General features: G+C 40.8%; 4 protein-coding genes across 4 annotated transcripts; all 4 read left to right on the top strand.

Annotated features, from left to right (window-relative positions):
- The first annotated feature begins 29423 nt into the window (after nt 1-29423).
- Nucleotides 29424-32502, top strand: zfp64 (zinc finger protein 64 homolog (mouse)). The gene is made up of 6 exons (XM_053317677.1): nt 29424-29678; nt 29851-30009; nt 30104-30250; nt 30419-30481; nt 30614-30865; nt 30973-32502. The coding sequence occupies exons 1-6, from the start codon at nt 29657-29659 to the stop codon at nt 32400-32402; spliced, it is 2073 nt and encodes a 690-aa protein (XP_053173652.1). The 5' UTR covers nt 29424-29656; the 3' UTR covers nt 32403-32502.
- Nucleotides 32503-62496: 29994 nt separating this feature from the next.
- On the top strand, nt 62497-68515 carry sall4 (spalt-like transcription factor 4). The gene is made up of 4 exons (XM_053317665.1): nt 62497-62581; nt 65112-67574; nt 67670-67974; nt 68081-68515. The coding sequence occupies exons 1-4, from the start codon at nt 62515-62517 to the stop codon at nt 68513-68515; spliced, it is 3270 nt and encodes a 1089-aa protein (XP_053173640.1). The 5' UTR covers nt 62497-62514.
- A 4539-nt stretch (nt 68516-73054) lies between these two features.
- Nucleotides 73055-110005, top strand: LOC128356824 (probable phospholipid-transporting ATPase IIA). Its single transcript, XM_053316975.1, has 28 exons — nt 73055-73134; nt 76484-76628; nt 80601-80714; nt 80885-80993; nt 81967-82025; nt 83019-83070; nt 84204-84298; nt 85752-85832; nt 85935-86010; nt 86461-86537; nt 86752-86912; nt 87001-87143; nt 87874-87986; nt 88779-88988; nt 92869-93030; nt 94341-94433; nt 94561-94644; nt 95580-95750; nt 96964-97062; nt 98806-98895; nt 99150-99294; nt 100502-100566; nt 102290-102445; nt 104563-104627; nt 104907-105015; nt 105117-105174; nt 106845-107048; nt 108392-110005. The coding sequence occupies exons 1-28, from the start codon at nt 73067-73069 to the stop codon at nt 108526-108528; spliced, it is 3141 nt and encodes a 1046-aa protein (XP_053172950.1). The 5' UTR covers nt 73055-73066; the 3' UTR covers nt 108529-110005.
- Nucleotides 110006-122527: 12522 nt separating this feature from the next.
- On the top strand, nt 122528-143777 carry nfatc2a (nuclear factor of activated T cells 2a). Its single transcript, XM_053318054.1, has 12 exons — nt 122528-122593; nt 122795-122868; nt 123215-123363; nt 123864-124794; nt 124922-125090; nt 127263-127465; nt 128551-128723; nt 131177-131317; nt 134251-134306; nt 134430-134562; nt 134667-135368; nt 141489-143777. Exons 1-12 carry the CDS (start codon nt 122528-122530, stop codon nt 141542-141544), a joined length of 2853 nt encoding a protein of 950 aa, XP_053174029.1. The 3' UTR covers nt 141545-143777.
- Nucleotides 143778-144179: the final 402 nt, after the last annotated feature.

Below are 144179 nucleotides of genomic sequence, written 5' to 3'. Positions count from 1 at the left end.
TGCCCCAGAGTGACGCAGGTATTTCTGAAATCACTGACGCTGTCGTCCTATAACTGTTTTATATTAGCTCGGCCTGATTTCGGGTGCTTTGCTTTGTTGCAGAACATCACCGACGGCACTTTCAGAGTCACCTTGTCCCAACTTTTCAGATCACAGCGGAGCTCTGCATCTGTGTCACTGAACAGGTTTGACTTAATTATCTCAAATTCTTATGAAGCTATTAGTCATAGAAGTATTAGAAGACATTATTGTGAGTGTTTATTAATGCAGATCTAATTCTCTTAGAAAGTCTATGTGAGTATTTATTGTTCATATTCTGAGCCATCACAGTATTTCCTCACATAATTAGCCTCTATATCACACTTTTAAAGCACAAATCATTCATAAAGACCTAATCAGTCACAGATAAACATGATTTATCCTAAATGAAGCTTTCAGAGAGTGTATTATTTAGTTTTTATGTTTAAAAAAACCTTTAAAAGACACTATATTATGCTTTAATGTTACATAAAACATGAAAACTATTTCAACAAATGATATTAAAAGTGACAAATGAACATTTTTTAAATTTTGGATGAATATGGGTCAAATATATTGTAATTGTAATTGTAATTGGTTGTATTTATTTTAACATGGACCCCAGGAAGAGTAGCTGTTGCCTGGGTAACAGCTAATGGGGATCCAAATAAACTAAACTAAACTAAATACATTTCCTTTTTTTGTATATTCTGGGTCACATCAAATTTCAGGCTAAAAGAAAAGGCATTTTTTAAATCTCTCAGATATAAAACAGTATGTAAGGGTTAAGTTATGGACTTGCAGTTATGGACCTGCACTTTATATGTTGTTCTATTTTATCATGTGTGCCTCTTATTGCTTATTAAGACATGTGCTACTGCTACTGTGAAAGAGATCCTTGATAGAAATTGTGTCATACTTCCAAAATAATTTCATTTCTTAGTCTTCATTCATGTGCGTCCTGGTTACTGTGCTTGAGTCAGAAGTGGCTCTTCATTAAAATGTGTGTGTGTGTGTGTGGGCAACATGTCCGCAGTGTGTATCCACGCTTCAGTCATGGTAGCATTAGACGAGTGTTTGTTCTCTGTACTTTTGCTAAATGTTGGGCCATGATGCCTGCTCCCTGAAGTGTTGATCTAGGCCATATGTAGAGTTGGCAACAAGCTATAATGGCAGGTGAAAAGAATGTGCACTTGGCTTCTCGCTCATTCTCACAGATGCACACACGCACACACACACACACACACACACATATATTCACACATGCACATGCACATATAGGACTTTGGCTCAAATTTTCTTGCAACAACAGAAATGACCCGACAGGTTTCAGCACAGCGAGATGTTTTCTGCTCTAGTACACTTTTGGGTGGTTGGTAGGTTGGTATCAGGATGTCCACTCAGCGCCAGCACTTCCTCACTTCCTCACTTCCCCTCCGCATAACACGACAAACGCTACTGCTGCTGCTGCTGAGGCCCTGTCTCTGTCTCCCTGTCTCTGTCTGTCTATACGGAGGCCCTCGGCAGAATTCATGTTTACAATCCCCACGTATGAAAACACGTCTTAATCTACCAGATGATTACAGTGAAGATTTGAAGTGGGATAAAGTAACAGACTGTTTCACTAGATAGGCAAAGCGCCCTTCATTGAAAGTTATTGCCAGGCAGCTGGGGGTAATACATCACCGCTTTTTGTGAGGACAATGCTACGAAGCCGAATCCAAGTGCAGATGCATCATAGTTGCACAGTGAGCATTTTGTTACAAATAATGTTGTCATCAATTTTCATCTTTTGTTTAAACATATTAGTCTTTTGGACAAGATAGGTCATATTTCAGCAGGTTGATAAATTTTCTCCCCTCTCCTCTTCACAGAATGTGCACTTAATTAATTACACAACCTTTAATTGGACAGATTATTCCTAATGGTGGTACAGTGCTAAATGTACAAACTCTGAGAGGGCTCACAAGTAATTATTTTAATGCCACATTCTCGGCTGGCTGTAATCAGTACATTTCAAATAATTAGTATTTTTCATAGGGTAGGTACGGATACTCTAAAATAGACAAATTACATTTACATTTGTGTGTGTTTTTTGCAGCTGTTTCCTCATCTACTGCATCATTTCCATGTGCTGAGGCTGTACAGTGTTAAGGGGCGTATGATCACCCCTTGATATTTTACGATATCTGGCGGTATTACCTCCTGTTTAATTACCTCAGTAATGTGCATTGATGTACATGATGGATTTTTACGGAAGCCCACTTCTTAACTATCGGATGCGGCGACATGAATGATCATCACTGCCGCAGTGGTCTTAAGAGATAAATTAATAATTGTGATAGAGGAAGCGGAATACAATTAGCAAATGCATCTGCGGTCAACTAAAGAAGACAAACATGAACACAAACATGCTTACATGGTGTTGTATCATTTAAACTGCTGATATCAACCAATCGTTTGCTTTAATGCCGTTCTTCAGAAAGGGTTCAAATTTAGTTTGTTGGCTTGAGTAATTTAGAAAACATTATGTCAGAGTACACTAACAATCTTAATTTACCTTTCTCTGCACTGCTGTGGAGGTGGAGCAATTTAGAGGAGGAAAAACGAGGAAAGGGGGGGGGCAAGGGGAGGGGGGGTGATGGCGCTGTTAAAACTTCCCAGCTTGACTGGAAGATAAGCAGAGAGTGGTTGAACTAATGGCGGAGGCCTGGTTGCCTATAGGCCTCAAAGTCATATAATTCAAAGCATGTATGTCAGCCTGGTGCTCATTACCATGACTGATCATACTGTCTCCCAGTATCCTGCCCGCCTAGCACCCGGGACCTGCAGGTGGTACTTTATCTAACATCCGTGTCGATTTTTCATGGAAAAATTTTCTCTGCTAAGCAGTCCGAAATCACCGCTTGGCAAAGGAACAAAGAGGGGGAAAACGATGTAGTCAAATGAATAGTTGAACAAGTGTGTACACTTTCTGTTTGTTCAAAGACAAACAACGAAAACAATGCTGTTGGTGCTGCTGGACTATATCAATTTGTTTTCAGTGCTAGTGGACAATATAATACCATGAAGTGTATTTCATGTATTTTTTATGTGTGTTTTTACGGTGAGTAGCCAAACACCACACCGCCACTCCATTTTGACAAACCCTGATTTCATATACCTAAGTGCTCAAATGCCTAAAAATCATGTGTCACCGGCCATCATTCTTCCCTCTCCGGCATCGAGGGAGCTTTTTTTTTTTTTTGTTTTCCCCTCGTTCTCCCCCCTCTTGTCTCTTGTCCTTCTCTTTTATTGCTTTGTACAGCAAAGCACCATTACTGATCCCTTCCAAAGCACAAACTAAAAATCTATCCCGTTGTCATTTGCTGCACCGTGCCATCTATCATCGGGGGTGCTTGGCAGCGTCTCCATACGAGAGAGGAGGTGCTGGAACAGGAGGCAGAGTCAAGGACTTTCACGCGCAACAAAAAACTTGTCACAATTATTTATGGCTCTTGCTGGGACACATAATAGGACACATCAAACTGCTGTTTTTTTGTGTGATGAGCGCCCTCACATCGCTGGCTCCCTTGTCGAAGTGGGTCACAGGCATCTCTTGCCTTACACATACAATTTCCAAGACAATGGCGGAGCACTTGGGGAAGTGACAGTGACAAATACTGGAGCCCCCACGGAAAGCTGGGCAGGCTGTTACATGAGTGATTGCGCCAATAATCATGCGGAGTCGTCACGTGTCTGTGGAGCAGGAGGGAGATGGGCAGCAGGGGTGGCAGGGGGTGGGAAGAGACGGAGCGAGAGAGGGAGGAGAGAGAGAGGGGAGAGAGAGAGAGAGAGAGAGGGAGGGAGTATATGAGTGTGTGTGAATAAGACAGGGAGGAGCTGAGGGAACAGCAGGCCTGTGTAGAGAAGTGGCTAACAGGTCCTGGCAAATCATTTTTTATTTCCTTATCATCCATCTCCCACTTCCTCCCCTCAGATGAGTTGCTGCTAAATGACTGTCACTTTGGACGGTGCTGTGATATGTTCTGCTGTAGCGCCCGTAATTGGGAAGGGGTCACCAGTGCCTGTTTCTCTATGTGACCTTTCTTAAACTCGGCCGCCCAGGGAATTGGGCAGAGCCTCAGATTAAATTACTTCTCCAGCGCCTCGGCCCTTCACCTTAAGTGCTGGCACTTGGCTCCAGTTCATGGGAAAGAAGCCCCTTGTTCTCGCTTCAGCGCTTCAGGCACCAAGCACAGACTTGCCCGGTTTGCCACGCTGAGCTAAAAAGGAGAGAGAGAGGGAGAGAGCGTCAGCCCTGTGCTGCGGATGTATGGCTAAAACGCTTCGTGTATTTACACCGCACCTACAGATTTCTTAATAAACAGTCGCTCCATTCAAATTGGATCACACACTGTTCCCCTCCCGGTGGGATGTCCGCAGCAAATCTACGATAAACAATCTATTCTTTGACCAGACGATATGGGATGTAGCATAATGTGCGAGCTAAAGTCATTTCTCAGTTCCTTGTGTTTGTTTCAGCTGTTGGTAAACAACAAGAAAGAGTTAAACGTGAAATCATCATCTCGCTGTCAACGATATAGCCCCCCCCCCCCCCCCCCCCCCCCCAACCCACCTCCTTCTTCCCGTCACCACTTAAAAAATGGCACATTGACCTGACACAGCAATGTGAGGAGAGAGGCAGCTATTCACTGCTCTGTTAGATATGATATAATGAGACGCCAGCGCTCTGAAAGACTGACAGAAGAAAAAACACCACCCAATTGTTCTCCAAACATTGTGGGGACGTCTAAATAAAAATGTCACATTTTGGCTCGCTATCATGCAAATTAATGGCATATCTGGCTGTAAAATAGACATTATGTGAAATCAAATCATCTCCGAAGACATAAAAATGCTCTGATCAAGTGTTCGTCCTCCCCTTTGAGAGCCTTCAACAGCTCGACTACCTCCTCAATTACTTTGGGTGTCAACAGACAGCTATCTGCAATGAGGGCATGTTTTCCCACATAATGACAACTGATAGCTGGTGTCAGACAGGTTATGCTTTTCAATTTGTGTCTGGCAATAATAACAATTACAGCTCATGCAAGTCCTCATTACCTTACAGTATGAATTCATTTTGCTGTGCACATTTCCCAAAACACTCATCTCCACGCCCATCATCTGAGACAGGCAGCGGCGTTAGGACAACAGAGAGAGGAAAAACAAAATAGTAAAAGTTTGTTAGAGTTGACCTCTGACTTTGAGAAGCATCTGTGCAGCCGCTGATTCACTTTAGCTCGACTCACACAAAAAAAGTGTTAAAATCAGGGTGTTCAGCTATGTTAGTGGTGAGAATCGTGTTGCTGTTTCACTAATTATACCAAAGGTTTTTATTTCAATATCTCAGCAGCATGCCGGCGATGGCAGTTTAACGCATGTAGAGATGAACAGCTAAATGTTTCAGGCTTTTAGGCAATGCAATTTACACAAAATAGGGACATTAAATGTAGCAAGGAATTACAACTGGAGTGCTGTGGAGCTATACATACAGGCAAATATGTGCAATGCATTTCATATAACATGCCGGATTACACGCTACACCATCTGTATAGTTGAGGGATTATATCAGGCAAGTTTGAGAACTAAACATCCCATTTATTTTTCTCTGTACTGTTTGATTCACTGAAACAGGAAGAGAAGCTCAGTTTAGCAAATACAAGAACTGGCATCAATTCAGTTTGTCAACAGCAAATCTGTCGGCGCAGAAATATTTTGGCTACTTTATAATACAAATATAATACATAAAATACATCTTAATGTCTTCATATTACTTATTTTGTCTGACCAAATGTCAAAAAATGTCATTTAAATTAATATGAGTGAACACAAAAGCAGCACATTTTCACAATGAGGAAACTTAAAGTCCCAAAATGTGTGTGACTTCACTAAATACTTAGTGACTTAATAAAATTCAATGTTAATTAACTCAATCAATCAATCAAAAATCGTTTCAGCATTATGCAGGGACCAGATTGAATAAATTAAGCTATTTAAATCAATTCAGGTTGGATTTTAGGGTCAACTACAATGGTGTGGTGTCACATCATATGCATTCTGGGTAATGAAGTCCTTAAAGTGGCTTTATATTATCACCTGACCCTCAACTGTACTGTTAAGGCTCATTCTCACTCAGCAGAGTAACATCATGGTGATAGGACATGGTGCAAAAATTGTTTTTTGTGCCCCCACCCCCGCCCTAAACACAAACGCACGCGCACACACACGCGCTTGGACACACACACGAGATAACTGCTATTGTCACCGTGTAGGCTAACATTACAGGTGACTGGCCACACACTCATCCTAGACAGCAGCCGAAGCTCCATAGCAACACTTATCCAACAGCCTGATGATGTCTCCAAACTATCAAACATTTAAATATAGCCGACACTAACAAAGCTACACAAAGATATCTTGCACAGTATGTCCATAAGCATAACCATCAAGAAAAACACAACTCATCATATATATATATATATATATATATATATATATATACAAAAACACAGCATTAATGAATGGATGTGGCACCTATATCACACAATCATTTTTCCAATAAATACATTGCAAATACATTGCCATAGAGTTAAATCCCACTAATTCCACTTCATAAAAAAAGAGAAGCTGTACTCACTCATTAGACGCTCATCTTTCGGGCCTCGCGCTCAGAAAAGTAATTTACGACACTCCTCAGGTCCAAAGTCCTCTCTGCTGTCCCCAATAGAGAGTATATCCAGTCCACTGAGTCCGGAGAAGCGGGACGCGGCGGTCAATGCCGCTTCATTTACAGAGCTAGCTAGTATGCTAACGCTAGCCTCCAGCAGCATGCTAGCTTTTGCCTGGGTTGCAGTAAAAAACGTGTCTAATTTGGTCATTTTAGCTTTACCCTCATCGTGCTTCTTTCTTTCCTTCCTCTTTTGCACGCTGCTTTTTTGTTTGGGCTTGCTAAATATGATACTTTTACCTATTCTAGTCAACTTTCATCCACTTGCTTTTTTTTTCCTGCTGAAAGGAGAAACAACTACGTGACGTCATCGCGACTCATCATGACTGACAGCTATCAAGGTGTAATATGCTTCGCCTGTTTATTTGTTTTTTCTGTTTATTTTATTTTTGTTTTTTGTTTTTTTAACTTTGTATGTATTCTGTACCTATTTATGTTAATTTATTTTACTTATAAATCTGTATGTTTTTTTGTTTTTTTTAATTTTAATGTGAGATGCCAGACTTTGCCAAAATGTCAACATTGTGACTGTACTGAAACTTTCACAATAAAGTTCTGAAAAAAAGAAGAAATAAAAGACTAGCTATCAAGGTGATTGGACAAATTATCATTTCCTCCTCCCCATACCAACCACTCAGCTAGCCTACCTTACTGACCCTTCATTCACAAAAACAATACAGCTGCTTTTTTTTTGTCTTCCTTCGTGGGCCCCTAATGGCGTCTGGGCCCCGGAGCAGCTGCACCGGTTGCACCGTCGATAGTTACACCACTGCTCTCTCTGCTCTCATAGTGTTGTTTTTAGCCACAGCAGTCACAGCATCCAGCTTTAAAAACCCACAGTGCACTGCTGCTCAACAGCAAACACACACAGTTAGTCACTAGCTGGTGAACATAGCGGAGCATTTAGCAGCTAAAGAGCCAGATATTTCACTCAGGACTTAGTAGAAAACCAAATACAGAGCTGAGAGAGCGTGAATATTGGACTTCTTTGACTTCAAGTAAACGATAATGTTGGTTCATAACTGCTGGATGTGTTAATAAGCGAATGTTTGCTAACCAGTTATCCATATCCAATTAAAAGATGATGATATGTCAGTGTTCATTTATTATTGGAGAATTAGAATTACACTAGATTGCTTTGTTACTTCTAATCCTATGTTTTTCCTAAACTATGATATTTTAAATGTGAACCTGCATAGTAAAAAAAAGCTACTTGACTCTTGCCATGTGAATTCTTGCAGCATCAACCTTTTGCTCGTCCATATGGGTGAATACTAGCGATGCTCGATATTGACTTTTCTGCCGATATCTGATATTCCGATATTCCCCAACTCTTAATTTCCGATACCGATAGCACCCGATACTGATATATGCAGGCTCTTTACGCCAAAACTGTAACAACATAACATATCTCTTATTGTACCATTAACACATTATACCATTCCAAACCACAGACATAAGCCCCGTTTCTGGAGGCGGGACCTTTACAGGAAGTCCTCTCACTCGGTCCTCTCAGCAGAATAGGACCCAATTGGACCCACCGGACTCTGACGATGACGTCACAGAGGCGACTCACCGAAAACATAACAGAGGAAATTTAAAAAACCTTGTTTCTGTTTGTATGTTCATGTACATGGCGGTGGACACTATGAACTTGTTAGCCACAATTAGTGACCCACAAGTCTAGCGTGTTGTTGTTGTTATACGTCATCAAGCGCGCGCCGGTAAACGTCCCATGGTGCATTCATGCGGGCTCGGAAATGCTGAAGCCTACAGAACAAATACCAATATTACATTATCAATACCAATATTACATTTTTAAGTAAATATCGGGTTAGTGAATACTAGTGAATACTACCAATATATAATGTTCTACACTAGAAAACCCAGCTTTAAAAGTGGGTCATTATAGCAACAGTGCATCCGTAAACAGTAGAGAGGATGACTGAGTTGAGGGTCATTGCTTCTGTCACTGAGCTGCAGCCTCTCATTTTCTCTGCTTGGCATCCAGCACTATAAGTCACTGCCCTCAGTCTGGAGACCGGCTCAGTGTATACAACAAAGATAGACACGTCTGGGCTCCATTCACTCTGCGCTTGAGGCCCACCCACTCTGAAATTTAGCTCACTCTGTCCTTCTGACAGGAAATCTCCTTAAAAAATAAGTCATCCAGGAAATAAAGTTTTTTCTATCTTTACTTATAACTTCCCATTGCTAAAAATTCAACTTCACGTCTAAAATAAGAGATTTTCCTCTCAATGAAAGAGCTCAGTAAGTGAAGACCACCCAGCAAAAAAAAAACAGCCTTTATGTACCTCTGAAAGACAGATGTGGATCATTGCTGACCTCGCAGCTTGAACATGAACTGGTTGATGCTGGGGCCATGAACCTGAAGTGTCGGTACTCACTAAGGCGCCCTGCTGTCCACAAGGCTGTAATTTGGTTTAGGCCCATCGGCTTTTATGATCAGTGTCAGACCAAGACAGGATTAGGAATAAAGACAAAGAGGCTGTTACGCACCTTTATGAATGGTATGTGAAAGCCTGAAGGATTTACTGTGACCGATATGAATAGAGACCAGTGCTAGAGGATGCAACAGGTCCTCAAAAGCACAGATTCTTCAAAATACTCAACAATAAGCTGTTCTAAATGTTTTTTTTTCCTTCGGGAGGTTAATCTGAAATGATTAGGAATTCATTTGACGTCAGTAGTAAATGCTTTAAGTGGTCAGTGTTGAAGGGGTTTGGGGGGATTTAACAGATTCCACCGACATCTTTCCTAATTCCAGTCGACATCTTCCAGCGGACGGATTGCATTGCGCTGGCATCCGTGTGTGTCTGCTCCTTTTAAACGCCATCCATGTGTGGCCAGAGCCGCACTTGACAATGACGCAGAGTGATGCCCCCTCAAAAGCAGAGACAGAGAGAGAGAGGGAGAGAGAGAGAGAGAGAGAGGGAGAGAGAGAGAGAGGGGATCTGTGATGAATCACGTCCCACAGAGGGAAAATGTGTTAAATAGTACTTGGACACTGCAGCATGATAATTTTCTATCACAGCAGCCTATAAGTATCTGACAAGCCCTATGCTGACTTGGCAGTCTGTTACAAAATGGCAGGCGTGCCCTTTTATCTCGGTACATGTTTCACGGCAATTGGACAATCAGCCACTGCAGTGAAAATCCATAGTATTGATCGGCCTGTATCTTCTCTATAATTCTCCAGCAGGAAATCCCTGATGACAAATTATATCTGCACCAGTTTTTGATTGGTGCTTTGATGTAAGCGATCTCCAAGGGCAGACTGAGGAACTGGTCGAGGCTTTATTAACTGAGTCTAACCTGGCTCTTCCTCGTCTCGCACCTGCCTCAAAGCCAGACTTCCTGTCAGACAGTCACACGCCGCAGGCAGCCAGTCAAAAACTGCTTCGGCGATTTTCTGAATTTACAGCTGCACATACAGGCCCACCCGGCATCATCGTAGACATAAACGCAGGCTGACTGTTCGGAAGGGATAGTTGGCTGTGAAGGTGACTGTCTGCCTCCTGTGTCTAGACTTGAAACACACACACACACACACACACACACACACACACACATGCCAATACAAGCGTGCCACAATAAATCTTGCATCAGATATCACACAACTTTTACCTGTTTATTTCTAGATCAGGGCAAAGTCATTCCTGTATTTCATTACAAATTACAACATGAATACTGTTTTTTTCTTTTTTTTTTTTTTACAAGTCTATCCTGTTTCTAGTCACTGCCTTTTATTACACCTTTGTAAAATTGTGCCACAGTGTTAAGTTTCAATTTACTGTCAATATAAGCGGTCATTTCACTCAAGCGATAGAAGACATAATCCTACGCTGTTTCCTTTTGCATCCGCCATAATACAGCTACAGCTACTTTGGATCTCGTCCAATCTGCTTCTCATGAATGTAAAGCGAAGAGGTGGAAAAGGCAGCACAGGACAGATTAAATGTGATAGCGTTCTCTATTGATTTCTAAACAAACACACATGCTCTTTCTCACTCTCTGCTTTCAGCACTTGATGTGTATAACGAGCCCTATCATTATGCACTATGTACTACTGCCTTTTATTTTTTTTTCTCCCCTCAGTTGATAACCCTGACCACAATACACTACTCAACACACTGGAGTGCACACATCAAGAGGCCTCTTCTAATCCTGCCGGGGGTACTTAGCAGGCATCAAAATTGGCGCAGAACTTTTCCGAAATCCACTGTCATAAATCCGATGATTTTTGAAAGGAGAAGAGGAGAGAGAAAGCCCTTTATTGGAGAGTCGGGTGTGTGTGTGTGTGTGTACGTGTATGTGTGTGTGTGTGTGTGAGGGGGGTGGATAATGTTGGACATAATCCAGCCTCTGACAGAGGAGGAGGGGGAGCCAGCATCGTTTACAGAGAGGCATATGCTCCCTCCCTTCACACAGACGCGAACTACAGCAAAGCAACCTTTTACCAGCCAGTCAGAGAAGGATAATCTTTCCCCTCGCAGCACAATGCGGGAGATTACATGGAGAACATGTCAGTCTGCACTGGATTTGCTAGACACTAGATCTGTTGTCCCTATCGATTCTGCAGGCTGCTCATTCATGTTTTCACACGGGTCTCACAGGCATAGAGGGCCAAAAGCATATGGTTGAGGAAGCAGTCATTCTTTTTCTCTCTCTGCTCTCTCTCACCCTCTTTGTGTGATTGGGTGCTTCACTTTGTGTGTGTGTGTGTATATGTGTGTGTGTGGGGGTGTGTTTGCGCCAGCATTTGCACATACATGATCACGACGGTGTCAATGTAACACCTGCTCCTGGGAAATGCGTTTTGTAATCACAGGACAAGTTAACCTCGACACCATAGACTGCAGATGTTGTAATCCCCCATGCTATTCTGTCGCTGTTGATTTGCTTCGGCACAGGCGCAATCATCGCCCCTCATTTAAGGGGTTATAGTTTTCCCTAAAGCTTTGCATTATTAATCAATTATTACAATCCACGCCCCTAACACAAATAACAGAAAGTGCTGTAGTTTACACACTGATGAACCCAGGTGGTTAGGACTTCCTTTACCGAAACTGGGCTCTTTCTTGCGTGGTTTTTTCTAACCGTAATGCATCTCAACAAATTAACCGATGGGAAACAAAGCAACATTGTTGTCGGCGCTAAGCTGCTCAAGGAAGCGTAGCTCTTTGGTTTATTGAACACATATGTGCCAAAACGCGCACCACCATGTTGACAAGTTAGCAAACGAGCCTTTGAAATGGTTGACGCCAGGTAAACTGCTCGTGCCATAATGAAGCTGTTAATTAGGAAAAAAGTAGCTGACAGAAAACTTTTAATTCAAGTAGACAAGAGACGCTCACTTTCAAAAGTCTGAATTTTCGTAGCATGAAGAGCTAACGTGACAGATTACTGGCACGCTGTTTAATATAATGAAAACGGCAGAACTGAAACTTTTCTCCAGTGAAGTTGTCTTAACAAAGTAAAGTAGCAAAGAAAGTTCCTTCCTCGGTCCTGAATGACAAGAGGCCCTCCATATTTTATGCAACTTTGAAGAGGGCAGATTAAGGTCCAAAGCAGTAGACTTTGACAGAGGAGTCCAGTGGACTCACAATTCCCATTTTAAGGAGCAGAAAACAAGAAGTCCTCACTCATGCGTTTCTTAGTGATCAATATGCTAACTCGGGGAATGCTAAAATCGAGGCGGATGCTTGACAAAGATGGATAGATTTGCACCGTCCGTGAAATGTCACTGATTCAGTGGAGGATGTCACCTCAGGATCGCTCGGCTGTGTGATAAGCCTGACACATCAGCTAGGGGTGGAAAGTGGCGTTGCACCACTCTCTCGCTCTCTCTTCCTGTCAGAGCAGACGGATGACAACGACCACCGCTGCTGCAGGTCCGGTGGGACCCAGGTAAAAATGAACACAATTAAAAAATGGATGAGTTGCAATCTGTGGAGAAAAGTCAATGTGTGAGGTTTCGGGTGGTTAGCGACTGAGTGGTCGCAGAAAAATAAAATCATTAATTTCAAGTGAGGGATGTCAATCTAGATTTGATAAAAAACAGTCTGAGGTGGAAAAGGTTTTCTCTGTATTTCTTTTATGAGTTCTATATCAAAGCACTTGACTTTATTTGCAAAAATGTGGTCAGATTTCAGCTGTTTAAATGTCTGAATGTAGCCACCTTGACACAATATGATAAATCCACATTCACAATATATTCAGACTGACATATATCACTTTCATTTCCAGCACATCAAACACCCCTTGCTAGAGATTTCAGTGATAATGGGAACAAAGCTCTGTCATTTTCCATAGATAATGTAATTGCCATAGGAAATGAAGCCATAAAGATGGCAATAAAGGTTTTAATTTTACTGCCTTCTTCTAGAATCTGACCCTTTGTGATGCCCATATTTCCTTATGCCTCGAGGCAGCAGCTCTGAGACTCTTCTATCTATTTGTTCAAGATCAAAGGTCTGTCCAACAACAAGAAGCACTGACAGGCTGCTTTGGCACATGTTGGGCCCATCTGTGGGACCGAGGGGAAGGTGAGAGAGTGATAGCTTTCCAGCTTACTATTTTCCTCATCACTCTGTCAGAGAGATGCTCGTCTCCGGAGACTTTTGGCCAGTTTGTGTGGTCAAAACAAGAAAGTCACACAAGGGAGAAAACAGCAATCACCACAGTGGTACTTTACACTGACCCCATAGCTTGACCTTCTGTCAAACTCCTCACCTTGTTCCGTTCTGATACCCCTCGTGGATGATTTTGACTGATTGGTTTTGTTTTGTGTCTTGCCTTTTGCTGTTTCCTCACTCCTGCCTTTTCTTCCTCCTTCTTTCCTTCTTCTAGACAGCGAGGATCATATCTCACATTGTATCCCAAACACTCTGATTGTAATCCTGTTGCTTTCTGAAGGAAAAACACCAGAAGCTGACAGAAGACAAAGCACCATCCACCCACAGGATCCTGGGTAACTAATAGCCCAGGTCAAAGTCTGTCCTTTTATTTATAATCCTCAACAGCATGAAATATGAAGGGGTAGATTGAGATACATAACTTCACCCCCTTTTTTTGAAGCAGGAAGCCCTCAGACACCAAAAATGATGAAATGCTTTGGCTGAGAGGTAAACTATTAATAGACTCCTCCACCTGAAACTGTCACTGTGATCCCTGCTCTACAGCCCCGTATCCACACCAGGAGCACCTTTCAGGGACCTGTGAAGGGCTGCTGAGAAGGACTATCACATATGCTGAGGTGCACACAGCACCTACTGCACAGAAGGCACCCTTATCCATGGGACCGATACGTTTCATTATTGATAGCAGCATGCATGTGCCGCTAACTTGATGACATGAGAGCAGAGTGTGGCCAATGCAGATATATTTCATGTTGTGCTGATTCTGGATGTATAACTGCAAATCTTTTCCAAAAGCTTTAAAGTGTTGTTGAGTCAAATAGAGGATGATAGTAAAAAAAGGCACGCCTGCATTTTTCATGCCCAACTAATTAGCCATTTCCCCAAAGAAGCAAAATAAGAGCGCTTGTGTGTGTATGTGTGTGTGTGTGTCACCGCCGTCTGCTGTGCATCATGAATAAAACGCTCATTTTAAATATTTTGGGGACAACTTTCCGGATGTAAATCAGCCCCGCACTAAAGTTATGTCAGAGGAAAAGTCACTGCCGGTAGCAACCGCATTCCACAAATGATCATTTATTACCCAACACTATTTTAAAGGGGGAAATGGCAGCCTCCCTTTGTCAAATCTAACAAGGGAATAGCTTTCAGGTGCTTATACCACTATAACTCATCTCGGTGACCTTTTGAGCAGGAATTAGGGCACTTTCATCCTAGCTCAGGTGCTTGCTGGAGTCCATTAGCATTTTTAAAAAGTGCTACAGAGTGTAAAGAAAAACAGGGAGTCTTTCATTAATAGACCTGGTGAACTTTAGCATGATGGGTAAATTATGACAAATGACCTGATAAAAGATGATTATGGCATTGCTATGGACTTTACTTTAAAGCACCGTCCACTGACTTAACGAGCTGTGTGGGTTTTTAGTCCCTATTTTTTTTTTTTTTGCACAGTATTTCATATTGGAGCTAAAATCCATGACAACTTCAAGCACACGTAGCAATCATGAGCTCATATTTCCTTGTTCCGAATGCTCAGTTCCTCCTTTATCATTATTCTCCAATTCAACATGCTCCTCCTTCAGGGAAATTACATAGCCAACCGCCTAATCCCAGTCGTGGTGAGTGCTATTCTACGGCAGCGGACCAAATTAAACATCTGACTGGAGATTGCTGAGGAGAGAGAGAGAGAGAGAGACAGGACATACATAGCCTTCTAACCCATTCTCTATTTTTGAAGCTTCTAAATAATTCATAGATAAGACAAAACACAACAAATACCTTGAGACGCGGTGCTACCCCGGTAAGTTAATCCCACAAAATGAAATAGAACTTTATCTTGCCGCTCAAATTGAAGCAATACCGTGATATTAAAGTGTGAAAGAGAGCACAAACACTGCAACAAATTACAAAATGCCACGGGGACCAACAGCAGTATTACAAGAGGAACGACCAAATACCATTTCATTTGTGTGGGCCATGCGGTTCAATCGTTATTGTCAATAAATTTGGAACATGCAAGCTGGTTGGAGAGTCCTCACCGACAGTGTCATATATCAAATCATGAGGTATGATCAACTTGAATAATTCACCAGCCCACAATGATTGATTATAATGGAGGGAAAAAAATATTCAAAAAGCTCCCCAGCAAGTTTTTGCTTGAACCCACTTTAAAAAAAAAAAAAGTGGATCAGATTGTGTTGAGATGTGTTGAGTCTCCTGCTAGTGTTGTATTACCAGTTTCTCTGTGATCAAAAGCATTCATCTAAAAAGAAAAGGGGGTGGGAAGGATAAGGGGGGTATCTGAGTGCAAATATCATCTTTATATGGCCATTATTTATTAATCTTTATGTTCATTCCGAGGCCACTAAGTCATGTCACCTAGATGTCCTCTGAAAGCAAACGGGCCCCGACACAGTGGATTGAATTACATGTTCCCCTATTTACTGGAAAAGCAGGTCTTGGAGATAACAAGAAAGGTGATATTTACTGTAGCCTGCAGCAGTGTGTGATGCTCCCTGCCAAATCACAGCTCAGGTGGGCTGAGGAGCTTGTTTCATGATGGTGGGGTGGGATGGGGGGTAGGGGGGGTGGGGGGATGAGACCATGCCAAAGAGGCTCGAGGAGAAAAGGGATGATTTGCGTAATTGTAGCTTAAAAATCAGCAACTATTGGCCCTTTTAACCCTCCTGTTGTCCTCGAGTCAAGGAAGGAAGGGAGGGAGGAAGAAGAAAGGAAAGGGGGAAGGAAGAATGGAAGGGAGGAAGACAGAAGGAAAGGAGGAAGGAAAGAAGGAAGGGAGGAAGAAAGAAGGAAAGGAGGAAGGAAGGAAGAAAGAAGGAAGGATGGATGGAAGGATGGAAGGGGGGAAGGAAGGAAGGAAAGGGGAAGGAAGATTGGAAGGGAGGAAGAAAGAAGGAAAGGAGGAAGGAAGGAAGGAAGGGAGGCAGAAGGAATGGAGTATGGATGGAAGGAAGGGAGGAAGAAGGAAGGAAATGGGAAGGAAGAAAGAAGGAAGACAGTAAGGTAGGAGGGAGGAAGGAAAGAAGGAAGGAAGGAAGGCAAATAGAGTTTCTTTTTTATTAGACTTTCTTCTTAACAGCATTTCAGTGCAGGCAGGGGCCTCGATGACTTTCACTGGTCTTTCTGACAAACTGCTGCAGCTGCTGTTGAAAGGTTAAGCCTATCTTTCCAAGCAAAGCATCAACTAACAAAACACAGATATGGTCTGCATGGTGGATGCAAATAATACCATGGATGTATTTCTTTGTGAGGAAGAAGAGTTGTGGGACAAAAACTTTTCACTTTAACCAGTAATCACATTTAGAGACAAGCAACTTTCTTTTTTTTTTTGGGCCATGGTGATAAAGCTGAAACCTGTATCTTGTTTAAAATGAATATATCATATTTCTATCCCATCAGAATAGTGCTAATGTCAAGTTGTGTTTAAGTTTAGAGGCTTTTCACCTGATTAGAGCCAAAATCATTTATCTATTCATCAATTATTCTCTCCAAACTAAACTCAATAGGCATCTCTTTTGAAAAGCCACACATACCATTGTTCAACCTTCTCAGTCTTTTCTTTTTGTTATATGTAGAGCTGTAATGAATATTGTAATGAATAATCTGCAATTATTAAAATATTGAATATTTATTGTTTTTTTCTTTATTTTTGGTTCCTGCTTCTCAAATTTTGAAAATTTGCCGACTGTCCTCATCAAGATTCAAGATTCAAGAGGTTTTTTATTGTCACATGTTCAGCAACACAGCAGATGGCAACACTGAAGGCAGAGAAATTTGGCTTCTTCCAGCTCTATTTCCAATTATAGTATAATAAAAAATGAGAGAGAAATACAATGAAATAAAAGAGAAATGTAATAAAATGAGAGAGAAATATTTAAATAAATATTATTGCACATTGGTGAGCAGGTGTGGTAAATAGATGATTGCATGTAAGTGGTGGAGGATAAATACTTATAATAGTAGATAAATCATTACACGCATACATATATATTACATTATATTACATAGAAGGACATTTTTCACTATATTCTGACATTTTGAGGACCGAGCAACCCACCAATCGATTAATTGTAAAAAAAAAAAAATGGCAGGTAGATTAATCAATGAGGAAATAAATACTTTGCTGAAGGTCAAAGGTCACAACATGTAGAAAGAGTTCAGCTTGCTTTATAGTTCTCCATCTTTAACTCTTTGGTGAAGATTACTGGCAGATTTTTAGTCTATTATAATAAAAACGTTTTCAGAATGGAAAAACCTGACTTCATGCTAAAAGTGCTCATTTACATTTCACACAAACACACACACACACATACACGTTTTTACTACCTTGTGGGGACTCCTGACTGGGTGATGTACTGTGGGGTCCAGCCTTTTTAAAGGGTCTAGAGACATAATTTTAACTCCTGAATTCATCATAATTCTGTTTGAACAAAAAAAAGACTTGAAATATCAATAACTCTCACATAAATTTGAAACCTGAATTTTGGGGACCAGGAGTCGGTCCCCATGGGAAAATAATATGTTAGGTTTCGGTCCCCATCAGGATAGAAAAACAAACACACACACACACACACATAACGATCAATAGTTTTATGAGCTGGTTTCACTCTACTTCAAACAACTGTTCAACAATTAGCAAAAATGAGCATTTACATTATGAATTAGACACATTTCCAGACTTAATATACATAATTTCTGCCACGATAACCTCTGCAGCATAAATTAAATTACATTATGCTGCTGTGTGATATGTATGTGTAACATTCAGAGGCAGAGATAGAGCAGCATACAAAAAACAAACACACTTTACGGTTAATAAAGTGTTTTGATCATCACATATAGGACTCGGGGAAACAGGTGCAGATGAAACAACTGGAACACATGGTGGAAGCCAGAAGCTCCACACACCTGTTCCCTTTCTGCTAAACAGCCTCGCAGTGGATCGTCTCTGGAGCACAAAATAACTTCAATCTCGCAAACACACGGCACACATTTCTCCGATTCTAATAGTGCAGAGATGGAAAACAGACATTTGTCCCTTTTAGGGCCAATAGCAATGGTGATAAATGAAAGCAGGACTCTTTCTCTTTCTCTATGCTGCTTGGAAGATCTTAATGCATTTTTCCTCTGGTCTGTGTAGACAGAGCACTCCACAGGGAGGGAGGGGAGGATAAGTAACTATAGGAGGTGGTAATGGTGTTGGTATCGGCTGGTGTTGTTTGCCCTAGCTGTATTGAAGCGATGGTCCCTGAGGAGCCTGGCACAGGGAGCTGGGTTTGTCAACCTTGTCTGAGGGACTTAATATGAAAACAACACTAATGAGAACCATTTCCATTGCTCTGTTTATTTTCAGAGATGCATTGAGCGGGGCATACGCACGGCTCAGTGATCGCACGTTGCATTGCATTCATTATGGGGCCCTGGATGGGCTACTGATACATTACACACAAACACACTTATAATTGCATTTTTTTATTGTTCAGCGCTACTTTTAATGCTGCACTGAAGCAAAATGGGCTCCATCTGACCAAACACAATCATAATGTTATGCGTCTGTTTGGCATCTTTTATCCTTTTTAGAAATTCGGGGACTAAAAGCTCAAAATTAGACATATTCAATGCGGACTGGGTGGCTCAAGTAAAAAACAGTACATCTACATCCATACTGTAGCTTCTATAGATATATATAGAGTATCTGAAGAGGTATTCTCTTCATCAATAAATGACAAGCTTCAGCAGACAAGTATCATTTCCTCAAGCAAGATGAATCCTCCCGCGTCCATCTATTCACTCACATCATGCCATTTTGAAAATCTCTCTAAAGTGACATTACTCCAGAGATTGAAACCACTATTTCATTGAGCAGAAAATTGCTATTGAATTTGGAGCTGAATAATTGGAAGCCATGTTCCAAATGCAACCCGCGAGAAAAAGGTAGAGTTATGTTTTACTGTCACACTCAAACCAATGACATTCTGAAGCTGAGCGGCACAAATGGTATGGGTATTGTTGGACGGGACATTGCTCTCCTTTGTATATGAGCCATATCAAGCAAGGAGTTGCTGAGGCAATTTGGAAAGGATGCAATTCAGTTTGATTTGATAGAAGGCCATGAATGGAATAAAAAAAAAATCAGCATTTTAAAAGAAAGATACAAGCATTCAGCTGTGTAGTTACATTTGCTGTATTTGTCACAGCATGGACTAGCCTACATATGAATGTTTGAAAATACCGTCTGCATTGAAAATCGAACGTGGCCTTTCGTCTTTGGCCAGAGATTATTCGTGCAGTCTTACAAGAAAGTGCTGAGAAATTTTGATGGTGCAGTCTGCAAACATAGAAATTCTATATAAATAAGTGCATGCATGTACAATGAAAGTAAGACTATATTCGTATAAGCCTCTCATTTAGAAAACCGCAACCTTTTAAGAAAAGAATAACGTCTTCAGTAGCTTCTTATCTGTTTTGCTGTTTTTCTTGCATTGAGCTTGGTGGCACTGCATCTCTCTCTCTCTCTCTTTCTCTCTCTCTCTCTCTCTCTCTCTCTCCATCCCTGCCCCTCCCTTCATCCAGTGATCGTTTTGTGAACCCGTTAGCCTGTCATTGGTTTAGAGACTCCAAATGACCCTGTGTTTCTGCGGAAGACTCATTCATCCCCTCCCTTTCCCTCCCCAGGCCACTGGCAATACTGATGACCACCAGAAAGACACACACACACATACACACACACACACATGCACGGACATGCACACTTCCTACAGACAGACATTAACACATGCACACACACACACACACACACACACACACACACACACACACTGATGGCTGCTGTGGTTTGCTGGTGTAATGTGCTTTGTTGTGTGAAGGTATCAATCAGAGGGGAGCAGATTATTAGAGTGTCTGAAAGAGATCAAACAATGTTGCCGTCTGCACCCACACATGGCTGATTTACAGGCAGGCTGATAAAGTACTGCAGCTCTCTGTCAGGGGCTACATGACGGCTCGCCGCGCTCTTAGGATAAATTATTGCAGAGGCCCGCGGTAATGTCTCTCCACCTAGCAACCAGCCGCCCCAGCCGCTGCCAGGGGAGCCCTGCCTCGTCTGCCATAATGGCACTGTGTCCGGGGTCAGCAGTTACTGTATTGTAGCTGGGTGGGAGGGATATACACACACATACACATACACATACATACACATACTGTATATATACACACACGCACGCTTGAATGCATGCGCGCGCACACTTAACGCAACGTGTCTCTCGTTTGTCTCCACGCTTGCCATTGGAAGCAATGCCAAAAGACACTCAGGGATGACTAGAGGAGGACTGAGTGGACGCAGGGGAGGAGCTGGTGTCTCGCTACAATTTTGCAGTAGAGCAACATTTTTGAAAAACTGACGCCTCGCTTCCAAACAAGACAGCGTCGAGAGAAGGGGAGACGAGGGAGGGAGGGTGGGTTGCCATTATCAAAAAATAAAGCTCACTTGTGTGATTGGCCAGAAGGCAATTCCACTGACACATTATTTCATACTAAGCTGTCTCTAACTGTCTCCGTCCTTTATGTCAGTATGCAGGCCCTGCACAAAGCAAACAGTCACTTCCTGATGCAGAAGAGCCCTGATAGGGACATTTTTAAATACTGGTGGCTTTTTATGACAAAATACAGTATCACTAGCTTCACTTTTCAAGGCGAGGCTACATATTCTGAGGCGTGCTTTAGCAGACAGTGACAAAGTTAAATATATAGATAGATAGGCAGGAATCAAAATGAATAAGTCACCACCCAGAAGTGGATTTCACTTACAGATGACGCATAACTATTTTATGTCCCGTTGAGTTCCTTGGCCTTTTATTTACTCAAGATGGCTTTTTTTTTTTTTTTTTTTACCCATGCACTGAGCAAGGTCAGAGAATTCACTCTAGAAATTGGCAGGGAAGACACAGGGCTGCAAAAAAAAAAGAGAGAGAGTAGAAAAACTATACAGAGATGCTAAAAGATAGATGCTGTCGATTGAGTGTAATGAATATTTTACTGAGGCTTTCTCCATTAGAGCTTTTCAACAGTATCTTTCTGTATCAAAAAAAAAAGAAGAGGGGAATCATAGGAAATAAAAAACAACTAAAAAAATACCTCTTTTTTTTTCTTGGACTAAGATGGTCCGCAGTCAGGAGTTCAGAAACTGGCTCTGGCAAGTCGTCTGCCATTTTAGTAGTGACTGGGTGATCGCCTCCTCCCTGCCCCCCTCCCCTGTGTTATCTCGCTCAAAGCAGTGCCATCCCTCCATTGTAATAATGCCGCTTCCCAGCAGCCCTTGGAATGACCTTTCTTTAATTAACTGCATCTTGATGAGCAGATCTACATAGAATGTGAAGGTTAATTAATGAAGTATCACTGCTTAGTCTTAAAACCATCACCTAGCGGATGACAGCCAGCCCACCACTCTCAATTTTACCCCCCGATCTCATTAGCAATGGTAGGCCAATGGACAGCTCGGCTCTGGCCAGTGGATCTCAAGTAAATTGTATCAAAGACAGGCCCTTTGATATCCTTCGTATGGCTACATAAGACCATATTCTGACTCTACACTTGAATAATATATGAGAAAATGCTCACAAATACACACACACACACATTCTTGCATCACATAATGTGTTCATGTTTTTCTCGGAGGTATGAATCTAGTCAGCAACCCCATAAATAATTCAAATGAAGGTAAAATAATATTTCAATTAAGATCCATGTAATCTGTTTCCTGCAAACAAATACATGATGGATGGTGATGGATAATTCTTGTATTATTGCACAGTTTCATCTTGATAAGCCTTCGGTTTCTGCGTGATTTCATTTCAGGGCGCATTTCACCATTGCTTATCATCGCAATTTGGAAAGAAGATCCACATTAGCAAATGTTGCCCAACTACTAAAAGTGTCTTCGTGTGACAGTTTTAAAGCTGGTAGGAAGATGTTACGATGATCCAGGGTTCTCCAGTTACAGCACATTTCCCAAAAACTGGCTGTGATCACACTGAGGGGCTTTTTTTTTTGTTATCTATCTATAATCTATCACAGTAGAGGATGAAGTGAGCTATTACTTCAGTGTGCACAGATCTTAGAGCACCAACACTAGCTGGACATGTGACACTATCTATCATCATCGTGTGTGCTGGTTTTTATCGCCATTGATTGTGAGGTTTCCCTCCTGGGTATCACAGGTCAGTCAACCACCTGGGCTCATTTGCCTTTCCACCTGTCCATGGACATAGGAAAATTAAACTCAAGCTATCCATGGACTTGGAAGAGGGGGGGGGGGGTGTCTTCTAGCTTCTTTTATATCAAACAAGGGTCCCAGTCAAAATGGTGTTGTTTAAATAATTCAGATTTTTGCACCCAACTGAATCTTGTGCAGTTCTGTCATTACCCTGTTATGAACCTGCCATCTCGTATGCATCGTGTGCAGTTTCACTGACACCTAACAACTTCTGTGACTCACTCTGTGTGCCGCTGCGGCGTTCACAGATGTGCATGTAAAACCCCCCCAATCTGGAAAAATCACTATTGTCTCTGTATCAGTATTTCTCAGCACTATGAGAAATATGATTGAGCTTCTTAAAGTAACCTTGCTTTTTAGCCCTAAAGTCAAAGCATTAATACACAGCTTGGCTTCCAGTAGCTGCAAAAAAATAAAACTTCCACAAGACAGCAGAGTTTGACAAGCGCATGTTTATCTGTTTTATCCAATATCTGCAGAATAAAAGAATAAAATATGACAGATATACGCAGGCCATCTGGATGCAGCTAACCCACCAGCAAAGCCACCGGTCTCTATTTATGTCTCTTACCACTACAATGTTATTGATTCTTACCATTTACCACTACAACCTTGTGACAGCAGACGCAAACACGTATGTAAAAAGTGACATGGCTGACTTCATGACAAGCTAACAAAGAGTGATACCCCCCCCCCCCCCCGCCCCCCGCTGTCTCTCACTGCTGTCTGTGTATTTATAGAATAGAAGAGAGTAGTTATATCTATACCATACCATCCACAATGATGATTTCTGAGCCTCATTTATGAATAAAGTCGTGAAGAAAGACAGAGTGAAATTCCATTTTGTTTTTCATAAATAGTTAAGAGTTTTCCTAGGTAAACCCGATCCCTAATTGGTGTAGCTTTTTGCTACCACTGATACACTGTCACGCCTTCACTGATGACTGTCAGGTAAACTTTCTATATAGAAGTATTTCTCCGTTGAAGCGTCTATCTGATTTCCATTTCAGCACCTCGAATGACACCCCACTAAAAGCTGGCACAATACGCTCCCCGCACACAACGCTGTCACCAAAGACAACTTGGGAGAAGCGAGTGTTTTGAGAGTTTGAAACAAAATAGCTGGTGCAGCATTTCCCCATTTCTGTCTGAAATCCTTGACACCAGAGGATTTACAGTGAAGTGAAGTGAGGTGGGTGCTGTATGGAACGAGCTGTGGGGGCTGAATTAGATGGTTTGAGGGTGGGGTGGGTGACGGTGAGGATGGCGGTGGTGGGGGGGGAGAGAGGGGGGGTCCACACTACACTCATGCTGACAGGGATCCTCCCTGTAGCGCATGCTTTTTTTTCCATTAGTTCCTTACTCACTCTCTTGCCCTCCAGACCCGCAGAGTGAGGAAGATTTAAGTGGCCAGTCAAGTGAAATCCCCAAGGTTTGGCAGGTGTGAGGTCTGGCTTCATTATCTACAGACACCTCTGTCCAATTATGAGCCTTGCTCCCTCTGTGACGATGATGATGCCGTGTGGTGTCCGTGTGTGTGTCTGTAGGTGTGTGTGTGTGTGTGTGTGTGTGTAGGGTATGAATAAGCCAACCTCATTGTTATCTGTCTAACTATCAAGACTCCCTCCTCCATCATGACATCACTGACAATTTCACAAAAAAATGCATGCTGGTGCACGCACACGCGCACACACACACACACACATTCGCACGTGCACGCATCTTTTGTTTAGATTTGCGCTGTGTAGATCTGTCTAAACCCACAACATTCAATCCGTGGCCTCGTTTTCCTCCTCCTGTTCTAGTTGAGAGTAGAAAGCAATACCTGAAACCCGCTTGTGCAATAATGTTAATGGTTAGTTCCCGAGCAACCATAATTAGGCCCCAGACATAAAGGAAAAACAAAGAGCTCCGCAATAAATTACACACAACCATCTCTGTGATCACAAGTCTGGCTGGTTTTGATGCATCTCCATGGCTTCTCCATTTTGCTGACCCACTGGTTCCAAAATGTCAGCTGCTTACAAACTGGAGCACTGCCTTGTAAGCCGCTTCAAACGAGCACAGGGTCTCTCTCTCTCTCTCTCTAGCCTGATTTTGGACACCCCCTGCTGACACTACTGCAAAATACAAGGCACCTACACTACAGTACCTTCCCTCCAAAGATTCAGACTCCACTTGAAATAACTCAGGTTTGATAGAAATGATTTAATTAGGAGACAAATGACTTCTTTTTTTTTGTATTCCTAACTATAACATTTTATATTCCTACCACTGCAACCGCACTAACATCCATGCAAGCTTCTGCATCAGCAAAAAAAACTAAAATATTATACTACTATGAAACAATATGTGTGTCTTCATCTACATCCCCGCTTGTTTTTTAGGGTTGACTACTCTCCTCTTAAGGCTGTGGCCTGCCATTGTCTATGCAGGCACATGTACCCTCTAGTCTCTGGTTAGCTTGCACTCATCTGCAGCCCTATCATCTGCATCAGTTGGCAGATACAAAGAGCATAGCGCTGATTTGCGTGTGAGCATGTGCGTCTTTTGTGTGTGGCACCGTTGCACTTGCTCGCGTGTGCAAGTCTGTGTTTTCCGTGCGCGCTTCTGTACACTGTTTTTTTTTTTTTTTTTTTCATATGATATAGTGGGAGTGTTGAGAGGCATCTGATGGTTCCCAGACTTTGGCTCTGTTTTATCTGATGCTGAGATGACAGCTGTTGACCAAAGGAATTCATACATGTGTGTATAATTTGTCTTATAGCTCAAAACAAACACAAGACTGGAGACATCTTTTACCAATTGAATTTGACATGACACAAACAAAAGGTCAATATGTGTGTGTTTAGTTTCTGTGTTGCTTCATAATAATGTCAGGCATGTCTATAAATAGAAAAAACCCACAAATCTAAACCCCATAACACAGTGTTTTCCCATCGCTGTATGTATATAACAAATCATCAACACACTTGAACCACCAGTGCAGGCTGAAGCATGTTGCAGCAAAGCTTTGAACTCACCATTTTATTTGCCTCCCCTTAATGATAATAATCTTAGGACAGGCAGCGGCGAATGAGCCTCCCCTGAATTGCAAAGGAGAAAAAATGACATGAATTAATAATGAGCAAAATTACTCAAACTCTGCACACACCACGACCTGCCGCAGCACGGTGAGCAGCAACGGGCCCTAAGGTGACAAAGCTAGATAAATATTTTATGTCTAAATATGATTTTGGGGTCCTAAGCCTGCTGTCTGACAATCCTGCCCAGGTCTTTTGCAGCACATGGTTAAACCATTAAGCTAAAAATGAGACTTGGAATCCATCTGTGGGTCTTGGTCTGGACAGAAGCAAAAGACTCAGAGATCAGGTTTATGTGTTGCAGCCAGCTTCTGAGGCTCGTGTCTTTGGCAGTAAAGTGAGTAGACGGTGTTCTTTGGGTGCCCTCAGGTGGAAGCCCGGTATAATTGCTGTTGACAACCTACAAGTCATTGTGCAATTAAAGCATCTGCCGCTCCTGTGTGGCAGCGGGCTGTGATGCCTTGTGACAGCTCGTAGCCATTAAGCAACTGTAAGCAGCTGGCGTGCCTCGGTGGGGGAAAATAATGTGACAGAGGCACTCCCCCCTATTGTTGCCCTTGTCTCATTGGGGAAAAGAGGGACATTACATCACTCACTGAATACTCAAGCGTCCCAATGAATGGGAAAGGGGCATGTCTACAAATTAGAATTGGCACAGCTGGATATCCGAGTGATATTTTGTTTCTGAGTACAACAGCAAGTTTTTTGAAAAAGATTATGGAGAAGCAGTGATATACTTAGAAAAAGCATGCGGTGCAATTTAATAAGTAGAGGATTGCTATGATTGGAAATTAGTGCGAAAAAACAATTAGCTAATCAATCAATTAGTTGACTGACAGGAAGTTAATTGGCAACGCTTTTGATAATTGATCAGTAGATAAGGTCATTTTAGCAAACACAAATGGAAGAAATGCTGCTCAAATGTCAAAATGTGTTGCTTTTCTTTATTTCTATTAAAGTGGATGTAATATTTTTTCATTTTGGACTGATGGTTCGATGAGAAAAAAAAAGGTTTATATGTCAACTTTCTGAGACATTGTGACAGGCATGGATGAACCAGTTAATTCAGAGTCTCCATATTAATTGATAATGACAGTAATCACCAGTTGCAGACATATCGAGAATATTTGTAATCACACACACATTATTTTAACTGCTTGTGTTTCTTCATAAATAAGACAGAATAATAAACTAACCAAGCTGCCCCTCATAAAACTTCTTCATTGAGAAGAAGTGGGTGAAAAGTGACAAAAAAACACATTTACAATTCTTTTGATTGTATAAATAAAGTCTAGATCAAAGTAGAGAGCATACTGACTTCGTTCTCCACTGCTAGGGGGAGGCGGGGGGGGGGGGGGGGGGGGGGGGCGACATAAGTCTTTCTTTAATTACCCCATCTCGGAGTCATTTGTCTGTCACATGTAAATGTGGTCTTTTGATGTACATTTAACTGTATGGAGTTTGTGGGGGGGCTTCGGTGGGGGAGGGGGGGGGGGGGTTTATGTGCATATAATTTGCACGCTCTTTGGTCAAATCTAATTATTTATTTAATTATCTCCTTTTCATGTCTTTTTTCTTCTTCTTCTTCTTCTTCTTCTTCTTCTTTGGGACCATGTTGTCAAATTTCTAAATTGGCCCAAGAAAACAGTGCTTTCTTATGAATGTGACGGTAACTATTAGAAAACATGGATCTGAATGTGTGGAGGCAAACCTGACAGAATCAAACTCAAAGACATTCGGTAATCAACTAGTCAGATTCATGCGGGTAGGCCATGAAAGGTTGTGTGTGTGTGTGTGTGTGTGCCTCTGTGAATATATGAGTGAGTGTGTGTTTGTGTGTATGTGTGTGTGTGTGTGTGTGTGTGTCTGTGTACACACCTCCTGTCTGTCTCAAGGATTTGCTGTTTCAGCAGGGAAGGAATCAGTCCTGTGCCTTTGCCATGCAGTAAAGTCAGCGTAAGGAAATTCCTGAGCTTCACAGTGGCAATCAGGCAGTTAAGGACCTGCCACTGAAAATGGAGCTGTGTGTCAGTCACTTTCATGGCTTATTCACACTAGCACAACTACTCTGGCATAAAAAAGAGGCATTCTCATTCACTCACCCCTACAACCCAGCAAATTGCCCTTACTTGAAAGATGGTAGGGTGTGTGTATTTTTTTTTTTAGTGCCCTGTAACAATTGCCAGGCCAGATATCTTATCTCTCTCACAGGAGAAATGGTCTGTTAGGTCGTTGAAGGCACCACAACTAATATCAAAGCCAAGAGCTTAACAATGAAGCTATTAGTGAACATTTAGGCGGTTGGAACCAGATATAACATAATTGATATGCACCAAAAAAAAAAGGATTCCCACATCTGAACAATTTTATTAATCATAGCAGGCCATTGTGTGCCTTTGTTTTTAGGACTTCCAATACGACAGGTGGCAGTGATGGGCCATGTTAATTAGGCTTTTTTGAAAAAGAAGAAAACTGCTTGATTAGAGTCTCAATTCACTCCAATGTCATGCCAATTTCTCCTTCAGAGAGATCAATGTTACCACTCAGGTGTTGAAATGCTCTGTAATTGATACTTCGGTTCACTTTTAAAGCAGAACTGGGCACGATCCCCTAATTTGCATCACTGTTCACAACGGTAGCAGTGGTGCGTTCATGTGCTCATAAATGTCCAATGTTACAAAGCGAAACCTATACTCAGTGTTGGGGAGTAATTAGTAACATGAAAGGGCGTTACATAGCCTAGTTCAATTACTTAATAAATGTAACTGTAATCTGTTATAGTTACCGAGAAAAAATGTGTAATTAAATTACAGTTACTTATGAAAATGTTGATGATTACAAAGGAGGTTACACCTGAAGTCAGACCTCTAAGATTTTGCTCAGGAGGTTTTTTTCCTCATTTTTTAACATTTCACATGTTACTGAATATATATATTGCTCATTTTAATTCTTGAAAACAATACTTTTTCATATTTTGTAAATAAATCATGACTTATTTATAGCACACATGGGCTTACATGGTGTCACAGTACCAATAAAGCCCATGCCAGACTTTTGACGTTTTTCATAAAATATTAGTATTTTATTTATAAGAAATGATCTCCCTTATAAATCATGTCAGTATCCATGAAAAACACCTGAACTTAGATTTTGGTGCTTAATGGATACATTTACCCTAACAGCTGAAAACAAATAGTTAGACAATTAGTGAAGTAATCAAATGTAATAAGTTACATTACTTTAATGAAGTAATAGAAATAGTTACATTAGTTATTACACTTTAAGTAGGGTAACTAACCTAGTACATTTCCAAAGAAACCTTCACAAAATCACAAGCATGCTCATAAATATCCAGTGTTACAAATCGAAACCTAAACTAAAGAATTAGCCACGTGTTAAACCAAAATTACACACTTGTTTGAATAAAAACAAACAAACAAACAAACAAAAACAAATAAATACGCTCTTCTATCACGATGTCTTGGTGAAAGTCATTTTTCCCACGGTTCCTAAAGCTAACGCGTGACGTCACCAAGACAAACTGCACGCTTATCCCCGCTGCCGTAAACTTCACATTGCCTGTCGTAAAAACAAAAATCGATCTTGTGTCAGTGTTGTCAAGTGAAGTAAAGTGTTATATTGTTTTTATCGGTATATCAAACCCCGCTGTAGATTTCTACCTTCTGAAATGTGTAATAGTTGTGCTCGCTGTATCCGGTCTCTAATCGGAGCAGCTTAACACCATGTTGTGCGTCGTGTAGGCTTTTTTTTTGTGAGAGGGGGGGTAAAGCAGAAAATGAGTTGACATCTGCAGCAGAAGTATAGCTCGGAAATGGCAACATACAACACAGGAGGTAACAATTACTGACTTGTTTCCTTATTAGGTCATATCTCTAACACCTTAGTGATGACTCTGTGTCGTAATACTGCAGCCATGTTTCTCTCCGTGCATTTACACCTCACACACACAACTCAATATTAAAACAATGCATTGTTTCCTGTTGTGTGTGTGTGTGCTTTCTGCAGGGCATCCGGTAGTGGTGGAGGTGAGCCCAGATATTCACATCTGTGGCTTCTGCAAGCAGCAGTACAATAATTTTGAAGTCTTCCTCGCTCACAAGCAAAATGGATGTTCCCTTCCCACCTCTGACACATCAGCCCCCTCAGCAACAGCCCCTCTCACAGGTACAATAGTCTCATATCTTGCTGTCAAATCACTTGCCTGCAAAATCATCATCGTCTCATGCACTTCAAAAACCTCTGTGTGTGTCCTGTTCAGATTCCAGCGCAGAGTTTGTGTTTGAGGAAACCTACCAGACCTGCGTTATGAGAGGTGTCAAAAAGATCCTGACCAAAGCGCAGAAAACACCTTCCAAAAAATTAAAACCTGCCCTGACTTCAAAGAGACACAGCTGCTGTTTCTCAGGTTGGTGCCTCATGCTGTTTATGACTGTAACACATTCCTACTTTCCAGATGCAAACAGCTGGGGAGGGGCTGTTTATTTATTTAGGGCACATTAGGGGTTAACTTTTCTCTACTTCAGAGGCTACACACTCCTTGTAAAAGAAAAAAAAATCTCTCTTGATTCCATAGGTTGCACTTTTAAGACACAGTACGGCCAAAAAGACATGGAGCGGCATCTCAAAACGCACACAGGTATGTTAAGCCCAATTCAGTTTCAGTAATATTTAAAACTAAAGTCATCTCAAGTCGCTTTCATATGTCTCAGTTGCTAGAGCACATCAGTATCAGATATTGACCCAATTTGTTTCTCCATCCGCCATCCAGGTGAGAAGCCGTTTGAGTGTGAGCTGTGCCACAAGCGCTTCAGCCGACGGGACAAGCTCAATATGCACAGCCGCTCGCACACGGGCGAGAAGCCGCACAAGTGTAAACACTGTCCCTACGCAGCAGCAGACAGCAGCAGTCTGAAGAAGCACTTGCGCATCCACTACGACGAGCGGCCGTTCAAATGCCAGATCTGTCCTTACGCCAGCCGCAACTCCAGCCAGCTCACCGTGCACCTCCGCTCGCACACCGGTAGGCAGCCCAAAAAAAAATCCAGAGTTGTTATCAAATGTGGAATGATGTTTTATACACTGCATTGAAAATTGTTATGTGTCATTTATTTTGTTTTACTCCCCAAGGCGATGCACCTTTCCAGTGCCCACAGTGTGACGCAAAGTTCAAAATCAACTCAGACCTGAAGAGGCACATCCGGATTCACTCGGGCGAAAAGCCTTACAAGTGTGATTTTTGTGAGTACCGCTGCGCCATGAAAGGCAACCTGAAATCTCACATTCAGATCAAACACGGCACTGATAACTCCTTCCACTGCGTGCACTGCGATTTCAAGTGCGCCAACAAAACTGCTCTGCGGCAACACTCGCGAGAACACCAACCCATTCAGCCCATTCAGTGCTCCAAGTGTACTTACTCCTGCGCCAGCAAGGGGGCGCTCAAAGTCCACGAGAGGATCCACTCAGAGGAGCGCCCCTTTAAATGTGACTTCTGCAACTTTGCCTCCAAGCAGCGCAGCAACCTCGTCATCCATAAAAAGAAGTTCCACTCAGATAAGCCTGAGAAAGGCTGTGGCGGGAAAGGTGGAAGGATTGGAGGTAAGAGTGGAGGCGGTGACTCTCCAAAGCCGGTCAGCTCCCGGTATCGGGCCAAACTAGATGCGGCTCGAGCTTTCTGCTGTGACTCCTGCGATGCTTCTTTTGTCCGGGAAGACTCGCTACGGAGTCACAAGAAGCAACACAGATACACTCAGAATGTGTTGCAGCTCCAGCTCTCCGCTCCAACGGACACAGTCAACTTGGTTCCCGCCACAACGTCACAAACCCAGCTTGAAGTTCCTATCACATCTGACTCAATGACTCCTTACAGCAGTGCACAGCTCAAAATCATTGTATCCCATCCTCTGAGCCAGGAGAACCCCTTACTTCCAGCTGGTGTGGATGGTCAGAACAAGACCAACATGGTCCTGCTAAGCCCAGAAAACCAGGACATGGTAGTCAACTCCATGATCCAACAGGTCAACCTACTGGCACCTATGCAACCACTTGGGTCGTCTCAGACCGCAGAAGCCACCCTTGAACCCCAGACGGTCTTGTTGACACAACTCAGCACCACAGATGCCAACAACCCGCTCCACCAGGCGCTGCTGCAGACGGCCATAACCGCTCAGGACTCCAACAGCGGCACGCAGACTTTCATCACCACCTGCTCTGAACTGGAGGGCCTCAACGCCTTGATCCAGGAGGGCGGCACAGAGGTTACGGTAGTGACAGAAGGGAACACCGCCATGGTGACCACGGCAACGCCACCCGACATGGTGTGTGGACCATCGAAGGACATGCCTAAGCCAGCAGGGACAGTTACAGTGGAGGACAGTGCCTTACCCTGTGAGGAAAATGCGTTACTCGTGCCAAACATCAGCCTGAGCAGCCAGAACGTCGTCATCCACGGCGTTCCTCTGATAGTGTCCACTCAGTCACAGCAGAGTCCGATAGAGCAGCTCTCGCCTCACACCCTCTACTCAGACTCACACACACTGGAAGGCATCCCGCAATGACTGAAGGGCTTGGCGTGTTTTTCTGAACATGAAAAAAGACTATAACTGTATCATAAGCTATTTATTTGCCAGAAAAATAACTTTTAGTTGTAAAGTTTGTCTCTGCAGACCCATTAACAGCTTTTTGTTTCTAATCGTGAAGTAAAGAAGAAAAAGCTGTTTTTTTTAGGATCATGAATTAGACATCATCGTTTTAGTTTTCAGATTTTAGAATAACAAATGGTTGTCATATAGAGCAGTAGTTTCATCCTTCATCCAGGATGCCATCACGTTTAACGCTGACTAACTTTGGAGTTTGGACATAGATTCATGCACTCTATTTTCATGTGTCATTTTTTTGGAGGCATAAAAATAAATTGAATATACTGTTTGTTTTCAGGCAGTGGTGTAAATAAAAGTCTGAAATGGTCAAATTGACACAACTTGAAATTTAATGAATTTCTTTTTTTTTTTGTGTGATGCAGGTCTCCAATTTGTCCAGTAGGTGGCAGCAGAGCAATATGAGTAGAGGCTGAAGCTTACACTGGAATTGTGGAGCATTGCAGACCTATAGCATTGATTGTGGCTTCTCGGGGTAGATGAATATATTCATATACTCTTCCTCATTCTGAATCTAGCAACTAGACATCAATTGTAAAAAAAAAAGAAGAAGTCAGGCTACATATCAAGGTCTTAGTTTCTAAAAGCCTAGTTGCTCTCTCAATAGATTTTCCAATAAAGTGCCTGTTTTGCTTGTGGCTATCTATTATTCTGGCCATTTTTACACTCAGACTTCAGCACTTAGTATTTGCAGAGAGTGAAGGCTGTACCTGAATAGAGGTCTCCTGTGAACAGTTGACCATTGATTTCTTTCTCGTTCCTCAGCACTAATGGCTCTACTGATGCAGACTCATATGTTTTCGGCCTCAGCATGACCACAAACTAAGACCAAGTTGTTTGATGAACGACTCTTTACCAGCACTGAAGTTTGTGTCTTAAAAGGAGAAACTGTCCTCTGCCAGTAAAGGAAATGTTACTCACAACAAACAGCAAAACGATGTAAAGATGTTTGTTGTTATATATTTAAGATGGTACGATATATTGAATTTTTTACTATATGACTATTTTGATATCTTTCATTCTGTTATATCCATTAATTGGCTGTAAGTGACAGTAGATATACAATTTAAATCGTTTTTTTGACGAAATTGTATATGTCTGCTACATCTCAGCAATCAACATAGATGAGCATAATATGACCTTTATTTTGAAATCTATGATAAAAATGGAAAATCTAGTTTTACCAGTTTTATGGTGAACTATTGAAACAAGTGAAGATTGTGTGTTTTTATGTTGTTTTTCAGCTTAACCCTCCTGTTGTCCTCAAGTCAAGGAAGAAAGGGAGGAAGGAAAGGAGGGAAGGAAGGAAGGAGGGAGGGAGGAAGAAGGAAGGAAAGAAAGAAAGGAAAGAAGGAAGGAAGGTAGGAGGGACGGAGGAAACAAGGAAGGAGGGAGGAAGGGAGGAAGAAACAGTCAAAACAGACAGGATCAATTTGACCCGGGAGGACGACACAAAGGTTAAAAAGGAAGCATCTAAGAGTGTGCAGCTCTGTGTGAGGTTGTATTTACAGGACGGGTTCAATTCAATTTCTCTCATCTGTCTTTGGACGACAGTCAGGTGCCAAAATTAACACTGAAATAGTTTTTGCTTTCTGTAATCATTCCTCCTCCTGTTCATACTGACTGGAAGGAGATCCTTTCATAATGCTCTTACAATGTCAGTGATGGGGGCCAAAATCCACAGTCCTCCTCCTTCTGTGCAAAAGTTCATCTGAAGTTAATATGAAGCTTCAGATGAGTCAAATCAAGTAGATATATTTCAAAGTTAAAGTCTTTTTGTTACTATACTTCCACCACAGCTCAACAGGGAAACACTAAGAGGAAATCTGATGCTAAAAAGACTGAGTCAGATCCACTTGATATGACTAACTAAGAGTCCTGAAACCTCATATAAGCCCCACATCTACTTTTAAATGACTGTGTTGACGCACTGTGGATTGTGGCCTCCATCACTTACAGTAAAAGCACATTTGAAGGAGTTCTTTTAAAGATCTGTATGATCAAGAGGAATGATTATAACAAGAGAAAAAAAAAACTCTTTCACTGTTCATATGGACACCTGACTGTAGTTTAGATATATATAGATATATACTTGGAATATATAAGACACAATGTGAGATATTTATAATTCTCTTTTGTGTTAATGTTCTCCTGCAATACTTATTAATCATTTGTCACATCTGGATCAATATATATTTGTATCTGTGTGTCCATGTTCATCTGTGGGTGTATGCATGCACCACCATTTTTAAATATTAGATACATTAAAGATGATCACAGAGGTTGGTACCTGAGAGCATAAAGCCCAAAGCTACTTAGTAATCATTAGCTAAAATCATCTGTGATCATTTGTATCTGTGAGTCATCGGGTGGAGTTCATAAGTATATAAATCAAGAATGACCACTTCTCATTCATCTTGAACATGTTTCAGAAAGCATGTATGACAGGTCACCAACCATATGGACCCCCCCCCCCAGGCCAGTATTCCTGCCCCACCCTCAAAACCTCACACCAAAATATGTCAAGACCTGCTGAGGCTAGAGCTCAAAATATTTCAGTGTCTTATTATCGATTCATTTAAGAGACAAAAAAAGAAAGACACCTCAACTTCATTGTTTTATCTGATGACCCAGTTCAGCTAAAGCACCTGCATTAAAACCTCCAAAAAGTGACAGATGGAAAATATGTCATTATGTTGTGTATCATATTCTCTCTGAAGGATGCAGTGCAGCCATGTTCATGCCATGAAGGACCACTCCCATCTCTATAGCACTCCCATCCAATGGAGGCAAAGCGGTGATTTGAACTCAATCAGCATACTAACATGACATTTAACAGGTATAGTGTTCACCATGTTCACCATGTTCACCATCTCTTCACCATCCTCGTGTCGTCCTCCCGGGTCAAATTGACCACACCTCTTTTGACTATTCCTTCCTTCCTTCTTCCTTCCTCCTTTCCTTCCTTCCTTCCTTCCTTCCTTCCTTCTGTCCTACCTCTTTCTTTAATTTTTCATTCCTTCTTCCCCTCCTTACCCCTTTCTTTGCTCCCTCCTCCTTCTATCCTTCCTTGCTTCCTTTTCCTTCCATCCTTCCTTCTTTCTTCCTTTCCTAACTTCCTTCCTTCCTTCCTCCTTTCTTTCCTTCCTTCCTCCCTTCCTTCTCTCCTAAATCCCTTCCTCTTTTCCTTACTCCTTTCCTTCCTTCCTTCCTTCCTTCCTCCTTTCCTTCCTTCCTTCCTTCCTTCCTTCCTTCCCTCCTTACTCCTTTCTTTCCTTCCTTCCTCCCTTCCTTCTCTCCTAAATTCCTTCCTCTTTTCCTTATTCCTTTCTTTCCTTCCTTCCTTCCTTCCTTCCTTCCTCCCTCCCTCGTAACTCCTTTCCTTTCCTTCCCTCCGTCCTTCCTCCCTTCCTTCTCTCCTTACTTCCTTACTCTTTTCCTCCTTCCTCCTGTCCTTCCTTGACCTGAGGACAACAGGAGGGTTAAGTGTGATATTGCAATTAGTTATGCAGACATTTAGTTATAAAGCAAATGAATGTGCAAATCTAAATGATGACCTCATGATGCCACTACAGTTTAAATGTTAAAGAGATCAGCAGCAGGGTTATTATAGTTCAATCTGAGGGGCACATCTCTACCAAACAACATAGCAATCCCATGTCAAGACATTTCAAAAACCCACAGAAGTCAACCTCATGGTGGCGCTAGAGGCAAACTCAGTGGATTTACCAAAGACAGTGGGATTTATCTACTGAGGGAAATGAATGTGTGTAGGAAATTTCATGGCAATCCATCAAATACATGCTGATATGTTTAAGTCTGGAGCAGACGTTGCTTTTCATAAAGAGCACTGTGTTCTGATTTATGTGGAGGGTCCGCAACAAAGCTTAATGTATTTCCACTTCCTGCACTCGAGCCGCTATTAAAATTCCAATCACAAAAAAATGATCCAAAAGTGACCTTTTTGAAACACTGTGTCTAATTTCAGATCCAAAAGTCTGTCACCCCCCCACCCCCCACCCCCCTCTCCCCTCGATCTTCAGGTGGACTCTGAAAAATTCCATTATGAGTGAAGATGAGTGTTATGTGGGAAAGGCAAGAAGTGCTCTCTGGTGTATCTCTTTGATCTATTATCTAACAGACTTCCAGGCCCTAATCCTGAGCACCCTTGAGGAGGAGAGTCCACCCTAACCCTCCCCCCTCCCACCCCCCCAATCATCTACCCGCCCTCTCCTGTTCCCCATGCGACATCATATAGCTGGGTTAAGTGGTTTCTCTATGGGCTACAACATCTTTAGAGCTTTGCTTGGGGGGGCAAGAGTTTGAACTGTTGTAGAGGGGTGAAGTATTTGTGAATGTTGGAGCGGAATAATGAATGAATGAATGAATGAATGAATGATGGGAGAAGTTTAAGTAGCTGTAGCTGTATTATACTTTTTTCTTTTTTTTAATAGCAGCTGAAATCATGAAATCTTTTAAGTTCTGCTTTGGTGAAAGTTTCTCTTCCTTTCTTTTTTTTTTTTTTTTGAAGTTTAAGGTAGCAGGAGTTTTAAACGGACCTCTTGATACTGTATGGCACTTCTCAGTTCCTTCCTTCCTGTGTTTGAGAAGTCAGCCTTTGAATGGGGTCATAAATGTCCCCCCAAATAGCAATTTCCACTCACAGCTGCTTAAAGAAATCGTAAGTTGTGATGCATTCCTTTCAGACATAAACAGATCCAGAGAGGACCAGGTGACAGAAGGACAACCAACACAACTAGATCACACATGAGCACGAGCCTTAAAGAGGGCACATACTTTAAAAAAAAAATAGTGTGAAAATGTCAAAGTGGCTGTAAAATAAAACTTTAATGAATTTAGTATTCTGGCTCTTTCATCAGAGGTGGTTATAAATCATAAAGACAGCCGCTGAGTGCAAACTGCTTCTTTTTTCACACTGCCCCTCTATTCAGGTACAATCTGTCTTTTTTGGTTTAACAACACATTTCTGACCTTTGCTTTGTTTGCACACAATTTGCTATCCCATCAGTAAATGGCACTGAATGCCTTAATGAAATTAACTGATTGGTGAAGTATTGATATGGATTTGTTTTCCGATGGCAGGCATCTGCTGCGCTGTGACACTATTGACATCTTAAGTGAGTTTTTGATTTCTCAGTACACTGGGAGGCTTTTATCTTGTCTCTGTTCAATTCTTATTTGTTTGTGTGATAGAAATACTAGACGATAGAGCCGGGCCAACAAAAAGACACCTTCATTTACCTTCTCTGAATGCAATGTGATTATTTGCTAAGACGTTATTAGGCTATTGTAACGGCCCAGAGTGAATCAATAGTGTCACTTTAGGGCAAATTCTGTTTGTAAGATAATTTTGCTTCTGTGTTGTGTTGTATATTAGTCACTATTCTTACGCCACCAATCACAATTTAAACTAATTGTGTGCTCAAATCTACACATTAGATGTTTGTTGTTCTTCTTTCTGTTTTTTTTTTTAGGTTTTTCTTTTTTTTCATTTTCTAAAAGCACTGTCACCCTTTTTTCTGCTATCTATTTGACATTTGAGTGTTTAGGGTGTTGTTTTTGTCTTTTTTTGTCTATCTTGGGGTTGTCAGGACGCATTACCCTGACAGGCTCTTTTGTTGTTGTTTCTTTAAGATTGAAAGCAGCAGTTTAAAACCAGTCCTCGGGGGGGGGCAGAAAAATAAGTATAATTTTGAGCCAATAGGCATGGCCCTGAGTGAGAGAGCTAAAGCCCATAAAAGTCCTTTAATGGACAAAGGAATGCTACAGTATCTCCTGTAGCTCCAACACAGAGCCACACTGCCTTTTATAACAATGTCCTTTATAATGATGTGGGTTTCACCGGTTAGCAATGGCCGCTGAGTGTGATCTCGTGAATGCAAATAACCAGCTATCAGCTTTTGTGATTCAGTAACAAAGACATTTAGCCATTGTTTTCCTGTCCTGTTTCTGTGCCACTAACCCTAAACAAATGAATGTTTGCATGGTTTTGACCGTGCACATGGTGCCATGTATTGAAAGGAGGAGGGGGGGGGGGGGGGGACAATCACTCAATTGTTTTCTTTTATTCCATATTTTGTGAGATGCAAGTCGCGTTGGGGAACAGTAGCCAAGTGTTAGGAGTTGTGCCATCAGGTTTAGCTCTCGGGACACAGATACAGCATTTGTGTTTTTTATGCCCGGTTTTTGTGACACAACCTCTGATCATTCTCACATGTCAGCATGTTGTTTTGTGTTTCCTCTGTCCGCGTTCTCATAGTTTGCAGAGCAGGACAGTCACAGTTTTTTTTTTGTGCGGTTGGACATTTTGTTTTCATTGCCGGTCGGCCATAATGACGTGATTAGATTGTTCTTAAGCATTCAATGACATGCGTTATATATGCTGGTGAAGAACTGGAATAGTAACGCTCATTATAACAATGCAGGTGAATGTAGTTCTGTCTGTAGTGTGTGGATATGTCAGCAGGCAGTGTGGTAGTGTTTTGTAATTTTAGCAAAGTGTAAGCTCCTGGTGGGAGTCTAAATGAGTCAAAATGAAGCTTTACATTTTCAGCCAGTGGCCAGTGTGAGAATATTAAACCTCAATTAAATCTTCTGCATGACCAAACAAAGCTATTTACAATTTTAAGAAAATTCCACAGGTTTCAACAGATGGCTATGAGCAAGCCAAATATTTTCTTTGTTCACACATGCCTTATCCTAAGAAAACAAACATGATGGAAATCTGATCTTTACACATACATGCCCATTGTTGTGTGTGTGTCTCTTTCTCTCTCTGTGTGTTTGTGTGTGTGTGTGTGTGTGTGTGTGTGTGTGTGTGTGTGCATGTGCTTAAGCTGGTGTTTACCTTGTCTGCTTTCAAAGCGCTTAATGCACACAGATACTACTACTGCCAAATTAATTCTTATGCAATCTGAAAAGAAAAGAAATCCATGGTGGATATGGAGCAATGAGAAAAGCAGTGTGACTAATGTGGATTACTGTTGACTCTCAAATAAAACATATGTAATTTCCTTTTAAATCTTTTTTTTTTGTTGGTTAGTATCTCTACAGGAGCGTTTCACCACATTTGTTTCCGCCTAAAAAAATCTCAAATCATAAACCATGTGAGGAAACAATTATCCCCAAGAAGTATTTTATCTATAACCGCTGTGGTTTGCTTCATCAGGATAGCCTCGGGGAACTTTCCGTGTGTCTTTCCTGTATATCCTTTTCATCATTGGTGATAAATCGACCTCCGACTGGGACTCAGACCCAGGAAATGTTCTTGTTTTCATTTTGATATGGGGTGGTGGGTTTCTCAGGGAATGGAAAGGTGGAGAGAGGGGATTGGTGATGGGGCAGAGAGAGAGAGGAGATAAGATTAAGGATGTGCTCCTTTTTTTAAGTATTACAATAACTAATGTGGTCCCTTCTATTTTTTAACAGTAAATCTAATTTCGCCTCCATCTATTCCTTTATTTTAAGAATTCCTTATATTAGATGTCTCTCTGCCAGCATAATGTCCACCCCGACCTCCGATCTAAGTCATAGCCTGTCCATATTTGCTGTTTGTTTGACCCCATAAGGGCACGAACCCTGGCTGATCCTTCATCTGAGGACAAAGCTTATGTTTGCAGTGACATCATAAATGCCTGTGCAGAGAAAACAATGGCTGATGAATTCAGCGGGAGTCGAGCACAGTGGACAGCAGAGACAGAGAGACACAGAGACACAGAGACACAGAGACGCGGCCCGAAACTTCCAGTGTCATGGAAAGTTTCAGACCAAGGACCCACACCTTGACCAAACACACAGGGCAAAGAACGCACCCAAAAAAAAAAAATTAAGCCTCATGGGTCAAATTGCGGTGGGTTGTTTTAGTAGACAGTGGCAGGGAGGGACTGGGAGGTACTGGTCATCAGGTTATATCACTTTAATGTTTCTATGCATGCTTTGTGACAGTTGGAGACAGTCAGAGATGGTGTCTTGCTCCTTGGGGAAGAAAGACGCTTTGTTTTTATAGGCTGCCTGGAATGTTTTGAGGACTGCGGACATCTGCTTTATTAGCATATGTGATTCCACCCCCAGCTATGAATCTGCTGGTGGTCTGATAATGTGTCATAGTGTTATCTGTAAATACAGATGACTGCTTTTTTTTGCAAATGTTTCACCATTTAAACGAACGTGTGGTCATCTGTTATTATTTGAATGATTTATACTCTAACCTGAGAGTGAAATAGAGGAAGTAGGCTTTCTTAAGGGTAATGTTTATGAATGCAAGAAGGTTTTTTTTTTTTTAAGTTCAGTTGCACCACACAGAGATTAGAGCTATATGTCTGTGTGTGTGTGTGTGTGTGTGTGTGTGTGACTCTGCAAAGTTTTAGTCTGGCTTTCCTGCAGCTTATTGGTGTGAAAATTCCTCAGGAGCATTCTCAGGTCATTACAGATGCATCCCACCCATGCACTCATACTGGCTCATGGATTACCATTTTCTTTGTTAGGCTAATTGCATTATTGGGGCTTTTTTTTTTTTTTTAAATCAAGTAGGGGGTACATGGGCCTATGTATGAATGTACAATCACTCATGGATGGGGTTTCTTTTTTTTCACATGGAAATTTGAAGTCTTCAATGCAGACACTGGAGGAGTGTTTTGTTATTAAATGTGACTTCTTCTTTTTTTTTTAAAGGTTTCATTCTCACTCAAAACGGATAAACTTTTTATTGCTGAGTGTTTTCTTTTCTTAGGAACTCTAAATATATAATTCAGACTAATCCTTGATATCATCTCAGTTTGACCGACAACTCATATCTCAGAGTATTTCCTGTTATCACAACCTCATGCCAGATCATTAATTAGTTTATGAATGATGCACCATTTCTCAAAAGCCTTGTGATAAAGATCACATGGCAAAGTCCTTTCAGACAGATTTCATCTATTAAATAGACCAGGCCCGTGTAACCTAACACCTTTTGGGGAATGCACTCAATCAAGCCTATTGTTTCTGCTCACATACAGTTCCTTCTGAGAGATAAGTCTGGCCCTGCCGCAGAGATAACAACAATGCCTTAAAAGCATGGATGAGACGTTCACTGTCAACACCTCGCTTTGTTAGACTCCCGGTTAGATTAATGTGCCAGCTCAGCTCAGTCATGCAGCTCCGGTCATATAAGAAAAATAACGTGATAAAATAACAAGAATATGTACGTGGCAACATTATAACAGTGACCCTCTATTGTTCCCAGTTATCCCTTGGCTAATATTCAGACTATTAGTCAGGATTTTAATGATGTGATCCGAGGCCTGTGGTGTGATTCACATAGCAATTTGATGAGGGCAGCTTCTGAATAGGCAGCATAAATATTATGGCACGGAGGATGTGAGTCAGGACAGAGAGAAGTCAGCTCATTGGGCCATTACTTGGCTTGAAAGGAAGGAGAGGAAGTTGGTTTGAAGATTTGTCACCAGCAGATCTCTCTGTTTTAGGAAGGGGGTGGGCTTTGCACAGCTCAGGAATGTGAAAAAAGACTTGGGTGTTGGGTGTTTTTCATAAATAAGACTGACTTCTTTAAGTGGCCGACAGTATCTCTGTGTGTGGTACACCTCAACAGCACCTATTAAATGATGGAGACTACAAATAATTTTAATTCAATATTTAGTAAAAACATATCTATACAATATTCCATAATGTATTTCATCATTTACAGCTATGATTGAGAAGTGACAAAATACCTGAAAAACCTGTTGTTCAAGCCTTAAATATGCTTTATGTATGTCTTGAACAACAGGTTTTGGGTTTTGTCTCCTTTCTCAAATCTCACTACTACAGGTAAAACAGAAACTTACACACAATTCTGCTCGGCTCATTATTTCATTTCAAGTCTTGTGATAGCATCTGTGTTTCAGCTAGAAGCCCATTTGAGGCAGTTGTCCTGCTCAGACACTCATCGCTGGTGGTGGGAGGCTGATATATCCATCTGCGCCTGCGAAGGAGCGCTAATCCTTGACAACTGTGCCCCTCTGGCACCATATCCGTTGCACTGCTGGTTGTTTGATACAATGGGCTCCCCTCCTTTGTCCTTGAAATTGTTTTAATTAGCCCCACGGCGGGGGTTGGGGTTGCAAACATAAGACTGACTGAATAGGATTGACAAAAATCACAGGAGCATGATACTACAGGCTTGAAGATGACAGACACATGTTTGAAACAGATGTTTAGTAATGAGCTAAATAAAAGTGACAGATTTAGAAGCAGTGAAGACTTTTAATTTATAAGTAATGAGTTAAATTAATGTGGCACTTCTGCTGGTATGTTACATAACTACCACAATTTAATTAAGTGTTGAATTAAGATGATGAATAACTTTGACCTAAATTTGGATCCATAAAGTTATAGCACATTATATATAATTACATCATCAAAACAATCTACATCCTGGACTTTATTTAATGGATAATTTTAGTAGAGGATGTGAACAGTCAGTGAGGAATTTCAGTGGGTAGAAATGATTTTTTTTCATGACTGACAAACCTGTTGAAAGTTAAACAATGAGTCCCCAAAACCAATTTTTTTTCTTTTCTTGCAACACTTATGGCAAAACTCTAAAAACCTGTCGCACTTGTTGGTCTATCATTCACTAAACAAATGCAGTGTGTGGGTGGTTGTGTGTGTTTACGTGTGGGTGGTTGTGTGTATGTGTGTGTGTGTGGTTGTGTGTGTGTGTGTGGTTGTGTGTGTGTGTGAACATGCATGTGTAGAGCTAGATAAGCCACAGCCGCATGCAGTCGCCTGTTTCACCACCACCACCACCACCACCATCAAACTTATAGCATGGACCACCACTCAGAGCAGTCAGCAGCCAGCATCTGCCAACTAGAGGTGACGAGAAGTCCAGTCGTTACGTGATCTAAGAGGATCATGTGACCCCCCCCCTCCCCTAAAAAACGCCACCATAATCCAACATCTATGTCTGCTGCAGGTCACTTTCTGTTGGGAAGTTAATTCGAGGAATCTCTGTGGAATGCCCAAGCCAAATATGTAGCACCAGATCACGATAAAGGAGGGGGGTGGGGGGGTAATTAAGTAATTTGGAGCAATGTTTGCCAAATTAAGCAAAATAGTAGATGTAAATGGAGACCAAAAAGAAATTTAGTTTGGCCCTTTATGTAAATCCTCTCACCCCCTTCCACCAAATTCAGCCCTCCCAAGTCAAACACACCCATCCCCCTCATGTTCTCCTCCTCTCCCTGCCCCATGGGAGGAGGGGTGGTGTAGAGAGAGAGAGAGAGAGAGAGAGAGAGAGATCCCAAACCATCTGAATCCCCTTTAACTAAGTGGCCAGAGAGGAGTAAGGGCAATTATTCCACCATGATGCATTCCTTTTCAAAAGAGGATACCATCACTGTTCAACACATGGAATGCAAGCTGTGTTATGGGCACTGAAGGCATGTCACATCCTCCCACCGTGCACACCAGAGCGAGAGATGTGCATCAAAAAAAACCCAGCAAAACAGGTGCTCACAAACGCATTAAGTGTTGCGTGCACAGTGGGAAATGAAATATGTCAGAGAGGAGAAGGGGTGGGCTGGGGGGGGTGGACGGACACACTGCTTTCATGTAAATGCTTTTACAATATGGTTAATACAGAATGGTTATCCAGAAGCTAAGTAGGGATGTAAGTGTGTTAAATTAAGAGTGATGTATTTTGTAATAATGATATTTCAGATAAAGAAAATAAGATTTAAATCTGAGAGCTGATTATGTATGTTCACATGTTCAGAAAAAACACTATTTATGGTAGCTGACCACAAGCTGTGAGAACAAAATGGTTTTCTTGGGGATTTGATTATTAATCATTTCAGTTTGTATGGGGGAATTTTTTTTTTCACTGCCAATATAAACAAAGGCTTAATGATGAAAAATATAGCTGTGGGACGTTTTCGAGATGGAGAAGTCTACAATTAACAAAGATTAATAACAGTGTGCTGTGATGAAGCCCCCTCCTCGTATATACCGAGCCCCTCAGGCAAAGTCCTGTGAGAAAAAAAGTGTTTGTTTGTTTTCACCCTTCATAGTCATGCTGATTATAAGAAACTGGAGACGTTTCATTCTTGTCTGCATGGAATTTGAAGGTTTTTTTCTGCCCCCCTCTTCCTCCTCCTCCTCCTCTTCGTCACCTTTCATCATCAGTTCATTGAAAATGGAACAAAAGAAGAAAGCATGTTAGTTATTCTTATGAAACACTGATTAATACATAGAACAATTATTCAAATCCAATCACCAATTTCTGCTCATCTTTCATTTGCTACAGTTGTGATTATGTAACAGACTTTAAAAGGATATAATTCACTCCTCTACACTTTGTGATTTTAGTGTTGTGTGGCCTCTCTCCCCTTGTACCCCACCTGTAGCTTGTCCAGTATTGATTGCTCTAGACAGCCTTCCTTGCGAGGTCCACTTCTTCAGTGGTGTTTAATGGAGCTCATCGTCCCCTACCAATTCTCCCACCATTTCCCCTGAAACTGGACACTTGTGGCCATGTATCATCCAACAGCACCTTCCTTAGGAAGCGACTGGAGCATGGAGCGAGAGCTTTAACACTTCTTTTAAGAGAAAGACAATGAGCGCAAGACAAATTTCCAACCGAGCAGCTGTGTGGTGAAAAACACTTGCTTTTGTCCAGTCCTTCCCACAGTCTCATAGGGGCTGTCATATGCTGAGCATTTGTTTGACTGTTTTAGATGGGTTTTTGAATGCATGTGGGGTGGAACCAAACACATTCTCATGTGTGTGAAAGTCACAGGGTATAAAGACAGATGTAGCATATTGCTCAACTCTTACTCTCACATCTCAGGACATTACTTAAATGAGTATAAGTGGAGGAATCAGTTTCGGTTTCTCTCTCTATCTTTCATATGTTATGTTTTTTACTGTCGATCAGATGTTTATGATTGTCCAAGCAATATTATTTTTGGAGATATTCACTTTCATGCTGAGAGGTACATGAGTCATCTGCTTGTCTGTTCATCTTATTTATTTTATATATTTTTACATTCTCATTATCTCCCACTGTATTCCATTGTCCTCTACTCTCATCCTGTCAATGCCAGTCTTATTATTATTATTATGAGGAAACTGAAACCACTTGCTTGCTTGCAGTACGTTAAATATGAAGCTGCAGCCAGAAGCCTGTTTAGCTTAGCATATAGCATCCAGACTGGAAACAGCAGGAAACAGCTGACATGGCTCTGTCCAAACCAAACGTAACTAAATCTGGCTACCGGCCCCCCTAAGGCTCACTAATTAACACGTTATTCCTCGTTTGTTTAATATTAACACAAGCTGAAGTGTAAAAGCAGGAAGTATCAGTTTTACAGAAGCTGTGTTGGACTACAGTACAGTAAATCATCCTTCAATTTTTGAACTAATTAAACAAACCAGAACATGTTTATTAGTGAGTGCTTATAGAGGTGCTGATATGTGGATTTTCTCATCTTTTGACAGGGTTAGTTGTTGTGCTAAGCTAAGCTAAGCTAACCAGCTGCTGGCTGTATCCTGTACAGCCATTAGAGTGGTATCAGTCTCCTTATCTAACTCTCGGACAGAAAGCAAATATTATTTATTTCTCAACATGTGGAACTATTCCTTTACCTCCCAAATGTTGACCCTTTCACTATTTTAAAGGCTTAAACTGGAGACACTGGCTTAAACATCTCTGTGGTCTTTGTCTCATACCTAACTTAACTGTGTCTGTATCGTGTTAGCAGGCAGATTCAACGCGCTGACACAGACAGCAGCCAGTTAAATGTGTCTGTGTGATAAGTCCAAGCCGAGCCTTTCATCCTCTGGACGTTCGGACGGAGACACAGACAGGTCAGGGTTAATGACAGGCTGTCAATGCACCTTTAATGTACTATGTGTTGAGTAAAGGCCGTTTACTCGTCCACATATGGATAATGGCATTGTGAAGAAAAAAAGAAAGTCAAAACTTAAAACATGAAAGCATTTTGATAATTGAACATTGATGAAAAGTATATTTTCACATGGATTATGAAAAGATTGAAGTATTTTTTTAATATATTCATGATGAATTTCTCTCCCATCATACAGGACTAAGGCGAGCTCATATTCCATATCTGTGTGACCCCGCCTCTCTTCTCTCCTTCACCCACCCCACAGAGAAACTAAGTATGAACAACATTTTTACTTTAGAGTCCGACTGTAATGGAATACTTGTTAAAAAGAGAAGAATGTGCTTTAATTTGTCAAGGGGATCTGAGCTGACAACTTTAGTAAAGTCCACTATAACAACCTTCCAGGGCCCCTGACCTAGGGAGGGAGTGACCCTTGACCTTATTTGGGCCTCTTTTATGAGGACTTTTTTCGGCTCCGGCCAGATGGCTAAACTATCAAAGGGTTTTTTATGAGAAAAATCTGCAGGCAAGAGTAGAGTAGTATATTTATCTCATTGTGTGGAGGACGAAGCCTCTGTAACTTCCGACTATAGGTGGGTTGAGAGAGCATTGGATACATAGAGGTGTGTGTGTGTGTGAGAGAGAGAGAGAGAGAGAGAGAGAGAGATTGCCAGTCTGCTTCTAAAGAATTGCCTTTTTACAAAATTCATAAATAGTATCGTTGTATTGAGCTTCATATAAAGTATAGTAACTTACTTTTCATCTTTCAATCTCTCATTTTCATACATTTTCAAACACAATCATATTCAAGCTCAGAAGACTTTACAGTACGATGTGATTGCTAGATATTTTTGCACAATGGTTTGAACCAGATAATCAGATTGAAATTTTCATTATCAGCATCTTACAATTGATTTACAGCCAACACTAACAGCAGCAGCAGCAAACAGCAAACACAAAGATATTGATTTTATGTCTTTGCAATTTACAATAGAAAAGCAGCTCCTTGTCAATATCGCCAATGATTTGGAATAAATGGACTGTTGTTGAATAAAAGCTGCTGCTCATCTGTTTTCAAACAAACTCTGACAATTTTTTTTTTTTTTTTTTTTTACAGGTAATGTAAAACCTGTGTATGAAAAGATTTTATAAATGCTACCCTGAAACTGATGTGACAGTTTCCTGAGATCACATGAGCACAAATCAGTGGAATTTGTGTGTTTGGGAAAGGGAAGAGTTGTGTGTCCCAGGGTCGCTATAACTCGCTCAGCTCACATCACTCATGTGGTGTCTTTATGAGCGATGGGCTGTTTTGTTGGATTAGGTTTCTGGGGAAGCATTTAGGGTTGGTCCATAAGCAGAGCGATACTCAAATAGATTCAAGATTTTACAACAACTACATGTATAAATGACATTTGGTAAGCAATCAAGTACCTCCATGACTACATATACTGTATATTTAACATGACTGACTTTGTAAATGTCTCATAAGGCTGATGATAACAGAGCTGCTCTTTGTGTCTAGTCACACTGGTGAAAATCCCACTCAGCAGGAAGTAGCTGCCTTCTTATACACACATGCATAGTCACACAGCTGTTGTAGGCATTACCTATTTGTTGTTCTCCTCAGAAACCACCTCAGCTGCTCCCTCAGAGCCCACTCATCATCAGTCTTTTGACTTCTGTATGAACAGGAGCAAGATAATTTCCAGACATGTCTTCCACATGAGTGAAAAAGGTTTACACAGGAGTTCCGAACTCATCGAGGCACCAGATTTATCATGAACACGCATGTTAAAGATTTAAAGGAATTCTCTCCATTTTTACACTCGGTGCTAAATATGACACCTAAATCTTAAAAATGGAAGAAAAAAAAGTTTGTGTTTATAACCTTCAGAAATGATTCCCAGATACACAGATCAATCACTTGCAAACATTCAAGGCTTTTTAAATGAGTATCTAACCCTTCATAACAGGGGTAACCTAAGCTGTTGCTGGCCTGCTTGTTTTAATGTGGCCATTCCTTCTCTTGATTGCACTCAGAGGTCGAGCGAGATCTGAAGTCACTGGAAGCAGTTAAAATAATAGGAGCTGACCATGTGTTTGAGGTTATGAAAAGGGGAGGGATGGCCCCCTTAGACGGACCCAAAACAGTCGCAGAGGGAACTGCTGCAGTTTACTTCAATGTTATTAGGACCTGGAGAATATAGGATGATGAAACATCAGTTAAGGGACTTTCATAAGTTATGGCAGTTCAGCTCTCAACTCTGCAAAAGGGCATGACTGATTCTGTACATTGTTTTGATAGTTTTCTCCTCCTCCTGTTCTTCTCACTCATACAACTTCAGTTTTGATTTGTCACCTTTTTATATCTCTGATTTCTATCAATAAATCCTGACACAGTATTTGAAAATAACACCTGAACTAAATCAGCTCCAGCCTTGTAAGCAAACTAAACCAACAATGCAAACAAGACAAAATGTATCTAAAGTGACATTAATATAAATATTTATCTTCAATCTGCCATAACTCAATCAGTAATAGTACATGGTTGGTGTATACATTCACTACAGCTTGCATGTTTACTTTCTCCTGCAGGGCAACGGCTCAGCACACGTGCACACACACGCACACACACGCGCCCACGCTCTTCAAAAAAATACTCACCTCATGCATGTAGCTACACCCCAGATAGCTGTCTCCACCCATTTTCATTCACAAAGAGAAGCGTGGCGAGGGAGGCGTGGCTAATGCTCTTCCTAAATGTGTGTGAATCCCTGAGAGAGAGAGAGAGAGAGAGAGAGAGAGCACACCGGGCATCTGTGCAGCAGTGAAAGTCACTTATCAGCTTAACTGATATCGTCATGGTGACAAAAACTCATGTAGTTGCAACCTTTAAACAATATTTGTATCATAAAAATGTTTATCAGTGTTGTTCCCTTTATGACTTCTTCACTCCATGCCATCTTGACTTCACAGTTTGATTTGTGTGTCTTGCAAATGAGCTAGAACCAGAATTATGAGGGGGATCCTCCACCTCAAGATGTTTTTTTTTTTTTCTCCCCTGTTTCACTGTTAAATCTCCTAAAGTTGAGAATACAAAGACCCCTCAGCGTTGGCCAGCCCACCCTGCAGATGGCCGGAGGATCAGAGGCTGTCAGCATGCTTAAACGAGCCAAGAGTCGAGGCTTCAGCCCTGTGGGGGAGGACAGAGCATGAATGGGGTATTTCCACCAACCTCTATAGCCCCCCACTGGGCATTTGTAAAATGATTTGTGGCAAATTTGTTTAATCAATATGGATGTGGGGGTTTGGATACCCTCCTCGGACAGAAGTCTTTCTTTGCCCCCTTTCTTGTCTGTAAATGCATCAGTGGTCACTACGTATTAGGAAAGGCAGGTTTTGTTTGTCTGTGTGTGTGTGTGTGTGCGTGTGTGTGTGTGTGTGTGTGTGTGTGTGCGTGTGTGTGTGTGTGTGTGTGTGTGTGTGTGTGTGTGTGTGTGTGTGCATACCTGAGAGAGGGAAGAAGTTATTGATCAGAGGAAGACTGGCCAACCACGCAGGGATTCAAACAAGAAATACAAGTTTGGACAGATTGACAATCAGGAGAACAAAGAATTGTTCTTTATGATCTACTACAATGTTATCTGTCCTGAGGGAAGGACCCCTCCTATGAGTTCTCTTCCCTTTTTTTTCTCCTCATTTTAAAGGTATTTGTGGGAGTGTTGCTTATCCAAATTGAGATTAAGTACAGGGTGTCTCATGATGCACAGATTATAAAACTCTGTGAGGCAAATGTATGATTTTGGCCTTTATAGATAAAATCGGTTTGGCTCAGCTTGACCTGATTATCATGAAGTCTGAGTCTTTTTTTTTATCATCTTAACAACATGTTTCTTAGAGAGTGTCATTATGAGACTGTCATTCATTCACTGTCTGTGAAGTTTTGAACCAGAAGAAGAAAAGACATTAAAAATCACACCTTCTTAATGTTTTACACGTGAATGTATTAAGTTTAGTTTAGTTTAGTTTAGTTTATTTGGATCCCCATTAGCTGTTACCCAGGCAACAGCTACTCATCCTGGGGTCCATGTTAAAATAAATACAACCCCCTTACACAATAATAGCTTATGTCCTTCACCCATCATATAAGGAAGCAATGTGATTTTTTTTTATTACTAAATCAGTGCTGAAAATATTAACACTGATAGCAAATAAGCAAGCAAAGTTTATTCATATGTATATATAAGGGAAAAAATCATATATAGAGCACCTTTCATAGACACCTGATAGCTGCTTCAGAGTTAAAAATCAAATACAATCAGATCAAATAAATAAAAACCTAAACCTAAATGCCTGTCAGTATTGATCTGCTTTATAAGAGTCCACATCAACTGACAGATGATTAGCAGTAAATATATAATATGCAAATATCAACAACACAATATAATAAAAGTGATGATGTAATCACTCTAAATCTTTTACTACAGAGCTTGTTTTTCTTATTGTATGACAAACAGATGGATAAACTTAAGATATACACTATTTATTCTCTCTTTCTTTATTCTTTCCATCTCTCTCTCTTGTTATCATTCACTGAGCACGGTGGTGGTGGTGGTTTAGCAGCTGGGCAGGTGGCTTCAATCCAATCCCACCATGGCTGCTGTCCATAAGGAGTCCAACAGGACAAAGACACTATATAGGGTTTTCTCCTTATTGTCTAACTTGTGATTTACAGTTGCACCTCCTATAAAGTAAACCACCCTCTCTCTCTCTCTCTCTCTCTCTCTCTCTCTCTCTCTCTCTCTCTCTCTCTCTCTCTCTCATAAACACACATTCACAAACCTTTGCTCAGTTTTTTTCTCGTCATCAAAGAAATTAAAGTTGCTGTGTTCTTCAAATTACCTTTTTTTCAATTTCAGTAGCAATATCCTGTAATTATCTAACACATGATGGCATTTTCTGACCACAAAATATTATTTCAAACTAAACATATCTGACATAACAAGGTCCTGAGCATGCCTCTCTCTGGTTGCTATGCACAGTTATTATTTACAGCCCATCCAGCTGGATGCTTCTGGCTCTTCCTCTGGAATTGTTTGCCATTATAAACCCCCTTTTGACAGCACATAAGTACTTTTGTCACACACTTTTTAACCCCACCGAGTTGAATAACTTGAACAGGCCTTCATACGTGTCTCCGTTTTGGGTTTTTTTTTTCTTTTCTTTTCTCACTTCCTATCAAAACTGTGCTACCAGAGCTTACGGGCGTCACAGTTCCTGGACAGATGTTGGCAGAATTCCTAATTTCATTCTCATTCTCTGAGCCTGTCAGTTTTGAAAAGGGGAAGCAGGACAGAAAATAATCGGCAGAACATCCCATAAGTCTGAATGTAGGGGGAGCAGATGTGGGTGTGGAGGGGAAAGAGGGGGTGGAGGAGGGGGGGGGGGGGGGTTGCCACTGGGCCTCCCCAAGGCCCATCTTGACCATTGTTCAGCATAGAAGCCATTTCTGCGGTTGCCATAACAACCATAATACACTCTTACCCATGTCCCTGTGCTCATGGTCGTACACGCTCTGATTCTTTGAACTTTATTGACATATAGGGAGAAGCCATAACAAAACACAAGCATGTCTTTTTAATGATTTTTCTTTTTTTTTTTTTTTTAATTGCCATTTTAAAGATTGTTCACCAGAAACAATTACAGTCTTTTCAATGGTCGGCTACACAATGTCAGGAATTTGGCCGACATTGTACTCATCCTACAGAAACAGTGAACAGATTTTGAAGTGAGTGGAAGTGAATATTGTTAAATACAGTAGGCCGAGGCTTGTGGTGGTGGTGGTGGTGGTGGGGGGGGGGGGATTAAGAGTTTCTTTCAGCGGTCACAGAAGGCAGTCAATACCTCTGAGGTCCGCGGCCGTCTTTGTCCGTGGCCCCTGTAAAACCTACATTGAAGAGCCTGAAAACCCACCAGGTGTCTTATAGTCTCTGAGTCTCTGCACAGCGACCACATTCACTGTCAAGTGCTTTATGCCGTGTGTTTCCTTTGTATTCGAGGCAGTGTGCCCCCCCCCCAACCCCCCCACCCGCCCCATCAACACCCAGAGGCACCTTCTAGAGCTTTCTGTCAATGTTAAAGACCTTTAAAGATTATATTGAATATTATTTTTATTCTAATTATTATGTCTATTGTTACTTCTGTTGATGGCAAAAGTTTAATAATTCTATATTTTGAAGTTTGGGGGGTTTGGGGGGGTTGGGGTGGGTTGGAGGGGGCGTGCATTATTATTAATTTTCTGCTCTTTGTTCACAATCCGCTTTTGTCGACCTGGACTCGATCAATCAATATTTGGGCGACACAAGTAGAGAAGCTGTGTGTGTGTGTGTGTGTGTGTGTGTGTGTGTGTGTGTGTGTGTGTGTGTGTGTGTGTGTGTGTGTGTGTGTGTGTGTGTGTGTGTGTGTGTCTGCGTGCATATGTTCACGGGTGTGTCAGTGTGAGATCATGTTAGCATGGGTGTGTTACAATCATTAATGTTTCATCAGCACCATACTTTAACTCTGCTCATTTTGCCATCTGGCTGCACTTTATAAAAAACTTCATCCATCAGTGTGAATGAGTGTAACACGTGTCCTCTGTCCGCCATAAACCAACCTGATTACATTTGATTTAAAAACAAATCAAAAATCACCACAACCAATTGATTCATATACAAAGTTGATTGATAGATGGGAATTAGTAGATTATTCTGATGTTAATATAATTGTTTAGTACATGAAAGTCAATCCATTTGAAGTTTTATGTTAGTTTCTCTACTGTAAGGTGAAACTGTCAAAAATGCTCCATTACCTGACATCTCTGTGTGATTCTAATGACTGAGCACTCCCCACCCCCCATCCTTTTTTTAAATGTTATTTTAATTTTTAATTTTTTTTATTATTATTATTATTATTAATTTTAATTTTTTAATTTTTTAATGTTTTTTAATTTTAAAATTTTTTAAATTTCACTTTATTTTTATTTATTTAATTGCAATTTATCTATCTATCTTTATTTATTTACTTATTTTAGTTTGATTTTTTAATTTTTTAAATTTTTTTAAATTATTATTAATAATTTTTGTTATTTTTTGTTTTTATTTATTTATTCGTTTATTTATTTATTTTTTTCTCGTCTTTTTCTTTCTCATGTATTGTGTATATGTATTCAGTATTGTTAATATGCCCTTGATCATTGTACAACGATAACTGCTCTCCTGTGGGTGGGTGGGTGGGATGTGATAGTGGGAGGGGTGAAGTTCTCTCCTCGGCTTTGCACTGTTTTTATATTGTTGCCTGTGAAATTGCTTCCAATAAAGAGAGTTATAAAAAAAAAATTAAAAAAAAAGCTCCATTACAGGTAAAAATCCTAAAAGTACAGAAGTATTAGTGGCTAAATTTACATCAAGTATTAATGTAAAAGTACTTATTACTCCCCCTGCTGTGACTTATACATTAAACATATTTAATAAAGTACATTATTAGTGCTGATGCATGCAGTGTGTTTGCAGCATTAGTGCTGATGTGGCTGCTGGAGGTGGAGCTTTAGAGCCATACAGGACTTTTTAAAGGGTCTCATAAATCTGAGGAGATGATCATTTGTGTGGGAGAGAAGAAAAAAAGTTGTGCTACATAAATCTGGAATCACTTTTTTTACCTTTTTGTTGTCAAATTTGTGTGAAATATTGTAAAATTGTATACCTCTTAAACCCATTTGAGAAGTTTAGAGTGAATAAATGTCTCATAGACTTCTGAAACATTTTTTTTGTAAGGCATCACAAGCCAAAAAAAAAAGCTTTGGGAACAACTGGTTCAATAATTTTACATTGAAGTGTGATTTATAAGTTTAGTGTGTGATATGTCACGTAAGATTTGAATCAGATTTTTAAGAAACTAGTAGAATAAAACCAGAAGTAGTAACTAAAGCTGTCAGAATATGTTCTAATCTCTAATGTAGTGGAGAAATATCAAACAGCATAAAATGGAAATACTCAAATAAACTACAAGTACCTCATAACTGTACTTAACTACAGTACTTGAGTTGGTGTATTTAGTTAAAATCTTAAAATCCACCACTGGAAAATATATTAAATCTCTCAAAACTGAATATTTAGTACCTCAGAGAAACACTGAGATTAATTGTCTGATTTAGCATTGATTTCCTCTTTTCTTTTACTTTGTTTTTATTTAAATTCTTCTTTTTTTTACCCTATAACTTCAATTAAAACATTTAAATAACCCCCCGAAAACAAAAGTGGGTAGAGCTCTATTGTGCACACTCATACGGCAATTAAAAGAGAGAGAGAGAGAGAAAGTTGATATCCTGCAGCCTCTCTCACTCTCTCTCTCTCTCTCTCTCTCTCTCTCTCTCTCTCTCTCTCTCTCTCTCTCTCTCTCTCTCTCTCTCTCTCTCTCTCTCTGCTCAGCACTTCCCACCCTGTAAATGTTTACGACCCTGGCCCAGGTTGCATCTCTAGATTTGAGGGATTGGCCCCCCTGTTGACTCACAGCTTGATGGTGACTACCATGCTTTCTCTATCTCTTTTGTTTATTGTGTCTCAGAGATTTTTTCTCATGTTTGACCTCCTCTTTAACTTTTAACACCGACGATGCCATTTTTAGAAACTTATAGGAGTCTGTTAAGTAATAATAACTCGACGGTTGGGAGGATTTTGCACATCATAAATAATCTCTCGGAGCTCTGTATTTGCTGCCATGCCTTACCGAATAATAATAATTAAAGCCGCAAGCAGCAATGAATGCCCCCCCCCCCCTCCCCATGCATGTTCTCTGAGCTTATTATTTTATATGTTATATTGCACAAACACATCATAAGAGTCTTCACTGTGTGTATCTGATCAGAAGTGAGAGTGAGACATGGGGGGGGGTGGGGTTGGGGGGTGGGACACACTGAGGTCCTTTTCATACAGTGAGTCCTTGTTCCACCCAACACACTCTATTGTTTATTGATGGAGGCAGTTGTCATAGTCATGCAATAACAAAAGCCTGACTATTGGTGTGTTTACCTCTGAACAGGAACCACTGGGCAATTCTCCATTAAATTACAGCCATGTGTGGGCCACTGATCTCTCTCCCCTCACCCGCCAACCAACCAACCAACCAACCCCCCCTCCCCTATCCCCTCCCCTCCTGCACCACATACACACAGTCAGAGTGGAACAAGATATTAGACTGTTAACATTACTATAAACCAGGAAAAAAAGGTCACATAAGCTCTTTTTTGGGTCTCTTGTGAGACAAATATTACACATTTTTAAAAAACAACAATCTTAACAAGAGGAGTGATACCCCCCACACCCCTCCCTCCCCTCCCAAACCTACAAATTCAAAGACTTCACGAGCAGAGCACAAGTTGTTTGTGGAATGCTGTGGCACATAATTTCCTCAAGCCCCCCCAACAACCCCCCCAACCCCCCCACCCCCAACCCCCTAACCCTCTCAAGTGAATGGTGTGAGACAAATAAGCAGTCATCTTGTTATCTCTAAAGACACCAGTTCTGGTTTTAAAGGCACAACCATTTATACTTCCTGTTTCACCCAGGTGTTACAACCATTTCCGGTCAAACTCTCAAACATGCTAATGCCTCTCTTTAATTTGATTAAGCTTTTTTTTTTTTTGCCCCGCTGTTGTCATAGCATATTTAAATATTTACTATATAACACACACACCAAAACATCAAATAGTGCTTTATCTATATACTGTATCCTGTTGAGATGTAGGTATGTGTGATAGTGATAGTTAAATCCTGTATGACTCATATGTGTAATGCTTTTTTTTCAAAAGAGCAACATTGAATGGGGGGGAAAAACAATATTGGTACAGCAGACAAACATCCAATACCTTTTCACCTCAGTGCCCTCAGTCTCTATTCTAGGCCGATGTTACCGAACAAAAGATCTAAATACATGTGTTCATGAAAAGGAGCACATTTGAAAAGGGGTGTTTGCCGATCAATAATGAAAACAGTCTGACGCTATAGTAATTGCAGTGAGCCTCTATATACTTGTATTTGCTAGATAATGCCATGTTTAGATGATTGTACAATCACGGAAAACAATCGGCGGCGGGGGGGGGGGGGGGAATTACTGTATAGTCTTAACGGTGCTCTGAAAAAGGAAAAAAAAGGCAGCATTGATTGCCTAGGAGAAAAAGCTTAAGATGTGATATGACAAATATGATTGGAAAATATAAGAAAAAAAAAACAGTAATAATAACAAAAGGTCACTCGGACTGTTTTTATATGTGCTTACCTATCTTCAGCATTTCTTACCCTTTCATGGGAGTCAAGTCTTGCATGACAAAAAAAAAAAAAAAGTTTTGCCTTTGTCCTTTGTGTGTGTGTGTGAGTTTAATGACGTTATTTATGACTTACAAGGGGAGGGAAATGTTTTAAGTGGCACCTGAAGAGAAAACCAACACAGGATAAAATAATAAAACTCTTAAGAAATGCTGATGGCAGGGGGGCAAGAAGCTGGTCAGCCATTAAAAAGACTATTTGTGGTGACCTACTGTTGAAGAAGTGTCTGAAATGGTAAAAAAAAATGAACCACCTGGATGTATTTGCAGGTCTTTACATAGAAAAAGTCAGTTTTTAATGGGCATCTATAGTAGTGCAGTTGAATATTTGCAATATATATTATATATATAACACTTGTCAAAATGTATAATTGAATGCAGCACTCTTTTGATGAGCTAAAAAGTGTTTCTGGCACATTTTGAGCAGAAAATGGATTATAGGCAAGGCAGCTTTATTAGCACCTATTAGCATTAGCATTTCATACACAATGGCAACTCAATGTGCTTTATATAAAATAAGCATTTAACAGTAAGAATTGGAAACAAAAAACATTAAATTAAAAAATACAATGAAACCCCACCCCCACCCCACTAATAGTAACATATATATATAATTCAATTATTTTTATTTGAAAAATGAAAAAGACTATTTGTGGTGACTTAAAACGTGAATTAAAACATATGAACTACCTGGATGCATTTGCAGGTCTTTATATAGAAAAAGTCAGTTTTTAATGTGCATCTATAGTTGTGCAGTTGAATATTTGCAATATAACACTTATAAATATGTGTAATTGAATGCAGAACTCTTGAAATTCATTGCAAGGGGCTCAGGATGATGCTGAATTGATGAGCTAAAAAGTGTTTTTCTGGCACATTTTGAGCAGAAAATGGATTATAGGCAAGCCAAGGTATTTTGTGGTGACCTACTGTTGAAGAAGTGAACTAATACATATGAACCACCTGGATGCATTTGCAGGCCTTTATATAGAAAAAGTCAGTTTTTAGTAGTGCAGTTGAATATTTGCAATATAACACTTATCAAAATGTATTTTTCTGGCACATTTTGAGCAGAAAATGGATTATAGGCAAGGCAGCTCTATTAGCATTAGCATTTCATACACAATGGCAACTCAATGTGCTTTACATCAAACAAGCATTTAACAGTAAGAATTGAATAAAGCATACAATTAAATCTCCCCCACCCCACTAATAGTAATATATATATATATATATATATATAATTCAATTGTTTTCATTTGAGCCCAAATGTCAAGTCATATCTAGATATTTGACTGTGTTCATATACAAACACAAAGAAAAGGAGGAGCAGGAGCTTTTCATAAATAAAAAAAAAACAGTAGCGATTATCACACTGATGTGAAATAGCTCATCCTTCCCAAGCTGACCTGCTCCTTTCATCTTTTACTGAGTCCTAAAGAGCACATGTCCACACAATTCACAATTCCTCAGCAAGTGTTAGGAGGCTGTTATTGTTTGTCCACTGCAAGGTCGTCGTAAAAAGCTACGGCAAATGACACACGTGAGAAATTTAACGTCTCTTCAAAAAACCTTGGAAGATTTTTTTTTTTTTCTTTGTCTTGCCACTTGACTCGTTCAGCATCGGAAGGGAGGAATCATAGAAGGTCAAGCGTTGAGAAGAATAATCACGGATAAACTGTCCTTAGGCTGTTTTCAAACTGCACCATTTGACCATTTATGAAGTTTTTTTTTCATCTGTAACAAACATTAGATTCACTTATTGTCTGATTCATGACCTGGTCAAGGAAACAGTATTATACTTGCTCTCTTTATTTATATGTCTATATGGTGTATACAGCAGAAAGGCAGATCTCTATTTTTCCTCCATAATCATTGTTGTTTTTTTAAACTATCTTATTTCATATCTCACTGACATGTTTCATTTCCAAAAGGATATAGGAGAACGTCTCTGATGCCCCTCTGGTTCCCACAACTGGGCAGTTTTTATGACCCGCACACAGTTTGAGTTGTTTAGATTGAACGTAGAAGAAACAGTGTATTCAAGCATAGTTTCTTATTGGGGCAATAAACTGTCTAGACAGCACTCCCCTCTTTTTCACCTTCAGCCAGTCCCCTTAAAGGACATTTGTTTATCTGAATATATTGGCTTGTCTTTGTCTCACACTTATCAGCTGTGCCATTATATAACACATGCTGGGGTATTTAAGACTAGAGAGATAGAGCGATGGAAAAGACCAATATCACATATCACACATCTATCTACTTAATGGGACTCACATCTTTTTACAGTTTATTTTTGATTCATGCACTTAAGTTCAAAAAAAAAAAAAAAGTTATGGATGTAAGATTAATGTTGCCAATTATGACTTCTGTTTTTATTCTCAGTGAGTTTATAAATCAATTACTTTTTTTTCTCCTTCCATTTACAGACAGTTTTTTAAAAAAGCTTTAAAGTGAAGTTACCAGGACTAAAAGTGATTATTTAAAACAGCTTGCTTTCTCTCTGATCAAACACATGAAACAATCAGTCACTTCACATCTAATCAAACTCTATTTTATGAGGTATTTTTATGATACATTTATGATTAAACTTCAGTAAACAGGCTAATAGTCTCTGCATAACTCTGATAAGAACATTTTTCCGTGTCTATTATAAGCTTTCATGGACAATTTAATCCCTTTATACCCCTTATATGACTCTGCTTTGGGTATTAATGTGTGATGATGTTTCTTTCACACTATTGAGTTTTTAAATATATTTTTTAGTATTTAGGAATGTATCATTTCTCTCTTCAACATTAAATATAACAACTCAATGTATAAATAAACTTTTCCCACACTTCTTATTTTGCTTGATCTCAGATGACCCCTCGGTGTCTGTGCAGCAGCGTTTCATCGGTACGTCACATTCCTAAAATAAATTCCTGTCTGCAAAAGGTAATCTGAGGGGAACGTTAAAATAAAGGAAGGACATGCTGTGCTGTGCTGTGCTATGCCGTGCTATGCTGTGCTGTGCTTTGCTGTGTCGTGCTATGCTATGCTATGCTGTGCTATGCTGTGCTATGCTGTCCTATGCTGTCCTATGCTGTGCTATGCTATGCTGTGCTGTACTGTGCTGTGCCGTCCTGTGCCGTGCCGTGCTAAGCTATGCTATGCTAAGCTGTGCTAACCCTAACCCTGTGCTGTGCTGTGCTAACCCTAACCCTGTGCTATGCTGTGCTGTGCTGTGCTGTGCTGTGCTATGCTATGCTGTGCTGTGCTATGCTGTGCTGTGCTATGCTGTGCTAACCCTAACCCTGTGCTGTGCTATGCTGTGCTGTGCTGTGCTATGCTATGCTGGTCTGTGCTAACCCTAACCCTGTTCTGTGCCATGCTATGCTGGGCTGTGCTAACCCTAACCCTGTGCTATGCTGTGCTGTGCTGTGCTGTGCTATGCTATGCTGTGCTGTGCTATGCTGTGCTGTGCTGTGCTATGCTGTGCTAACCCTAACCCTGTGCTGTGCTATGCTGTGCTGTGCTATGCTATGCTGGTCTGTGCTAACCCTAACCCTGTGCTATGCTGTGCTGTGCTGTGCTAACCCTAACCCTGTGCTGTGCTAACCCTAACCCTATGCTATGCTGTGCTGTGCTGTGCTGTGTTGTGCTGTGCTAACCCTAACCCTGTGCTATGCTGTCCTATGCTATGCTGTGCTGTCCTATGCTATGCTATGCTGTACTGTACTATGCTATGCTGTACTGTGCTGTGCTATGCTGTACTGTGCTATGCTGTACTGTACTGTGCTGTGCTATGCTGTACTGTGCTATGCTGTGTTGTGCTGTGCTAACCCTAACCCTGTGCTATGCTGTGCTGGGCTGTATATCTCTCCTGCATGACAACAAACACACCGAATATGAAAGTGCGTGACCTAGATTCTTTGTAAAAAAATATCTCAAAAAGAGATCTAAACAGGACATTCACCACAATCACAATGACATTTATAAAGTCATAAAGAGTGAAAACACACAACACAGCACTACTGGGTTTTCTCACTTCTCACTTCTCACTAATCATGTCTCGGGATCTTTTGTCCACACAGCTTTTGAAGCACAGTGTTTTTAGTAAGAACACATGCAATCGCTGTATAGTTCACCTGTCTTCTAAACTACTGGAGTTCATTGTCAAACACGTAAAAAGAGGGAGGTGATCATCGTGCACTGCAGATACAACAGGATATGAAGAACAATATCTCACACTAATAAATGTTTTCCGCTCGTGTAAATTCTTCTTCTGTGGTATGAAGGAAATTTACTGGAATGTTTTTGTTACATGAGCTGGGACCCACGAGGTGAACGTTAATGTTTTATTGCATTATTCCAACATCTCCTTCATTTTCATAACACCACCTATATGCTGATCTTATTAAATAATTAGCTTTTTGATTCCTAGAGGAGGTATTTGTCACAAGTTTTGATACAATATAATATAATTTGGGGCATTTCTGCTTAGGATGAGGACATTTAAGAAATACAGGTGTAACAATATGACAAATTCATCCTCATTGAAAGTAGATAGTCACTCAGAGTAGTTGGAGTCATCATTTAAACTAGAGTAGGGAACTGCAGCCCAAAATAAAAATCATTATAGACCCAAAAAAAAAAGCCACTCATGTTTTTGTTTCTTTATCCTGAGTCATATTTCTTTTATATGCAATAATATTCTCTGTGACAGCTAAACTATTTACTGTAAACCTACATCATAAATACTCATGTCAGCCATAAAAAAAAAAAAAGAAAAAAAAGAGATGTGTAAACAGAGTTACAGAGTGGGCTATGAATCCTCCATCACTGTACATTCCTGAGACAAAACAGCTTTGACTTTTTTTTGGCTGCATTTGGAAAAACTTTATGATCATTTATACACTTTACTACATATAAACACTGACTCCCACAATAATATTTTTTGAAAGAATAAATAAAATGACAGATCTATAAATGCCTGGAGGAATATTATGAGAGCATATGAGAGCATGTGAGCGAGAGGCTGTGTTTATGCACAGTAACAATGTTAAAATTACCATAAACTGACTTTTCCTCAGCACTATATTTACCCATATATATATATAACATTATAAATGCATTACAGTGGATGCTGTAGGAGGATACATATATATAACATTTGGTGAGTCTCTGCAGAAAATGACTATATAAGACTAAAAAAAAGTAGTGATTTCATTACCCATAGTGATTAAACAGGTATGGTATGGACATGTATGATCATAATATCTCGCTGTTTTGACTTATTTTATTTTGAAAGTCACAGATGTTTGACAGCAATCTACCAATTTAAGACAAAGATGTTTAAGTCTGCTCACATGCGTCTGCTGAGCGGTGACAACATTTTTCTTTTCTTTTTTTCTTTTTCATGAACGAGGAAAAAAAAAGAGCGATGAGTTGGGGTGTTATTAACCCTGCCTCCATCCTGCAGTCCATCCACTCGCATGGCTCCTCCCGCCCCCTCCCGGCACTCCGCTGCGCTCATCAATAGGGAGCCCATTTGAATAATGTGAGCACTTGGACTGGAGCCAATCAGCTGTCAGAGCACCGTGATAAATCGCAATGCATTATTGATAATAATAATTACGTTGACATGCGCATTTCTTACTTGAGGGGCTAATTTTCCCCCCCAAAGCCGAAGAATTTGTTGAAGAAGGGGAGGAAAATTGTTTGTAACTCTTTAGCCACTGATGGTTGCACCATGTCGAGGCGCAAGCAAGCCAAACCGCAGCACATCGACTCCGACGAGCCCGGGTCGTTAGAAAATGGTAAGTTTTTACACCACTTAAACGATAACTTGGAGTTTGACTCTCTCTAACATTTAAACGTGGAGTCTCTACCCTGTGCCAGGTTGTGTAGCCTACTATCGATGTTTTATCTCAAAGTTTTGGGGAGGTTGACTTTTCTTTTTTTTTTTTACATTGTTCCCCTCTCTCGCACTTTGACCTGTTGCTGTCCTTTTGAATTGACCAGGAATTAAACTCAGCCGCTGTGTTGGAAATTATTTAGACACCCCCCCATCTCTCTCTCTCTCTGTGTGTGTCTTCAATATAAATTAATCAGTGAGAGTCGCTTTAAAAATGTGAAGCCTCTTTATTTCCTTTTTCTCATAATGATGAAATAACCTCGTCGCATCATTCATTTAGAGACTATGGTGGAGGTCGCAGTTGGTGAAGTTCTTCCTAAATCGATCAGCTGTAGTTTTCCGTTTAAAAGGCTTTTTCTACGTGGGCTTATTTGTAGACGGTGAATCTCTCTGAACTTTTTTTTTTTGTGTGTGTGTGTTGTTTGGTTGAATGAGGCCTGTGTGTGTGTGTGTGTGTGTGTTGCTACCTGTTGATTGTTTGATACATTGTCGTCTTGCTTTTAGAAGTTGAATGGCAGATAATGCGTGTTTTAGGGCTCGTCAGGATGTCAGATTTTGATGTCGTCTCTAAATAATGTAATTAAGATTGTTCTCGCTTTGAAGCTTTGAATGGATGATTCATCTGAGTGCGCACTTGTGGTTAATTTTTTTTTCTTTTTTTTTTTTTTTAGATGGGTATTGTTGTCTGCTCAAAATTTGATTAACCATGATTCTACCTTACTGTATGTGTTAAAATGTTAATATTGTTTTACTTGGTTGGTGGCATTTGTTTGCAAGTGTGCGCCAACTTTCTTTTTTTTTTTTTTTTTTTTTAAACAAAGGTACCCAAAAAACTGTATGAAATGTGACTCTGGGGCAAGCTGACCTAAAGGCAATAAATCCCCCAGTTTAATGCATGACTGTTTCCTTTCGTACATATGTGGAGAGGTGGGGGATGGAGCAGTGGCCTTTTTTGTGGAGGTTGGGTGGGGGGTGAGTTTTGGTGGAGCCATATGCAGGCTCCACTGCTGCCGTGGACCTCACCTTTTACAATTAGCGAAACTTTGGCTCACGAGGTGTTATTTAGAGGATCGCAGCACTTTATGATCAGTGTTGAATGAGTTTAAAATATGACTTTTTGTGTAGTACACTGGCGCCTATGAAATGTATATTGAGTCTGACCTCGTGTCATGTACCCCACCAAAGGTTATCACATACAGGTCATGCGCCGTCAAGTGGTTAAACTAGTGCGTTGCTGTCTTTTTTTCTTCATAGCCAAAAGTTATGATTTTTATTAGAAAGTTTGAGGAAAGGGTGCACATTGAAATATTATTAAAATTGCCTTTACTGTTAATTGTATTGGGATATGCGCAGCTGTACTGTGGAGTGCCCATATGTGGCTGAACCATGCCTACTGTGCCCCCCCCCCCCCCCCCCCCCCATAGATGAGACTGTAATGTGCAGTTTGCAACTTTGTTTTTCGTGACACTGCTTCAATGCCTCCTGGTGAGCAATTAACAAGTCCAACAGTTTCCTTGGGCAAATGCAAACAGGTGGTCTACCCCCTTTCTCTTAGGTATTAGCATTTAACAATACACCCAGTTGTGAAATGGCCTCTTGGTTAGCAGACAAATTAAAATGCACACTTGGAGCACTTATCAGGCTTTCACAGGCTGTGAAAATGCCTGAGAAGGTAATCAACATTAGATTACCACTTTCCTTTCTTTTCTTTTTAAGGTCATGTTTGCCTTGTGAACTTAGTCATGTATATTTTTTTTGCTTGCTACCACTTTTGTTTTATACCAACTGGGACATTAAATCCAGTCTGAAGGTGTATAGTTGCTTTTTGTGAAACCTAGATTGACTGTTTGTTTTAAAATGATTATAATTCTTGCTCCACATGTGGTGCTGGAAACGGATCTGATTTTTAGCAAAAGGTTGATGGCTTTTTTTCAGAAACACAGTAATTTAATGCCCCACAGCGCTCTCTCCCTCTTTCTGGACATTGTTCTGGGTAATGTCAAAGGTAGATGATTGCCCTCTGCTGGCCCAGTGGACAAAAGGCGAATTCAAAGTCTCTTTATAGCCCCAGGCAGTGACCTATAGGGAGTAGAGAAAACAAAGAGAGACACCTTAAAAGATTATCTAATCTAGTGAACACAACAAAACTAATGTCTTGGATTAAAGATACATAAAAATAAACAAGTTGATACAAATCTCACCAAACATTACACAGGCTTTATAAAGTAAAAACATTTTAATGCTTTGTAATGCAAAGAGTCATTTTTATATCACCACAATTCATCACTAATAATACTGTTTACTAACCTTGAAAGTCTGTGTTTTACTTTTTTAATTAACATTTTTGAATAATTGTTTTGGTGTAATATTGTCCCAACTGGATGAAGAATATTAATTTGACTTCTGTATCTTCTTTTTTTCTTCTTTTTTAGGGATTCATCGAGATGATCAAGCTGACGAGACTGGAAATGAAGTGAAGCGGTTCCGCATGGACGAGACCAGGATCTGCAACAAGTGTTGTGCTGAATTCTTCGATGAAGCAGAATTCCTTGAACACGAGAGGAATTGCACTAAAAGTCATCAAGTGCTCATCATGAAAGATGGAGATGGCAGTGAAATGCCTGAGGAATATTCGCGAGGGTCTCCTGAAGGCCTTCCTAGTGACCATGATGATAGCCAGTCCAGCGGTAATTCCCTTTCAAATGTCAATTCAGACCAACTGGAAAGAACTGAGGAAGAGTCCAGTATGAACATCGACGACTCAGGACAACAGGATCGGGCAGAGATGTCTGACAGCCCTGAGATGACTTTCCATCCCTCACCTGAAATGCAAGATACAAATGTCACTCTTGAAACCATGGCCGACACTAAAGTGGCTGTCTCCCAACATTCGTCAAATAATACATCTCTGACCTCGTCGCAGGAGGCCGTGCAGACCATCCCAATGATCTTAGAACAGTTGGTGTGTCTCCAGCAACAGCAGCTACAGCAGATCCAGCTCACAGAACAGATTCGGATCCAAGTAGCCATGATGACTCCGCAGGGTCTCCAGTCATCAGTAGTAGCGGCAATGGACCCTCTGAAAGCCCTTGGTGCACATCTCTCTCAACAGCTGTCTGCTGCAGCAGCTCTGATAGGGAAAAGGACCGGCAGTCAGAGCCTCTCTATTGAGACGATGAAGCAAGGTAAACTACCTCTGCCCACCAGCATCCCTACATCTCTACCTGGAGGACTGGGTTCAATGACTTCTAAAATTGACAATTTAAAGGGCATCCCAGATCTGGCCAGTCGTTTACCAGCACTACTGCCCCAGTCCCCAGGTACCATAGGGTTCCCTAGCACCTTCAATGGTGCAGGGATTGATTCCTCCAAAAAAGTGAAGACCAAGATGCTGAACCTCCCACAAGATTCAAAGAATGGGGACTCATTATACAAACACAAGTGTAGGTACTGTGGAAAGACCTTTGGCAATGACAGTGCTCTCCAGATTCACCTGCGTTCTCACACTGGAGAGAGGCCCTTCAAATGTAACATCTGCGGAAACCGCTTCACAACCAAAGGAAACCTCAAAGTGCATTTCCAGAGGCATAAAGACAAGTATCCTAACATTAGCATGAACCCTCATCCTGTGCCAGAGCACCTTGACAATATTCCCACCACTAGTGGCATTCCCTTTGGCATGTCTGTGCCCATGGATGAGTCAAATATGACGGAAATTAAACCTATCCTCGCCCCTCCAGCTGCTGGGTTCCACCCATCACCCATACCAGGATTCAAGACAACATTTGAAGGATTTGGAGGGGACCCATTTTCCCAGAGACCCTCCCCATCAACAAGTGATGGCTCCCCATCTGTTTCCTCGAATGTGTTTGGCCAAGAGACGGCAATGGACGGGAATCCAAAGGATGCTAAAGAACTGCTCGGAGCACTGCATCATATGAACGGCAATTCCCTATCAGGAGAACAAAGCTCTGGAACAGCAAAACTTCAGCAGATGGTAGATGGCCTAGAAAAGAGAACCGGTGATCCCAATGAATGTGTGATCTGCCATAGGGTGCTCAGTTGCCAGAGCTCACTGAAGATGCATTACCGCACACACACTGGCGAGAGGCCGTATAAATGCAAAATCTGTGGCCGTGCTTTCTCCACCAAAGGTAACCTCAAGGCTCATTATGGAGTGCACAGGGCTAACACTCCTCTTAAAATGCAGCATTCCTGTCCCATCTGCCAGAAGAAGTTCACCAATGCTGTGGTACTGCAGCAGCACATTCGCATGCACATGGGCGGGCAGATCCCCAACACTCCAATGCCAGAAAACCAGTTTGAAGCAGCGGAAGCAATGGAGCCATCTCTACCAGACGAGAAGTCCATGGATACCAATGGTTTTGAAGCAAGCATGGAAGATCATGAGCCCGAGCTGAACTCTCAGCAGCAAAATGACTCCTCTGATTCCCTCCCACCTGCCACTGAGGAACAACCAAAGAAGCTTGCTGCCCCCGCTTTGTTTTCCAGCCTAGATGTTTTGAAGAATCTCACCTCTGCTCTTGCACTGAAACGACAGAGTAGCACAGCTTCGGAGAGCGAGGGAACGTCCAAAGAATCCCCATCAGCTCCTAGGGAACAGGAATATCAAAATGGCCGTAGTCCTGCCATTTCTGATTCAGCCATGTCATTTCACTCGTCTTCCCCTGTAAACCACAACATGAGTAGTAGTAGTAAGTCTCCTGAGTCAGCTGCTGAGGAGTTTGCCCGCATCGGGTCAAAACCAGACTCTGATGGTGGCACTCAAGATGGACTTGAGACAAGTGGAGCCCTTGACCTCACAGCTTCCAGCAGCTTTACACCCAAAGTAATCAAAGAAGAACCAGGCATACCCTTCACAAATGGAGACTACAGTAAGTTTATTAGTTTGAGAATGCATCAGTTTATAATCATTTTGAAGCAGCCATGTTGAATCCTTGTATCTAATTTCTCTCTCTTGTTTCAACAGCTCCTACTAGCATGCCTTTCATGAGGTTACCATCAAGCCTGGCCAGCTTGGAAATGAAGATTCCTCCAGAGAATCCTTTGGGGTCTCATGGTTTGTTCAGCTCCCACATGCCTCAGGGAACAGCCATGCCCGCGTCCATCTCCTCCGCACCGAGACGATCAACCAAACAGCATGTGTGTCATACCTGTAACAAGAACTTCTCATCCGCCAGTGCCTTGCAGATACACGAGCGCACTCATACAGGGGAGAAGCCTTTTGCTTGCAACATCTGTGGCAGGGCGTTCACCACCAAGGGAAACCTAAAGGTACGTTAACATGGTCCCAACTGTCACTTTAAGTGTAGATTTGGTGAATAATATCATGCATACAGATGGTACAGGAACTTACTGTGTCTTTTTGTTTTTCTTTTAGGTGCATATTGGCACCCACATGTGGAACAACTCATCGCGGCGTGGTCAGCGCCTGTCCCTGGATAATCCCATGGCCCTGATGGCAATGAGCTCAGAGGCTAACATGTTACCAGAAATCATGCAGGCCTCTAAAGAACTGGCTGCCCCAACAATGAACTTTGACCCATCTCTGTGGAACCAGTACGCTGCTGCCTTCACTGGCGGCCTCACCATGAAAACCAATGAGATTTCTGTCATCCAGGGTGGTGGCATCCCCCTCCCTGGGAGTCCTGCCGGTGGGCCTCTGATTGGATCCACTGGAGGCCTCATGAAGATGGATGGATCTCACTCCGGCTTGCCTGCCACCTTGGCTGAAATTGAGAAGAACAGCTCTGACAGTGTGCCAAAATCCCAGTTCCCACATTTCATGGAAGAGGGAAAAATTGCAGTTAATTAAGGCTTTTTATCCATCAAGCCAGTTAATCAACCTGAATGTCTCCTTTTGAATGAGGTACAATCAATATTCAGAGAAAATCTTGTAGAATTTCTGCTTAGATTGCTTGAATTTTCCCAGTAACTTCATTGCAGCTTTCTACCCTCCTCATCTGAACCATTCTCAAGTGTTACTTTTTAGTTGAACTTAATATAACTACTGTAGTTGTATTTTATTTTATATAAATATATATGCGGGTATTTTTTATTTTTTTTCCTGTGACTTTTTCTTTTTGTTTTTGCTGTCTATCCAGAAGTTTGAATGTATAACTTACTTGAAAACTGCTTTAATTCAGACTGTCTCCTTGATACTTTAGAAGGATTTTGACTTCAGGGCATGATTTTTTTTTTTTTTTTTAAGAACACCATGTCGTCTCAAGTGTTCAGAAATAATGGTGTAGTTAACCGTATGTGTCTAAAATGACTACTTTCCCTCCTATTGTGTGCCATAGGTTTTTGACAATGTACATTTTTGTAGTGGTTATAATGTCATTAGCATGTTTAATTTTTGAAGGGGCTTTTGATCAGATTGACAGATTATTCAAATGTCTTGTCTTTTTGGAAAATCGAGGTGCAACAGTTTCTGATATTGTGGATCATTAAATAGGCGTTCATCATCTGTCGCATCAGTGCTAAGATGCAGTACTTGATGAATCCAAACATTTTTGCCAAGTGCCTAACCTGAATTGTATGTGTTGCTGTTCTTTGACGGCACCGCAAGGGTTGTTATGAAGGCTCATGTTAGACCTGATAAATTATAGTTGTGCCATGTAGCATTGCATGTATTTCATATCTTCATCAGTTTTCAAAAGGTCGGCCTCCCCTCCAACCACGTTATTTCACTTGTAAATCTGCAGAGTCAAATTTAGTTGGCGTTGAGTTCTCAAGGCTAATATAGGCTTAATGTTCTCATGCCTGCACTTTATTTAAGGTTTCAGTTACATTTAAGTCTTACACATGCATTTTAGTTAGTTTCACTGCTTTTTTAAAATAATATTGGCTAAACAAAGAAAGCGCAAATCAACCATTTTGTCAACTTTTCCTTTGTCTAATTTGTTTGAAACAACCATGAATTATTATTGTCAACCCCTCCCACCCTCCCCCTCCTCCTCCTCCTCCTCCTTTTTTAGGTTATCTTTTCAACTTGTAGCATCCATTAATTTATTTATAATACACAAGGCTTGAGTTTAGGGGGTAAGTTCTACCTCGTTTTAGATTTTAGTTGTCCTCCACGCCCCCCTACTCTCAATGCAATGCTCTGTACATTTTCTGATACATTCTTTATTATGCGAGAAGGAAGATTTTTTTTCATTCTCAACCCTGCTGAGTTGAACAGTAATGAATGTATCACTGGACACTTTACACAACTCAGAATGGTCAGAGTTCTTTTGAAGGCCCCCTGCTGTACATTCCTTTATATCGATATGCATTTGCCAAGTTGTGCCTTTCTTTAGCAAACCATGTCAAAACTGCTTTCAAGTTGTCTACAATTCAAGTAATGTTGAGCCGATTTTGGCTTGTTTACAATGTAACTGTTGTTTTTGTTTTTTTTCAAATGTTTCCTTCATCTAAATGTTTTCTGATTTTGAGAAATAAAATCAGGGTGACTTTTTCAATATATTTCCATTTGTCATTACTTCACAACTGAAGATATAGTTATCAAACCTGTTTGAGCTGATACTCCCTGACTGACTACATAGGTTAGACATTAGTGTCGCTGATTTCTAAGGCTGCATAGAAACCCTTAATTTGCATCAGTTCACCTTCAGATGACCCAAGTTTTTCTCTTTGTATGCCCACCAGCAGTCATTAACCCTTTGTCATTTTTGCATCCCCAACGAAAAACTATTTGCATCCCCAACTGAAACATCCTCTCCAATCATGTGTGTCCTTTAATAAATTTTAGGTCAGCTACAGCGGCTTTGTCTTGTGCAATTTGGATGTGATGCAATACTCTGTGATTACAGGATACTCAGAGTAGTAGTAGTAGTAGTAGACGACAGACAGGGAGTTAATGAAAGAACAAACATTTACATACAGCGAATGCATCTTCATTCAAACTGTTTAACTGCCTTTAGCACAGCTCAGTACTGAACTACACTTTGAGGCTTTGCTGTGTGATCATGAATCATTTGATTTGATTCTGTCAAACAACATATGATGTGAGCCTATGATACACTTAAAATAATGATTCACTGGAACATGGGACAAAAATATAGAATTAAATCTAGCAAATTATAAATATGCATATAACACCAACTAAACATTGTGCCTAAAACTGAAGCATGACACAGGATAATAATGAAACTAAGCATCTCTTTTGATTAAATTGTGACTTTTCCTTGTATTATACAGTACCTATACCAGTAAGGTAAGGTAAGGTAACTTTATTAATACCCAAAGGTAGATTTGGTTGCAGTTTCAGGAGAGGGCATCTCAACATACAAACAGATACATACATACAAACTTCCTTGACAGCAGACAGTTAAAACACCACGAGAGCAGACATGGGCAGGAGCTCGCAAGGCTAACTGATCAGGATTAGAAAAGTAAAACAAGATTTTAAAAAAGACCATTAAAAGAATCACTAAAATGCCAATATAAAAAACCTGTTAACATCATGGTGATTCAAACGACATGTATTCCTGTAAATAGTCTGATAGTCTGATCCCCATTGAGATTTATTGTATTGAATGATGTTTCTAGTATTTACCGTATACAGAGAAAACCTTACAGTATAATACAATCCAACATTGCACCGTAAACAAAAGGCTTTCTGACACATTATCACAACTACCGTATTGAACTGGACTGTATTTGATGCTAAATCAAGTACTCAAATCTGTGAGTAAAAGTAGAAACATAATGTTAAAAGTATTATCAGCAAAATTACACAAGTATCAAAGGTAACTTTTTTATTTTATTTTATTTTTTACATTGAATGGCTCCTTTCAGAGTTTCAGAATGTATTGAAATGTAAGAAGCTGGTTGAGATGGAGCTGAACTGGGTGATTTCAGACCCACATATATCTTTAAACAAGTCCAACCTGTGCAGGTCTAATAGACACAATAGATGAAAACACTTGTGTGTGTGGATGCAGCATATTTAATCTATAAAAAATGGGAACTAGTAGCTACAGCTGTTAAATGAATGTGGTGGAGTAGACATACAATCAATACAATACTCTGAAATGTAGTGGAGTTTTATAAAGTAGCACAAAATAGAAATACTCTAGTAAAGTACAAATACCTCCAAATTGTACTTCAGCACAGTACTTTAATACAAATAAATAATAAAAATAAAAAATACATTTACTCAGTAACTTCCCACCACTTCTAAGCAGTTATTCCATAAAAAGGGAATATCACTGGACATATCACCGGAAATAATTATTCTTAGGTGAACTATTGTTGACTGTAATTTGATATTAACCCAAAGCCCAGAAGTGTGACACTTGGCAGGTTAATCATGGATGTATAAATAGGACTGGGTACAGTATTGGAGTCGAGCCCCTGGTTCATTCCCATGAAAGATACTCAGTGGTGTGTGAAATCAAAAAAAGCCACTTCCTGTTGTAAAGAAACTACCTGGATGAAAACATACTGAGCTTGCTCTATGGGCCGCATTGCACCCATGTAGCAAGCTCACTATAGAGACTTCCTGGTTTAGCTCTCGGGCTGACCTGACTGGGGATAAAACATTTCAATCATAAGATAAAGATAAGATAGATATGCCTCTACTAGTCCTACAGTGGGGGAATTTATATTATTGCAGCAGCAAATGGATAGCAAAAATAGAAGAGCATCAATAGAAAGGATAAAGAACAATAAATAATAAGTAACAAAGAAAAAATAGTAGGAAAAATATGATTAAAAAAAATAGTAACATTATGTCCAAAAGTAATATTGGTGTCAAATGATAATATAGGCTACCATGATAGTGAACTAAGTCATTGTATCCCCAGATTTACAGACGTCTCTTTCGTAATGTAAGTCTGTCGGAAAAACTGGTCTTGTACTCGAAAGCATCACTAGACTAAACAAGATTCACGGTTTATAGTCAAATTAGCTTCAAAGCTCGGGGCTATCCCTGTATCCAGCCCTCTTTATATCTATACATCTATAGGCTTCATTCTTGGGAGGGGTTGAAAGGGGCCCTATAAAATATGTTTACCCAGAATCCCCTTAACAGGTTGATCCGGCCATGCCACAAATAATAATCCCCCTCCTCCCTCCCTAGTATAGCAATAAAAACAAACATAGATATCAAATCCTATGCAAAGACAAATCCCATAGTAATAATAATAATAGATAAATAAATTGATATATATTATAAATTGGGTCAGTGGCTCATGAGTAATGAGCTAAGCCTGGGAGGTGTTGTAGTGCTGTACTGTCTCTCTGCTCCCTGCCGGCTGTGTGACTGACAGCTCGCGAGCCTCCGCCCAGACCCGCCACCGCCAGGCTGCCTTTGCCTTCAGCTTCACCCGCCGCTACCTAAAAGGGGGCTGCAGGAATGACCGACAATATCCCGTTACAGCCCGTCAGACGGCCGAAAAGAAACGACAACAAACACAAACATGGGTAAGGGCGTTGTATAGAGAGAGACGTATGACACAGGAAACGAGAAATAACACAGCAGTGGTGATTTTGTAGCCTCCTAATGTGTGTAGCGACTCGTCGGCTTACTGCTGATGTCAGTGTGGCTGTTTTTTAATTGTTGGCATTTAATGTGCGTCGACATTTATTTCTCTCTATAACTAAGCGGTGACCGGTTTGTAGAAATAATAGCTGGAGTCAAAGGAAGGGGAACAACGAGCTTTATGTTGCTATAGCGACATTGCTCTCTCTATATGCTATTAAATACGATTCATTGTAGCTTTAAAACAGCTAGCTCCAGGAGACATCCTTGTTCCGGGGTGCAGCTGAAGCAAGTGCAATAGACGCCCATGTCAATATTTGCTCGGTGAACTGGAGCTTCGGTGTGTTATAGAGTAGAAATCACATGTAGGCCTCACGTTTCAGTCATAGTACTATCTCCTTAATTCATGGGATGGCTATAATGGAAAGGATGCTTTTTGTTTTGTGGTGTTATTTTTTTTCTTCCTCCACTAATATAAAAACAGGGACAGGGCCTCATTCATGATGATGATGGAGATGCACGGTGCTGAACTGCAGCCAATGGACTGATCAGACATGGTGATGTCATCGCCTGTAATCACCACGAGCTCAGGGACAATTAGTCGATTGATTAGTGTTAATCGGCCATTTGGTTAATCGAATAATCTGTTTTTCTAGTTTCTCAACTTTGAATATCTTTTTTCTTTTTTTTTTGTTGGGTGCTTTTCTATATTTTATAACATTATAAACTGAGTTTTGTCTTAATCTCTTAGACTAAACATGACATTTGAAAAAGGGATGGGCCTTTTTCAGTAGTTTTTTATATTATATACAGCAAGTGCATCCAGTTATTGATAATGAACATGATCTTATCTTACAACCCTAATAAATTAAGCTCTGGAGCTAAAAAAAAATTAGCTGTCAAAATTCAAAATGATTGACTCATAACTTGCATTTCCTGTCATTTAATAGTCAAGCGTGATGACCGTCATTGTATCAGTTCACCTGTCAACCTCTCACCTGCTACTCATACTACAAAACTAACTAAAAACTGCAGTTACATGTCCCATATTTGAGTAATTAAACATATTTTATACTCAAGAGCTGAAGATTAGCTGTCAAAAGTCGACATGATTAACATGTAACTGCATTTCCTGTCATCTAATAGTCGAACCTGATGACTGTCATTGTAACAGTTCACCTGTCTGTCAGCCTGACACGTGCTACTCATACTACGAGACCAACTAAAAACTACAAGTACGTGTCCCATATTTGGATAAGTAAACATATTTTAGCTGTAAGGCAGTAAGATGTACATTACAACAGAGGCGAGTCGTCCATTGAGAAAAGATACATTTGCAAGAATTTGACATTTTCAGGATGCATGAGCATAAACCATAAAAATGAGTAGTCCTGGGGTACAAAATGTCAAAATTAGCTTTCCCCCTTTATTTGATATTAAGGTGAAATGATTAGCTTTGGTGTTTTGGCTGTTAGTAAGACAAAATAAGCTAGGCTAGAATAGACTAGGCATGGGATGATAACCGTGTTCAAGGTAGAGGTCGACCGATACAGGTTTTTTAAGGCCGATGCCAATACTGATTTTTTTTACATTAGCCTTAGCCGATGGCCAATATGTGCTGCCAATTTTTTTTGAGCCAATATTTGAAGCCAATATTGCTTTCCTCCCTCCATTTACATGAAGAAACAAAAACACAAATTCAGTATATTGTTATCTAGTGTTTTCATATTCTTAAATTCATTATATCACTACAATATTATGTGCAGATCATTTGGGTGCATTTGGGTGTATCGGTCGACCCTTAGTTCAAGGTATACCGCGATTTGAAAAAGCCATGATAACCGAAACCGCCAAATTTTCTGTCATACCGTTCCTAAGGTATGAGCTGTTTTTAGTCTGGTCAAAGACAGGAAGTGCTGGTCAGAAATCCCTCAGGTGGTGCAGCTGCAGCGTAGAGTATCACGACCCCTCACACTGTCATTACAGATTCAGGTTAAATTAACATGTCTGTCTTTATTTTTCTTCCTTTTAGGAACATTTTAGAGCTGTAATCACAATACCGCCATACCGTGAAACCGTGATATTCTTTCTTATGCTTATCATACCACCAGAATCTCATACCGGCCCATGCCTAGAATAGACCAAGTGTCAGCATGGTGATCCCTCCCTCACTATATTGGACTGATATTTTATACACCAACAAATCGATTAGTCAAGAAGCTAATTGGCAGAATAATGTATAAGGAAAATAAAAGGCTTTATTCAAGGAAGTTGGTTTACTATTAACATCAATACGAGAGAGGGAGACACCATGAAACTGAAGCAGCCATCATTATTTACAACTGTACGTTTCTTCCTGTGACATTTTAAAATGTCTTCAGTGAAAAAGGCCTCTGAGGTTTTTATAAAAAAAAAAAAAAGGAACATGAACAATTTGTTGGTTCAAGATTAGAGAAACAAGGAGTGGCTTTACAACCACAGAGCTCACTTTAGCTTTCGTTATTCTCCAAGATGTACGAGAATTATTATATCTTTGATACAGTAAGTATCCAACTGATGCATTTATCTTCTTCTCACTCTTGTAGCTTGAAACAAATGTAGGTTTGGTTTCACAGGGATCTCACCTCAAGTGCATAAAGGAGCAGAGGAAGCTTGTGTTTGGTGTCCTATCCACTGCAGTTTTATTCATCATTATACATCATTATACAATAACTGCTGTACAGAGCCGTCAAGCTTTTTTAAACACACTGCCAACTCTGAATATTGCCCCGTCTGCTCATCCACACAGTTCGGGGCACTTAAAGAAAACAGTCATAAAAATATGGCTTCCTTACTGCCACTGAATGGACTGGCTGCTGGAAGCTTTATAATTATATTTTGTTTATAATCTGTTTTATAGCTCACGAAGTAGCTCAATCATTAATCAGGTTACTGGGCTCTTAGTTGATTGATGTGGAATGTTTTGTTTGGATTGAGCGAAGGGAGTATCCACCCATTTCCAGATAAAGTTAATATTTATTTTGTCAGGCGTAATGTCTCATGGACCTTTTAGCTCAGCCTTGTCTGTGCTGTGTGGGTTTTTACAGCTGCGGTAAGCAACACATTAACGAAGAGATGTGACGGGGAATTCATTAAAACAACTATCTCAACTCAGCTATGAATGAGTCAAACTGCACAATAAGTGTTTTAATGTAACTGTCTGTTTCTCAGCATGTAGTGAGAATAAATGTGACTTTCTTGAACCTCCCCCTTCTCCTCCTCCCCTTCCTCCTCCTCTCCCCCCCTCCCCAGGTGCTGCCCGTGGTCGAGATGCTGCGGCATGGGCGACTTCCGTCCCCGCACCGTGTGGCTCGGCCACCCAGAAAAGAGGGAGCAGAGGTACCCCAGGAATGTCATTAACAACCAGAAGTACAACTTCTTCACCTTCCTGCCTGCGGTTAGTGTCAGTCAAAGGTCGCCCACTTCACCCTCCCACCATTTAACCCCCGAACCACCACCCACCTCTCTTAAGCCTGGCCCTGATTTACTGTCACCTCATTGGACACGTTTTTCCATTCAGACAATCACAGTCGGAGCAATCTGGTCATCATAAGAGACTGTTGGTTGCCGTTGGTGATGTGGGAGGTCAAGACAGTAAAGCTCAGTGTAGTTTTTATTGAGTTATTATGTATTAAAGCTGCAATGAACGAGCGTCGACTGTATTGATTAGTCTGATGATTACTTTCTGGATTAATTGATTAATTAGTGAGTCTATTCATCGTCAGACAATAATGAAAAATGGGATTAGGACTGTTGAGCCTCAGGTGATACAAATTGCTCATTTTGTCTTCACATCAGTCCAAAACTCGAAGATGTTTAGTTTACAATCACATAAAATCACTTTAAAAAGTTTTTATCAGTACTTTTGACATTTATGCTTGAAAAGTCACTCAGACAATGAATTGATTATCAAAATATTCACTTATCTTTCTCTCAATGAATCCGCTAATTGTTTAAATACATGCTTCTGCCTCAAATGTGATACAAAAAAAAATACAGTTTATTTATTATTATTACTTTTTAGCCGTTGTTTTGGTCGCTTCTAGTCAGTCTAATCCCTAAGGACCACATGTTGGCAAGCCTCCGGATGATTAGACACATAGCCGCTTCCATTTTTACTCATATGACCAAAGCCAGAGGGCATCTTCTGACAGATGAACAGTTTGCACGGCCATAAGAAACATACCGGCTTGATGTGCTGCGAGGCTCGGGGTTTATTACCCAGATATTGACTTGCCTCAGTTCACATGTTGGCAGTATAAGAGGATCATTAGTCATTCTTAAGTAGTAGAATGTCTCCCGTCAAAATTAAGACCCTTAAATGGTGACAAGAGAAGCATAATAGACTGTTTTAAGCCCACATGTGGTCTCCTCCAAGAGCATGAAAGTGACACATGTGGACAATATGGACAGCAGGTATGAAGCTGTGTGTGTGTGTGTGTGTGTGTGTGTGTGTGTGTGTGTGTGTGTGTGTGTGTGTGTGTGTGTGTGTGTGTGTGTGTGTGTGTGTGTGTGTGTGTGTTTTCCCTCCTCTCTGATTTACATATGCATTTGTTTTCCAGACATTCAGTGATCTTAAGAACTTTTTTTGTATATGAAGCCAGACGCCAGACATTGAAAGTAGCTCACATTTGTTTGGGAGGCAGAAGACAGAAAACTGTTTTTGCATTGCAAATGGTGATGATGCTTTTTCTTTTTCTTTTTTTCTTTTTTTTTTAATTTTCTTCGCTTCGTGTCAAGAAGTTCCTCTCACCACAACATACTGTAGGCCAAGGATGTCAAACATGCGGCCCGTGGGCCAGATCCGGCCCGCCGAAGGGTCCAATCCGGCCCACTTTAGTTATTCCTCCCTTCCTTCCATCTTCCCTTCCTTCCTTTCTGTCTTCTTTTTCTTCCTTCCTTCTTTCCTTCCATCTGTCCTTCCTTCCTTCTTTCATGTCTTCTTTTTCTTCCTTCCTTCCTTCCTTCCTTCCTTCCTTCTCCTCCTTCTTTTCATTCGTTCCTTCCTTCCATCTGTCCTTCATTCCTTCCTTCTTTCCTGTCTTCTTTTTCTTCCTTCCTTCTTTCATTCCTGTCTTCTCTTCCTTCTCCTCCTTCTTTTCCTTCCTTCCTTCTTTTCTGTCTTCTTTTTCTTCCTTCCTTCCTTCCTTCTTTCCTTCCTGTCTTCTCTTCCTTCTCCTCCTTCTCCTCCTTCTTTTCTGTCCTTCCTTCCTTCCTTCCTTCCTTCTTTCTATCTGTCCTTCCTCCCTTTCTTCCTTCCTTCCTTCCTTCCTTCTTTTTATCTTTTTAATGATCCGGCCCACGTTAGATTAAATTGGGCAGTATGTGGCCCTTGAATGACTCTTGGAAATGACTTACAGCGTCAACATGAACATGCAAGGTCTCCCTCGGTAGTAATCTTGCACACTGATGGTAATGAAATGGAGCAAAGTTGTAGTGTGAGTGTTAAATTAAAGAACGCTGGTGGAAGAAAAGCTACAATATGTCTTCAAATTGTTCCAAATAATGTTTATTAGCCTGTGAAATGCTTTATAGGCTAAAACTGGGCTGTATTTATTTCCCCTCTTTTAACATTTCTCAGTGTATAAGACCAGTGTGGACAATTTTACACATTATTGTGGGCAGTGTTTGACTTAAATGTGGTTTTTTGCATCAATTTGAGGAGATTTTTTTAATTTGTAAAGCTTTAATTCACTTTGTTTTTTATCTCATTTGATTTTCCAGAACATTTACTATAATTTTATGTATTATAGTTTTTTTATTGATACATAAAAGTACATAGTGATGAATGATTGTACTCACCCCGCCCATTCTTATCTTTTAGATTAGTTTGCTTAGTTACTGGATATTTTGTGAAAGGAAAGCTTGCTAAAGGAGAGGTTTTTAAAAACACTCACATGCTCATATATGAAAGTGTTATTGATTGATATAATTGTTCCTCCTGTCCATACTAGCCTCAGAGAGACTCCCACTATTAAGTGATTTCTATTTAAGTGATGGGAGACAAAATCTAATCCATAGTCTTATTTCTGTGCAAAATTGTATTCTTAAGGTCAGCCACAGCCAAAGTTAAGATGAGGATTCAGCAACAGGAGTCAAATGAATTAAAAGAGGCTTTCTTTTTAAGAGCAGAGTTCCTTCTTTGTGCTGCCACAGACAAACTGCGGTGAAGTGGTCGTAACAAAAAGAGGAAATTTCAAACCAAAAAGACGAGAAGAAAGAAAGAAGAAAGAAAGCCACTTGACATGTTGAACTCAGACTGCTGAACCCTCATAGAAGCTTTGACTGAAATTCAACATTATTTTTGAACAGAAATACTGAAACTATATATATATCTATATATCTGTGTAGCTTGTGTCAACCTGAAGAACAATTAAAGTAGAACTGAAACAATTAGTCGACTATTCGATGATTCAAATGGCAGAAAATGATTTTGAGGCATTTTTTAAGAAGGAAAAATAAGCAGAAGATTTGGTTCCAGCTTCTCAAATGTGAATATTTTCTAGGTACTAAAACTAAAATAAATAGCAAACTAAATATCTTTGGGTCGTGGACTGACATTTGAAGATGTCACCATGAGCTTTGGTAAACATGTTTCACCATTTTCTGACCAAGGAACTTATGAATTAATTGAGAAAATACTCGTTAATGAAAATAATGATTCGTTTTAACCCTAAATTAAAAGGTACCTCCTGTTGTCCTCGAGTCAAGGAAGGAAGGGAGGAAGGAAGGGGGGAAAGATGGAAGGAAGGAAGGAAGGAAGGAAGGAAGGAAGGAAGGGAGGAAAGGAGGAAGGCATGAAGGAAGGAAGGAAAGCTGGAAGAAGGAAGGAAGTATGGAAGGGAGGACAGAGGAAAGAAGGAAGTAAGGACGGTAGCAGGGAGGAAGGAAGGAAGGGAGGAAAGGAAAGGAGGAAGGACAGAGGAAAGAAAGAAGTAAGGACGGTAGCAGGGAGGAAAGAAGGAAGGGAGGAAAGGAAGGAAGGAAGGAAGGAAGGAGGAAAGGAAGGAAGGAAGGAAAGGAGAAAGGCATGAAGGAAGGAAGGAAAGCTGGAAGAAGGAAGGAAGTATGGAAGGGAGGAAGAAAGAGGAAGAAAACGACGAAAGGACAGAGGAAAGAAGGAAGGAAGGACGGTAGCAGGGAGGAAGGAAGGAAGGGAGGAATTTTCTTCTCTACAATATTAAAATAATGTTGAATTAAATCCTTTATATAAGCCTGAAATCATTTGAAATTTCATCTACAAGCAGTTACAGTGATGTCAAATACATAAAAATACTATTAAAGCATTAATAAACTAACTAGATATGATCCTGTGTTTGATCATTTGCTTTAATCTTTGACTCTTTCCTTCCTTGTCGTGTGTTCACAGGTCCTCTACAATCAGTTCAAGTACTTCTTCAACTTGTACTTTCTGCTTCTGGCCTGCTCTCAGTTTGTCAACGAGCTACGTCTAGGTGCCCTCTACACCTACTGGGTCCCTTTGGTACGTGGCTTTCTTCCTCTTCCTCTATAACTCTTCATCATTACGGTCGGTCAATTTAATTTTCCGTACTCAGTGTCTTGTTGTTGTTGTTTTCCTTTTTTCTGGGTCTCTTTTCCCGCAACCACAATTACCAAAGTTATTCTCTACTATTCTGTAATTCCTCTCCCTAGGGTCTTGTTTTGATGATTACCATCCTAAGAGAGGCTGTAGAAGAAATTAGATGCTACCTTCGAGACAAAGAAGTGAACTCGCAGATTTACAGCAAGCTATCGACCAGAGGTAAGACTTAAAAAAAAAAAAAAAAAAAAAAAAGTTAGGACAACACCGGTCATGTTTTTATCCATGTTGATCATGTTGCTTATTTCTCAGCAACAGCATCTATTAACTAGTAGGAGGTTGGTCCTATTAAAACTTATTGGGGCTTGGGGAAATGGTGGGGTAATTCAAAGCAGAGATGTAAAAAGTGTACATAAGAGGCCTTTGGTATAAAGTGCTACCAGCAATAAAAAAGCAGGAGACCACTTGTGGTTTCCATCACTTTGCCTCTTTGATGTGGCAGCTTGTTTTACCCATAAACACAATGACTGGTTGCCTCCATGATAGCGGCCCCCATGCATATCTTGTGGTTTATACAAACTTTATGGTGCCAGAACTTGCTGTGTGCTCCACCACTAGAAAGAAGCTGGTTGAACTTGTTTTGCCTAACTTATGTTTAAATGTTAAGCAAGAAATGTGACAGATATTGGCACATTCCCACATTCCCAATTTATAATAAGTAATATGTAATATAAGCGAATTTGCTCCTGTGTCCCATTTTTTCTTTGTTTTGCAGCAGAGAGAGGGGGGAGAAAAAAAGTCCTATGAACCTCTTATGCATAGCAATATTAATGTGCTTTAATGTCTTACATATGCAAAGCCCAGAGGTCACGGGCAGAGGTCAAGGGTCAGTGATCTCTTCCAAACAAATTTGCCCGTTCAGTCCAAATGGAATGAGAGAAAAGGCTCAACTCCCCCAGCATTCCTTCAAATCTGGACGGAAAATTACTTTCCCAAACTCACGGGGGTGACTGGTGAAGCATGCAGGACAACAGTTTACTCATATAGAGGAGACATTAGTATTTGATGATGTGTTTGTTCACCTATCTTTCTGACGTATATATGGAAAATGGTTATCAGATGATTGTAAATTGTATCTGAATGATTGCTACAAAGCTCTCAAATACTTCATTAACTTTAACTTTCTGTATTTCAGGCACAGTGAAGGTTAAAAGCAGCAGTATTCAAGTTGGAGATCTTATAATTGTGGAAAAGGTTTGTTTAAAAGATCATTTCATCCACATCTGTGAGTAGCTTTTTTTTTTTTTTTTTTTAGGACTGTCAGGTTACCATTTATATGACAGCGGATAATGAGGGGGTTGTTAATCTTCTGTGCTCGACTAGTGGCCGAGGTGAAAGGAGTTAGTAAAGATTTTGTAATCTTGTGATCAATGCTGAGCTTCAAGCCTGTCAAGCTCAATGCATACATAACAGACGTGGACCTAAAATGCCTTTAATTAGATCTTAAACACAAATTCAATCAACTATTTTTTTCATTTCCAAACCCATTTTTTTGTAGTTTGCAGTTAAAATATACAATATATAAGTTAGTGTGAGTTTTTAGGGGGGAATCTGTTGACTGGTAGGTTTCTCTCAGAGGTCTCTGCTCATGAAATATGAGAAGTGAGTCCTGTCTTCAGTTTCCAGCTGAGGGCTTCTTTCTGAATCACTCATTTGAAGGCAGCTGAAGGAAAGGTCACACATGTTGTCCTGCACATTTCACTAATATGACTGAGTGATGTGAGTTATGTGGGTTACAATTCAGAAATGTGAACTCTTCAGTGTGGAGGTGAAACCAGAAGCTGTCAAAAGTAAAAAAGACGCTGGAATGTTAAGTTTAACCTGCATTTGAAGAGCATTTATTCAACTATTGACCACTTAACAATAATCCATGCACTCCTTCTAGTGTCACTAAGCTTTCAAGATGAATTGAATCGGGAATTTATCTTCCAGTAACTTTTGACTAATGCAGTGGAGGAGCCGGGTCACTCAGAGTGTCAAACCTGGTCAGGGTCCCGCTCAGGCCACGGCACGATGATTTGCTGGAGGGCTTATTTTTTTTGACTGACTGACTCTTGGTAATGTGACACATGAAAAGCTAAAAGTCTTCTTCAGTTAAAGTAAGAGCAGAGGAAGGAGGAGGGGAAAAGTGCAGGATCAGGAAGTGATGTTGAAGTCATGTTTTTCTTTCTGCCTCTTTCTTTGTAGAACCAGCGTGTTCCTGCTGACATGATCTTTTTAAGGACCTCTGAAAGAAATGGTAAACATCTGCTGGTCATTCATCCAGATCTCCACAACAGGCTGGCTGGCTGGCTGACTGGCTGGCTGGCTGGCTGGGGAAATGACTTGTTTAAAAAGGCGCTGAGGTGCAGGGATTAGCCCTGAGCCAGGACAGGAAGTCCTATAATGTCTAAATTGTAATTGGGTCCAGTACTATACTATCACTCAAAGTGGGATGTAGTGGGGAGTTGCTTCTCATGTAATGGTGAGATGAGGCGGTGCAGACAAAAACATTGTTCTCTCTTCATCTTCCGTCCATGACATATATCCCCGGACTCATTTTGTCTTTCAAATGAGAAGATAACGAAAAGTAAAATCGAGCGACGCACAAAAATCAAATGTGAAGAAAAAACTGGAGGCCTGAAAAGGAAGATGGCTTCATCTGAATAATCAAATATGGATTAGGAAAAGATTTGTCAGGAATAACACATTTGCTTTGTGTTGTTAATTTGCACATATACAAAATACACCCCGGACCATTCAGTGCATTCATAATAACAACATCTGAAGCGCTGCGCATTAAAATCTCCTCACGAGGAAGAAGTTGTTTTTATATCAGCGTCTAGAAAGGCAAATGAGAGCCGGTAAGGTGAGTTAGACGCATGTTGTTGTTGTTGCGTCTTCCTGTCGGGGGAAGAATAACAACAGCTTTGTTTTACTGGAAATAGTGCTTGGTTATCTCTCTTCCATGTGGAGGCCATTAGGTCAATTATGAAGAGCCTAGTCCAGGATTGGGAGGTTTTGGGCAGGATGACGCATGAAGGCCGATAGGGAGGGGCTGGAGTAAGGGAGGGGGTGAGGGGGCTTTTTGGGTGGGTGCCTCCACGTTGATCCCAGTTTGATCCCACTCAGACCCAGTCACAAATGTTGCCTCTATTCATTTCAGTGCTAAATGAGTGTAATGGCCCCTCTTTTGAACAGTGAATTTGAAAATGAGTGTGTGTTGGAACAAATAACAAAATCAAAAACTGTGTTGAAATGTAAATATTGCTGTTTTTTTTTTTTTTATATGGCCGTCCTCAAGAATAGAGCCAGTGTCCTATCTATTGTTGCCCCCTAGGGGTGAATGTGTTTCCATCTGGCATCAGATCCAGCTTGTCCTTTCCTTCCCAGGCTCCTGTTTCCTTCGGACTGACCAGCTGGATGGAGAGACTGACTGGAAACTACGCCTCCCGGTGGCCTGCACGCAGAGGCTGCCAACTGCTGCCGTGAGTCATAAAAATACAGATAGACATTTAGTGAGGGTGCAGGAGAACATTGTGCGTTACAAGACCGCATTTATACAATTGTCGTTTCTCATAGTTTGTGCAATAAAAACTGATGATTGCAGGAGTAATTACGCATGATGAATGTGGTCTAAGAGAAGCAAGTCTGTCATTAAGACACCGCAGTCCTTTTAACTAGAGTGCAGGGTGGGCTGGACATCAGATCCTGGTCACGCAGGTCGTCAGAGAACTGCATGACTAAGAGGTCAGAGGTTCAGGCCTGTGCCACAGGCAAATATTGATGCCAATAGGTTAAGATTTCATTTGTCATATCAGGCGTCAGGCAGTCAACGCAATTTGCAGTATGACGCAAATACATGTTATTTCATCCAGTTGTTTATTTTCAACCTAAATGTTATATTAGGCAACTCTTCACCTCGACTGCTGACATGTGGTGAATGGGGGGGGGGGCTCTGAAGAATTCATTTGAAATTATCCTGACCAACCAAATGAAAGTCATAATTTTGCTGTTAGGTAGAAACCTCCATCTTATTGCACGTAGTTGGGATTAAAATGCATGAACTGGCTGTTATTGGCAAACTGATATGTTTGTCCAGAGCTGTAAGGCTGAGTCCATTCATAGATTCATCAACCAACAGAAAATGAACCAGCAGCTGTATTTGAAAGTCAGTTATTTGTAATATTCATTAGTCGTTACCCTTCTCCCATCTTTGCAGATCTTCTCATCTACTGATCTTTGAGGTGTGTTTTCAGTGTGAAAAACAAAAAATAACTGCCGTATTTGTCAAACCGTGTTTGCTGTATTTTTTGAATGCGTCATAACAGTTTTTGGCTGTTAAATACACCCGCGAGCAAGCGTTATCATACCTGAGGAATGCAGTACGGTCACTATATGAACCGTATAACTTAATGACAACAAACATGTCCACATCCTCGAGGTGTTATTCCGGATGGTTGCATGATGGCTGATGCAAATTAAGAAATGGGTTGCTTGCTCTCGTCTCCTTCTCAATGTATAGGCAAGGCAAGGCAGTTTTATTTATATAGCGCATTACACAATGGCAACTCAATGTGCTTTATATAAAACAGAAAAACATGTAATTTGAAAAACATTAAAACATACAATTAACCCCCCCCGCCCCCCACACACACACACACACACTAATAATAAAAACAAAGTACAGAAAAATAGAAAGAGAGAAATAAAATGCTAGAATAGAGCATAATTATTATTATGAGGGCCAGAGCACTAAACAGTGTGAAGGCCCTATGGAATCTGTAGGAATTATTATATATCCTTATTATTATCATTATCATCATTATTATTATTATTATTATTATTGTTATTATTATTATTATTATTATTATTATTGTTATTATTAAGTCACTTTTTCATGTGTCAGTGATCTTAAACCATGTCGTCGATGTCTTACAGGACCTTCTCCAAATCAGATCATATGTGTATGCAGAGGAACCAAACATTGATATCCATAACTTTATAGGAACGTTTACGAGGGTGAGTGACATTTATTTGTTGGCGCCACTGCTGTTTTCTTCAACGGTTTCTGTCATCTCTCAACATAATGTATGTTTGCATATACTATCTCAACTGTTACAGGAAGATGGGGACCCTCCTGTTAATGAAAGTCTCAGCATTGAAAACACCCTGTGGGCCAGCACCGTTGTCGCCTCGGGTAAATATATTACCAGCTTTTTCGATGAAGCGGTTAATGACCAGGAAATAAACAGGATCCGCATTTGCTTTAGCTTAAAGACTGTTGATCTGAAGACTAGTCAAAGCAAACATAAAGAAAACTAATGAGGCAACTATAGACATTTTGCTTATGTGTAGATAGCTCTGGGGCAACTAACCGTAATGGCCAAAAAAAAAAGTGTACTTCTTCCACAGGAGAGCGAGTCCACTTAAACCCCACGCTAACATATGTTATCCATTAAGAAATTGGGAAATCTGCATCTTATATTCCAAATGACATTCTTCATTTTAACAGGTCTATTCATGTCAAGATAATAAGTCTGGAAAACATCTTCTTGACATAATATGTGTTTTATGTTGTTTCTTTTTTTTTATTATATTGCCTTCAGGAAGTTTTTTAAGGTCTTTTTCTCTCTCTCTCTAACTCCAGGCACAGTGGTGGGGGTTGTGATTTACACAGGCAAGGAGCTGCGCAGTGTCATGAACACCTCCAACCCAAGGCACAAGGTACAGTAGTGTAAACCAGAGCTTTACAGGCTGACATTTCAACATTTCGTTTAGTTAGTATAAACAGATGTGTGTATATTTGCATTATTTCCTAGACAGAATTTAGCCTCAAGTGTTGATAAGTTGTTTAATATGGATTTTCTTAGAGATACATATTTTTGTACACACACTGATGATTTGCATATTTATTAGACACATTTATTTCTCATGACAGGTTGGTTTGTTTGACTTGGAGGTGAACTGTTTGACTAAGATCCTGTTTGGGGCATTAGTGGTGGTATCTTTGGTCATGGTGGCCCTGCAGCATTTCGCCGGTCGTTGGTACCTTCAAATCCTACGTTTCCTGCTTCTCCTCTCTCACATTGTGCCCATTAGGTATGATTTAAGACCCTCATATCCATCATATTTGCATGTATGGAGGAGTGAGAGAGAGAGAGAGCTCATTTTTATTTTATTGTTTCAGTTTGCGTGTCAACCTGGATATGGGAAAGATTGTTTTCAGTTGGATGATAAAGAAAGACTCCAAGATACCCGGGACAGTGGTGAGGGCGAGCACCATACCCGAACAGCTTGGACGAATCTCCTACCTGCTGACTGACAAAACAGGTTAGGCTGCAAAAAAAAATGTTAAAATCACCTTGTTTATGTGGCCCAAAAAGAAAAAAAAAAAAAAGCACTTAAGCCACTGTGTGGAGTACTTAAATGAGAGGAAATGTGCAGAGGATTTGCCGAGGAAGTATCCAGTAGGAGTTAAATCGTTTGACTCCCTGAGGGGGAGGCGGGGGGTTTGCTCTGCGGTGGCGTTTCTGCTCCTGGAGACCTGCTACATATTGGACCCTTAAATCATAAAAAAAAAAAAAAAAGCCCAAAGTCTCTCATCCATACACACCTTCAGAGCACAACACCTCCACTAGTGCACTTCCTCAGGCGTGAGGTGTTACCCGTCAGATTTACAGCCCTCATGCCCAATAAAATGATCGGCCATTTCCCCATCCAGAGCATGATAAGGCCGGTGGGGTCGGCGGGTCGGGCTAATGTACGAGCGGAGGCCCCCCTTAGGTCTTTTTGATATACTGGCGTAAAATGCTTTTAAAGTGAGTGTGAGGATACAGAGGTTGTGTGTAGTGTTGAAGGGAAAGGCCTCTTGACTTTTCCTCCCATTTTTTTCTTTCAATCACCATATGTGACATGCCGACTTTAAGGAAGTGATTGATGTTTCTAAATCCCAACAATGAAAGGTGCAGACTTCAAATCTTTCTGCAGCTACTGACACTTGAGTTTGTTTTGCAAATATCTCCTAAACATCATCTTTTTTTTAATTTAATGTTTAATCCAGGAACTCTTACCCAAAATGAAATGGTCTTCCGGCGACTGCATCTTGGAACTGTGGCATATGGGATGGACTCTATGGATGAAGTACAGAGTCATGTGTTCAGCGCCTACACACAGGTAAAAAGGAAAAAAAGGCCACAAAGAAGAAGAAGCACACAAGTCAATGCTTTTGTTTCTGTCAAGGAGAAGAAATGCACTGCAACTGAAAAGAGTCACTCACACTTAGAAAGCAAACAGAAAACACAACAAGAGATTTGAAATTCCACAAGCTTTTGAAACAGGGTTAAAACAAACAGACAGGAGCATTGTTTTAAGAAACATATCAGTTTGTGATTATTGTTTAGTTGAATGCTTCCTGACCTCAGATGACACTCTTTGTCCCCCCTTGACACCAGAGGTTAGTGAAGCAGGAAACAGGATTAGCCCACAAGCGAAGCACTGACCGGACTTCTTTAATGACGCTACCATTAACCCCTGGAACGCAAACGGCCCCGTCTAAAAATAGCAAAGGCCCACAATGCGAAAGCTAATTGTTCATATTTACTTTACACATCTGGTTATCCTTACAGGCCACTATCACAAACTGGGGTTAGTGAAGCAGCCAGTTTCTCAGACTGAAAAAACTCCAGCTACTAATCACAGTTTTCAAAATTAGGTTTTTGAGTCATTGTGTGTGTTTCTATTTATGCTCATACAAGTTGTTTTTTGTTGTTTTTCAGACACTCATACAACTTTTTTCCTTTTTTTTCTCTTTTGGACAGTACAGATTATTAGTTCTTTTGGCTTCTACAGTTGCTTTCTCTTAGAAAAACCTTGAGCATAACAAAAGACTCCCATTAGAAATCGCCCTTTTTCAGTTTCCTGTTGTCTCTTCCTCTGAGTACACTTACCTTCTGCAATTGTCTTCAGCCCACCCACGACCTTCCAGCCTCCAGAGCTCCGGCAGCCACTAAGGTCCGCAAGACCATCAGCAGTAGAGTCCACGAGGCTGTGAAGGCCATCGCCCTGGTGCACAACGTGACACCCGTGTACGAGTCCAACGGCGTGACGGACCAGGCCGAGGCCGAGCAGCACTATGAAGATACCTGCAGAGTGTACCAGGCCTCCAGCCCCGATGAGGTATGACAGCGAGACACACACACCGATGTGTAGATGCTGCTCCAGCTGAAGGATTACATGCACATTTATAGATTGGGAGATTTTCTTTTAAGCCTGCAGGACAAGATAAGATACTTTATCATTGTCATTGTATGCATGCAACGAAACAGACAAGGTACAAGGTTAAAAAACAAGATAAAAACAATGACAAACAATATTTAGTATAAATACGTGAGGGAGGAAGATAATTGAGGTAGCTTGAATGTTGATGAGACAATAAAAAAGATAGTAGCAGCTTTTAAAGGGATATCGCTCCCGGCTGTCCACATTACAAAGGCTTTAAAATGCAAAATAGAGCTAAGATAGAATAGTGTGGAAAAAGTGCACGGGTGATAAAGCAGGTAACGCACTTCACTGTCCATATTATTGTGGCTTAATTTCAAACAAGTACTATTCATTTATTCATCATAAAATGTGCTAAATTTCCTTTTTTTTGCTAAATATTATTATTTTTTATTTTATAATTAATAATTTTAAAATACCAAAAGAATTTAAAGTGATGTAATATTTATCATCTAACATCTAATTATCATAAAACAACCTAATGTCTGAAAATGTTGTATTGTTTTAGATGTTTCAGTCAGGCAGCAAGAATTATGAAGCATTGTGAGAGTCTCATCATTCATGTGATATATGACACTTGAATAGTAATAATAATAATAAAAAACATTATTTATATACTTGAAGAAAGTTGAACACAAGATAAGCAGCCCCCCCCCCCCGATGCGTGTCGGTTTACAGATACGATAGGGCTTCGGGCTGGTCAGCACTCAGGCCCTAATAATACATTATATTTATAGAGCGCACAATTATCAAAGACACTTTAAAGGAGCAAGTCAATAAAAAAAGAAAAAATCGAACAGTTTAAAATACACATTTATAACAGTTACAGTATTAAAACACATTTTAAAAGAAATGTGGGCAGTAAAATAAATAAATAAAACAGTTATATTTAAGTACTGCTATACATTACTTCCACATGCACTTTAACAAAGAACACTTCATTTATTCATTAGAAACATTTTTACTATTTATGACTTTTATGATTTTCTGCATCTGTGTGGAAATGTCGACTTTCCCACATTTATTATTCAAGCAGCTCCAGTGTATCCATCAGGCGGTTTACATGAGTAGATATTTACTTTACACACAGACGAACACTTCCATGCTGATAATATAACACAACACAACTTGACCCGTCAGGAAGATGACACTTAATGCACATAAACATCTTTCTTCTGAAGGCCAAACAGGGAAGACGGAGAGTCGGAGACAAGAGAGCAGACTTCAGACTTTGAGAGGTCTTCATTTTTTTTTTTTTTGTCAGTCAGTAAGTGGCCATTGTCTTGAGTGACTTTGGCCCGCTTTCTTCCGTGTACATTTACAAGCCAAATGCCGTCCCACATTTATGTCCTTGATCAGTATAAATTCTTTGAACGTCAGGAAGAGGGCTGCGGAATCTCGACTTGATCCATTTCCTGCGGTGTAAATACGGATTTCCTTAATGTGCTCCCCAGCCCATTGCACTTATCCCCTTTTGAATTTCCTCTTTGATAGCTTTTTTTTTTTTTTTTAATATAACCCAGTACATCTGTTGCAATTAAAGATCTGACCTACTATTGTTTTGTTCGTAGGAAACCGAGTCATTTAATTTTGTTTTTATGTTACACTGGATAGAAATATAAACTCCTTTTTTTTTCTTCTTCTTTTTTTTTTTTTTTGTTTGAGTTGCTGAGACCTGAAAGGTGCTGTTTTGTTTTTATCAGTTTGATTTAATCTAAACCAAGATTCAGTTTGCTCTCCCTACAGCTTTCAGGAAGTCTTAATATAGAGCTGGTTGCTGGTTTTGGTTGTGGACACAATGTCAGTGACTGTTGAATGCATGGTTTTTACTACTGCTGTCAAAACAGATATGTATCTACATGTTTGTCTCCTTTCTTTTGTTTTTTTAAAAGATGATTACTTGATGATTTTTTTGAAGAGAGAGAGAGAGAGAGAGAGAGAGAGAGAGAGAGAGACTAAGGGGGAGAGAGAGAGACTAAGGGAGAGAGAGAGAGAGAGAGAGAGAGAGAGAGACTAAGGGGGGAGAGAGAGAGACTAAGAGGGAGAGAGGAAAGAGACTAAGGGGGAGAGAGAGAGAGAGGAGAGAGGAAAGAGACTAAGGGGGAGAGAGAGAGAGAGGAGAGAGAGAGACTAAGGGGGGGAGAGAGAGGAGAGGGAGACTAAGGGGGAGAGGGAGAGAGAGAGAGAGAGAGAGGAGAGAGAGAGAGAGAGAGAGACTAAGAGGGAGAGAGGAAAGAGACTAAGGGGGAGAGAGAGAGAGAGGAGAGAGAGAGACTAAGGGGGGGAGAGAGAGACTAACGGGGAGAGAGAGAGACTAAGGGGGAGAGAGAGAGACTAAGAGGGAGAGAGGATAGAGACTAAGGGGGAAAGAGAGAGAGACTGAGAGAGAGAGTGAGGCTGACAGAGAGAGAGAGAGAGGAGAGAGAGAGAGGCTGGGGGAGAGGAGAGAGAGAGAGGGAGAGAGAGGCTGAGGGAGAGGAGAGAGAGAGAGAGAGAGAGGGAGAGAGAGGCTGAGGGAGAGGAGAGAGAGAGGGAGAGAGAGGCTGAGGGAGAGGAGAGAGAGAGAGAGAGGTTTGACAGCAGGCAATAAAGGTCTCTAGCTGGAATCAAAAAAGCAGGGACGTTGCAGTTTTCGCACCATACCATAAAGATATCCAAAAATAGCCTGTTTTTTTTTTTCTTATAATTTATTATTAATGTCAGAATCGTTTTATTTGCACGCGAATAATAATCAAAAGCATGAGGTTGTATTGTGTGTGTGATTCACTAAAAGAGTTTTGAAATCTGAATCACTGTGTCAGCACATAAAAGGAGTAGCTCATAAAAGCCATGCGGCGGTCGTGAGTCAAGCCAACTGGATACAGCATTATTCGGTTCAGTAGGAATCGGCAGCCAACCCAGATGCTGCTATTACAAGCTGGTGCTGTTGTGGTGGACGCCGAATCCAAAAATGCCTCCACAGTGAATATTTCTAGACTGTGACTAAGCACGATCTTCGTAATTCCCAACCTGGATGACAAACATTGACGGTCAGAGTCAGAGCTCAGTCAGAGCTTTTCTGACGTTAAAAGTGCTCCCGGCCAAACATTGCCAGACTACGCGGTCATGTGTTTTTTTTTCCAAAATAAGGATTTTTTTTTTTTTTTGGGAACAACAAAGTAAGAGTAGAAAAACGTGAACGTGGCGATCTTTGTTGTTTTCCGTCCTCATCTGTGTCCATTTGTCCTCTCTCTGCTAATAGTCCTGTCAGAAGATGGATGATGGATTGGCTGTGTGTGATCTGGCTTCTGGTCTGGAAGTTATTGGGCAATGTCATCTCCCCTCCACACACACACACACACACACACACACACACACACACACACACACACGGCTTAACATTATATTAATGGATGTCGTCTGCTGTGTCCTTCAGAGAGAATCAAGCAAAAAACAATATTTTCAGTTCAGAAATGGACATGTCTCTCTCTAAGTTATCAATCAATAGTCTTGAGTGCTGAAAATGCTCGAGCTATTGATTAATGCTAAATGGTTACTGTGCTCTCTGACAACATATTCAGACCAAAAGTGTCCTTGACTGTTTGATAATTCAAGTAATGGAACATCATATTGACGTAATGGCTTTAGTGGTCACTCTTCTCTCTTGTTTCTGTGTGTGTGATATAAAAGTTAGCTATAGATTAAAATGTGCAGCTTGTCCATCTTTTATCTCCTCTAATATTCAGCTATATGTTTCAATAACCATCCCACTAAAACCTTTACAAATTGGTGTTGATAGGTGTCGCTGGTGCAGTGGACTGAGAGCGTTGGTCTGACTCTGGTGGGGAGAGACCAGTCCTCTATGCAGCTGCGGACCCCTAGTGGCCAAATACTGAACTTCACCATCCTGCAGATATTCCCCTTCACCTATGAGAGCAAGAGGATGGGCATTATAGTGCGAGTAAGTACCGAAACAATTAATTTCACCCTCTGTCTGTTCATTAACAGTTGTTTTTTTTTTTTTTTTGTTTGAGCTTCAAAGAAATCAAATCAAATCCCTAGTTTGTTTTTCCTGGCTCGAATATAAAAGGAGCCTGATTATGAGACAAGCCTTCCTTTTTCCACCCTGTTTTTGTTTTGTCTTTTTATTAAATACCACACACTTTCACATTTGTCCTGTTGGGAAAGTTTCCCTGAGATACTATTAATGCAATGAGAAGAGAGTCCTCATCTTTAAAGAGCTGAAACTGAAAAAACCTCCTTTTAAAGCAGAACTTGAATCCCACATTTATGTAGATTGTCTATCACTCACATACTCACTCTCTCTCTCCTGTCAGGATCTTGGAAGTAAAGTAAAAATTATTTTCTTCCTCTGTGAGTGTTTTTCAGCCTTTCTGTTTGTGCTCCTCGTCATCTATGACAGAAGTCGTTCTTGGCTGCTTGTCAGATGATTCGGACCCCCGGTCGGTCTGTTTCCACAGTAAAGGTGTTCAAAGTTAAACAAACCAAACCTTTTTGGAAACTCTTGCAGGTTAAAGCCAACAAAACACTTTTGGGGGTGACTAACTTTTAAAAGAGTCACTATAAACAAACTTGAAGACACTTGATTGCCTAGCAACGTGAAGGCTGCAAACAACCTATAATGCAGCACTCTATATAGGAGCAGCTGGCAGCACTCTCCAATTCAAAAAGGATTTCTGGAGGAGGATTATGTGAATGAGAAATTGTCCAAGTCCACAAAAAAATGTAATGTCTAGGATCAAATATTGTTTTATATTCATGCTAATTGGTCAGTTATTTTACACTCTCGCTCTTTAGTACACTTTCAATGTAGGTCAGCAGTTGTTGCTAGGAGGCTAATTAGGACTTGACACTGGTTCAACAAGAAAAACAAAAGAAACATAAAATATTATAATGTATTGTCTGAGAAATCTCTCAACTTATAATGAACTATGACTAAGTCTGATGACTAACATTATTTTTGTTGGCTTGGTTATAACTCAGGAAGCCTGGGATCTAGAAACATAACTTCCTCATGATAATATTTTCAAACACTTTTTGAAACCCCTAGTGAATACCAAAATAAGTTATGCTTTTCTAGGCAACAGAGAATCATAAAAAAAAGCGCATGTGCACCGTGACTCACATGGGTATGGACTGGATATCCCTTCTCAATGAAGCACACTCGGACATTTGATGTGCATTGTATCAGATTTGATATGGCATGTTAATGTCTCACACTGATTGAACTGTGGATGTTTTGTTTCCTAGGATGAATCGACGGGAGAGATCACTTTCTACATGAAGGGTGCTGATGTGGTGATGGCAGGCATCGTGCAGTATAACGATTGGCTGGAAGAGGAGGTGGATTTCCCACTTTTTCACAATGCAGATGCAATAACAGGGGTTTTTTATTCCTGTTATAAACAACTTGCAGAATAACAGGCTGTGCAACCAGCTGAAACCAGATGTTGCTGTCTCTGTTTTCTAGTGCGGAAACATGGCGAGGGAAGGTCTGAGGGTTCTCGTGGTCTCCAAGAAATCCCTGACAGAGGAGCAGTATCAAGATTTTGAGGCAAGTGCCCTCTCATGAGATCAAGCCACACTGACCTGAGGTTGAGCCCAGGGACTAGATTTTGGATAATAGTCCAAGAAGATAGACTAGTTTCCATCAGCAGACCTAAACACTGAGTATATATATAGTAAAGCCACTATAGCTTGTAAAGCATAGAAATATCAACAAAATACAAATGCCGAGTGACACATTATGCAGACATGTTCAGTATTTCTAAATGTCAAAGTGTGTTGTTGGATAATTGGAGTAATCTCTGACCCCCCCTCCCCTCTCGTCCCCTCCCATCTTTCTAGTCCATACACCCCACCATCCCACGCACACACCCAGGCCCCACTCATTGTTTGAGCAGGGCAGGGCTGTCTCTCCCTGCAGTCTTCAGCCCTAGGCCCATTACTGAAGTGTATAATTGTGTGAGCTGAGCTGGTGGGCAGCAGTGAGTCACCAACTGAGTCACACAGAGTTTGTGTTCCTGTATGAGTCACACTCAGATTGTTTTTGCTTTATCTCACTTGCAAATTGCCCTGGAGCTGGAGCACTGAAGATAGGCGTTGACCAATTGATCATGTCTGTTCTGTGTTTTCAGCTTTTTACAACTTAGTAGCTTTCAGGGTTGGTTGCAAGCAAATATAACAGAGATTATAGAGAAATAATAAAGTTTCTATTAAAACTACAACTTTGATATTTATTATGGAAGTTTCAGTGTGTGTTGAATGGCATGTTTTCATACTGCACAAAGTTTAAACTCTGCAAAAGTCTACTGATACATGCACTCTGTGTCAGGCTGTTTTTTATGCTTCTCTCCTTGTTTTCGCCAGCTCTCTCATGACATATTGATATTTCCCTTCTATGGTATTGCAGTGACTCTCCCTCCCTTACTTATATTAAATTTATCTCCTCTCATCCCAACTATTCCCATCCCTCCAATTGCTCCCCAGGCGCGGTACGTCCAGGCCAAGCTCAGCGTTCACGACCGCTCTCTGAAGGTGGCCACAGTGATTGAGAGTCTGGAGATGGAGATGGAGCTCCTGTGTCTGACCGGGGTGGAAGACCAGCTCCAGACCGACGTCAGGCCCACCCTGGAGATCCTCCGCAATGCAGGCATCAAGGTCAGCGGAGGGGAGGGGGTCGGCGGGTGTGGGAGAAGACGGCCTCATAGCTCATAATAGCAACAAACTAAGAAAACAAAACCTATAAACAAGACATTGGACATATGTTTTTCATATTTAACTACATGAACAAGCCTCATTAAAGAGCCTCCTTTTTAATTATAAAACCCCAAACTATTGTGAATTTAAATGAATTAGAAATGAACATTGTGTGGAGTGGTTGCTGGTTGGCACACTTCAGAAATGTTGGAGCTCATTTTTATGGAAATAAGCACCAGTAAGCGGATTAGTCACTGTCGTAAAAGTTTGGCTGATTGTCCCCTTCACTCCGCTCTTTTCATTTAAAGGGTCAGTTCACCCAAATTACAAACTCTCACCTCTTCCTCCCCAGAAAAAGCAAGAAAAAAAAACACACACATTTTCTTACTTAATGTACAAAGGCCTCCATCCCACTACTATGGGGATGAATAAAATTTAATTTCTGCTTCTCACAACATGAAATAAATTTAATTTAATAAATGGATGCCAACAGTTTCCAGAGGGACTATTTCTTCAGTAAAAAGCAGTTCCAGTGAACAGTACCAAGTATGTGTGCTATCTAGAGACACAGGAATAACACACAACTATTGGAAGTGTTTAAATGTCATTTTTAAACACTGTGAGTAGAATAAAATTTAATTTATTCATCCCCATTAATCTCCAAGTGGTTAGAAATCTCTCTGATGGATAGCTCAAAATTTGGACAAGTAAAAGCAAAACTATCTGTATATCATTAGAGGTAAGTAACAAAATATTAGACATTAACCTTAACCCATATGCATCAACAATTTAAAATCTCTGCTCTAGCCTTCTATAAGAAACATCCAAAATGACCTTGTTAAGTCTGAGACAGAAGTAGGATACTGTGATACCAATCTGTGTGATGACTTGTGCTCGTCTTCTGTTTGAAGCTAAAGTACTACAATAAAGCAAATGATCTTTGATCCTGAGATAAGTTCACAAGCTCCGGCTCCCAGACACAGTTACAGGTTGCTTGATCAAGTCCAGTGATTAGAGCCTCTGGAATTTACTTCTTGATTACTTAATTAACTGCCACATTATGAAGCAATTTAGTTTAATTTATTTATTATTTAAGTTCCCTTCAAGCATCAGTGCGTCTTATAAATCAAAAAACATTTGGTTCACTGCATGTTATTCTTTGGTTTGTGTGTAGGTTTGGATGCTGACAGGAGACAAGCTCGAAACAGCCACATGCACCGCCAAGAACGCCCATCTGATCACCCGCAACCAGGACATCCATATATTCAGACCCGTAAGTGCAGGACGAGGACCCCTCTTCCTCTTTAACGTTCATATGAAGTGGGCAATAGTTGATTTTAGCACTGCGAGGTTCATCGCAGTTCAGAACTAGCGCTGACGGTTTCCTGACTCCATCGACCCTCCGGCATCCATCCTCTGTGCGACCAAGGCCCATTAGCTAGTGGTCATACAGCCCCACACAGCTACGCATGATGGCTAAGCCAGCATCCACAGCTGAATAAATCACTTCCCACCAATGAAAGCATCCAAGCCACTGTCAAAGAGAACAAACAGGCCTTCGCTCACACAGAAAGGAGAAACCAGCTGAACCACTCCCTGAGGGAACATGCAGAGGGCTCACTTCCTAATTTGTTTTGCAGCTTTCGGACTCTCTCTCTCCCTCTCTCTCTCTCTCTCTCTCTCTCTCGCTGCTTTGATAGCCCCCACGCCCCCCCTCCCCACCTTTCTGCCTTTGCCTCTGGAGCCGTGCCAGAGCAGAAGGAGCGCCTGCCATATAGGAAGGTTACAACTTGCGTACAACTGCGGTTACTGGAAGAGAATAACAATGGTTGGCACGGCTTTAAAACCTCTGTCCCAGTGGACGGGGGGAGTGCTGACTGGGCCTGCAACGCATACATCTGGATTAGTTTCCTGGTCGCCACCAAAGACCTGATCTGGATTGACGTATGAATAGTCAGCGGTTGAAGGATATTCATGCCAGAGCATAACTCCCGTTGACAGATTAACACCATGCCCTGTCAGTGCTGCATTTTTGGATACATTTTTTAAATCTATATTTGACACTGACACAATTATTGAGAAGTTACTTGAGGTTTACATGACATAAATATTCAGTATTGAAATTGTTGTAAAAACTGAGCTGTTTTTTGGTTGTTAAACATTTTTTTTGGATGTAATGCAAAACAGTTGACCACAGTTTATTGTGATTTTGCTCACATTTGCGCACACATTGTTGTGGTTGTACCAATTCAATCTGTTCACTCCCTCCACTTACTGTAACTGATCTTTTTTTTTTTTTTTGCTTTGTTGATTTCTTCAGTGAGCTAAAAGTTAAACTAATGCATTACAACAGCAAAATAAACTGTCTATTTAAGCTAGTCTAGATTTGAATTATATTGCTCTAGAGTACTGATGTATGACTATTACAGATGTTATATGTTACAGTTAAAGTTAAAGTTATAGCCTCATGTTAACTTATATAATACATAAGGATGATCCTAATAAGTTCAATGCAGATTTAAGAGAAAAAATCAGATCAGTGCATCCCTTATCAATATGTATGATTGATTGATTGATTGATTTTTTATTAACGTGTCATGCACCAGAAGTGCCCAGCCCAAATGAGCTTACAAGACACTGAAACAAAAGAAGAGAAGAACAAATAATAACACATGCAAACCAGATAACGAGATAACGGGCATTATAGCAACTGAACATATAGACCGTCCATTAGAGTTAAACAGCCAGTCCATTCTGTCATCATCAGAGCACCAAAACATTTCTGGGTTTTTAATGTATGATCCAAATATTCTGTATAATATATAAAAGTGATGTTTATTGCAGCCCCGATATTCAGCTGCCTTTAACGTTTCTCATCGCTGCAGCTTCAGTGAAACAACAAGCTTCTGGTCTGATAACAATCAGCGTGCCAAAGCTGGCAGATTGCCTTGCATGATAATTTTTCTGTCTTTTGCGTATACGTTTCTAAAAATGTGGTTGCCATTTGCCTTTTTAGGTGACAACACGAGGGGAAGCCCACCTGGAGCTCAACGCCTTCAGAAGAAAACACGACTGCGCTCTGGTGATATCTGGGGACTCGCTTGAGGTAAAGTGCGTGCGTCTTACCTCTAATGAAACCCTTAATAAATGTTTGCTGTAAGATGCGTGATAATATCGCTGCTATACCGAAGCATCTCTGGAAGTGGTATCTGTGGTTAGAGTCACTTTCTAAACGGCTGTAGGAGATTAAACTGTAAGTAAAGGAAGATGTTTAAAAGCTCCACACCCGAGTAGCAGTTACATGCAGGTGGCTTAAGATGCTCACTCGTCCGTTCTGGTGGGTTTTTTTTTCTTTTGCAGGTTTGTCTGAAATACTACGAGTATGAATTCATGGAGCTCGCGTGTCAGTGTCCCGCTGTGGTTTGCTGCCGATGCGCCCCAACTCAGAAGGCTCAGATAGTCCGACTGCTTCAAGAGCGAACGGGCAAACTCACCTGCGCTGTAGGTGAGTGGAAAACCAAAAAAAAAAAAACCCTAAAAAACTATCCAACAGCTTTTTCCTGGGCGGATTCAGTCTATAAAGCACTTATTGTTGGCTTTTAACAACTTCTTTCCTGTCTTCACATCCTCATCAAAACATCCTCATCTTACCAGCACCTCCTAGAATTAGCACTTATATAAAAAGCCATGATTGAGCAGAGCTGGTTTTTAAAGTGCATTACTAGATGATAATTCAATATTATACTTATTTATTCACTGATAGATTGATTTACTTCATGTGCATTTGTAGAGGAATAAGTGTATACAGCAAGTACTAAGGACACATATGACAGTATTTACATCCTAAGCTAGCTTGCTGCGCCTTTAAAATACATAAAAGTCAATTGTTTTATAATATTATGATACAATAAAAGCACATAAAACAACAAGCATCAGCTCACTCATGACTACATGGCTCATCCCTCTTGAAGAACTGTATATATGTGAGTTTAAAATGAGCTTTTTTTTTAGCTCAGAGTGACACATATGACAGTATTTACATCCTAAGCTAGCTTGCTGCACCTTTAAAATACATAAAACTCAATTGTTTGATAACATGCTGATACAATAAAAGCACATAAGACAACAAGCATCAGCTCACTCATGACTACATGGCTCATCCCTCTTGAAGAACTGAGTTTAAAATGGGCTTTTTTTGAGCTCTGAGTGTAAATAGTTCCACATATTGATCCCCCATTCAGAAAAATTCATTCATAAAGGGGACTTCCTAGTAGACGCACCTCATTTTACTGAGCCAGAATCCCTCTGAGCTACCACCAGATCACAGAGCTTAGCAACTTCAATATCAAAACTTCACTTATGTAATTTATTGAGTTACTAACTCTCAGTAGAATCATATTGTGACGACGTGATCGTGTTGTTATTCTCTATTTCTCTATTTCTGTGACGTCAACGATCACAACACAATTTGTTCATATCAGTCATGTAATAATAACACCACCACCGCCACGATAACACAATAATAATGACACAATACTGTTATCTGGCAAATTCCAAACTGATATTTCAACTTCCCTTGGCTTAATCAGGCCAGATAAAGGGAGTGTATCACGAAATAAACACACACACATAGTACTCTCGCTAAAGTTCGTTTTGGTGAGTCACCGTCTGATGTGAATCTTGACACCTCCGTGGCTTTTGTTTTCTCTTAGGGGATGGAGGAAACGATGTCAGCATGATCCAGGAAGCCGACTGTGGCGTGGGAGTGGAGGGAAAAGTAAGACTCTCTCCATCTCATCCCCTCACATTGACGTGTCGTTCTCACAGATATTCGCTTTGTGTTTCCTGTCAAGATCTCTCACACGTTCAGAGTGATGTTAGAGAGGGACACGCACGCAGATGATTCCTTTTTCCCTCTATGTGGATCTATTGTGTGTGTGGAGTGTGTGTGTAGAGAGGAAACAAAGATGACAGGATGCTTTTCATGTTTTAAAAGTAAGAGTCTCTGATCAGCCCGCCTTGTTGTACTTCTCATGGTTCATTCTGTCAGATCTCTGTCATTCAGTTGGTTCAGACATGGACCTCATGCATGTGTCAGCAAAGATATCAGAACCTTTTTTTATCCTTTTTTGTTCATCTTGACAATTTAAAGTTGCTCAAGTTCAAAAAAAATAGTAAAAATGGCTGTAATCTAATTACTTTGGGGGATTATAAAACCATCAATCCATCCATATTCTGTAGAGATGATATTTTAGTCAAACTCTAGGTTAAAACCCATTTACAGTTGCATTCACAGCTAAAAGGAAAAATAGGAAATTCTAATTGGAAGTAGTAATCTTAGTAAAAATGGCTGTAATCTAATAAATTTGGGGGATTATAAAACCCTCCATCCATCGATATTCTCTATAGATGATATTTTAGAAGGGCTGCTGCTCTCAAGTCAAACTCTAGGTTAAAACTACAGTTGCATTCACAGGCAAAAAGGAAAAAATAGGAAATTCTAATTGGAAGTAGTAACCTGAATGTATTTGGATTGTGGGAGGAAACCGGAGGACCTGACGGAAAGCGGAGGAGAGAGTAGAGTTAAAACGTGCTTTTTTTTTCTGTGTGGAATTTGCATGTTTCCTGCAGCTTTTCAAATTCAACCATACAACAGAAAATGAAAGAGACAGCGATGAAAAACTGCAGAGACCTTTGCTCAAACATGAACGGACACAGGCCGAATTCACAGCGGGTTTGTTATTAGAGCAGAAACCATTAGCTGAAAATGGATCTGCAGCAATTTTTTTTTTATAATCCACTAATGGTTTTCAACATATTAGTCGGTTTCAGCTTCTCAAATGAGAATATTTGCTGTTTTTCATTTAGTTTCCTAGGATATTAAACTAAATGTATTTGGGTTGAAGCAATCTGAATAAGTCAAGTTAGGTTTGGGGAAACTGTGATGGGCATATTTACTATTTTATGACATTTTACAGAAGATTATATCTATATCTATTATATATATATTATACAATCAGGTATAAAATAGAAAAATATATTGCACACCCAGGGTTGCAGTGAGGTGCTGATGACTGGAAGTCGACATGAGAAAAGGAAAAAAGTGTCGCACAGTCTGGCTCCATGTGTACCTCTTTATTCAGATGATGACGTTTCGGCCCTTTGGCCTTCTCCAAGATCAACAATCAGTCATCAATTATGAAAATAATCCTTTAGTTGCCCCCCTACTGTTCATTATGGATTGATGGAATAATCCCAGTCTTTGTTTGATGTGTTAAAAATCAGTAGACCTCATTCTCGAAGGATTCCTCAGTGTCATGTTTGCAAGGGGAGTGTTTTTCCACCTTCGGTCTGATTTTTTTTGTGTTTCCAAATAACCCAAGCTACATATCTGTCATCTTCTGGTCACTTCATAATAAGCACACATAAACACGCTTTTCAGGTCAGCAAAGACTTCTTGGAGCATATCCTCAGTGGCCTCTGTGCTGTGTGTTTGACAGGAAGGAAAACAGGCCTCGCTGGCTGCCGACTTCTCGGTGACTCAGTTCAAACATTTGGGCCGTCTGCTCATGGTCCACGGTCGGAACAGCTACAAGAGGTCTGCAGCCCTCAGCCAGTTTGTCATCCACAGGAGCCTTTGCATCAGCACTATGCAGGTAGAGTACGACTGGAACACGGTGCCATTTGTTAAATAAGTTCATCAGCTGGATGGAAACTGTGCCTTTGAATTAAAGTGTTTCTGCTTTTTGGTTGCTTTGGCTCAGGTTTCACATCACCACAAAACTCTATACTCCTTATTTTGGCCTCAAATCTCACATAATACAATGAAAGGTTTATCAGTGCATCATTTTTTTTTGCTCATAGATTTGAATCGGTGTAACATTTTAAAATGAAATGGGCATAATAAAATAATGCCCATCAAACAGATAGATAGATAGATAGATAGATAGATAGATAGATAGATAGATAGATAGATAGATAGATAGATAGATAGATAGATAGATAGATAGATAGATAGACAGACAGACAGACAGACAGACAGACTATTGATCCCAAGCTGGGAAATTACAGATACAGTACAATAACTACAGTAATTAATATAAAAGGTCAGTTTTTGAATTGATGTAAACTAAGAGGGACTTTTTTAATGTTTAAGTTCATATATTGAACTTTTCTGCATCACTTTACACAGATAATGATAATAAAGTTAGAAGAGTCATAGCACATAGTAAAATTATAATTCAGATGGTACTTCAGTGCTTCAACTTTCTTCTTCTGTTTTTTATGGACACATAAAAAAACACAAAGTAAGTATATTTTAAATAGTTTTTTATGACTTGTAGTTTTAATAATCTAAAACACCATAAACCGTAATACTGCAATGTAGTAAAAACATACTTATGCAACAGATGCTCATTATGTTGCAACATTTTATACTTTTGAGCTTTTCCAAGTTTCTTTTTCTCACCACTGTCCAACATTTGACTGAATCGGGCGGGCGGTGATATTAGAAGCAGTTATTTTTTGCCGTCCTGCTCACCTGTGTGTGTGTGTGTGTGTGAAGTGATCAACACACATACAGGATCTATTGATTAAGTGATTGGTGAGCATTGTGTGCTATAATGAGGCGGTGGGATTCAAAACTGAGCATTCAAATTGGTGTTTTGAGTTGGTTTGGCAGTTTAAAGTTTTTCACATTAAAACGCTGACTCGAAACAATCAAATGTCTGTAATTTGAAAGTTTGGGAAAGTTTGGTTTTTGTTTATCCCACAACACCTAAAACCTAAACGTGAGGATGAAATGACCGCAGCGAGGCAGTTAGACATATTCAGGGGTGGTCTTGGAAGAGTGGGTGCACCATGAGTCAGAGGAAGTGCCCTTCTGAGCTTCTGCCACACCTCATTCCCCCTCCCTCCCTCCCCCCCCCCCTCATGCTCTATTGATTAAGTGATTGGTAAGCATTGAAATGTGTGCTAAAATGGGGGCGGTGGGATTAAAAACTGAGCATTTGAATTGGTGTTTTGAGTTGGTTTGTCAGTTAAAGCTGAGTCGAAACAATCGTAAAAACAACATCAAATGTCTGAAAAGCGAACGTGTAATTTGAAAGTTTGGGAAAGTTTGTTTTCTGTTTATCCCACTACACCTAAAACCTAAACGTGAGGACGAAATGACCGCGGCGAGGCAGTTAGACGTTTTCAGGGGTGGTCATGGAAGAGTGGGTGCACCATGACTCAGAGGAGGTGCCCTTCTGAGCTTCTGCCACACCTCATTCCCCAAACCCCCCTCTCCCCCTACACACCCCACCGCACCCGACATCTTCAATTCCCATGTCCCCATCCAACCTCAGCCCCCGCCGTGGAGGGAGAGCCCGTGATTCACTGCATCATGGACTTTGGGGTTTTTTCGGGAGGCCCTCCTCCACATGTCTCACATTAACGCCGACCACAGCCGCAGCTGCGACCTGTCTGGTTTCTTGGCTGCTCGGTTGGCAGGCTGACTAGTTGACAGCTCAATATTGGCATCATCCATATGCGCTGTGGCGGGGAGGAGGATTATTGCGGAATCCTGTTTTATGTGTTGGGATTCAGCTAATTGATCGGTCAAAGCGGGGTTACCTTTTGATTTGTGTGTTACAATGATATAATTTACATTTTTTTTCCCTTTGGTGTTATTTCTACCTTTTATCACTCAGATTTATTATAAGAAAATGCAAAATTACCATCCTGACTCTCTCTCTCTCTTCTTCTTTTTCTCCCTCTTCTCTCTTTTTAGACGGTTTTCTCCTCCGTTTTCTACTTCGCTTCAGTCCCACTCTACCAAGGATTCCTGGTTATTGGGTAAGATACAAACTCTGAATGGTGATGACGTATCGAGAGAGCATTTTGGCTGCCTTGTCTCCCTGGCATTTCCTCTTGTGTTTAAAAAACGCTGTTGAAATGCTAGAAGGGGAAAATGTGAAAGTACTGACTACTGGACTAATGCATTACACTGTTTGAGTCCAACAATGAAATGTGTGAAACTTTTTTGACCGTGTGCCATTTTCTCTGAAGCATCAACCCCCCCCCCCCCACCACCCCCTCCAACACTGAGATGACATATGAATTTGTTTGTTTCAGCTACTCCACCATCTACACCATGTTCCCTGTCTTCTCCCTGGTGCTGGATAAAGACGTTAAATCAGAGGTTGCCATGTTGTATCCAGAACTATACAAAGATCTACTGAAGGTAATTTAATGAATTGAATCACACACTGGAGCCAAAACATACAGAAATATAGATGAAAAAATGAATGAATAGTGAATATGATCCTTTTTTTCTTTCCACAGGGCCGACCGCTATCTTTCAAGACATTTCTAATATGGGTCTTGATAAGTATCTATCAAGGTAAAGAAGTGTTTTCAAACTGTTGGGCAAGGTTTGTGTTGATGTGTAAAAGCATCAGATCAAGCACTGTGCTGACAGTCAAATGTTTAATTTGGGCAGAGAGAGAGTGAGAAAGACAAATCACAGTGTGACAAAGATAAAAAGTATGTTGCTCTGCTTTTAACAGCCCACACACTTTCTTCTTAATTTCTACACAAGTTTATTTATGTCAAACCCACAGGCAACTTTCCGACACGGGCCATTTGCAGTGAAAAGGTGTTTGCGGGGGCATCCAAAAAGCTACGCCCCAAAAACCTTTTTATCTATTTCTGTCTAAACATGAATGTTCCACGTTAAGGCTGATCTTAAGCTACTGTTTATTTCCAAGTATCGGGGCCTAGTTTCCAAACCAGTTCTCTGTTTGTCGGTATCACTTTAACCAGTCTTTCCTACCCTACCTTCACTGTGGAGTACTTTTAGGTTGCAGGGTTGTAATAGTTCTACATGCATACACTAAACACTAAATATGAAGTTACATCTAACAGCGGTTAGCTTAGCATAGCATTAAGACTGGAAACCTCACAAATAAACACATTATCTCTTGTGTGTGTTATTAGGGGAGCGATGTTTCCTCAGTTTAATAATAAAATAGAGAGTTTCACCTGTCTGAAACACATTATGTGCATTAGGGACATTGGTGGAAAATCCTTTTAGGTTGCACGATTGAAATAGTTCTACATTTTGCTTATTAACTTTTTTGTAGAATAGAAGAGAGGACTGAATATGAAGTGACATCTAACAGCGGTTAGCTTAGCATAGCATTAAGACTAGAAACCTCACAAATTAACACATTATCTCTTGTGTGTGTTATTAGGGGAGTGTGTCTATGTTCCCTCAGTTTAATAATAAAATAAAGAATTTCACCTGTCTGAAACATATTATGTGCATTAAGGACATTGGTGGAAAGTCCTTGAGGGAACATATGGCCTAAATTTGATGGGAGGGAAATTTCTTAGAAATGAGGGAACATAAGGATGACCCCGTTACGGGAAGTTACATGTGAGATATTTCATTGTTATAATTAGTGAACTGTTAGACTTTCTGTTGGCAGATTGCGTTTCCCTTTTTGACCGAGGCAGGCTAGCTGTTCCCCTCAGTTTGTGCTAAGCTAAGCTAACCGGCTGCTGTCTGTTGATTCATGTTTAACAGACAATTATGTCAGTCAAGCTTCACATGAAATCCGAAAAGCTTTATCGTCCATCACAAAGCGATGGAAATTGGCTCACACAGCACACAGAATAAAACAAAAATATACACAACATTGAGAAAATAAAAAAATTAAATACTTAATATTTGTTTATACAAAGCGAATAAGCATTGAGCTATTTCTTTTTTAAACATCTACTTGTATGATGAGTTGAAGTGTCCGTTATTGGTGCTGGTTTTACAATGTCACAATGTGTGATGAGAAGTCAGAAAAATTCAGAAAAATTCAAAGAGGAAAATCTTTCTTTTCATGTAGGAAAAGGTAGAAAGGAAAAGAGCAAGGGAGGAAGGACAGAAGGAAGGGAGGAAAGAAGGAACAGTCAAAACAGACGGGGTCAATTTGACCCGGGAGGACGACAGGAAGGTTAAAGTTCATACTTGTGAAGTATTGATCTTCTTCTCTTTCTCTTTTCTCTGCCTCACAGGTAGCATCATCATGTACGGGGGGATGCTGCTCTTCGACTCAGAGTTCGTCCACATCGTCGCCATCTCCTTCACCTCGCTCATCCTCACCGAGCTGCTGATGGTGGCGCTGACCATCCAGACGTGGCACTGGCTCATGATCGTCGGTGAACTCCTGAGCTTGTCCTGTTACGTCGCCTCGCTCGTCTTCCTGCACGAGTTCATAGGTGAGATGACACAACCGGCAGAAACACACTCACTGCATTTCACTTACGGCCTGATTGACGTTATTGTACACGAGGTCGGCCTTGAAATAGTACGTCAGCGTTTAGCAGTAAGGGAGACCTGCCTCCGGTGTGCATTCATCACGCTGTGGTATGCTGAATATTAGGAAGGCTAAAGGTAAGTAAGCATTGACAACTTGTCCTGTTTGGACGCTGCTCAAAAATACCATAGTATCAAAGAGGAAAGGCTCACAGTGCTGCTAGCTTCCTGTGTTAATCAATGACTTCCAAGGTTCGTGTGTTTATCACAGAGAAGGTGTTTTTGGGAGAAAATACTACCCTAAAAATAGAGAGTCCGCCCCAGTGTTACAGACGCTGTGTGTAAGTCTGTAAGCATGAAACATAAACAACTTTCATAGAGTAGGAGAGCGTCTGTGTTTATTCTATTTCAGTGGGTTTGTTGCCAGGCTATTGTACAGTTATTTACTTGAGTCGGCTAAAAAATAAGCCAATTTTAGCCGTGCCACATTAAGACTTCATGACATACAAAATACTCTAACCGAGCGCTTTCCAAGCCTTTATTTTCAGTTTTTACGTGGGGTGTGGAGTTCCATTTTCAGCCTGAAATCTCAACCACTGAGGATCATGACCGGCGTGTGGTCAAGTTTACCCTTTTTGGACACTTTTCCTCCCTCTTGAAGTCCCACTGGAAGAGACTTTTAAAGGCTATTCTTCTGTCCTGTGTGCAGTTTTGTGCTTTTAACTGGACAGTTTTCAAAAGAATTTAAATGAAATTATTTTAGTTAATTTTTTCTTTCTCATGCATCTCATGAAATATTGTGGGCTCAGGCTGCATCTAATGATTCATTGATTGATTCATCTGTCAATTATTATCTTTATTAATCGTTTAGTCTATGAAAAAAATCCATTTATCATCATTTAGAGACTTAAGTGATGCCTTTAATTTGCTTCTTTTGTCCAACAAACAGTTCAGATATTCAGTTCATTGTTATATATGTCAAAGAAAAACAGCAAATTCTCACATTTGAGAACCTGAAACTTGAAAAATGGCCAAAACAATTATACAATAAAATAAAATATATAAAAAAATAACTAAATGATTAATCACCTTGTTGTGCTATACACAATAGAAACAAGCCTGTAGCAAAATTAGAATAACTAAAAGAACAAAATCAGCCGACTAAACTGTCTCCTGTCTAAATAAGATGACTTCCTGTTTGACCCGAGTTTACCTTTGACGAACCAACCTCTCAGTATTATAAATGATAAATAAATATCTGTATCCTGCAACCTCATTCTGATCTTGATCTCTCTCTCTGTGCCAGACGTATACTTCATCGCCACGCTATCGTTCCTGTGGAAGGTGACGGTCATCACGCTGGTGAGCTGTCTGCCTCTTTACATCCTCAAGTACCTGCGGAGACGCTTCTCCCCGCCCAGCTACTCCAAGCTGACCTCTTAAAGAGAGAGAGAGAGAGAGAGGAAGAGAGAGAGAGAGAGGAACCGCTGGCCTCGTTTACTGTGGGAAAACAGAAAGGTGTCCCTGTCTTCATCCAGCAGAGCCTGCGCTTTGACCAGAGAATCAAACACGGATTCATTCCCTTTAATTTATTCTGGAAAGTTCTACTTGGAAACGGGTCCGACGGACAGTTTTGTCAGGGACGGGTTGTTTACTGAGAGGCAGTTTTTTTGTTAACAAGCAGTGTTTTACTTGCTACATGTGTTTGATGCAAAGGCTGATTATTTCTCTATGTGGAGAACACCTGCAGTGAATAGTTTGACCAGCTTTGAATGGTTTTATTAAACGTATTGATTGTCCTGAATAGAAATGTAAATATGTAATTTAATAAGCTATATAACTAAATGGCCTGGGTGTTTCTAAATTAAGACACAAAAACAGTCAATTATGCAGGTTGAGTTTGTTTTATAATGTCAACAAATCCGAAAGTGGAAAATTTTAATGGATAATTGTAGATGTGTCATTTTGGGGGCTGGGAGCTCCACCTTAAATAGCAAAGCTCCACCTTAAATATCAAAGCTTGTTTTTATTGTCAGAAAGTGAAATGGTATTGACGTAGCATTCTCACTCTGGACTTGATTCACACTCTAAACTTTAAACAGTGATTACTAAATAGAGTTTGAGAATTACAAGGTTGAAATTAAAAAGAAAAAAAAGGGAAAAAAAAAAAAAAAAAAAAGGTTTACCGACTGACCAGACTTTGCATAAAACACACGTCTGCAAGTTAGTGTATTTGTTTATGCGTCACCCTGATGCTACGGTAGCCCGACACGGCAGAGGTGGTGTGGTTGTTTATTTTAGCATGACCTGTGGTGTCTGATGTTAAATCTGTCTTTGTCTCTTTGTATGGACCCTGAATGCTAAAGTTGTTAGTGTTTGTGGAGCGCGGTCAAAACAGCCACAGAGGAGTGTCCGCCGGGGCTCCGACAGGCCCAGTCCACAGGGGAATGTGCAGCCTCTTCATGTGGCCCGCTTGGCAAGCCAGCACCGGCCACGCTTAAGCATTGCATGATGACTCACTGTAACAGTGACCTAAAGCCATAACTGAAAATATCCAAGTGACCGGCGTCCAGCTGCCCCCCCCCCCCCTCTTCTTCTTCTTCTTCTTCCCTCTTTCATGTCGTCTAATCCAGGGCCCCCACATTTCTCACTGCTACTAACCTCCGCAGTTCAGTTCAGCTGTGAATGAAGAACGGGATCAAATCAGTCAAATCCAAATGTGAATATTGTCGATAAGTATTACTACTGCACACCGAGACAGAAAAAAGAGCTCTGGTACTACTACTGTTTATTCACTCCTCACATTTCATTTCACTAGTGGTGTAATAATGGAGATACTGTAAAATCAGGGGTGTCAAACATGCGGCCCGTGGGCCAGAACCGGCCCGCCGAGGGGTCCACTTCGGCCCACTTTCCTCCCTGTCTTTTTTTCCTTCCATCTTTTCCTTCCTTCCACCCATCCTTCTATCTTTCCTTTCTCCCTTTCATCTTACCTCTCTCTTTCTTCTTTTCCAACCTTTCCTTTCTTTTCTTTCTTCTTTCCTCACTTTTATTCTTTTCTTCCTTACACCTGTCCAGTTCTTCCTTCTCCTTAACTTTCCTTCTCACCTTCCTTCCTTTCTGCCTTCCTTCTTTTCCTTCCTTCCTTCCTTCCTTCCTTTTGTCCTTCCTCCCCTCCTTCCCTCCATCTTTCTAATGATCCGGCCCACATGAGATCAAATTGGGCTGTTTGTGGCCCTTGAATGAAAACTAGTTTGACACCCCTGCTGTAAATAATCAGCTACTAACAGAATAACATGTCCACATTTTCACTGATTCAATATGATTTGAGTTGAAAAAGAAAAAGAAGGCTTCTCATGTGACTCAATGACCAGGGTGCCATAGATGATGATGATCTCTCTATAATTATGTTCTGAATTTGAACCCCCCCCACCCAACTTAATGTAACAAGCCGTTTGCACAGATTTTCGTTTTTGTACGATTTGATGATGATTATATTTTTATGTTGTAACAGAAGTTGCAAAAGCATCAATGACGCTAAAATGATTTGGTTGATTGTAAATAACTTGATGTTTGTTTTTTTCCTTTTTTTATTTATTAACCTTTTTTTTATTTAATGGTATTGATTGCACTCAAATGAGCTGAACAAAAAGGGAGAGTTGTGTTGATGTCAATGTTGTGATGATGATGATGAAGATGATGATGATGATTATGATGAATAAAAATCATGTTTTTTTCTGCCATTTTTTTGTTGTGACATTCTGAGGAACACATTTAAGAAGCTGGAACCTGGATTTTTGGTTTTCATGATTCATTTTTTGACAATCAACTAATCGAAAAGGTAAAACCCTGAAACCCTAAAACAGTCTGTGGTACTCAGGACTCGACCTCGACCCCTATTCTGTTCCTGCTAAAGACACAATTCTTTAAAAGCAATCTACTAAACATCCTCACTTAGTTTTTAAAGCTCAGTCATTTCCTCAAACATCTGGACATCGTAGCTTTTAGCAAATGTTACTTAAACTGGAGGAAATAGTGTTTGTTTGAGGGACTATTTTCAGCTGTGGATGAATACACATTTGGTGCTCTTGGTGAGTTTTTACAGTAACAGCCCACCCCCCAACCCCCACCCACCCCCCCCTCACATGTTGTTGCATTGATTACGACTGCTCATCATAATGAAGGAACATGTCACTCAATATATAAGCTCTATGACACACAGTACTTCTCTATGGGATCAATTCATGGTTGTTTCTGATCATTTCAATTCAATGCCTTTATTGTCATTGCACAGCAGTAATAATCTCCATGGCAACAGCAATGGACAATAACATAAAGCAGCAAACGATGTGACACATAAAATAAACTAAGGTAGAGTCTTTCACAAGATTTTTATCGACAAGAAAAAAATGAATATGACCAGACTTAAAAATGAACCGTGAGGGAAGTATTGAAGGACTTTGACGTCACTTTGAGTTTCCATGAATACAAATTGTGAAATATACATCCATAAAATGTTATTTTGGAAACCTAATATGGCTTAATGAGCATTTCATTGATTAAAATACTGGAACCTGGAGCACCTTGGATGGATTGTTAACCTTTGTGTCCTCCCGGGTCAAGTTGACCCTGTCTGTTTTGACTGTTCCTTCCTTCCTTCTTTCCTTCCTTCCTTCCTTCCTTCCTTCTGTCCTTCCTTCTGTCCTTCCTTCCTCCCTCTCCCCTTCTTTCCTTCTCTCTTTCTTTCCACCCCCCTACCTTCCTCCCTTCCTCCCTTCCTCTTTTCCTTTCTCACTACCTTTCTTGCTTCCTTCTTTCCTCCGTCCGTCCTTCCGTCCTTCTTTCCTCCCTCTCTCCTTTCCTTCCTTCCTTCCTCCCTTCCATCCTTCCTTCCTCCTTTCCTTCCTTCCTCCCTCCCTTCCTTCCTTGACTCGAGGACAACAGGAGGATTAAGGTGCATGCCACATGAAGGCAGCACCCCTGGTTTGATTCTGGGACGTTTGCTGCAGGTCATTCCCCGCTCACTCTCCCTGTCTCCTGTCGGCCTCTATGCCACTGCAACCAATCTATTACATCAAACTACAGAATGACATTAAAAAGTGCTTCATAGCAGTCAGGTCAGGTCATATCTATGGTATACAGCAGGGGTGTCAAACATAAGGCCCGTGGGCCAGAACCGGCCTGCCGAGGAGTCCAATCCGGCCCACTTTTCTTCCTGTGTTCTTTTCCTTCCATCTTTCCTTCCTCCCTTTCTTCCTTCCTTCCCTCTTTTCTTCCCTCCTTCCTTCCTCTTTTTTTTACTTCCTTCATTCTGTCCTTCCTTCTATCTGTCCTTCATCCTTTTCTTCCTTCTATCTCTCCTTCCTTCTGTCCCTCCATGTGTCCTTCCTTCTATCTGTCCTTCATCCCTTTCTTCCTTCTATCTCTCCTTCCTTCTGTCCTTCCATGTGTCCTTCCTTCCTTCATTCTGTCCGTCCTTTCTTCCTTCCTTCCATCCTCCCTTCCTTCCTTCCTTCATTCTGTCTGTCCTTACTTCCTTCCATCCTCCCTTCCTTCCTTTCTTCCATTTTTCCTTTCTGACTTCTTTTCATTCCTTCCCTCCATCTTTTTAATGATCCGGCCCACATGAGATCAAATTGGGCTGTATGTGGCCCTTGAATGAAAATGAGCTTGACTCCCCTGGTATACAGTCACTGACTTATCGTGGAATCTAAAAGTTGTCCCTTGGTATTTTGATGTGGGCGTTTTTTGTGTTTTTTAACTTAAATTGTGTTTTTTCTGATTTCAGGATACTATTATTTGGTTTTATGTTAGTTTTTATCTGTGTATTTGTCTTTTTTAGTATCTTGGAGCTCTGTTGGAAGTAAGTTTTTTCACTTGAACATCACTTTATCCCTTTGGAATTTATTTAGTATCTGTTATCCACAAATAAATCATCTCATGCACCGTTGAAATGATGCTATAAGAAGACTATTTTTTTTAAAGTAACCATCTTTTATAAATGAAACAAACAGTACTTTTCTTTTTCCCAGGGTATTCCTCCCCTTCATGGAAAATGGAGATTGGAGCGAGACGATCACCCACAGTTTGTATGCAAAAACAATCATGGTTATTATGGTTGTGTTCCACTTCACTTTGTGATGAGGTGCGAGTTAAAGAGGACTTAGAGGCAGAGTGAGGAGGAGGCTGGACATTTGGAAGTCTCACCAGTGGAGGGAGTCCCTGATGCCTGGACACAGCTGCTGTTTTCACTCTCCGTCGCTCCACCGCTCACATCCTACGTGTCTCCGTTTGTCCACTGTCTCAAAAATGTTGACTTTATCCTTCGTGTCGTCCTCCCGAGTCAAATTGACCCCGTCTGTTTTGACTGTTCTTTCTTTCCTCACTTCCTCCCTTCCTCTTTTCCTTTCTCCTACCTTCCTTCCTTCTTTTCTCCCTCCCTCCTACCGTCCTTCCTTCCTTCATTCATCCGTCCTTACTTTCCTTCCTCTTTTTCCTTCTTTCCTTTCCTTCCTTCTTCCTCCTTTCCTTCCTTCTTCCTCCCTTCCATCCTTCCTCCCTCTTTTCCTTCCTTCTTCTTTCCTTCTGTCCTTCCTTCTTCCGTCCTTTCCTTCCTTCTTCCTCCCTTTCATCCTTCCTTCTTCCTCCCTTTCATCCTTCCTTCTTCCCTCCTTTCCTTCCTTCTTCCTCCCTTCCATCCTTCCTCCCTCCCTTCCTTCCTCCCTTCCCTCCTTTCCTTCTTCCCTCCTTTCCTTCCTCCCTCTTTCCCTCCCTCCTTTCCTTCCTTCTTCCTCCCTTCCTCCCTCCCTCCCTCCTTTCCTTCCTTCTTCCTCCCTTCAATCCTTCCTTCTTCCCTCTTTTCCTTCCTTCTTCCTCTCTTCTTTCCTTGACTCGAGGACAACAGGAGGGTTAAACATAATCATGAGTGAAAATGAAAAAATAAAATAAAATAAAATGAATACACTCTTTCTTTAAATCAATTCATAAAAGTGTCTTCGCTCGGTTTGAGTTGTTTAAAGGGAATTTTCTTAATTATCCATGTAGGCTACAAGTCATAAAAGTGTTACAGCTTACATGGCAGGGATGGTTTTAGTTGGATTAAACTCTCAGTCATAAAAATCTTTTCCTTTTTTTTTTTTTTTTAAACATGCAGTCAAGCACCCCAGTACTGCATGTTCAAATTAAAACTACAGCGTATGTCCAACTTTTTTTTTTTCTTCTTGTCTTGTTCCACTGGCCAAATGCGTAAGTTATACCATTAAAAGAAACCATTTAACTTAATCAGTCCCATGTAGAAGTGAAATCCCACTCCAGAATCAACAGAGCTGCCTGCTAACCTTAACGTCCGTGGTCTTTCCTGTTCTCTTGAAGTCAGTTAAAGAGGAGCCCCCCCACCCCCCCTCCTCCTCTCTCTCTCTGCTGGTCCTCTGCCAAATCCACAAATCCAATCAGAGTCAAAGTAAATTGTAAAATGAAACTTTACATCTCACTGGGGTTTGGATTTTTTTTTCAAACTTTAAAAAAAAAAAAAAGAGGGTAACTCACAGCTGTTATATAACATATCCAAGCTAATTATCAAAAAGGTCGGTGCATTTAATCTCTGGCACTTCTAGACAAAAGTTAAATTTCCAGATTGGAAACATCTTACACGCTGCTCCCAGTGGAACGGTGCACGAGAAAGACAGACAGAGAGAGAGAGAGAGAGAGAGAGAGAGAGAGAGAGAGAGAGAGAGAGAGAGAGAGAGAGAGAGAGAGAGAGAGAGAGAGAGAGAGAGAGAGAGAGAGAGAGAGACCATGAATATGCTACAGAATATAGGCGACCACAACCTGTCACATGATCCTGACTGGAGTGCTTCATACAAATGAAAGCATGGAACCATGTGGGATACATATCCAACCTTCGAGCCAAAGGTGACCACATCAAGAGTTGGAGTTGGGGGTCTTTGGACTTTTGCCACTTTCCTAGAAAGATCCCTGAACTCCTGCTGCACAGTTTTTTGGTAACTTGAGGTCAGCTGTGCTTCTGTGTCACATCTGATCGGTTAAGCTCCTTTAACGAACTCACCAGCAATAACCCTCATTTGCATAACGCTCCTATAACATTTATATGCCGCATTAAGCTTGTCTGCTTAGATTCAACGCGCTGTTTGGAAATAACAGAGACAAGTTGATGGATGAATTGGACCGACACCAAATAACGAACAAGCTAGCGCAGATGAATTGTTTACTACACACTGTTATTGCTCCGTGTAAACACTGGATTTTGGCAATGACAGGCCTCCGCACAGAAACACTGCAAGGCATGAACACACACACACACACACACACACACACACACCCTCCTCTGGCTCTATTTATAGCCGTGTGGGCCTGGAATGCTTTGATTTGTCTTAGCACCCACGACTGTTGGAGAAGAGCCGCAGATGTGTTTCCCTGCCTCTACCTGAGCTCTCTAATGACACCGGTTAATGCCTCGCCTCGCTAAACAACCAAACGAAACCTCCCAAATCTCTCTTTCAAACCGACTGGATTAAACACATTCTTTGCCCCCGCAGCTTTGAGTCAAAGAGGGACCGGTGCTACGCGTGATTAATTGTGATTGTTTGAGCTGAAAAGGGCTCGTCGTTGGTTTGTTGTTGTTGTTGTGTGAATGAAGTAGTAATGGGAGGGGTTGGAGTGTGTTTTTGCTGAATATGGTTGCTTCGGATTGTTTTGACTACCAAATATTGACTCCTTTGCCTCCATATTGTGCTGAAATTAGACACACAGAGAGATGTTAAAGTTATGAAATACTGTAGGAATGGAATTGGAAACCTGGATAAAACCTGGATAAGTAAGAAAATACAAGAAAATACACCACGTTGACAAGAAGTGGGGGAGAGGAGAGCTCTGATATTGTGTCATGGGGTTTCATAATGCTGCGCTCAAAAGGGAAAAATCCATGAGCGAGTCTGCCACTTTTCCACTGGACTAAAAAAGACACTCGAATTCTTTTTTTTTTTACAAACATTCGAGTATCGATCAGAATCCTTGTTACATAACGAGGTGGTTTTACATTCTGCATAGATGTACAGTATGTAGTTTCCATGTTGATGATGAGACGTATTAGTTCATACAACTCGGAAAAAGAAGGAAATGTTTTCCATGGATCTCAAGTTGTGGCAGGAAGGAAATAAGATTCCTTATTGCACAATGACATGCCAGCGCTGCCCGAAAACTGAAAACCCTGCCTGTAGTGGTCTCGGCAGGCAGTTACAGTATATCGCTGCTTGTGTAACATCTATTACGAAAAAATTTTTAAAACTCCTTTAACCCTTAAACTGGCAACGTTCACCAGGAGATACAGACTCTTTAACAGCTTGTTGGCATGGTTACTGTGGTTATTGTGCCTTAAATTGGTCTGTACTTTGATAGAAATGCTAAAAAATCAGTTTAGAAACTAGTATGTGTGAAGTATGACTGACCAGAGAAAGCATTCAATAGTTTTTACCATTATGACCATTTTATACCTTCATAGGCTTCATAGTGGGCAACGTATCCTGATGGAGATACAACTCATAAAATCCTAAATATATTAAAAAGATATGTGGAAATGTTTTATTTTAGGTTCAAATGAGACATCAAATTATGTTGTTTTTTTCACTCCTGCCTGTTTAAGAGTTAAAAGAGCCTTTAGAAAAAAATCTCCTCGCTCATAATACTTATATTAAAGTCTCCCTCTGCTCAGAAATGGGTTTCGCTTATTGTTACTTTACACCAGGAAGCTGTTTTCCTCATCCATCTGCTGAAAAGGGAACATTAGATGAAGGGTAGTACAGAGTTATTAGCTTTATTAAGGGGTCAGACAACAATATAACTAAATTTACATAGCACTCCCTTTAAACACAGTAGCTTCAGAGAGCATTCATCAAGCTGCTGCGTCCATGTGTGCCGCCATGTCAGATTTAAAGCCCCTCCACCGCTCTGAAATGTCTTTTCTTTGTGGTGACTTCCGTTGGATGTTTTAGCATCACCGTGCAGATGATGTATGTGCAGAATTTGACACTCGAAGGCTGTTTTCACATCGATCTGCTGAAGAGAGGAAGTTTGTCTGTGCTCATTTTAAATCTCAGTTTACCTACGAGTCTGATTTGTGACATCACAGCTGGTTTGGAGCCAATCGTGCCCGTGGTCCAGTATGTAACTTAGACAAGTGTGATGTGTTGTGGAAAATATATCTGACACAAGTTATCATTCAAAGCTAATTTCACCCATTTTTACGTTTGAGAGCTTTAAAGACGCCCTATACATATTTATTTTAGCCAGACTTTTCATAATGTGATCCACAGTATACAACTATGGTCTTATTCTTCTTTCCTTCTTTCCTTTCCTCCCTTCCTTCCACCCTCCTTCCTTCCTTCCTCCCTCCTTTCCTTCCTTCTTCCTTCCTCCCTCCTTTCCTTCCTTCTTTCCTTTCCTTTCCTTTCCTTTCCTTTCCTCCCTCCCTCCCTTCCTTCCTTCCATGACTCGAGGATCCAAAATCAGCAATCAAACTCAAAATGCTTTAAATTGCTCACCTGGATCATAAAGTAGTGATTGTAAATGTCTTCTCTTTCCATAAGACTAATCAAACAGACATTTATAAATGACTGATGGAGGAATTTATGAATGTGAATAGGAATCGAGACTAATTATGAGTCAGTAAGTAAAGGGTTAAGACATCTATGCACCAGATGATTTCATGACGACCCCCAGCTAAACCAGTAGTGGTCCTATTTGCAAATTACTAAAGTATGATGTAAAGACGCCCTATACACATTTATTTTAACCAGACTTTTCCTAATGTGATCCACAGTTGACAAAAATGGAAATAAAATGCATCTTTTTGTGTGTTTGTGTGTGTGTGTGTTTGTTAAAAAATTAATAAATCCTCTTCATATTCTTTAAATTGGTCACCTGGATCATAAAGTAGTGATTGTAAATGTCTTCTCTTAGCATTTATGGATGACTGATGGGGGAATTTATGAATGTGAATTGGCATAGAGGCTAATTATGAGTCAGTAAGTAAAGGGTTAAGACATGTATGTACCAGATGATATCATGACGACCCCCAGCTAAACCAGTAATGGTCCTATTTGCAAATTACCAAAGCTGAAACTGACCTGTAAGCAGTTTAGAGAATGAATAAATGGATAAATGGATAAATGGATGGATGGTTTAATCCAAGTATCATCAGAAGGTAAACACTTTAATTAGAGTTGATGCAAAGGAGAAAAGTACAATGTACCTGGCACATATAAGAGAGTAAAATCAAGAGACCCAAAATGCCTCCTTTTTTTTTTTTTTTTTTTTTACCCCCTGAATTACTTTGGAAAGATTTCCATTAGACACGATATATATTTGTGCCATTTCCATATCAAAGTTCCACTGCTTGGATTTAAAAGCTCAATCACGCATGTTACACTTGGAAAACTCGAAACAGGGCAATGCTCTAACCCAGACAACTCTACCTCAATGAGCTGTTTTACAGTGATGGAAAATACTGCATGACCTAGGAAAAAGCGTGCTCTATGAAGGAGAAGAAGAAGAAGAAGAAGAAGGAGAAGAAGAAGAAGGAGAAGAAGGAGGGAGGGGGGGGGGGAAACGGAAGTGCAAACTCGGCCGTCTGGACCCAGGCAGTTTTCCTTTCTTAAACGTGTGCCATATTCATTTACTCATTCATAATTTGGGTTGCGTAAGAGTTCCGTAACAGGGGAGGAATTTAGGACATCTGGTAGACAAGGATGCTTGGATGGTTACCCCCAAAACGGAGGCTCCAGGCTCTGCGGTTTTTTTACAGACTCATTGCAGTCACCTTGTTCACCCAACAGTCTAAGTCAGACTCCCTCACTCAGACTAATCCACGTCTCAATCCAAAACAGATCCTCTGATTACCCCCCTCTCTCTCCCCTCTCTCCCCTCCCCTCTCTCTCTCACATGTACACACATTTTCCTATGAGTGGCCTTGGACCTGACGTGACTGATGTAAGCACTGGGTCAGTCACTGAGGCTTAAGCCAATGAAATAGTGTATTGTGAGGATGTTTAGCTAAAAGGGTGAGGAAAGACAAAACAACTGCATGTGTGAAGGGTATCATATAGCCCATTTTATAGAAAAGACAGTTAAAGGACTAGTTCAACATTTCCTTTCTTGCCAGGAGTTAGATGAGAGGGCCAATATCACATTTTAAAGAGTTGGGTCATCTAACTCTCAGTATAAATTAAATGTATTTGTATCAAAGTTGTATTAAAATGTCCTTTAAACATGATTCATATGTGGAAAGTTGGATTTGAGTTCAAAAGAAGGACTTTTTAGTAATCCATTGTGCATTGTCTTATTTCCTTTTTTTCCAAAATCCATATTTCTGACCTGCTGTATAAATAAATAAGCACAAGCAAGCCACTGAATCTGTAATGTATAGTTGATCTTGGCTCTTCTGAATGAGCTTCCTCTCCTTTGGGGCAACGTGTGAATTAATTAATGATGCTTCTCTTGAAACACTTTCAATCAGCTGTTTGTATTCGGGATCAACTTTATCTTTGTTTTTCTTTGACTACCTGATAAAACCTCAGTTTATTACCTATGATTGTAAAAAAAAAAAAGAAGCAGTGGCAGTTTACCAAAAGTGGTGACCTATAAAACCTATAAAACTGTGTTTACTGACTCAGATGAAGCACATAAAGGTCAGCTGCTGCCAGTTAAGGTTCAACATCTTCTTTAAGCTCTTATATATATACTGTACCATGTCTGTCTAGTTGATGATTCCCAAAGTCTTCATCTATGATCTATATAGAAACTAAAAGATAACTTTAACAGACACTTTTCCTGATTTTAAAAGAAGTATAAAGTTAATTCTGATATATTTCAGAAGTTAGATACAGACATTTACACACATTACAGAAACCCCAACTACATACAAAAGATGTTCACATGCTCTGTATCTGTGATTGGTGCTGATGATACTTTTTACACAGCATTACCATCCAGACATCAAGTCTATGTTGGATAGGCACTACTGTGTAACTATTATAGTGTCATTCTGAAGGGCATGGACTAACTATGTGTTTTGTTTAATTTGGGGAACTTAGGTAACTATGTAAGATTCTTCACTTCTTTAAATATACATACAGTGTGTTCATACAGCGCCCATATAATATATAAAACATGAAACCTTTCTGTGTGTTCATTACAAAAAAGCTTATTTTCATGTTTTGTCTCCTTCCTCAAATGGGCCACAGTTTACCTCTTGGGGTTTTACTCATTTTAATTCAAAAGTAAAAATATGTGTTGGAAAAAATGTAAAAATGTTATATGGTGAGTAAATGTGTGGTGTCAACAAAACCCAGGGTTAAAGTGAAACCTGACTCAGACATGTACATGTATATGTTGTGGATTGTTTGCCAACACTAGAGTAAGGTCACTGAGGGATTCCCTCCAAAACACAAGCAGCTGATGAAGTGTCTAGTGGAAATGAGAAAGTGAGTCTGTACTTTTGGTGTCTGAAAGGAAACTACGAAAGGTTTACCTCAGATGAATCCAAAATATCACTATTCTTTTCCCCTTGGATGCTACTTTATATAACATGTAATGGAGAATTTCTCCACGTGACTGCCGGGGTCAGACTATGTAGTAGTCTTGTTCAGCCTTTTTTTCCAGTCAAGAATTAGAAGATGCTGCAGATTTCCATTAGATAATGGAAATGGATAGTAGCTTCTTCCCTCAATGGGGACAATGGAATTCTCTATATTCCATGTTCAAAAAACGTGATCCAGCAAATGGTCCTTTAAATCTAGTCCAAACAAACAGACATTTAGACCCGTCTGGTCTATAATCATTTAAACATTTAGATAGTTCAGACAGCTAGACTGAACAGTCTAGTTCACAGTCTTAAGTAAATTTCATGTAATGTATCCTGTAATCAAACTTAGAACCTATTTTTCATTTTTTTTTCTCCCTCTCTCTCTCCTACAGTGTCCTACAGTAATTTCTTCATCCCTACAATGAAGTTCTTGTGTGCTACTGTCTGAGAGAAGCCGCAGAAATGCCTTGGCGCAGGAGCCGGAGACGTCATGGATTCCTGAGTGTGGGGCTTTGCAGGAAAGCCCTGAGTCTCCGACATGGACCGGCTCCAGGTTTCCATGGCAAAGGCGCACAAACAGGAGGAAACACTGAGGGAATCCCGTTATTTTACAGCATTGGACCATTATAAACACCCAGAGCGGGGAAGGAAGCCGCTCTTGATACTCAAGTAATCCTTATAGAGCTCTAGGAAGGGGGACTTCATACCAGAACCATTGCTGAAGCTGATGCGGCTGCATGTTTTTGAACAGAAAGGGAGTTTGCGCGCAGCTGCTGTGTCGCAGCTTGAAGTTTCTGAACGTGTACAGAGTTTTGTTCCGTCTCCTTTCAACATCTTTTGACTGAAGAAAGCTTTTTTTCCTGCTATGGTTGTTCGAGGACGGTAATTTTTTTTTTTTCATCCGCTTATTTTTTATTTTTGTATTTTTTCCTTTTTTTTTTCTTTTATTTATTTTTCACTATTTTTCTCCAGATGTTTAGAGAGACTTGGAGGCTGGCACAGTACCACACCATGAGGTCGATGGATCAAGGTACTGCTGAAGTGTTGTGATTATCTGGTAATCAACCCATTTGATTTTCAATTGATAGAGTAGTGTTCGCCCAGCAGTGTTTAAGTCTATAATGATGTGAGTTGTAATGTCATCTGTCAGTTGTCACTTGTCGGTGTTTGCGTAGAGACGCTGCTGCGCGTTATCAGCGCACGGCGTGTGCCTTAGCAACACACTGAAACACCAAGATACTAGAGTAGGAACTAGGAACATGTTTAATAGCAACCTAACGTTATGGTAATTAACAGTAAAACAGTCTAAACTTTATTTTATCGGTTTAAAACAGGAGGCACGTGTTGGAAAGTTAGTCGCCTGTAAGACTACCAAACCTAAAAGTTACATATATGACATCAGTGTGTAATATGAGAACAAGGGGAGCAGTTATAGTATATTTTCAAGTCACGCAAGTCTGACTATATGTATATTTATGTAAATCTGGTGTGACTAAAGTGCAGGGTGTCTCCAGTTAGGTTCATATAAGATGCAAATGAGAAACTGTCTTACTTCCACTTGGCTCGAACACTTTATCAGATTTATAAATCCTGTCTGATTGTATTAATTGTGGCCAGTTGTTCTGCTTCATTTGGGGGTTGCATGCTCAATTTCATCCATTATCGATGGTAAAGAAAATCAATGTAGGAATTGCATCACCAAAAAGTTAGAACAAAAGCAAAAGAAAAAAAGAAAAAAGAGAAGGTTTACTATGGGACACATGATGCACATCTGTCAGTTTTGCTGACAGAGCATATAGGCTACTGGCCCACTGGGTGTAAGGCTACAGACAGAAGGAACGCCCTATGGTTTCTGTGCTGCGTCCATGCGTCGTGCGTAAATCTGGGGATTCCCTCAGGAGTGCCAAACCGGTACATTTTTATTAACAATGCAACAGCGCGTGTAAATATTTGTCTGGTTTATTTATTGAACTCCAACATGATGCAGAGTGCAGTTTAATGTGTTTTAGCCCTTTCCATCCATTCATCCATCTACCTGTATGCATATGTTCACGTAAACCTGGAAGGATGCCACATTTCATAATTGATAGTTGTAAGTCGGTTGTTTCACAGGTGATGAGCTCAGTCAGCACCCGGCTGTGTCACTGCAGCATGTCAAACACCCGGGGGCAGCACCAGGCTGCACAGTGTGTCAAAACACTCTGTAATCTGTTAATTCATCACTTCCAAGCAGCACTTTTGCTTCTTTCTTTTTTTTTTAATCGACGCATCAACGAAATAAGGGAGGCGTGATCAGACTTTAGAAATGAACTCGAGAATTCAGCTTTGAGTGTGAAAATAGACCCGCCTTCATCTGAAAATAACTGCGGCGAGCTGAAACAGGAAACTTGTGAGCTTCACCGATGCATCATTTGACACTTGAACAGGTTCCCCAAATCCACATCAGCGCCACAACACCTCTGCCACGTCCCTGTCGCTTTGCCTGAACTCGGAGGAGCCTGTTTTTTTTTTTTTTTTTTTTTTTCCCTTTAGAGAGAAATTTAGACAGATGACCTCTTTTTACGACGAGAAAGATTTGGAGGAAGAGCTCAGTCGAGTCAACTGCCCTGATGAGGATTTGGAGTTTGAGTACTTGTTTGAATATGAACCACCTTGCAGCGACTTTGCTGGGGGACATCAAGGTTTGTCCGAGGCTTTGCTGACAGCCAGCGTTCACTCCTCTCTCGCTCTCTTCCTTTTTTTTTGTTTTTTTGTTTTGGTTGTCTCAGATATAATATATGGCTTGTGAAGTTTTTGTACGTGTGAATCAAATAACACAACAGGAAGTAAATATGACATGCTTCATGAGGGTTCAGACATGTAATAGTCATGTGAGAGGAGATGTCAATATGAAGAAGCGTTTGTGTTCACCTGACAGATGTGTGTTTCATTCAGATAAGAAAAGTTGAGAATGGACTTTTACTTTGAAAATACAAAAAAAGCAAGACATTTGTCTGCAGTGGAAATGATTGGTGTCATTTAAAGAGATGCACATTAATATCTGTGATTAAATTCAGTTCTGGATGATAAATTGCTGTTGAGTAATTATATTTGGAGTAAATGACTCTGAAAACACTTTTTAAAAATGCTTTTCGAATGTTGTATAGTACCCTAATGGGTTTCTGTCTTTCCTCCCCTGCAGATGACCCCAACCTTGCATCTCATAAAGTCCTCAGCCCTGAGTCTGAGCAGGCTTTCCCTTTGGAGGAGGCCTCTCCATACGGCATCAAGTCCTGTAGTCCCTCCTACAGTGAACACAACACTGAGGTTCTACCAGGATATGACAACCAGGAGGCCCGAAACTACCTGGACAGTACCCGTCCTGCAGGCCTGGCTCTGAGCCCACGGATCGAAATCACCCCCTCCCTTCCCTACAACCATGGCCGGGACTCCCTGCAGAACCACCAACTGAACATTAGCCCCAGACCCACCCTCACTGTTCCTGGTCATGACAACCTTGCCTACCGTGAGCCTCAGTGTCTGAGTCCCGCCAGCAGCAACTCCTCCACCAGCTGGCACTCGGAGAACTACTCCCCCTGGGCGTCTCCTTGTGTGTCCCCCAGCAGCGGCCAGAATCCCGGAGACCTCTGCCCCCGATTACAGAACATCCACACTGGCTCCCCGCGCACCTCCCCGGGCACCTCTCCTCGCACCAGCCTAGCTGAGGACGGCTGCCTGGGCCACCGTTCGCCCTCCTCCAGGCCTGGCTCCCGCTCCACTTCCCCACAGGGCAAACGCACCTACGACATGTACAGGAATCCAGCGTTAGTCCCTGGGCACCGCTCCCGCAGTCCGTCCCCCCACAGTGGCCACGAAGATCACAACATAGGGGCCCACTATCCACACAACACCCTTGCTGAAGCCATCAATGGTTTTGGCACCAATCAGCCAGGTCTGGTGCCAACCAAAATAGTCAAGACGTCCAACCAGGTTTACACTCTGTATCCAGAGAACCATGGAGAAGGGAACTTCTTGGTGTCCTGTGAACAGGACATGAAACCCAAACCTGCTACAGAGCCTTACTTTGTTATCCCCCAAATCTGGCCCAAGCCGCTGGTGTCCAGCTTCTGCAGGTAAATTAGCAAGACTAATTGCTTGTGGTTTACACATGCACACAAGATACATTTCCATATTCCAATCATCATTTTATATATTTATTTTAATGATTGATATCCACTTCATATTCTTTGTGTTCTGCAGCATCCCAGTGGCTTCTCTCCCCCCGCTGGAATGGCCGATGCCCAGTCGCACAGAACAGTATGACCTCCACATTGATGTGCAGCCCAAGCCGCACCACAGAGCTCACTATGAGACAGAGGGAAGCAGGGGTGCTGTCAAAGCGCCCACAGGAGGACACCCTGTTGTGCAGGTATGACCAACGCCTAGATAAAATGTATTATTAGTTCAATTAATACAAAATTATAAACATTTAGCACTGCTATTCAAAGTCTATGAAGGCATGTTATGCATTTAAGTTAGCCTTCCAGTTCGGGAGCCTCAGGCAACCCTGATGGGAGAGCTTGCATGTAATGGCATTTCCTACTCATTATGCACGGAGTAGTGGTGGTGGTGGTGTTATTGCCCAGGGCCAGCTGTATGTAAATGACTTTACATGAGTTACTGTGGCTACCCTCATAGCACCTTCCTCTTTTTTCACTTTCTGAAACAGACAGCATGGCCTAACCCCAGACATATGACACATTGTAACCACTCAGTAGCCTCATTACAACACTCACAACTGAACCGAGGTCAGTGAGCAACGCAGCCTCACTGATTTTGTATTTATTTTCTGTCTTCTTGCTTAAAATAGTCTACTGTTGTGTGTCCTCACCCCCTCATGATTTTAGCTACACAAACAGACCTGTGTTCATTCTGTCCCTCACTTCCTCTTACACACTGCTTTGTTGACTGTCTCATATTATTAGGAAGCGGGAGTGCTGAAACACTCTCTTCCAGATGTGTAAAAAAAAAAAGACATTAATGCTGCCTGTGGTTAAGATAATTGTAGACTGAGGAGCTCGTTGTTATTTCTCTTACACAACATTGAGTTCAAACGCAGCATGTTGAAATCTGTAAAGCTGAAAGTTGTGACACAGTTATGGATGGCTGTATTGTCCAAGAATAGTTTTAACTTCCTCTTCTTTGTGTCACCGTGGCAACATGTCAAAGCTGTTTTTGTTGGTGATAGTAGGACATTGGTGGAAATAAAGCTCTTCCCGCATCTTTTCCATTTTCTGCCCATCCCCAAAGGCGTCACTCCGAGGTCAGTTCTGCCTGGTTTGCCAGGCCAATCAGATGGTCAGGCCTGGCTAGCCACAGCTGCACTCCTTCACCTCGTCTTTTCCCTTCCTCCGCTCCTCCTTCGCTTTCTCTGTTTTTCCTTCTTCCCTCTCTCCCTCTCCCTCTCTCTCTCTCTCTCTCTCTCTCTGAGCATCGTACCCTCCACTTTACTTTTCCTACACTGCTCTCTGTCATGACTCACTGCTCCTGCCACTGCCATGACAACCGGCCCAACTGCTCACATGGTCTGTTGAGTGTTTGCAGTCAGCTTCCTCTGTTTCACTCAGTGTGTCAGCTACCTGGATATGGAGCCAGCATGGTCATTCATGTTGCCATAGTTTCTGCTCCATTCAGCAGCTGCTGTGATGTCTGAGATAATTATTTCTACTATGCGGTTTATGCACATGATGTATGTAGTGTTTCTTTCTGACCACCATTAAGAGGAATAGTGTATGTGTAAAGCTCAATAGGGAAATGTCTTCTGCAGCTCTCTAAGCATTAGAGACAAGTGGTCAGGCAGTGTAATAGATCTTAAATAAAGTTAAAGTCTAACACACTTACTGCAATTACTCTTTCCTGTAGTTTATAATTGTTACTTGAAAGAAGTTACCGTCAGTTTGGAAACTAGCGTAGTGTTATATTCTCTGATAAAGGCGATGCACTCCACTGTTTGCACAAAAACAACATTTAGATGCAAGTTGATGCTTTGTGGTTTTTGCAGGTTTCCTCAAGAGGCAGTATCTGGTTAAAAGTAACCTCTACCCCCCCTATTCCCCCCTCTCTCTATCTTTCTCTCTCTATCTTTCTGCTTCTCAGTTCACAGCTTCACCTATATACTAATTTCTGCTGCATGACATTCAAAATAGGTCTAATGCAGGTCGACTATGCATGACAGTTTCACTTCTCTTAATTTAAAAAGCATGTCTGCGAAAGACAGGACTCTGGCTTCAGTTCTTCTTTCACTTATGAAAGAACGCGTACAAGGTTGTAGGATGTGAGCTCTCTCTCCGCTGGCTAACGTTCAAGGCTGCAGAGAGGAGGCTCATGCTTTTTACACGTGGGTCTGACACTGATTAGAAACTTCCAGGGGGGAACAACATCTGGAAAGGCAGAGTTTGAACAAGAGGTCTCTGAAGAAACATATCAAGTTAAAAATGTCTTACTTGTTTCCTTCATGTTTCTGTTTCATCGGCTGACAGGAGGAGCTTTAAGTGAAGTCAAAGAGACGTCAGGTTTTTGTTTTATTTCTTTGTGTGTGCAGTTACATGGCTACAGAGGCAAGGAGCCACTCGGCCTGCAGATCTTCATCGGTACAGCAGACGAGCGCATCCTCAAGCCGCACGCCTTCTATCAAGTCCACCGCATCACTGGCAAGACGGTTACGACCACCAGTTTTGAGAAGATTATTCATGGCACCAAAGTTCTTGAGATCCCTCTGGAGCCAAAGAACAACATGAAAGCAATGTGAGAATACTGTAATGACTTGTAAAGACTTTTCAGTTTAGCTATGCTCGTGTCACTGATCTAAAGATAGCAATGTTAGCTTCTTCCCTCTCTTAGCTTAGGTTGACAACTATTTGGTGAATTGTAGGATTTAAATTTTGCACAGATATTCCTACTCCCCAGAAGATGACTCCTACTGACTGTGGTGCTAATCTGATTTTAACTCTAGTGCCACCAGCAGGTGAAAGTTTTTCACATCCACCAGCAGATTGACATTTTTGGTTCAGAGTATGTCTAAACAGCTGTTGAATGGATTCCTATTCAATAGTACTACATATATTCATGCTCCCCTGAAGATGAGCCCTACTCACTTTGTTGACCCCTGACCTTTCCCCTAGAGCCACCATGAGGTTGACATTTTAGCTTTTTATTTAAATACCTCGACATCTATTACATATTGATCCCCTGACTTTTCCCTTAGCGCCATTATTGGGTCACAATTTGGTTTATGCCCATATAGCTGTAAACCTGTCATCACTCCATACCTTCAACCTCAACTGTACTTTGTGTTTTTTGCTATTTGGCAAATGTTAGCATGCTAACAGTAAACTAAGACAGCTTATACATAATAACTGCTTAATATAAACATGCTAACACCGTCATTGTGAGTATGTTAGCAGACTGGTGTTAGCATTTAACTCAAAGTAATGATGTGTCTGAGTGTAGCCTCACTGAGCTAGTAGACTGTAGGGTAGAACAGGGCTGCAACTAAGTCTGTCGAGGATTTACTTGATTAAGTGTTTCCCAAAGCCCAAAACGCAACCTTAATCTTCTTTTCTTCCTTACCAACAGTCCAAAACTCAAACATGTTGGTTGACTATTAGAAAGGAGTAAAGAATCCAGAAAATATTCATATTTAAGAAGCTGGAACCAGAGAAAAAATGACTCAAAACAATCCATTATTATAATAGTTGGTGATTGATTATCTGTCAATCGACTAATTGTTCATTTCATTCATCGTTGTGGCTCTATTGGAGATACTTGGTCTTGTTTTAATATAATTTTGCCATTGCCTGCTGTGCTTACATATTGCCTCCTCCTCACAGAATTGACTGTGCTGGGATACTGAAGCTCAGGAACGCCGACATCGAGCTGAGGAAGGGCGAGACAGACGTTGGCCGAAAAAACACCCGTGTTCGTCTCGTGTTTCGTGTGCACATACCTCAGCCTGGAGGACAGCACGTCTCTCTTCAAGTGGCCTCGCATCCTATCGAGTGCTGTAAGCGGCTACACATAAAACACTTTTTATGATGTACTTTTTTGTGCTGTTTTACCTCATCTTTAAAAAAAAAAGCAGGTTTGACTCCTGCTACAGTGCAGACTTTATGAATTCCTCATGTATGCTTCTCGTGGAGGCCAAAACCGCTGATGTTTTCATCAGTTGACAAAACTTAATACAAAGTAAACATTTAAAAAAAATATTTTAAAAAATGAACCCACATGTAAATGAGTTTGGAGCTGGGCTGATAGTCCAGAGTCCTGTGCACAAAGCTTGTCTTTATACTAGCAGGGCTTCCATCCAGTAGGTGGGCCCAGCATGTTGCAGTGTCTGTGTACCTGTTTGTATGTGTGTAGTAAAGTCTGTGTTTGGGTACATCAGTGTATGTGTACACAGTGTTATTAAAGCACCTGGTGTAATCAAAACTCAAACAAGGAAGTCCTTTATATAGCTAGTCAAGACATAATATTCATCATATTAGCTTCATACAGGCTGCGTGCAATATGCTCCTCTCATTGTAAAAAAACCCCACATGACGTAGAATATACTAACACTTTATAATCGTTTCCCATCTGTTTTCCGATTAGAACAATTGTCATGCCTGTCACAAGATGAACTTCAGAACAATTGTCGTCAGTGAAAAGCAATCAACCGTAAAGCTGCTCACAATGACACCTGTGATACATCTGTCTGACCTGTTGAAAAGCAAACTGAGTCAGCGTTGGTGTGTCTGAGGTGACAAGGGCCCCTTCTGCTGTCATCCTCTTTGTTTTATACCCGCTCGCAGTGCAGTAGGGTGAACGATTATGTTCAAAGGTCACAGTACTGTCGACGCCTCAGCTCGCCTCAGTGAGTGCAGCGGCTGAGCTAATGGCTGATACTGTAATAAACAAGAAGAGGAAGCAACACTTCACACAGAGCAGCATCATTAATGTGTCTAGCGTTTCCACAAAAGTGATACTACTGACATTGTTTCTGTTGCTCTGCGGAAATAATATGAATGACATTAACGCCGTCACACATACACTTGACCTTGTTTCAGCTCCTCATTCAAACTATATGATCCTGTAAGCCTATTATATAAAATGGAAAACTTCACACTGATATATTTGGTATCTTTTAGCTAGCTTTTGACACTTTGGAACCTCTGCTAGCATTTCAAACAGAAGTTATATTGGCTTTAACAAGGTTTGACTGTGCAGCTTGAGCTTGTAATGACCGACACACTATCAGCCTGTTGCATGTTTAACACAGACCTGCAACAGTTAGGCAATGACAGAAAATTAGTTGACAACTATTTTGACAATCGATTAATTGTTTCAGGTAATTTTTACAGGAGGTTTCAGCCTCTTAAATGTAAATATTTTCTGCTTTCTTTAGTCTTATATTATAGTTAACTCTGTGGGATATGCACTGTTGATCGGACAAAATAAGAGATTTTAGGCTTGCCAGTTTTCTGACATTTATAGACCGAATGGCTAATGAGAAATGAGAAAACAGACAGTAAGCATGGGCCGGTATGAGATTCTGGTGGTATGATAACCATAAGCAAAAATATCATGGTTTCAGGGTATGGAGGTATTACGATTCCAGCTCTAAAATGTTCCTAAAAGGAAGAAAAATAAAGACAGACATGTTCATTTAACCTGAATCTGTAATGACAGTGTGAGGGGTCGTGATACTCTACACTGCAGCTGCACCACCTGAGGGATTTCTGACCAGCACTTCCTGTCTTTGACCAGACAATAAACACAAGCTCATACCTGAGGAACTGTATGACAGGAAATTTGGCGGTTTCGGTTATCGTTATCACAGTATACCTTGAACACGGTTATCATCCCATGCCTAGTCGACAGATTATTCAGTAATGAAAATGATCGTCTGTTGCAGTCCTAGCAACTACGTCACTCTCAATTCTTAACACCAATACCTTTTAAATACCGTAAAATATAACCCGAATAGACTCAAACCTTGAAAAATAGCGCAAAGGTTAATTTGATTTCTTTGAAAAACACGTCCAAGCTTCACACAGATTACATCAAACTCTTATCTTATTGCACTATACTGACAATCTTTCCTGTTAACGCTCCCCAAGTTGTGATTTGACAGATTTATATTGCCGCTTATTTAAACTGAAAGCTTGCCAAATGACTCAACATCATCTGTTTATTGTAAAGCACAGGCACTTCTTGTTACCAAGTATTTACACTTGTGAGAACCAGTACATGTCTTCTCACTTTCTCTCTTATGCTGGTTATAAGTGCTGTAGGTGTAACGCACTCTCTCTCTCTCTCTCTCTCTCTCTCTCTCTCTCTCTCTCTCTCTCTCTCTCTCTCTCTCTCTCTCTCTCTCTCTCTCTCTCTCTCTCTCTCTCTCTCTCTCTCTCTCTCTCTCTCTCTCTCTCTCTCTCTCTCTCTCTCTCTCTCTCTCTCTCTCTCTCTCTCTCTCCACAGCTCAGCGTTCAGCACACGAGCTTCCCATGGTGGAGAAGCAGGACATGGACAGCTGCTCTGTTCTGGGAGGCCAGCAGATGATCCTGACTGGGCAGAACTTCAGCTCCGATTCTAAGGTCATTTTCATGGAGAAAAACCAGGGTGAGTGGCGTTGAACAAATCACATCGGCCCCCGAGCATCCCATCCTCACAACAACTTTTTTTTTTGTTTTTAACCAACATATTTTTTCTATGTATTTCAACAACATTTACCATAAAGCCATACATTACCTGAAACACAAACCTATGACTCAATCTGAAATCGCTAAAACCCTTATTCACCACAACACAAGCGATGACTAATGACTCCTAAGTAGCTGCGTGTGTGTGTGTGTGTGTGCGTGTGTGTGCGTGTGTGTATGTGCGTGTGCAACAAGTTGATAGCTTTCACATTTTCACCACCACCATCATTGTACGAGTGTATTTGCATGATCCGAATGATAACACTGCAGCCACACTTCCTTTTGCCCTTTTCTTCCTCACTGACTTCCATGATGTCTTATCACTCAGACGAGCCTTTTGTTGTGTGATTTATAGCTCTGTTTTGTCACATGAAAGGTTACTCTTCAACACAAATGCATCCGAGCGGAGCTGAAAGACTTAACTTTTATATCTTTTTATGAAATGAAATACATATTGTTGTTTTTTTACTTTCTATTATATAATGTTAGAAGAGATAATTGACCCTTTATTTACTTTACGAAGGCAAACTGGAGTGATTTCACCATAATTAGCACAAAGTGATGTGTCTATGTTTTATATAGGGTTAAACGTGAGTAACACCTCTATTACATGAACCCTTAGTTTCCCTCCTTTTTGACACCATAAGCTGCTTAGCTGTTAACTAGTTTAAAATCCCCCTCCACTCCACTCCAACTTATGTCTACTTCATTTGGATGTCTGAGCTTCACAGTGTAAAATGACGTATGTGCCGAGTTTGACACCAGAAGACTGTTTTCACATTCATCAAGTGAAGGTGGAAAGTTTCTCTCTGTTTCACCGTTGAAAATCTGAGTTTAAAGCGTATCTATGAGCAGAGAGAGTTTGTAGGCATCACAACTCAATGCTGCGATGTGGAAACTTGAAGCCTTCACTGCACAAACACTGAGAATGTTTTTTTTTTTCACTGTGTTCAGCTGAAAGGTTTGATGAGGTAAAAAGAGGACATGTCATTTTTAAGTATCTAAGTAAGACAATTTAACTATCTTAGTGGGAAAAACACACCTGGCACACCTTTATATTCAATGGAGAGTATTTTATAGACATCTTAAAACATGTTTTGTTTTTTAAAAAAATCTGTTTATTGGCATTTGTAATTAAACACACATATACCCCCTCCCCCAACCCCACGTCATTGCCCCAAATCCTCTAAGGGAAAAGAAAATACAACAGAGAAAATAGTGCGATAGGGAAGAAAAAAGAAAAAAAAAACCAAAGTAACAGCTGAATACACTGCTAAAATAAATCAAATCAAATCAAATGGGGAAAAAACCCAAAAAAACATGTTTTGAGGGGATCTTTAAAAAGTGTGAGTAGTATTACGTAGGTAATTCTTCCATAAATCATGTTTCCAACAGATTACGTCCAGCTGTTTCTCGACGCTTCTCTGAGATAGACAACTCTATTAAAACAGCATTTGTCTGCTATTGTGACTCACTGACTCCACTACTGTCTTGAAAGAGCTTGGCTTTTTAAATGCAGGCACTTCACAGGCCACCTCAAGAAAAAACTTGGACCCTCTCGCCCCTGCTGCTCCGTTCTTATTTTTTTTTCTCTGGGTTTCCCTGTGTTACGACACATCGCAGTAATGGCTAGTAAGACCAAGATGGAAAAAAGAAATCTTACACAGACCCATTGCCATTGTTTTGGAGAGTTTCTGTATGACACAAAGTTCTCAACCAGTGCAGCTGTGAAATCCTTCTGAATGAGAGACAGCTGCCTCTGGCTCTTGTGCTTGGACAGGGAGGATTGTACAGAGGGGAAGGAAAGCTTTGCCGCCGGCCAAGTCAAGTCAAGTCTGCTCGGCTCGGCTCTCTCTCTCTCTCTCTCCCCATGGCTCGCTTCTCTTCCCTTTTCCACCTTCACTCACAATTATCTCCAGAGGGAGGAACAAGAGTCGGGGTCTCCCTTAGAGTAGAATTGCAACAAAACGCAAACAAACACAAAAGCCAAGAAAGCAGTCGTCATCACATTGTGTAAGAGACGTGGAGAGAATCGATCATAAAATAAAAGTGGAGAAAAAAAAAGAAGAAAAGTTGGCTAGATGCGTGGAATCCCCCTTTTTTCCTGCTGACTCATTTAAGCCATGTGTTTCTAATTTGCAATTTTGACAGAGGGTTTCCCACCTACAGTACAGTAACATCCAAACAAACCTCTCTGCAGCATGTCGGATCATGTGCTTGAACATATGGAGTTCACATTTTCAAGCACATTTTGTTTGTCTTCAATTACACTTGAAGGGTAATTTGATGAAGTGCGATGTAACATAACATGAACTGTAATCGCTACAGATGTGGAGGAGCCGTGACTGCTCATCACACAACCCCCCCCACCCCACCCCACCCCCCTTTGCTAATGTTGTGTTTCTGTCAGTGCTGTCATTCGGAGAACAGATGAGGTGTTTCTATGGCAGCCATATGTCCCTTAGAGTCATGGTTGACTGCTTGTGTATTAGGAGTAAACCTACAGATGATCTCCTACCTTTATGTGTGTTTGGTTATGTAAGAGGAAGTGGGGTTTTAAAAATGATATTATCTACATGCACAATGAGGCTTTTTCTCTCCACATGAATTTTAAATTATATTGTGCACATGGCGCCACGTTGACATTAAAATACAAAAGGATTCAAAACAAGAATCATTCCTTGAGGTTATGGGTGAGAATTCAGCGTTTTCCTCCTTCAAATGCTAGAGCCTCTGAGAATTTACTGTTGTCTTGTACATCTTGAAACAGTCAACCTTGTTTACCTCACTGCTGTGTTTAATTGTTAAATTGCAGCGTTTAGGTTTTCACTTTCTCTCTTTGTTTCCTTCTAGACGGGCAGCAAATTTGGGAAATGGAAGCAACAGTGGACAAAGATAAGAGCCAGCCAGTAAGTGTTTTGCATCAGACTGACATAACCTGGAAGACCTGTAATACACACACACAGACACACATGAACTGATTTGTAGTCTTGTCAGACTTGTACAGTACATAATAGAGCACTGTATTGTAGAGTATGCTGTTTGTGGAGGTGCCGTCCTACCGAGAGACGTCTATCTGCCATCCAGCCAAAGTCAACTTCTACGTCATCAACGGCAAAAGGAAGCGCAGCCAGCCTCAACATTTCACCTACACACCACTGGCATGTAAGAATGCTGCTCAGCCTCTTTGTTGGATATCAAAAAAATGATATTCATACTTCCTCTTAGGATATTTACAGCCATCTCTGTGATCTTTGTCTTCCTTACAGCTCCCTCAATAAAGACCGAGCCTCTTGATGAGTATGAAGCAGACCACATTGGCTTTGCCATGCCTCAGATCTTCCAGGGCATATCCCCTCATTCCTACTACCATAACCCCCGTGGTGCCCTCCACCCAGACAACGGCCTGGTCTCGGGCATGGCATCCTGTCAGCGTCTCAGCTCCAGCCTTCCAGGCCAAGACACGCGTTTCCAGCAGCAGAGCCCGGCCATCGTGTATTCCCGTGGGGGCAAGAGTCTGAGCGGAAGCCCTGGCCTTTATCAGCAGACTGGAGGGATGATGTCTGACCCGCATCGGTCAGTCCTGGTTCACACAGGCTCCCCGGCGCAGTCTGTAGGTCCTCTAGGTGCAGGCCAGCACCCATCTATCATCCAATTCTCCCCCAACAACCACCTGCTTCGGGGAGGAGACCATCAACCTCTCAGTGCTGCGCAGCCTGACAACCAGCAGATCATCTACTGTGATGCCTACTCCCCACAGGCCGCCAACTCCCCTACGCCCCCCCTGGCTCAGGCGGTGGTGACCCACCCTCAGCAGTATCCCACCGTGATCCAGCAGCAGCCCTTCGTGCAGAAAGGACAGCAGAAAGGCCGTGCTCCCCCCGGCACGGGGCAGATGGAGGCTCCAGGAGACGGACAGAGGAGGGTGACGGTCAAAGAGGAGAACTTGGACCAGGCCTACCTAGATGATGGTGAGTGTAAGTTCGTGCTTTTATACTTTAAATTAGCAGCAGCCACCTGTCAAATGCTGGTAAAATATTAAAGTGGCTGGGAGATTTCAGACACTAAATAATGATTCACTATTGAATGGTTGGTGTATTTAAACATTTATCTGTCAGTGGCTAGTAGATGTTCACATGTTAAATAGTTAATTTCCCACTCTGGGGATAGCTTATGTCATTCACAGTGTGTGCCTTTATCAGCTGAATGTAATGAGGCGAAAAAAGCAGGAGGACAAAGTGATGAATATGTGCAATTCCCTTTTGTGAAAGAGATGGATGATAAGACCCGGCAACAAAGATATGACTTTTCCTAAGAACAATTCAAGGATATTTACAATATCTGCGCCATCTCCTTTTCACGTATTCCCGGTCTGATCTGCGTACTATAGTATCACTCTGAACAAAGCCAACAGAAAAAGCTCTCACTGTTAAAACAATCTTCGCCATGAGGTGCAGTTATGTTCCACTCAAGGTGGAAATAACAGGGATTATGAGTCATATGTTTATACTTATGCTTGTCAACCCCATTACCCTCTGATAGAATTAATGTCAGGCCACATCCAGCAGCAGGCAGGAGGTTGAACCTCTTCGTTATTTTGGAGCTAAAGGTTCTCTAAACTATATCATGTTGAAAAATAAAATGACAGGCTCTGAAAAGGGTTTTCTTCTAGTTTTTCTTGTAGTCAGGTGAGGATTAAGTACAGTTTGAAGCTGTCATCATGCCCCATTCAACAGTTCATTCTGCTGGTCGCAGGGGGTTCGCTTGGCACCACACATCAGGAAATGAGCTTTTTCTCTCTCACATTAACGACAGGGAGGGAGGGAGAAAAAAGTGTCACTCTCTTGACCGCCTGGACATGTTGACACTGTTATGAAGTGAAAAACAACCTCCATGGCAACCATTGTCAAACAGTGGAACGGGCTGCCTGGGAGAGCTGGGGAAAGCCTCTTTGTTTGTTATAGTTGGCTAGGGCTTCTCCTTGGCCTTACGCCCCCCGATTCTGCGGGGGAACCCACCAGAGGATTAGCTTTTTTCCGACCACGAGATTCTGCCAATCTGGCACAAGAAATTCCTATTTGCAGCTGCTTTCCTCCAGAAATCCAGCCTGATCCCTGTAAGATAGCAGGAGGGTGGAGGGTAGTTTGCAGGAAAAGGGAAAGGGCTGTGTGTGTGCGCATGTGTGTGTGTGTTTCAATGGAAAAAATGAAACTGAGAAAAAAGGCCAGCAATGGAATTTGTGTTTTTTGGATGGGACTTGCAGGGTTTCCCTCCGCAGTAAACAGCAACAGGGTTGTGAGCTTGTGAATTAACAAGGAGTTAGAGGAACAGTCAAACTGGGCTCTATGTTTGATCCTCCCATCATCAAAAGTTGATGACGGCCTGTTAGCTTCCCAAGGTTTCTCTGTGTGTTTGTTCAGTTTTAGTTTTCTATTCATGTAGCACGTAACCTTCCCCTTTGAAATCACATGAAAACTAGTTGCATTTCAGGTGCCTTTGATATCTTATGATATTAATACCACATCCCTGAATGCATAATGCAAACAACTGCAACTAAATAATCCCCCATTGTACTCCAACAGGTGATCCACCTACTCATTTCATTATCAAGTTTAGTCATTGCTGCTTTAATAAGAAAAACAAATGGGTGGAGGGGGGACTTCCCAATATCTAAAAGGGTGACAAGAAAACTGAGGTGAGAAAAACCCCTCTGTGTTTGACTGCAAAGGTCGTCAAGTACGAGTACGATAACACAAAAAAAAAAAAAATTAAGCTGGGACCATCAAACACATTTTCACCAAAGTGAGATTGTCAACATTACTCATCCAGACATGTGTTTCAGTCTGGAGTCATTTTTCGAAAAAGGGTGATGCCACATCCTGGTATCGTCACATTGTTGTGGTCGCTAACTGTCACATCTCCGAGGTGCCTTAACTGTGTCATCCTCTAGTGAAGAGTGTTAAATGAAAGTCAGGTATTTCATTTTCTACCAAAACTTGGCTCATAATGCCTCCCACGCAGAGGGCTTGTGTGTTCAGCCCTCACACACAAGTTTCCATGCCTCCTGTTTTTGCCCAAACAAGACAGACTCTTGATTGACATTTATATTTATTTATTATATCAGGTTAGTTGAATATTTGAAGAAAAAAAAAAAAAAGATAACCTGTGGAAACGTGCTTTTTCCTTGGATCACAACTATCAAGAATGTCTGGCATTACTCGCTGCATGCCACATAGTTTATGAAAACAAGACAGAGCTACTGGCTTAGCCTACAAAGGCTGAGAGTGACAGATTTAGTGGGTGTGGAATAAAGCCCAGAGGCAGTGGAGCAGGTGAAATTGTTCCAGCAGGTAGAGATCAGGCTAGAGGAGATAAAGCACACAGCAACAGCCTGGTGGACACGCATTAGTCTCAGCTCACTTCCATCCCATTTAAAAGGCCTGATCAAATACTCCAGAGCTGTTATGATGAGTGCATGACAACTGCTTTAAGACACTTGTATTGTTTCATTTATGAGATTTTTCAAGCTTGTCTTAAAACTCTCACATGTTCAAATCTACATTGTAAAATTATTGGTTGCTGTATGCTCATTTTCTAGATATTGGCGGCTCTAAGAGATCTCCAAATATCTTCCATATGCATCTGCACTGTAAGAGAAAGGAGTCAGAATCCACATTTCTTATATTCTGTTAAGTTAATATGGAGGTGGAGGAATTTGATTTTTATCTCCGTCTCCTCCGCTGCGTTCACAGCGATCCCTTCACAGCCAGCGCGAAGAGGAACAAGCAATAATTCTTTCAGTGTACATGTGTGTGGGTATTGTCTCAAGACACACTTGAAAACTCTGCGGTTAGGTTTAGTGGTTAGCTGTAAGTCCGCTCACTCAGCTTTCTCTTTTCTCTCTATGGTTTTCAGCTTCGTACTGTCATTACAACCCCACACCAAAACTCTCCTGTATGTAACCCATGAATGTACTGTGCAGCCCTTTACACACAAACACACTCACACACACATACACATACTGAATGAACATGCAGACACACAAACACACTCAGTCCAGCTCGCAGCAGGCAGTGTGCAGCGACTGAGTCAGCTACTGTACAGGGTCTCTCTCTCTCTCTCTCTCTCTCTCTCCTCCCACCTTTGGTTGGTAAACAGTGCAGCTCATTGGTGCAGAACTCAGGAGCCAGACACTCACCTATTGAACAGACTAGCTTGAGTGTTCCCGGGGCCAGCCTCAAATACCCCAGTCTGTGCCAACCCTTCATTAGCTTCAGTAAAGCCCCCACTGTATGTTGCCCCCACTGCGGCGCTCCTGCTGCTTCTCTAAGCTCGTTTTTATGCTCGGGAAAAAAATAAAAAATCTTGTGGCACCGCTGGGGACATGAACGTTTCTTTAAGGCATTAGGTGTCAGAGGGAATTCCACTACAGCCTAAAATAAACAGGGCCGCTGAAGTTGTGACGACAGCAGAGCATCCAGTTTGGCGGCTCCTGCAGTTTTTGCAACTCTCAGATGCTGCTCTGGCTATAAAATGTGCTCAGTGTTGAGCTGTTTCTTATTCACATCTGCAAATGATCAGATAGAACAGCAGCAGGGGAGACGGAGAGAAAGGAGAGACAAAATTGTGTTGTTGGATGGAAGAGCACGTCTGTCTGATTGCTAAATTAGGTTTCTGAACACTTAACTTGCATGATTAGCTGCTAGCTCACCATTTTAATTAGAGATCATATTTTCCATCATGGTCTAAATGAATTTTCTTACTTTTTATATACAGCTATTTCCTGCTAGCATTAGATAAGAACATGCTTTGACCTTTTGACTACTTTTAGGTAATTTTGTCATGAGCTGTCATCTGCCTAGAGACGCTGTTGTGTGGGTGAGATGGTGTCTGATTTCATTTTACGTGTGTTTTAATAGTTGCAGCCTTTGCCTCACCACTATGTAAATCAGGGCTTTAAATAGAGCTCACACAAGCCAACTGAATATCACTCCTCTGCCTCTAAAAATAAAACCGCTGAAGGTGATTTAGTATTTTGTACAGCTGTTGGTTCATCTTGTTGTTGTTCAAAATGTTTTAACCTTAAATGTATCCAGTTCAGTCCTGATGGCTTTAATGGAGTACTGTTGTTTGACATTTTTTGGAAATACACTTGCTGCTGAGAGTTAGATGAGAAGTTTGATGCCGTACTCGTATCTGTCATTTAAGAATTAAGTTAAAGCTAGCAGCTGTTTACTTTAGCTTAGCATAAAGACGACTGGAAACAGAGGTAAACAGTTAGCTTGGCTCAGTGGGTTTAAGCTACCAGCATAAGGTGTGGTGCCAAATAATAGAGCACCAACACTATAGGTTTTAAATTAAGTCGCCAAAAACGACCTATAGTTACATTGGAGTGACAGATGCCATCTAGTGGCTGTAGCAATTACGACATGGGGAAGTGACGCAGTTCAGATGACCTTAATATTAGGTGACTTTCTTCGTAGGAGGATGTTGGTTTGACTTTGGCAGATGGATAGATAGTTGGTTAGTTAGATGGCAAAAACGTAGCTGTGGGAGACCGCTGTTTGCTTCCAGTTTTAACTTTTGCTCGCTTCCTGTTTACAACCGCGAGTGTCACGTTTTTAACCGTGAGTTGGGGCATTTTAAAAAAAAACCTTAACGTGGGTTTACTGTGGCCATGATGACGAGAGTTGTCTAACGTCAAAGGAGTAATAACCATGTTTAAAGTAATCACTTGAACCCAGACCATGATCTTTCCCTAACATTACCAACTGGTTTTTGTGGTTTAACCTAACCAGCCTTTTACCAGTGGTGTCACACTTTAAAACATTATTATGTTATATTAAGCAGCATATTACACTCCAATGGGTTGTTTAATGAGATTTGTTGTCATTTAATCTGGAGGACTTGTTGTTCCAGTGTTATGCTAAGCTAAGCTAACTGTCTGCTGAGTGTAGCTTCATATTTAGCATACCGATATGAGAGTGGTATTGAACTTCTAACTATCTAACTCTTGGCACAAGCAGTGGGAACTTGAACAAAACACCAATAACACCTTTTGAAAAGCATTACACATCTTAAGTATGGCAATATTAATAATTAAAATTTAATGGGTACATGGGTATAACTTCAGGTAAATAACTCAATCCCAAAGAGTAGCCGATTACCATGGTTACAAGATCACAGACACAACATGCTCTGTAATGGCTTGTTGCAGTCAAAAAGCTTTTTTGGCCCACTTTAAAATACTTATATTACTCATCGGCCCTAATGAGTTCCCCGAGGCACAGTGGAAGCAGTGGCACAGCCTATAACGTCTCTGACTGCCAGTGTACACAGACAGACACACAGTAGGCCTCCAGACCGGGGCTTCCAGATAAACACCAGGGCTCAAACACAGACGGCGTGGCATATCTGGAGAGATGAAATGTTACACATACTTGAGATTCCTTCTTGCTTTATGCAGAACTACCTGTTGACAGTGTGACTTTTGACTGAGTTCACACTGAGGTGAGCAGATGTACTCCTGGCAGGTTGTCACACTTTTCTTCACACTTTGAATGTCAGCGCTTTATCAGCCGATTCACAGGAAAGCTTCAAATACTTAGAAACCTGTAGGTTTTTTTGCAGATATAAATAATCTCAATAATTCAACCCACAAATTGAATATTTTATTTTCATTTGAAAGCATCACACGTCTACTACGCCCCCCCTCCTCCTCCTGCGCATGGTGATCCTATTTTTAGAAGCATGACACCGTGAAAGTTTCCATTTCAACCCCCTTCCTCTTCTGTTGATGTGTATACACGCAGATGTAATCGGCTGAGCAAAAGGGATTGCTTATAGGCTCTTGCATAGCTCTACCTCTAGTGGTTATTCACCATAAATGCAGTATTAGTCCGCCTTTTATCAATGCTCTGCACAGAAATGTCAATCAGACCTCCCTGTGTGATTTCACAGAGCAGTATAATCAATCTCACCTTTTAATCTGATCAGAAGTCTGTTTTAATGCTTCTTTTTTTTTAATTGGAGGTGAAAAAATGCCACTGTCTAACATCCCTCTCTTTGTTTCCTTCTCTTTTGCTTTACAGTGAATGAAATCATAAGAAAGGATCTGACGGGCGTTCAGGCAAGAGGACAGACATAGAGGAGTAACCGGAGCGGGAAGTGACAACACCCCACCCCACCACCTGCCGGACACACACACACACACACACACACACACACACACACACAAACAAACACATGCACGTAGGCTTCAACTTTCCAGTGCGGTGACACACTTCCACCAACAATCATACCTTCTCTTCCTCATCTTTCTGCGTCTATGGAGATAGAAATATCAGCTACCAGCTGCTGTGTTTGCTTTGGATGTGTTTCGGCAATAAACTGTTTTATTTGGCAAACAGAAGAATTTGTTCGACCCGTGACGTCTGCCACAAACCACCCAGCAGGTTCTCAAGGAAAAACAATAAGAACCGACAGGCGAACGTGCCTTATCTTCTCTTCAGGTTGACACTCACATGCTTTACAAAATAAGAAAGACATATAATGGGAAAACACTTGTCTACAAAGTTAGCCATATTGCCTAGGCAATAAACTCACACTTGTTTGCCTCATACAAATGAAAAATGTAGCATGCAGCTGTTTCACATGACATCTGTGTAATTTCAACAGGTTAATGTCACATACCAAAAATTGTCAGCCCAAATATGATGCTCAGCTCTTTGTTGTGGCCCAAAGCTTGCCTTCTTCTTTTTTGTTTCATTCTTCTCGCTCAAAGTATGTATTTTGTCTGTAACTCTCTTTGTATGCAGTTATACATGAAACAACTGTCCAAAGCTTACATGCTGATCATCTCATTTTAAGTGCTTTTTTTCTAATTGAAGTGAAGCGCACACTGCCTTAACCATATACAAATGAACTATTGTGAGACCTCCTAATATGCACTGTTTTCAATAACAGGGGGTCAATGTCCTTTTTTTGTCCTTTTTTTATATAATATGTGAGTCATGTGAATAATGTACCATTTTATATTCATAAAATATACATTACATAATATTCAGGTGATATGCCAAAGTGGCTTCACAGGGCCTGTGATGCTACAGTGATAGCATGGGTCTATTTTTATTTTTATTTTTTAAAGGATTTCAATGCTTGACTTTTTTTTGTTGTTGTTGTTTATCAGTCATGCATTGGATGAAATTTTGGAAATGTATCAGAAGTTTGGCTCATTCAAGCTGAAGTGAGAGATTTTGTACTCAGATTTAAAAGGTGGTCTTGCTTTTTCTTTTTTTTTTTATCAACCTCTATTTGATATTTTTTGTCTATTTTATTTGTATTTCTCTTTAAAAAATGATTGTAATAACATCTGTGGCTGTTGCCGCAGTCTAAAAATATCCAAAGCTTTTACTGTGTGTATTGTTTTATGTATAGTTGAACCTTGAGTCCATCCATAATGACAATCAGTATACTCAAAGCTAAGTGCCTGCCCATGCAGAAGCTTTATGCTTGCCGATGTAAACGACATACTTCTCTCTCTGTAAATGCCATTATATCTTTTCACACTGACAGCACAGTAGGGATATACAGTGTGGATAACTGACGTGCTAATACAGCTTGCTTTGATCGAGAAAAAAAAAAAAGTAGTTTGACAATTATTTTTGTAACATTGTAAAAATTTCACTGAGTGGATTGGAGTTTGTTAAAAGTGCCAAGTGTCTTAAATATGATTGTAAAAAAAAAAAAACTGTTTCAAGTGAAGTAAGAAAAACAAACACAGTAAGTAAAATGTAAAAGACTGAATCTCAACTTTTAATATTTGATATGGACCTATTTTAAAGACAACCTCACTTTATTTTGTGATATTATTCAAGCTAATATTGATGGATACTATTAATGATATTTCCCATTGAGCCAATACAGCACAGGTGCATTTGACATTTCTTGAATGTAGTTTATATTATCTAGTTTTTCCCCTTTTTTTGTAAATAGTAGATACAAAGTGTGTTTGTCCGTGTGTTGAAGTTTGAGTAGACTAAAATAGAAACTGTTTGTCATATATCTTTTATCTGTCTCTTGTGTTTATAGTATACACAAAGTTATCTATATCTGTTTTATTACAAGGTAAAAATGTGTCTGTTTTTTTTCTGAAGGGAATTATGACCCATTTATCCCCGTAATAGTTTTTATTTTTGTTTATGCATTTGTTATTATAATTTTACAATCTTTAAAAGAAATCTTTTGTAATGAAAAGGTTATTAATACTGTCTTATTTTATTTTCTGTGTTGATAGTTGTATCCTGTACTTGTTGCTTTTGGAGTCTACCGAACTCTGTGCCTCCTTAAACAGTTTCTGTTTCTTGCTATTTTTGTATCCTTAAAAGTAGCAATAAATAATAACCACATACATACCTGCATGATTGTTGATCCTTTTTTGTTGATGTGTTGCTCCTCTGCATTTACTCTCATTCATTCCACCTTTATGTTATACAGGGTGATCTAATGAGAGCAGAAACATGAACAAACACAAGACAACCATTAAAATCTATAATAACAAATAACAGATAGGAACACAGTGGTAAAGGATGAGAACAGGAGTATAAACATACATATGAATGCAACAATAAGGGATCAAAACAACCAAGCTGTAAGGGTTAGGGGTTAGGGTTAGCTTTGAGTAAAAGGGTTAGCTAACTCGGGGGAGCGTACCTATGTTCCCAGGGTCCTATGTTCCCCGATCGCGGCTAACTCGGTTGCTAGCTCAGCGGCTAACTCCGCTG

This window comes from Scomber japonicus, chromosome 4 (genome assembly GCF_027409825.1).
Source record: "Scomber japonicus isolate fScoJap1 chromosome 4, fScoJap1.pri, whole genome shotgun sequence".
NCBI classification, from domain to species: domain Eukaryota; kingdom Metazoa; phylum Chordata; class Actinopteri; order Scombriformes; family Scombridae; genus Scomber; species Scomber japonicus.
This window is presented reverse-complemented; position numbering and strand designations above follow the sequence as displayed.

Bases quoted from the DNA above. Each gene is read 5' to 3' on its own strand.
- zfp64 (XM_053317677.1), top strand. From the start codon at position 29,657: ATGGCAACATACAACACAGGAG. The intron at 30,010-30,103 runs GTACAATAGTCT...TGTCCTGTTCAG, and splicing joins AGCAACAGCCCCTCTCACAG to ATTCCAGCGCAGAGTTTGTG. The intron at 30,251-30,418 runs GTTGGTGCCTCA...TTGATTCCATAG, and splicing joins ACACAGCTGCTGTTTCTCAG to GTTGCACTTTTAAGACACAG.
- nfatc2a (XM_053318054.1), top strand. From the start codon at position 122,528: ATGGTTTCTGTGCTGCGTCCATGCGTCGTGCGTAAATCTGGGGATTCC. The intron at 125,091-127,262 runs GTATGACCAACG...TTGTGTGTGCAG, and splicing joins GAGGACACCCTGTTGTGCAG to TTACATGGCTACAGAGGCAA. The intron at 134,307-134,429 runs GTAAGTGTTTTG...ACTGTATTGTAG, and splicing joins ACAAAGATAAGAGCCAGCCA to AGTATGCTGTTTGTGGAGGT.
- sall4 (XM_053317665.1), top strand. From the start codon at position 62,515: ATGTCGAGGCGCAAGCAAGCCAAACCGCAGCACATCGACTCCGACGAG. The intron at 62,582-65,111 runs GTAAGTTTTTAC...CTTCTTTTTTAG, and splicing joins GCCCGGGTCGTTAGAAAATG to GGATTCATCGAGATGATCAA. The intron at 67,975-68,080 runs GTACGTTAACAT...TTTTTCTTTTAG, and splicing joins CCACCAAGGGAAACCTAAAG to GTGCATATTGGCACCCACAT.
- LOC128356824 (XM_053316975.1), top strand. From the start codon at position 73,067: ATGACCGACAATATCCCGTTACAGCCCGTCAGACGGCCGAAAAGAAAC. The intron at 80,994-81,966 runs GTAAGACTTAAA...TCTGTATTTCAG, and splicing joins CAGCAAGCTATCGACCAGAG to GCACAGTGAAGGTTAAAAGC. The intron at 83,071-84,203 runs GTAAACATCTGC...TTTCCTTCCCAG, and splicing joins AAGGACCTCTGAAAGAAATG to GCTCCTGTTTCCTTCGGACT.